At 55.0% G+C, this 137,285-nt stretch overlaps 5 protein-coding genes and 4 long non-coding RNA genes across 26 annotated transcripts in view; 6 read left to right on the plus strand and 3 right to left on the minus strand.

Moving 5' to 3' along the window:
- LOC134470988 (uncharacterized) overlaps positions 1–5,363 on the plus strand; it is a 16,254-nt gene extending 10,891 nt beyond the window's left edge. The window contains exon 3 of the long non-coding RNA XR_010040281.1: positions 4,975–5,363. This is a non-coding gene — a long non-coding RNA (uncharacterized LOC134470988). The remainder of the gene's footprint in view (positions 1–4,974) is intronic.
- Positions 5,364–14,830: 9,467 nt separating this feature from the next.
- Fth1 (ferritin heavy chain 1) lies at positions 14,831–16,558 on the plus strand. The gene is made up of 4 exons (NM_001172847.1): positions 14,831–15,070; positions 15,679–15,825; positions 16,078–16,203; positions 16,288–16,558. Exons 1-4 carry the CDS (start codon positions 14,957–14,959, stop codon positions 16,447–16,449), a joined length of 549 nt encoding a protein of 182 aa, NP_001166318.1. The 5' UTR covers positions 14,831–14,956; the 3' UTR covers positions 16,450–16,558.
- Positions 16,559–16,667: 109 nt separating this feature from the next.
- On the minus strand, positions 16,668–25,167 carry Best1 (bestrophin 1). Of its 6 annotated transcripts, XM_023563407.2 has the most exons (11): positions 24,068–24,518; positions 23,052–23,236; positions 22,468–22,562; positions 22,105–22,338; positions 21,435–21,589; positions 21,091–21,168; positions 20,730–20,882; positions 20,164–20,244; positions 19,784–19,935; positions 17,831–18,421; positions 16,668–17,024 (listed from the first exon to the last, which is right to left on the minus strand). In XM_023563407.2, exons 2-11 carry the CDS (start codon positions 23,201–23,203, stop codon positions 17,015–17,017), a joined length of 1,701 nt encoding a protein of 566 aa, XP_023419175.1. In that variant the 5' UTR covers positions 23,204–23,236; positions 24,068–24,518; the 3' UTR covers positions 16,668–17,014. The 6 variants fall into 6 exon arrangements, with proteins under 6 accessions (XP_023419175.1, XP_063084282.1, XP_023419174.2 ...); XM_063228212.1 differs by lacking the exon at positions 24,068–24,518 and adding an exon at positions 25,006–25,167 and having other exon boundaries at positions 22,105–22,562; XM_023563406.2 differs by having other exon boundaries at positions 22,105–22,562; positions 24,068–24,519.
- Positions 25,033–54,915, plus strand: Rab3il1 (RAB3A interacting protein like 1). 8 transcript variants are annotated; one of them, XM_063228216.1, is made up of 11 exons: positions 25,033–25,214; positions 50,420–50,672; positions 50,925–51,020; positions 51,101–51,178; positions 51,495–51,713; positions 52,143–52,283; positions 52,507–52,635; positions 52,717–52,829; positions 53,511–53,610; positions 54,120–54,186; positions 54,402–54,915. In XM_063228216.1, the coding sequence occupies exons 2-11, from the start codon at positions 50,613–50,615 to the stop codon at positions 54,482–54,484; spliced, it is 1,086 nt and encodes a 361-aa protein (XP_063084286.1). In that variant the 5' UTR covers positions 25,033–25,214; positions 50,420–50,612; the 3' UTR covers positions 54,485–54,915. The 8 variants fall into 8 exon arrangements, with proteins under 8 accessions (XP_063084286.1, XP_063084287.1, XP_013003880.1 ...); XM_063228217.1 differs by lacking the exon at positions 25,033–25,214 and adding an exon at positions 26,672–26,854; XM_013148426.3 differs by lacking the exon at positions 25,033–25,214 and adding an exon at positions 43,965–44,832.
- A 3,501-nt stretch (positions 54,916–58,416) lies between these two features.
- On the plus strand, positions 58,417–67,330 carry Fads3 (fatty acid desaturase 3). 2 transcript variants are annotated; one of them, XM_023563408.2, is made up of 13 exons: positions 58,609–58,742; positions 61,099–61,303; positions 64,169–64,279; positions 64,402–64,599; positions 65,059–65,160; positions 65,229–65,351; positions 65,428–65,488; positions 65,710–65,786; positions 65,956–66,053; positions 66,161–66,257; positions 66,336–66,415; positions 66,499–66,624; positions 67,114–67,330. In XM_023563408.2, the coding sequence occupies exons 1-13, from the start codon at positions 58,735–58,737 to the stop codon at positions 67,163–67,165; spliced, it is 1,338 nt and encodes a 445-aa protein (XP_023419176.1). In that variant the 5' UTR covers positions 58,609–58,734; the 3' UTR covers positions 67,166–67,330. The 2 variants fall into 2 exon arrangements, with proteins under 2 accessions (XP_003465917.2, XP_023419176.1); XM_003465869.5 differs by lacking the exon at positions 61,099–61,303 and having other exon boundaries at positions 58,417–58,742.
- A 2,156-nt stretch (positions 67,331–69,486) lies between these two features.
- Fads2 (fatty acid desaturase 2) lies at positions 69,487–89,238 on the minus strand. Of its 3 annotated transcripts, none has more exons than XM_063228218.1 (12): positions 88,985–89,238; positions 82,150–82,260; positions 81,538–81,735; positions 81,356–81,457; positions 76,881–77,006; positions 72,883–72,943; positions 72,677–72,753; positions 71,019–71,116; positions 70,831–70,927; positions 70,681–70,760; positions 70,415–70,585; positions 69,487–70,310 (listed from the first exon to the last, which is right to left on the minus strand). In XM_063228218.1, exons 1-12 carry the CDS (start codon positions 89,189–89,191, stop codon positions 70,259–70,261), a joined length of 1,380 nt encoding a protein of 459 aa, XP_063084288.1. In that variant the 5' UTR covers positions 89,192–89,238; the 3' UTR covers positions 69,487–70,258. The 3 variants fall into 3 exon arrangements, with proteins under 3 accessions (XP_063084288.1, XP_005002059.3, XP_063084289.1); XM_005002002.4 differs by having other exon boundaries at positions 70,415–70,540; positions 88,985–89,236; XM_063228219.1 differs by lacking the exon at positions 88,985–89,238 and adding an exon at positions 87,030–87,068.
- A 3,775-nt stretch (positions 89,239–93,013) lies between these two features.
- On the minus strand, positions 93,014–99,391 carry LOC134470989 (uncharacterized). Its single transcript, XR_010040285.1, has 3 exons — positions 99,060–99,391; positions 96,712–96,959; positions 93,014–93,397 (listed from the first exon to the last, which is right to left on the minus strand). It is a non-coding gene; the product is annotated as an uncharacterized LOC134470989 (long non-coding RNA).
- On the plus strand, positions 93,395–97,597 carry LOC111755646 (uncharacterized). Of its 3 annotated transcripts, XR_010040283.1 has the most exons (7): positions 93,395–93,808; positions 94,873–95,404; positions 95,497–95,729; positions 95,819–95,944; positions 96,523–96,585; positions 96,993–97,241; positions 97,371–97,597. It is a non-coding gene; the product is annotated as an uncharacterized LOC111755646 (long non-coding RNA). The 3 variants fall into 3 exon arrangements; XR_010040282.1 differs by having other exon boundaries at positions 95,819–96,585; XR_010040284.1 differs by lacking the exon at positions 96,523–96,585.
- Positions 99,392–100,334: 943 nt separating the features above from the next.
- LOC134470990 (uncharacterized) lies at positions 100,335–108,535 on the plus strand. The gene is made up of 4 exons (XR_010040286.1): positions 100,335–100,596; positions 102,088–102,289; positions 107,490–107,668; positions 107,854–108,535. It is a non-coding gene; the product is annotated as an uncharacterized LOC134470990 (long non-coding RNA).
- The last annotated feature ends 28,750 nt before the right edge of the window (positions 108,536–137,285 follow it).

Consider the following 137,285-nt stretch of genomic DNA (forward strand, 5'->3'; position numbering starts at 1 on the left):
CAAGAAGCTGGGGAGAGTTAAAATCCACCAATGGTAGAATAAACAACATTCCTATGATGGCTATTAACCTGATGGAAATTGTCAAACGGTGGTGGCACGAAACCTTGGATGATTCCTGTAAACCAGTCTGAGCAAATGAAGCAGCCCCAAAACACAAGATTCTTTTCCTAGCAAGGCCCAGCTATCTAACTTAGGGTGCCTATGTGGATGGCAAGACAGAAAGGAAAGCAAGCAATTATCAGAAAGAATGGGCCAGGTGTGGCAGTACACACCTGTAATCTCAGCACTCAGGAGGCTGAGGCAGGAGAATGGCTATGAGTTTCAGGCCAGCTTGGACTACATAGTGAGACTGTCTTGAAAAAAAGTTATCTGTAAACTCAACGGTTTTAGGCTGAGGCAGGAGGATGTAAAGCAGCTCAGTGACTTAGTGAGGCCCTGTCTCGAAATTTAAAAAGGGCTGGGGTGTAGCCACATGAGAGGTCCTGGATTCAGACCTCAGTCCTAGAGAAGAGGAAGAGGAGAGGAGGAAGAAGTTAAGGCTGTGAGGACCATATGCATGGGCCGTGTTGTCCACAACCTGGTGTGGACAACGGTCCCACTGGCCTCTCTCTGCTGGCCTGACCTGTGCAGTCCATGGCCTTGAAGCAGCAGTGCAGTGTGGCAGCAAATACTGTACCTGCTGGGTAACAAGTGGCCCTCACCCAGAGGTGTGGACCCCCCATACTGGCCTGCAGATAGCTGCAGGCAGAGATGTGGCCAGGCCCACAGTCCTGGTGAGGACAGTATTCGGCCCTGAGGGGCAGGGTGCTGATGGGTATTCAGTGTTCTTCCCTGTTTCTCGTGGGGCATTGAGGCTGCCTAGGCTTTGGTCAGGCAGTCAGACCCTTGGGATCTGGAGTGGAGCCTAGCCACCAGGGGCTGAGCTAGGGGGGTGACATGAGAGAGGCTGTGATGCCAGCAGCAGGGACAGGAGGCCAGGGACGGCCGGGGCACACACACGGTCAGCAGTGTTCCTGTGGGCCATGCCACTGGGCTCGGGCGATGGGCAGGGCCACCAGCTGCACCCCTCTGTCCCTTCCCCACACTGGCAGCTGCTGTCTCCTCCTCCTCTAACCCCCAAGACAAATCCCTGTCACAGGAAGAGACCCCGAATCAGGCCAGGAAAGGCTGTGGGGCCCAAGCCTGGGCTTGGGTTTCCACCCTGCACCAAGAAGGTTCACCTGTACCCAGGGGACTTCCTGTCCTGGGGTCGGCAGTGCAGGTGGCCGGGTGACAGGGAGTGCAGTCAGAAACTGGATAATGTTCACCAACCCCCAGACCAGAGCCCCAGCTGACGCAGATAAGGTCCTGGCACATGTAGTGACAGGAAGTCCCTGCCTGGGCTTGTGAGCGAGGCTGCGTCATAAAAACACTGCCTGACAGTGACTTCTCTGCCAGTCATGGTGCCTGTGCTTTCCGCTCTGCAACGTGGGGGACTGCACCGAGGCAGGGTGCGGTCACTGTGCTCTGTCCTGTGGTGGTGGTGCCCAGTGCAGCCCTGCTGAGGTCATAACAAAGCCCTGACTGTCTCATGTACACTTGTTTTGAAACCCCAGGGCACAAGATGCTGAATCACTCCCGGGCCCACAGAGCCCAGTAGCTGCCTCCACCCTCGCTCGTGCTTGGCAGTGCTCCAGCCAGGTGGGAACCCGGCCCTTGAGGGGAGCCCCTTCCCACATCTCTGTCCAGCATTTGGGCTGGGCCATGTCCGGGCCTCCTGGACTTCCAACCCACATTTGCGAGTGTGGATTCCTGGGGTGTACGCATGCCTTGGACTTTTCACCCAGTGCTGGGGACCCGTGGGCACTGATATGCAGACCCTAAACTGGGTGTTGCTGCGTACAGTGTTGCACCCCCCCGCCGCCACTGCATCCTTCTGCCCTTGTCAGATGCACCACACAGGCCAGGGCTGAGGCTGCCCCTTGCCCAGACCCTGCCGTCTGCCCCAAGCATCTCGGGGGACACTGTAGCCTTGCCAGCGCCCCCAGGTCAGCAGGCCAGAGCTCGATGCAAAGGGAACATTCTGTTTCTGGACAGTGGGTGCTTGTCCCTGCGCCTGGCAGGGCTTCAAGGTCCTTTGTGCCACTTGGAGGATGCTGTGGGCTTTGTTCTCTCCCAGGCCGTTGTTCCCAGCCCTTTTATTCTTGCACTATCCTTCTGCTCAGCCTGGGCTCGATCTCCTGTCCTGGTCTCCCACATCCCGTTCTTCCCCTCTCGGCCCAGTGACATCAGAGCTGCCCACCTTCCCTCGTCCTTCTCACTCTCACTGGGCTGTGCCCTAGAGCTGGTTCTGGGCCAGGCCCATGGGGCCCAGTGCCAAGACCCCCAGCCTGCTTTGCCTCATACCCCGAGGTCTCGAGAACCAGACAGGCAGCTGCCCTGGCACATGAGTTTCCAAGCATTCTGTGGCCACACTGGCAGCCAGCTTCCCACTGAGAGCCTGACTGAGGCCTTGGGTCCTGGAGTGGGGTTGAGGCAGCTCTTCTGTCTTGCTCTGTCCATGAATCTTGAGCTGCAATCCAGGCCAGCAGAGCATCTCTGATTACCTCCTCCTTGGCCCCGAGAGAACGTTTAATTACTGGGCAGTCCTGCCCCGAGAAACATTTCTGCCTGATTGCCTGGCTGTGGCCTCAAAGACCCTGTCTCGCCATCCACCCAATGAGCTCAGCCTGAAGGGGTGCGGTTTGCACACACGAGAGAGCCTCATCTTTCTGCATAGCCAGCCGCTGTCCGTTATTGAAAGTCATCTCCCCAGAGAGGCTGGTTGCTTTCTCCCCAGGCTGCTGTGCACGGAGCAAGAGATTCACATTTGGGGCCTACAAGTAGGCCTTTCCTTGGCTCACCCTGCAGGAGGTTGCTGGAAAGACAGGAGTTTCCAGCAGCTCGGCCTCTGGAGCCAGGGAGCCTTTGGATGCCTATGCTGAGGCCAGGATCCCAGCTCCTCGAGGCCCCCAAGCTCCAAGCTGGCCCCTTCCACACTGCTTGGGGGCCAGTAGCAAATCTGGGACCAGCGTCCCGGATTCATCTTTGCCCTCCACCCCGTGTGCCCCTGGACCTAGCCCTGCGGTCCCAGGGAGCAATTCCTGGGAGTGGCTCACCTCACCTGGCAGGGAAGAGGCCCAGAGGTGGGGACCAGGACAGTGGGGTCCCCAGGAGCACAGAGCTCTGTCCACGGTGGGGGCTCAGAACACTCGACCTTGGGGTAGAGAAGGATAGGGACACTCAGGTGAGCAGGAGCTCAGTGCCTGCCATGGTCTCTGGGCCTAGGCTGTCATATCTCCACCCTCTCGCTGTCAGAGGGACAGACACCAGACACTTCCTATGTCTGAGGCCAAGACTGGGACCAGGGACACCCCTGGCTCTGTTGTGGGGACAGCAGGTAGTGACTGACTGGGGTGGCCCTGCCAGGACGCCCACTCCTGCGCCTGACTCCACCCCAGGCCAAAGGATGCTCCTGCTACCGACACCTGAGTCTCCGAATCCAAGAGGCAAGAATGCATAGCATGGGGCTGGGGATTTAGCTCAGCGGCATAAGCGCCTGCCTTGCAAGCAGGCAGTCGTGAGTTCGATCCCTGGTACCGGTAAAAACGAAAAAGACAAAAAAAAAAAAAAAAAAAAAAAGAATGCATAGCATATGGAGGGTTGCGGGGGGACCTGTCCCCTGGGGTGGACAAACTACAGTCTCCAAAGGGGCATGACTGACCTCAAAGGGATGTGCTCAGCTGCAGGGACAGAAAACACAGGGAAGAAATACCCTGAATGTGACCAAAGACCCCCAAAACCCCGTGTCAGATGCTGGCCCTGTGGGCTGTCACTGAGTGACAAAGTCTGCAAATCAGCAAGATGACACCAGGTCATGCCCAGCTCACACGTCAGAAATCACTGGCTCACAGGGGAAGTCTCTGGAGGGGATCAGGGTGCTAACAGGTGGCAGGGGACTCTGAGGCCACCTGGAGGGTTCTTCACCACAAGGAGGGGCCAGAAGATGGACTCCGAAGGACCCCAGAATGTGCCCTGCTGACAGCACACTCTTGGGCAGGCTTGGGAGGGGGCCCTGAAACCCAGCTCTTGGCCCTAGCGGAAGAAGGTCTGGTGGGACCAGATGTGCGTTTCTGTTCCTTGACACACCCAGGCCACACCACAGTGACAGGCAGAGCATCCAGTCCAGAGGGCAAAGTCATGCCTAATGCCAAGCTACCCTGAGGGGACACCCAGGGGCTCCCTGGGTAAGAGATTCACATCTCTGAGTCATGACATCGTCAACAAAGGAGGCTTCGCCAAATCGCCCTCAAGACTGGGGAGGGGAGGAAAGTCACACCAGGAGCGCTGGAGGAGGCTGAGGGCCACTGCTAGGTGGTGGGGACTTGGCTGGTCTGTGGTGTGAGGCGGACATATGCCCTGCACCTGGCAGGCATGTCTGTGTTTCTAACTGTGGGTCATCTCTTCACTTCCGTGCTGGGGGCTCCTTGGGTTTTTTTTTTTTTTTTTTTTTTGTCTTTTTTGTGACAGGGTCTCATGCTATGCAGTTCAGGCTGGCCTTGAGCTCACTTTGTAGCCCAGGCTGGTCTCGAACTCGCAATGATCCTCCTGCCTCAGTCTCCTGAGTGCTGAGATTACAGGCATGAGCCACCATGCCCAGCTGCTCCTTGGTTTTTAAACTTTATAAAGAAAAGAGGTTCATTTGGGCTCATGGTTCTGGAGATGCAAGGTCCAGGGCCACATCCATGATGACCCTATTGCTAGCAGAGGTCTAAGGTGACACAGGGCACCATGTGACCAAAGACAGTGTGTGTGCATGAATGTGTGTGTGTGCACGTGTGCATGTGCATGTGTGCATGTGGCAACAGTGGTCTGTAATGCCCCAGAGTCTTACATTCTGGTGAAGCTAATTGCATCTCTTTCTCTTGTGCTGCCTGCTGTGCTCCTGGACCTAAGAATCTACGCTGAGATGACAAATGTTGACCTCTGATTTTCCCTAAGAGTCTACAGTGTGAGCTCTGACTTGCACAGCAGGTCCCAGGTCCTTGTTCCTGGCATGAGGCAAGGTTGTGTCTCTGTCCTGCATGGTGGCCGCCCTGCTTCCAACTGAGGAGTCCCCTCTCTCCTGACTGCAAGCTTCCACCCTCCTCAGGTCGGCTGCCTGCTGTGTGGCTCTCACTGTTGTCCTTGGTCCTGTCAGGAGCTTTCAAGGCCCAGGAAAAAGAACCCAAAGGACACGGCCCCAGCTCCTTGGAGACACAAATTTAATAAGGCACATGTGCTCCCCTCACTGTACGGGATTGACCTGAGCAGAACATTTGGAATTCAAAATGTTTTGACCTAAAGTGTCCTATCTGTGGCTTGGCTTCTGGGCGGCTGCCGTTCCTGCATTGTCCCCACCCCCCCCCCAACGAGCTGCTCACTCACATGAGGAAACGGTGTCTCCTGCTCCAGCCAGCTGTCTGAGGCTGATAAGCACCAACCGACTCCTCAAGCTCCTGGACCACCACCCCTGGGGCACTGGAAGGATCACCTCTTACCAATGTCCTTCTTGGCCTGAGAGCCCTCCTAAAATGGAAGGCCAAGTCTCACTGCCTATTTGGGGCAGGAAAAAAGCCCTTGGGGCCTTGGTGGTAGCAAATGGTAGCTGGTGTCTGGATCTCCGCCCGAGACCAGGTTTCTGATGCCCATACCCTCGTCTGCAGCCAGTTGGCCGGGCAGACTTGGGGCCATGTTCCCGTTCCCTCCTACACCTGTCATGGGACAGCTGTGGGGGAGTCAGAGCAGGAGGGGCCCCTGTGTCCCCAGTGGCAGCTTTCTGTGCACTGTTCCTTTCTCAGATGGCCCAAAGGAGGCCTTGGTGGCACACACAGGCCTGTCCCTCTCGGCACCGGGTGCAGTCCTGGGAATGTGCTTCCCATCTGCTGTCTCTCTTTGTCCATCCCTGCGGTGAGGGATCCTTTGAGAGCCTCTTTTGGGGGTTACTGTTTGGTATCTGTGTGCCTTGTCTCTGACTAAGCCTCAGGGACACAGTGACCTACTGTGGCCAGGTCGTGTGGTCCACTGGGTGGGCGGCAGCAGCTCAGGGGAAGCGAGTCTTTCCGGCCGTGGGCAGAGCCAGCTGTGGGGGCTCAGCAGCTGGCCCGAGCATGCACTTTCACTTCCCCAGGGAACCCCACGCCAGGCCCCCAAGGCTTCCGCTGCAATAGTGTTCTCAGCCCATCAGATCCAAAGCCCCACTTCCTCCAAAGAGCAGGGCACTGGGAGCCCCAGGGTGTGCGAGGGGATCAGCAGGACTTTGGTGTAGAAGGAAGGGGCTAGGGGCCAGGGGCCAGCAGAGAAGCAAAGCAGTCGCCCCGGGCAGCAGGAGGTGGAATGGAGAGGTGCCCAGTGCCCCTTAGTCATCCACCAGCACCCCTTCATCCGCAGCTGTGCAGGGCAGGTCTGGTGGCCAGTAGGGACCACCTGGTCACTACTCCCCAGGCATCACTGCTGGGGAGGGAGGTAAGGACACCTCCTTCTCCACAGAGATCGGGAGGAAGAGCACAGAGCCCCAGTCGCCCCTTCCTCTGAGGCTCCTTGCCTGCTCCCTAGAGGAGCCCTTGCAAAATAACCCACAGCCCAGGTCCAGGCTGGGGACCTCACGGGTATGTGGCACCCAGGGGATTGGGATGTTGGAGTCATATCTGGGGCTGGTGGCAGCCAGCAGGGGAGGCTACCCTGTGTCACTACCAGTGAGGGGCTGGAATCTTGCTCTTGGGGCAGTAGGCGCTGCTGCTTAGAGCCCCCACTGGAGGTACAGCCAGCCTGTGGGTGTTGTGCAGTGCCTAAGGTGCAGAGGCCATCGGCCCCCAGAGCTTGTGCCAAGTCACGGTCTTCTTCCCTTGCGTTCCTCCAACCCAGGAGCCAGGCCCTCAGCTCCTGGACCCAACCCAGACAGAGGCCTGTGAAAGTGGACCTTCCCTTCTGACACGTGCACCAGCTCACAGGCTTTACTCTCAGTTAGCTTTCTCCTGAAACCGGCCCCCGCAGTGCACAAAGCCACCTGTGGGTTTACTCAGTTCCATTTTCTCCAGGGGACCAAACTACTCAGGAAGACTTTTTTCCAAAAATAATTTTTTTTATATTATAATGAAAATCTTCAACCATGTCTATATTTGACATAATGATTAAACCAAACTATTCTGAGACGCAATTTCTAAGCCAGGTGTGAGGTCTAGGGTAGCACAGGCTTCACAAACTCTGGGCCTTTATTTGCTCCCTGTACCCAGAAAGTGAGCAGACAGAAAAATGGAGAAAAGGATAAGAAACTCCAACTGCTGAGTACCAAATGAAGCATATACCTCTCCTGGAGCGCTGAGTCCACAGATAGGCCCAGCCCTAGGTGACCCAACACCCTTGAGCAAGCAGTGCTCTGGTGGGAGTTTCCACGAGAATGTGGACAGAAGCAGTGTCGGGAACAGTTTTCTGCAGTGGTCAGCAGGCATGGCCTTGCGCAGTGGAGAAAACCCACCGAGTAAACCCACAGGTGGCTTTGTGCACTGGGGTGTCGGATTCAGGAGAAAGTTAACTGAGAGTAAAGCCTGTGAGCTGGTGCAGGTGTCAGGAGGGAAGGTCCACACCCGCAGGCCTCTGGGACAGTTAATCACGTTGGCCTGAGAGAAGGGCCCAGCTCCGTGGGTCTGCAGCACTCTGTCTGTGTGGCAGAGAGGACCCCTGCAGACACAGGACCCTGCCAGTGCAGGTTGCGGCCCTCACGGTAACTGGGGCAGGAAAGAGTGAGGCTGCAGCTGCCTCTGTGGATGGAGGTGCTCAGTCTGCACAAGTGTATTGGTTGGCGTCTCCTGGCCTGCAGCACAGACCTTTGGCCTCCAGATTGGGATCAGGACCCACATGGGATGTGTGAACTCTAGACCAGATGATATCAGATCCTCAGCGCACAGAAGGTCCCCCATGCTCTCCCACACCTGACCCTGAAGGCAGCACCACAAGCTGGGCTCAGATCTCTCCTTGTGTCTGTGCACCATGCAGTGAACTCGTGTCAACAGAGCGCACTCATGGATCCAGCCGCCAAGAAGCCTGGCTTACAGACAGCCTCAGGATAGCACCTATCTGGTGTCCTTTCTGCCACAAGGAACCAGGCTAACTGTAGGGTCCTGGGTCCAAAGCAGGAAGAGGCCCCACCAAAGACTTCAGGCTGAGTCTCCCCAAAGCTCCTCCACACACCTGGCAGTTGGATCGACCCCACATGCCAGGAGTGCATGCCTAATAGGCCCGACTAGCCAGTGAACCAGGTGGACAAGGACACAGAGTCACATTTTGACTGAAGTCGCCATAAACGGGTAATCAACGAAAGGACTCAAAATCCTGGTGACTGAGGTAAAAAGTACATCACAGTGAGGGACCCACCTCACTGTGCAGACCCCCTTGGAGGCCTCACCTTCCCTTGGGATACACTGATCCTATTGTCTGTGCCAACTCATCTTTTAGTAAAATAAACTTTTGAAACCACAATTGGGCTCTGTGACTTTTCCTTCACTCCTCACACACATCCCAGCATGTGTTGGGACCTGAGTCCTTCGTCACTTGCCCTGGTGCCAACATCACCATGTGTGCCACCCCCGCCCGGGGGGCAAGGTCATTCCCAGGTATGGCTGTCCAGATTACTAGAAGCAGTGGCACAGGGCCATTGCCGTCTCCAGAGGCCATGTCCTCCTGATCACAGGCCTCCTCAGATGCTGGAAAGGCAGGGCTCACCCCACACCACCTGCCTCACAGCCCTTCATTATAACCGGGTCCTGCGGCTGAGATAATGGTGGCTGCGGTGGCTGCTTGACGCTGGTGTTGCCGCAGACACGTACATAGGTGCCGCAGACACCATGGTGACCTCAACACCCCTGGTCCATTGGCACTGCTGTCATGGACATGGCTTCCCCACCAACTCGATGCCATACACACTCTCACCTCCCTCTTCTCCTCCTCCCTCCACCTGCTCAGGACTCTGAATGCCTGCAGTCAGCCCCATACCTGCTCCTGCTCACAGCACCTAGGACCAGCAGCAGAGGACCATGAGGAAAACAGGCCATCAGGGGTCTCGTGAAACCCCGGCCACTTCACTGCCCTCTCTGATCCTCAGCCTCAGCACAAAGCTGCCACTGGAGTGACTGAATGGAAGAATCAATGGGTCTCAAAGGCTCCTCCATGGCAAGCCATGGAGGAGTTGGTTGCCATGAGATGATTCACGTGATTTAAGCCAATTGAAGAACGTGTTGTGGGTGGTGGGAAAATCGTGTCCTCCCCAGGTCTGGGGACAGCGCAGTTCCACTTATTGCACATGGCAGGGGGAGCAGAAGGGAGAGCTGCCCAAAGGAGTGCAGACCCAGGATTCAGATGGGACAGAGGTTGGGAACTGTCTGGAAACAGGGGAAGCAGGATGCTGGGAAAATGGAAATCTCTGTGTTCCTTTGCCTCCACATTCGCATGCCGCTGAGGAGACAGTGCAGGAATGAGAGGTGCTCAGCCTTTGTGACAATGACAGAGGACAGACCCAAGAATGCAATTATCCACCACCAGGAAGCCACGTTTCTGCTTCTCTGATGCAGTTGCGCCAAGGCCCCAGCTTCCTCTGGCCTTGTGACCACCACGCACTCCCAATGAAGAAACCTGGCCATGGAAGCCATGGCCGTGATGTCACTGTCTTGAGTCAATGCCTCAAACCCAAGGGACTCGTTTCCTTCCTGCACTTTCTCTGTGGAGAAGGCTGAGCAGGGCTCCCAGAGGAGGGGTCACAGGAAACTAGCTATGGGCTGAGGGCCTGTGGCCTGAGCTGCAGTAACAGGAAAGGCGGGTGGTGCTAGGCCCTGGCTGAGTCCAAGGAAAACACCACCAGGTCTCGCTCTGCTGGGCCCAGGTGGGGACGTGGGACCATCCACAGCCAAGAGGGCAGGACTCCCCTTGTGGGCAGCGTAACAGCCACCACAGAGCGCAGACAGAGGACAGCAGGGTCAGGGCTGGCACTGCAGGCCAGAGTTTCCAGTCAGAATGCTGGTCTAGCCAGGACCCCTGTCTTCAGTGAGGGGAAGCCCTACAGGGCTGGGGAGAAGTGCCAGGCAGGAGTAGCTACCAGGAGTCGCAGTTGGGTCCCAAGGTGGGGGAGGGGCAAGTTTTCATCAGAGGAGGAGAGAGGGGACAGGGAAAGGCTGCCCCTAACAGGTCCTGGTGCAGAACAGGGAGACTAGGCCTCTGTGCTTCTGAGACATCTTACAGCTCCCTGTGCCAGATGGCCACCTGCACCCTGAAAGGTTCTTGCTCTAGTATAAATTACTGTACAATTATGGTGGTGGTCTAACGTGGCAGAAGGCCAAAATTGGAACACTTACCACTTCCTGCTTCTTCTTTAGCCCTAATTGCATCTCCTCTTCCTGTTTGCATGCACAGAGAATTCCAATCAGTTCCTCAAATGTCATCAATATCCACCCCATGCACCACTTCCAATCAGAGGTCATATAACCCTCTGCCTCTCTGTATCCGGTCGAAGGAGACAACCCAACTGCCATGGGTTGTGTGCTCCTTTCCATGTCAACTCAATAAACCTATTTATTTTGTACTTTTTGCTTCTTTATTGCACCAGAGTACTCTTAACACACCCCACCACTGGGAGGAAGCCACGCATGCCAGCCATGCACGCTGGCCACTTCTGGGCCACCTCTGCATCTGACCTCTCTCCCCGTCCCTGCCATAGGATCTGGGATCCCCAGCTCAGCACAGGAGCCCCTCTCCAGATCTCAGCTTCTGCCACATTTGAGGCCTGGCGTCAACCAAGCAGGAGCCTGCACTCTGAGAAGCCACAGCAGTGTGGCCCCTACTATAGTGTACAGGCAGCTCTCCTCCCCTCTACCTGCTGAAGCTGCTTCCCAGTCAACACCTTAGCTGAGCTGGGCCTCTCCCAGCTCAGCTGAGAGCACAACCGAGCCCAGATGCAGTGGCTCCTGGATAGGTGGCGGCACACAAGGAGACTGGACAGTGGCTGACAGTCCATGCAGGGGGCAATGAAGTGGGGCACTCGAGTACAGGGAGGCCCAGTTCCAAATGCTGTGGACACGGGCATTGGAGCTCTGAAGGCCCAGCCAGAGGCCAACCAGGGGTGTCAGGACATGGACAGACGGGAGGCTATGGGAATAAAGGCCACAGCAGGAACGCAGAGGGAGAGCCCTGGCCCCACACAGCCCCACAGGCCAAACTTGGAGGCCAAGTGCCCCAGGGAACAGGCTGATTCTAGGGAGACTGCAGTGCTACAGGAATTTCAAGGGCCTCTGGGCTATGCTGGCATCTGACGACACAGGTGACAAGGTTAAAGTCCAGCAGTGGGTGGTACAGAGGTATGGGGCTGGGCTGCAATCCTGGAGGAAAAGAGCAGGTCTCTGAGCTTTCATCCAGGCAGAGGCTGGCCCTGGATGCCCAGACGCAGAGCACATGAGGCTTGGTGGGCTTTTGGAGATGGGTTTCAGGACAGGCTGAGTCACCATTGCACCATGCAAGAAACATCCCCCAATTTGACTGAGTGGTGGTTTTTCCAATTTCTGAATTTAAACACTTGAGCTTCCTTGCATGTAGGGAACCCCAAATTTACGCAACCTGATCCTGGGAGAGGACTGTGCTAACTCAGCCCAAGGGTCCTGTCTTTCCAGAACCCACGTGGGAGTGCCAGGCATCTACCCACGCCCACTTCTGGCCTTCCCTCACATCTTTAAGGACAGAACCCCCTTCAGCTCCTGCTGAAGCTGGCTGGGTGGCCCTGCCTCCTGGCTTCATGGGGAGACTCCAGTGACCCGGATGCAAGCCTCGCAGTCCCTTGACCCCCGACCTGCTAAGTCACCATGAGGCAGGAAGGCCCAGCCAGAGGAAGGGCAGTGGGGCCCCGCCCCGGCCTTTGTCCCTTTGGAAGATAAGACTCTACCCACAATGCAGTCGCAGGCCCAAGCCGGGCCTTCTCCTCCCATCGTGACGAAGCACTTTCGAACCCCGATCCTAGCCCCTGCAGGCCGCAGAGTGCTGAGTCACCGGTGCCCAGCCCACCCTCCTGCGGCCTCAAAATCCCGGCCTAGCTCTTTGGGCTGTGGTTGCTCCCCGCTTTGTTGCCGCCGCCGCCTCAGGCCGCTGTTCCGAGACTGGCTGGCCCCGCCCCGCTGCGACTCGCTGTCACGGAGAGCCGGTGGGCGGGTGGGAGCAGCCAGCGGCTTACAGAGTGCAGATCTGTCACCCGGCCTCCCCGCGGGAGCGGGGTCCCAACCGAACCTACGTACTAATGGGCGCGGGAGTCCACGCACTTGCACACTCCCCTTCACCCCAGCGAGCAGGCCCTGGCTCTGTGGTGCCGTCCACTGCAGCTGTGCGCGCAACATGGAGCCCACCACCTGCAGCAGGTTCCACCTCGGCTCTGCCCAGTTGCTGTCCTGAGCCCTGTGACCATTCATCGGCCCCTCTGAGCCCCTGGTTCAGCAGCCCAGCCAGAAGCCCGAGGTTCCTGCCTGCTTCACGCTGGCTGCAGTGTTCTCTGCTAGGTGCCTCTTTCTGGCTGTGCCACCCCCCCTCATCGGCTCTCAGATCTGCTCTCTGTCACCTAATTGGAACCCAGCCCTCCTGCCTGACCTGAGTCCATCTCCACACTGGGTCAGGTCTCTGCTGTTCAGGCCCCAGTACTGAGCAACAAGCACCCTGAAAGATGGTGGGACAAGGACAGAAGCAAGGCCTTCCTGAGGGGGCTTGCGTCCCACTGAGGAAGGAAAGACAACCAAGCATGAGGACGGGCTGGGTGCTGGGTAGTTCTAGTGCTGGCCCTTGGGAAGCTGAAGCAGGAGAATCGCTTGAGATCACTTAGGTAATGTAGAGGTATAGCCAGCAGTAGTAGCACAGGCCTTGTCCGCAGAGGCCCTAGATCAGCACTCAGCACCACTCTGTATATTTGTGGCTGTAATTAAATATTCTACACACACATCCCAGCACCCATCTTCCTCACCTAGGTGCATGATGTGTTGCTTCCATCTTTAGTTTTGTTCCCATCTTCTGCCTCACAGCTTTTCATCTTAAGGATGAAAACTGCCAGTGTCCTTGCTGGCTTGTGACAGCCCCTTTAAGGAGTAAGGGATCACCTCCTACTCATCCTTCTCAAGTTTTCGGTTTTTTTTTTTTTTTTTATAAGGATTGGATTTTTAAATACAGAATGAGTCATTCTTTCTCAGATGATCAGTCCTTCAGACATCACTGGTGAAGCCCACACTTTCCCCCTAACTCCAAACACCGATTTTACCACAGTAGCTCTGCCAACTCCACAGAAACTGGGTCCCCACAGCACAGCTACAGGGTGAATCCACCTGGGTAACCTTTTCCCCTAAATGCACTCTTCTCCCCCAAATGCCCTTCTCCATATAGACTCTTCATCTGAGCTTGGAGACCCACCACGTTTATGGAAATCAAATTGGATTGGCAGGCTTTGGGGGGCGAGTGGCACCCTTGTAAGGTGAGTTTGGCCTTCACTTGCCTTCCCCTATGCCTGGAGGAAGCCTGTGCCTTCTTTCCACACACTTACACTGGCTTCTGCCCCTGACCCCGGTGGAAGTCTTTCCTTTCACTCCCCTTGCTGATTTTCTGCCTGATTGTGCTGCTGCGAAGCTTGCACATGGAGACTCAGGCTCTCTGATAGCAGGGTTTTTTCTGTTGATTCAGCAGGAGGTTTCTAAAACCACAACCAGAGTAGTGTGGACATTAAAGCACTTGTCACAAAGCCTGCCCATGTCCACCCAGTGGGCACCCAGCCTCGTGCAGTCTTCAGCGTTTGTATCATGAGTGCATGTTTGCGGGGTACAGTGCTTCCATGCATTGCAGGAGCAGGTCCGTGTACCTCACACACCTTACTCTGCTCCAGGGCTGCACCCCCTTACCCTTAGCGTGTGCTGTCTGTTCCCCTGCCTGGGAGCCCCTTACTCCCTTCACATCCGGGCCTGACCTGGTCTCTGCTCACTACCCAGAAGCCTCTTGTTCACGGTTGAGGTTGAGTGTTGCCATGGGAACGGGGAGGCAGGCAGAGCCAGCACCAAAGCTCCAGGTTTTCATCTTGGCAAGGCTTCTCTTTTAAAGAAAGCCTGGGGATCCTGGAGCCATCTGCGACTGTCCTGGGAAAAACCTGGGACAGGCGTTGGGCAGCCTCGGCCGCCTCCCAACGGTGTCCTCTGGCCTCTGCACCCCTGTCCCCTGTCACCAGAGAGCCCATGGGCAAAAGGCTGGGTCTGGTCTGCGTTTCCAGAGCCAGACTCTCCTCTGCTGTAACTCTGAGATCCTTCTTTTCAGTGCTCATTGACACCAAGATTTCATCTCTTGGCCCCGGGGTCTTGGGTCGCTAGCTGCTCATAGCCCCTGCAAACATCTTCCTGCTCTGGCCTGCGGGACCACAGTCCCCGTCCACCTGGCGCGGCCGTCGTTTCCAACGACGAGACCCTGGCCGCATGTGTTTCCGGGGCCAGCCCTGGCGCCAAAGTGGTCCTGCGCACATGTCCCCAGCGCCCAGCCACAGGCCAGGCCCGGCCCAACAGGGCGAGAGTGGGCGATCCCTCCCCCCTGCCTCCTACCCCCCCCACCCGCTCCCCACCCCGCCCTACCCCGCCCCGCCCCCCGCGCCACCGCCCCAGGGCCGCGGGGGCGCCACCGGAAGAGGCGGGGCATCCGGCAGCGGGCGCGCTGATTGGCCCTGTGCGCGTGACGCAACGCGCCTATAAAAGCCGCCGCGCCGGCGCGCCGCTGTCCTCCGCCGAGCGTCGCCGCGGTCTCCTGCTTCAACAGTGCTTGGACGGAGCCCGGTGCTCGCCTGCCCTTACCGCCGCCCTCACCGCCGCCGCAGTCTAACCTCGCCCGCCGCCACCACCACCACCGCACCGCCGCCGCCGCCATGACGACCGCCTCGCCCTCGCAGGTGCGCCAGAACTACCACCAGGACGCCGAGGCCGCCATCAACCGCCAGATCAACCTGGAGCTCTACGCCTCCTACGTCTACCTGTCCATGGTGAGCGCGTGGCGTGCAGCCCGCAGTGGGCGCTCGGGGTTGCCTGGCGACAGCGCAAGCTCCCCAGGGACGGGAGTGCGCGCCTGGATGTAGGAGAGGCGGCGGCGCCACTGACCCCCCTCGGCTGTCTCCCGCCGGGGCGTGCACTTTGAGGGTGCAGCTGGAGAGCTCGCGAACCTGTGTAGAAGATACCGTGCAGGGCGAACGCTCAACGCACTCCCTCTAGACAGGAGGATTTCCCTGTAAACACTGCTGGAGGTGATTTTCGGTGCTAGTTTGAAGCTTCTTGAAGCAGCTCTCAGCGACCAAGTCCCAGTTTTTTGACACAAGATCTCACTGTGTAACCCAGGCTGCCCTTGAATGCACAGTTATCCTCTTGCCTCAGCCTCCTCAGTGCTGGGATTACATGCGTGCTCTATCAGTTTTCTAGTTTAGAGTTAAGAGCCTAGTCCCTTTCAGGAACACATCAGGCCCATTCAGCCCTGGCCCCTCTGGTTGTGTGGTGAGAAGGGCAAGCTGGACAGGCAGAGGACACTCACCACCTCCCCTCGCGACAGCCATCTCCCTTCCCATGGGAACCTTCACTGGACGGTGATGTTTATTTTCAGTCTTACTACTTTGACCGCGATGATGTGGCTTTGAAGAACTTCGCCAAATACTTCCTTCACCAATCTCATGAGGAGAGGGAACATGCAGAGAAGCTGATGAAGCTGCAGAACCAGCGCGGTGGCCGGATCTTTCTTCAGGATATCAAGGTGAGTGGGGAAGGTCTGGATGTGAGAGACTCTAGGGGTCCTTCCCTCCCCTCCATGTGCAGCTATGGCTGGGGCTCTCTGCCTCTGTGCGTGTCAGGGCCACTTTATGCTAATGTAGGCACTGAATCTGCAAGGACAGTGAAGCAGCAGCTCTAGAGGGGAGATGTGGGCATTAGACCCCAGCACTCACAGACTGGGGCTGGCCCTGTTGGGGGGAGTCTGGGCACTGGTTGATCTGGTGCCTTTGCTCAGAAACCAGACCGTGATGACTGGGAGAATGGGCTGAATGCCATGGAGTGCGCCCTTCACTTGGAGAAGAGTGTGAATCAGTCACTCCTGGAGCTGCACAAGCTGGCCACTGACAAGAATGACCCTCATGTGAGTACAGGGATTGGGCTGGCAGCAGAGGGAGGTGGGGTTCACGAGGCACCGGGAGCCAACCATCTACCTCTTGTCTCCTAGCTGTGCGACTTCATCGAGACTCACTACCTGGATGAGCAGGTGAAGGCCATCAAAGAGCTGGGCGACCACGTGACCAACCTGCGCAAGATGGGTGCCCCTGAGTCTGGCATGGCCGAGTATCTCTTTGACAAGCACACCCTGGGGGACAGTGACGAGAGCTAACGGTGCTTGGGCAGTGTGTGCATGCTGCGGCTACCTTTACCTTTTCTATAAATTGTACCAGAACATCTAAAGTTCTTTAATTCCTTCAAATAAAGAGATTTGGTACCCAGCTGTTGTCTTCTGGTTAGAATGGGTCAGAAATCTGCCTTAGTCATCTTTTTTTAATATTCCTACACAGAACAGCTCAGTGGTTACATAATCAGAGTGGACACCTAAAAGAATACATACTCACGTTTATTAAATTCTCAGCTTGGGAAGCAGCGGTGTGGGAGTGTTGATCCAGCCAGGACTGAGGGGGACTCACTGTCCTGCAGTACGCGAACTGAGCTATGTGTTTCCTGTGTGGAGTTTGTTCTGGCTTACAGGATAGGACTCGGTAAAAAAGCAGCTAAGAGCTGAAGGAGTCCTGAGCTCCTTTATTCTTCCTTGCTATGCTCAGCATTCAGGATGTCACAGGAGCATACTCTGCAGTGTAGACAGCTGTGTGGCTATGAGTGGACCAGTGTCCTGGTGTACACGCAGGTGAGGACCAGGCTGGTGATTCGGCCCCTGAGGTGGGTCAGGATTAGGTGTCCCTGCATGGGGTGTAAGAACAGGCGCAGCTTGAGGCAGAGAAAGATTGGATTTCCTACAAGACCAGGTTTACTGGTAGATGCCCTTGAGGAGCAAGACTGAGATGGGGCCCCTTGATAGGATTTCACTGTGAAACTGCTTCTGAATACAGAAACAGGAAGTTATGCTTCCTCCCTGTGTTGTGATTGGGAGGGGAAGGTGGGTGTGAATCTGGGCAAAATTCCAGGAAATCTAGATTAAGGAGAAACATTGGTTTCTGAGGACTCGGCCTAAGCGGGACATGTTGCTGAGGCCAGAGCAGAAGACCCTGAGGCTCGCCCCTGTACTTGCAGATCCCTCTTGGAGGCAGCACGCGCTGGCCCTCTCGTGGGTGCTTGGGTGGCACATCAGGGCTCCCTGCTTACTGGGCAGAGGCATCTCTTGGCTACAGCCTCGGCCCCAGCCCCCACTGTAGTCTTGTGTCCCCAGTGCCCACCCTGTCGACAGCCCAGGAACCTCAGACACCAGCTAACCCTGAGGCTCCCACCACTGGTCCCAGCTGGGTGACCCTGAGACTCCCACCACTTGTCCCAACTGGGTGGGTCTCCCGACCGTGCCAGGCTCTTGGCAACACAAGCAGTGCCCTTCAGTGTTCCCAGGATCCTGTAAGGGCACTGCTGTGTGCCTTTCCCTGTGGGGCTAAGGCCCTCCATACTCAGGTAGTAGTGGACCCACAGGAAGTTGGGACAGGAGGGCAGGCTCCACCCCATGGAGCCTGGGTGGGGACATGGTTGGGCAAATCCCTGAGAGTCCCTGGTTGGGGACAGACCTGTTTTCCAAGGCCCAGTAGGGGTCTGCCAGGTCTCTGGGTGCAGGGATCAGGTTGCTAGGGGACTGCTCCAAGCATGGCCCTTGGAGGTGACCTTCCGGGGGTGCTGGCATATCCGTCAGGTCTGTATTCTTCCTGGAGGGACGGACCCCTATGGGTTCCTCTAAGGCCCTGTCAATGGCAGGGAGCAGCTCATAACAGTTGGCCGTGGACTCTGCCAGCTTCAGGCTCTGGTCTTTGGCGTGTGTGCCTGAGGTGTCCTGATGTGTGCTGAGTTCAAATAGCTCAGGGAAGCTCATGGGGGAGCGGCTGAGGGGTGTCGGTGGGGCGCTGTAGTAGCCAGGCGTTTGGTACAGGGTATCCGCCTTGAAGGTGTCCATGGGTCGGAGCTTGCCATCTTCCTGGGCCCACGGGTGCTGTGGGACACTCCGGAACCGGCTGTGGTGGTGGCGTAAAAGTTTCTTCTTCTGATTAAGCTGCTTCCGCCGAGGGTGGTCACCGAGCTGATGCCCGAGAAAGCGGCCAATGACTTCTTGATGGGCCTCAGCCTCCTCCTTGATTGGCTGGAACTCCATGTCTTCCAGCTGCAAGCTGCAAAGAAGGACATGTGGTTGGGCCCAGGACCACTGTGCCCCAGGCTTGCTTCCTTCCTCGTCACAGGCCACAGTCCCAGCCTACCATCCCTGCAGTTCCTGCTCCTCACACCTTCCTCTCATTACGACCACCGGCTCCAGATTCTGGGGCTGCTGGTCCTGAGGGGCGTATGGTCAGACAAGGCCCAGAGGGACTCTGGGCAAGGCTTGGGACTTAGGGGCCATCCCAAGGGAAGCCTCTTCTGTGAGAAGATTTGGCTGCCCCCGGCCAGACCCATATTTGTCCCCTGACTTGCAGCCCAGTGGTACCTCAGTGGCTACCTGCCAGCCCATAGCAGTGACCTCTGCTCCACTGCTGTCTCTTTCCAGCACCCAAGCCTTTGGACCTTGTGCCCAAGGCAGGCCCTTGGGTTCAAGCCCCTTACAACCTGTGTATTCCCCATGCAGGGGCTCAGACTGGATGATGCTCTGTGCATCTTCTGAAATGTCCCTGACCCAAACCAGCCACCAGCCTCCACCAGATTACCTTTCCAGTGTGTCCTCCTGCCAATTATGGCCTTGAGCTAATGCCAACTAAAGACCTAAGAGACTGCACTCTGGGAGGCTGAGGCTGGAGAATCACGAGCCTGAGTTCATCCTGGGAAACTTAGCAACAGTTAGAACCCTGACACTCACCAGCTGTGCCTGGGACTTAAGGGACCAATCAGAAGACAGCTCCAGGCAGAGCAGCAATTTGCTGTGTGGCCTGTGCCCTTTGCTCCAAGGATAAAGTCCTTTCCGGGACTGCCTGTCCCCTCCCACACCAGGCACTCTCCCTGCTCTCCATCCAGACCCCAAGATAGTCAGAAGAGATCTGGCTGGAGTTAGGAAGCAGGTTCTGACACTCCTGTGCTACTGCCACTGGCTACTCACAAGTGCTTCCCCTAGGGGCTGGGGATTTAGCTCAGTGGCATAAGTACCTGCCTTATAAGCAGGCAGTCGTGAGTTCGATCCCTGGTACCGGTAAAAACGAAAAAGACCAAAAAAAAAAAAAAAAGACAAAACAAGTGCTTCCCCTCTGGGCCTGGGTATCTGACTGGAAGGGAGAGCTCAGGCGGGAGGAGCCAGAGGGGCAGGGACACAGAGGTGGCAGTGGGCACTATCAGCCTCTACTGGCTCTGTGACTTTGGACTGGACAAACCGACTGCCTCTCTGAGCTGTGTGGAACTGTCTGAAAACTGGGGGAGATAACCCTGTATCACTGGGAGGGTCGGGGGATGTGTACAAAGAGCAAAGCTCAGGGCTTGGCTCAAGAGGGTGTGGGTGAGCATAGAAAGGGCTGTTTTAGAGGCGTCAGCCCCTCCCCAGCTGCACAGCCCACCTGATGTTGAAGGTGGAACCCAGGAAGGAGGTACGACGGGACTGCGAGGTGGCAACCGTGTAGGGGGGCTGAGGCTCCATCTTGTTCCAGTACATGTCCCGCTCCAGGGGGGGCAGATTCTGGTGCATCTCATCCACAGACAGTAGGGACACCTGGTCATCAAGGACAGAGGGCGCAGGACTGTGACTTGGCCTGGTGATTCAGCCACTTCACTCTCACTGGACCTGTTTCCCTGCCTGTGAAATGGAGATGGGCACCTGCCTGCAGCTCAGAGGCAGAGGTGAGAACCCTAGAAGGGAGTGGCTGGTTGCAAGGGTTGGAGGGACACAGATCTCTCTGTGGATCCCGTGGGAAGGGCCCACATGCAGCCTCCCCCATACCTGCAGGTTCCTATCCAGGATCCAGTTGATCTCAAAGTCATCATCATCCTCTCCAAAGGGGTTGATGAGCTGCTCTGCCACCTTGGGGACAGGAAGGGCTATGCAGGCCTTTAGGCAGAACTGGAAGCTCTTCCCTCCCTGCAATGGACCCCACTGTTCCCACACCCAAGATCCCTTGTTGTCTGACAGCGGTCTTCGAAGCTGCAGTGCAGGGTTGCAGCCACAGACTGGTGGCTTCTGAGCACTGAACCCCTTGGTGGTCCCTGAGTGCTCCTGCTGTCCCTGTGGGAGTTGCTGATGCTGCGCATTTTACCAGGAATCACATCATTTTATTCATTCACTATGTTGAATGAGAGGGTGGTCCTGGCGGGCAGTGCCTTGACAGTCCCAAAGGGGCGCTGAGCTGTCCTAGCGCCCAAGGCACAGCTAGCAAGCCTCAGAGGCACCCTGGAGAATTCCAAGGTCCCTCCATGTATACACATGAGACCACACAAGACAGGGCTGTGACAGGACCCAGCGTCCCACCTTCCCTCAGAAGACGTGAGGCGGGTCTTGGAGAAGCTCACCTTCATCCAGCCCATGTAGAAGAAGAACTGTAGGAACGTGAAAATGGGAACTACCAGGTCCATCTCGTGGCCTGGATAGGCCTTTTCCTCAATCAGAAACTGCCGGCCCAGGAGGCAGGCTAGACAAAAGCTATACACCGCCACGGTCACCACCTGGTTGGGGAGGGAACATCCCCGAGGCTGGGCACGCAGGCCTGCTGTGCCTGTCACCCCCTCGTGCTGCAGGACACTCACACCACCTCCATGGGCTGCACCAGGCAGAAGCCTTCAACGTGCAGACCCAGTTTGCAGGGTGAGTTGGCTTCCTGGGACCTCCTGGCCTCAGTTCCCCAAAGGGGAACCTTGGTAGGCAGGTCCTCACCTGTGTGTACACCAATGGGATACTGATCCAGTCATAGCCATACAGGAGTCCACACTGAGTGCGAAGGATGCTCATCTCCTGGGGAAGGCATAGAATCTGACTGCTGAGCCCCAGGGTGCCGGGCGCCAAGGGCTGGGTTTGGCCCACCCCTGCTGTATGATCACCACAGCTCGCTAAACCACTTTGTACCTCAGCCTCCTCAGTCAGAGAAAACGAGCTAGGATCGACGGGCTCCCTTAGAGAAGGGCCACCTAGCAGTGGGCAAAGCCTGTGACCCCCTCACAGATCCTCGAGGCGCAGCCTCCCCTGCTCTCTTCACCCCAGCCCGCAGCGGGAGGGCTTACATTCAGCAGGCTCTGCAGCAGAACCGGGTCGCGGATCCGGCCTCCGTGCCAGGCCTGCATGGCCAGGTTGGCAAACCACACCCAGGGGACCCAAAACATGTTGTGGGGCAGGCTCAGCTGCTCCAGCTTCTTATACTCCGCGGCGGTCATGAAGCCTAAAGAGTTCGGGAAGGCGCTGAAGGGAGGATTCAGGCACTGACGCCGCCTCACCCCTGCTCGGCCCGCACCCAACCTTCAAGCACACGGCCGTGGCCTCACCCACCAAGGTACCGCCCTCAGCACCGGGCCCCGCCCACTGACCAGCATTGGGCTGAAAGCCCCGCCCCACCGTGCCTTCCCCAATCTACAGCAGGCCCGCCTGTGGTACAGAATATTAGAATTCCTCCCACCTGCTCCTTTTGGCCCCGCTCACTTGCTGAGAGCCTGAATCAGAGACTCCACCCACCCCACCACGTCCCGCCCACAGCTTTTGGCCCCGCCCACCCACTAAGAACAGGTGCCGGAGGCCCCGCCTCCTCCCGCCCGTCCTGCATTGGCTCCGCCCACCTGCTAAGAGCAGGAGATGATTGCTCCACCCAGTCCAGCCTCGCCCCTGCTACCTATTGAGCAGCAGCAGCTACAGGCTCCGCCCACCCCTGCCGTTCCGCCCCTAGCTTTTGACTCCGCCCACCTGCGTGCACCAGATGCTGCAGGCTTGGGAAGCGCTTGTAGACGGCGGCGCTGACGCTGCGCAGGATGATGACGTGACCCAGTATGGCATAGCGCATGAGCGTGCGCCGCAGTATGCGGCCGTCCTCGTCGGAGCCTTCCACGAAGGCCGACACCTGGCTCATGAGGCGGTCGGGCCACGGCAGGTTCTCGTACTGGTTCCACCAGCGCGTCAGAACCAGCGTCACGTAGAAGCCTGGGGAGGCGGGGCGCGGGCGAGGGCGGCTGTGGCGAGCTCGGTGCCCGGGGCAGTGGGCCGAGGAGCGCCCGTCCCTGAAAACCCGACCCCCACCCGCTGGCCCCGGGCGGCCGGAGGGGCGCTCACCCAGCACGAAGGACACGGGGATGAGCTCGATGTAATTGTCGCAGTGCATGCTCAGCTTCTCAAATATCTCCTGCTGGTCCTCGTTGAGGGCCTGCCTGGGGACGGCACGGAGAGGCGGCCAGCTAGGCGGGACCCTGCAGTGTGGCCCCATGAGGTCCTGCGTGTGTGTCATCGCGGCACACAGCCGCCGGGACTGCGGTGACAAGGAGCCTCAGGGCGGTCGCCGTGTCGCGGTGACAGAGGTACCCAGTGGGAGGTCGAAGAGAAAACTGTCTTCTTCCTGCTTGATTTTACTGTGCACCTAAAGCTGCTTGTAAAACAACAGAACCCTCCGCGGAGTGCAAGAAGTATGAAAGAAAACCAGAGTGCTGTGTTGTGACATTCTATCAGTCCTGCATTTTATTGCCTAGGTAAACATTGACGTAACCCTCTGGATCTAAGAAACAGGTGGCTGGGCTAGACCAGCTCAGCCAGGGCTACTGGCTCTCCTGGGTCCGTTAGAGTGCGGCGACAGGGGGTGTGTGTGGTGGTATAGAGCCCCCCAGGGCATATGGGAGTCCCCATCCCTGAGTCTGACCCCCTACCTGTAGATGAACCGGATGATGTAGTAAAGCAGCACGAAGATGAGGAACTCGCCATAGAGAAGCTTGTAGATGCTGCCGCGCCAGCAGAGCAGCAGGCGACAGAAGGAGCCCAGGCGGGCATTGGCCACCTGGCTGGTGTAGGTGATGGTCATGGCTGCACTGAGGGGCAGCAGGTGGCTTGGGTTCTGGTGGATAGATACAAAGAGAAATGTTGGGAACCCTTGTCAGTTGCTGTTTGGGACTTACCTGTCACCATAGCCAAGACCCATCCCTGCTCAAGGCCCCAGCTCTGTCTCTTGGATGATGCTGGGAGGGGGCTGAGATGGCCTCCAAAGTCCACCCAACTTTGGCTGCTTGGAAGGTTGGGTACACAAGCAAGGGAGCCCCAAAGCCAGGCCAGCATGGGCAGTTGAGACACAGGTGTACACTCAGTGCCTCTGGCTCCCTGGCTCCCTGGGGCAGGGAGCAGGTCAGGGACCTGTTCAGCCCTGCCTCCTGTGGCTTTGCCTTCCCTGCACAGAGCCCGATGACTGCACAGTGGTCCAGGGACTCCCCACTTGGGTCCACAGTGTCTATGCCTGCTCTTCTGAGATAACTGCGTGGCTTCTTCTCTCTTTGGGTCACTTCCTCAGAGATGATGTCTCCAGCTGTCCTCTGGAAATAGTGTCACTGCCACTAGCAGGGTGCCCCACTTGGTGGGTCTCCCACGAAGCACTGTTCTACATGAGCTTATTTTGTACAGGAGATCCTCCTGCTGCTTGTCATGTTTTCATAGCAGTGCATAATAAAAATGCATTGAAGCAGTGATTGCCACCCCCCTACACTTGTGCTGAGGTAGCCACAAACTGGAGGTGTCACTGCACCTGGCAACACCAAGCTCCTTTCCACATTAGGGCCCCTGCACAAACACTCAGGGCCACATACCTGCCTCTCACTCAGGCACACACAGGTTGGCTGGTCACCCACCCCAAAGGCACTCAAAACCCATCCCTGCCTATGCTGGTACCCATACTCACAGAGGGCTTCGGTTAGCCAGGCAGTCCCACCAAGGTCTAGGCCTGGTCTGGGGGATGCTCAAGAGACCCCGTGGCCAGGGCACCTGTCCACCCTTGGAAATTGGCCCTGCCCATATCTGAGACTGCTGCGTGGTCACTTGACTGCTTAAGCCAGGGCCACCACAAAGGCACCCTTGTCTTACTGCTTGTAATCTGCTGAGACATAGCCAGCCCAGCACAGCCAGGGCCCTTCTAATCCCTTCCAGGACTGGAATCTGGGGCATTATTGCCCTCCATTGGGGTCCTAAAACCCACGGGTCCTGGGCTCTGATGTCTTGTGAGAAGAGTTAGGGACATCTGGGGCCTCTGCTAGCCTGGGGGCTGTGGCTGCTGTATGGGCAGGGCGGGGGAACAGCTCTGGGTCTCTGGCAGAAGTCCTGGTGCCTTGTCTTGGTCTCATGGTGACCTGGGTGGGAACTTTGCATCCCTGTCTGGAGGCTTCCGGTTGTGCTGGGAGGAACTCTGATTGGTTGCTGATGACATCATGACTCATGTTGTCTGTGATTGGTCCCCAGGACTTGGGAAAGGATGCTGGGGAGTGCTGGCAGGAGATGGGATAGAGAGCTTTTGGGCGGAGCCTAGTCCTGGCTTCCTGCAGCAGCCCAGCAGCCAGTGTGATGGGGCTGACCCAGACCCCAGGGCGGCGGAGAACCCATCAGCATGCCAGCACAATCGGCTTCCAGGGCTCAGGGATAGAGACCGAGCTCCAGGCTGCATAGTTCTTGCTGGGATGTTTCCTGACCGGCTGCTACCAGGGTCTTCTGGAGTCTGGTTCTGTGTCTCAGTGACATTGCACAGGATTGAGATGTGTGTGGCCTTGCGACCACAAGTCCACACACCCTGACCCAGAACATGACCCTGTGCCTGCATACCAGCAGGCCCACTCTCCCCCTGCCCACCTGTCCCCTTTCCTCCCTGCATACAGTGCTGAGCAAGAGAGGATCTCGGACAGATCTCTGCCAACGGGAAACAGCAGCACTGCTCCAGCCGTCGCAGGTGCCTCCCTCACAGCCGTCTCCACCAGACTGGGACAGGCTTTCCAGAAGAGGAGTGGTGAGCTTCTGCTTCCCTGTGAAATGGAGCAGTGACGTCTGCCTGGGCAGTAGGGGTGAGTACTACAGAGGGGGACACATCCATCCCCTCCCGCACCTGTGTCCTGGGTGTCCTGGGCAGCATCGGCAAGTCCAGCCCCTGTGCCCGCTGCACGGGCAGTGCTGGCTGGGCTCGGTGTCGTGTTTTCCAGGTGTGGGTGCCTCACTGTGGGGCTACTTCTCTCTTCATACTTGGGAGGGGTGTGCTGCTTCCCAAGCGGTAAGCAAAGGTACTTTATCAGAGATGGTGCCTGGCGCAGCCCCAGCACAGCGATGCCCAACTCTGCCTTGTGAGGCCCTGGTTCCCACCTCTTGGGGAAGCCACTGGGGGGCGCCTGTGACCCACAGCTCTTGCCAGGGAAGCCTGGACCAAGTGTGGGTGCTGCATGGGTGCAGGTGGCTCCTGCATGTCCCCTGTCCAGGCCAGCAGCCAGCGAACACCACTAAGAGCTGTGGGTACTGGCTTCTCCAGCCTCCCTGCCCCTCAGAAGTCCCGGGACATCCCCAGGGACAGCCGCGTGAACTTGTAGACACACATCCTGATCTCTCCGTGGCTCTCAGCCAGCTAGGCACAGCTCGGTTGCACAGAGAAGCCACCACAAATGCTGCCTACGAAAAGGGTCCAGGGTGCAGGCCAGAAGAGTAATCCCCACCCAGTTTCTGCAGCACAAAGAGATCATTTAACAAAAGCTCTCTGCTTCAGAACAAATGCCAGAATGGTGCCTAACTCCTCCCTGCAAGAAGTTAAGGTCACATGAAACCAGGGAGACATGTCAGCAGCAGTCCAAGAAGGCAGGCCAAGTACATAGAGGCCAGGGAGACTTTCATAGAGAAGGGGTCATTTGAGCTGGTCTTGGAGCATGAGTCCACTTAACTAAGAAGACTGAATGAAAGGGCACTGACTATTGAGGAACAGGTCTTGGCAAGTGACAGCGGCGTTGCTGAGGGCCACTTCAGGATACATGGGAGGGCACTCCAGGCCTGCCTTGGCCAAGACCATATCACTCCAGTGACTTGGGACTGAACCTCTTCTGGTATTGGCTTCTGTGCCCTTGCCCTCGCATCATGGCTTCTGCCAGAGAGGTGACTTTGGAGGACGGGGCCTTACCTGTCAGGGAAGGGTCTCTGCTGGGGTCCAGCGCAGCCCATCTCTCAAGGCCCAGAACACAGGGGAGCCACGTGGAGGCAGGTGGAGTGAGCCGGATCTACAAGTGGCCCCTCACCTAGGGTCGCCATGGCAACGGGAGCATCACAGAGGGCCTGCCTCCAGTACAGGGAAGGGACCGGCATGGCTGGGGTAAGGCCTATGCTGGGCCAGTGCCCGATGCCCACAGCCTCTCCTGGGCCCATCACATGACCAGTGGCCCAACACAGAAGGGGGGGCGGGCAGAGGAGGCCGAGTTACCCCAGCTCTGCCTGGCCTGGGGTGGTCCTGATCCTTGGGGAGCTGGACACTCAGCATCTGACCATCACAAAAGGACAGCAGGGAGCACAGCAGGAGGAGAGGTGGGGACGCACCTGGGTCCAGGGTGGCCAAGCCCTGTCCTGCCAGCAATGATGATGGTGTAGCCAGGAATTGGCCAGAGCTGTGCAGCGTGGCCTGGGGATTTCCCTGCAGCTCTGTCTCCAATGAACTCTGCCCCACCGAGGCTACCAGGTGAGGCACTGACACCCTTCCACCCCTACGCTCCATGCCAGCTGCGGGGCAGTGAGTGCGGGGGGCCTGGAGCCACTTGGCCTGGCCACTCACTGGCTGCTACCCCAGCCCAGGCTCCTGACTGCAGAGTTGGGCAGGGTGGGGAGGGGCCAGGGGCACAAAGGAGTGCTGTGAGCTTTGGGCTGCAACCCGTGTGGCCTAAAGGTGTGATCACTGTCTGTGGCATGTGGGTAGCCAGCGGTCTGTGGATTCATAGGAGAAACTGTCCTTTGATCATTGTCTGAGCTCGGCACCATTGTTGGAAACCAGCTAGGGATGGAAGCCAAGGTCTATTCCTGGATGCACTTCCATCCCCTGGCTCCATATCCCGCCTTGGCCAGTACTGCGCAGTTTTCGTGACTTAGCTCTCCAGGAACTTGGGAATTCAGATGAATTTTTCTGACTTTGTTCTCTTTTTTCAAGATTGTTTTGACTGCTCAGGACTCCTTGAAATTCCATATGAATTTTAGGATCACTTTGCCCATTTCTGAAAAAAATGAAGGTAGTTGGAATTTTGACAAAGATCACAGGAAATCTGTAGATTCCTTGACCATTTTATTTTTAAGTCTTCATAAGTGGTGTCTGTTAATTTATTTAGATATTCTTTAGTTCCCTTTGGCAACATTTTGTAGTTGTTAGTGTATAAGCCTCGAACCTCCTTGGTTTAAAATATTCCTAAGTATTTTCTTCTTTTTCTAGTATTGTAAACTATCTTAGTTATTTTGCTTATTGCTGAGACAAAATACCTAACACCCAAAGCTAAAAGAGAAAAGGTTTATTTAGCTCACAACTTGTAGAGATTTCAGTTTAGAACCAGCTGGCTCCAAGGCCAGGGTGGCATGGCAGAGGGGCATCACAGAGGAGAAACGGTCCTTGCAGGGCAGGCAGGAGACAGCGAAGCAGTCGCAGCATTTCCTCTTTTGTTTCTTTTTATCCATCCGTGCTGTCCAGTGTTGGCTGTGGCACCCATACCCAGGGTGGTCCTTTCTGTCATGCACACCCAAAACTACACCAAACCAACCAGGAAACTAGTGTAGTCCTCACCCCAGCATCACACACTTTATCCTGGAATCACACACCCTAGTTCTAGCCTCCCCCGAAACTCTCACTTCTGACTACGTGAGGGTTTGGGGGGACGTCTAGATACAAGCTGAACAGAAACATCATTGTTTTCTTAATTTCATGTTCAAGTTGTCTGGTCTATGGAAATGCAACTGATTGTTGTAAGCCTACCTTGTAGTCTGAAACTGCTGGATTTATTCGCCAGCTGTCAAGCTCTCACGTGCACAGGCAAGGTTTTCTGTATGCAGGACGGCGCCATCTGTGAGTGTGGTTTTACTTCTTCCTAGCCACTTGTGTCTCTTTTCTTCTGTAATTGTCTGATCTAAACCTTCTGGTGAAATGCAGAAGAGGCATTTCTGATCTGAGGAGAAGACAGTTTAGTCTTTAACCACTAGGTGGAACTAGCTGAGGGTATTCACAGATGCTCTTGGAGGGCCTGAGGTTTCTTTTCACTCTTAGGTTTATTTCTTTGTCTGTTTGAGGCAGGATCTGATCATGTAGTTCAAGCTGGCTTTGAACTCACTATGTAGCCCAGGATGGCCTCGATCTCTCAGAGATCCTCCTGTCTCAGCCTCCCAAGGACTAGAATGACAGGTGTATGCTGCCATGCCCAGTGGTTTTAAAAAAGAATAAAGGCTAATTGTTCTCAAGTTCTTCCAAAAAACGAAGGAGAGTATACTTCCTAATTCACTGTATGGTGCCAGTGTTATCCTGAAAGCAAAGACGTTGCAAAGAAAGAAATTGACAGACCAACACCCCTAATGAACATAGATGCAAATACTCTCAATGAAATAGTGACAAGTCCAACCGGCAACATAGTAAAAGGATTATTGATCATGGTATTTACCAGGTACTACAAGTTGTCCATTTCAATCTTTAAGAATTCATCAATGTCATTATACCATAGTTTTTTTTTTAATTTTTTTTTTTTTTATCGGTACTGGGGATCAAACTCATGACCGCCTGCTTCAAGGCAGGTGCTTATGCTGCTGAGCTAAATCCCCAGCCCTATTATACCATAGTTTTAAAGGGCATATCACCACATGATCACCTTAACTGATACAAAATACAATTTCACAAAATACATTCCCATAATAAACACATACACACACTCTTATAAAACTAAGAAAGGACTGTAATCCCAGCACTTGGGAGGCTGGGGCAGGAGGATTACCATGAGTTAAGGCCAGCATGGGCTATAAAGTAAGCTGAAGACCAGCCTGCCTCAAAAAGACGAAAAAAAGAAAAAAAAAAAAAAAAAACAGTTTGAGAGAATTTTCCAGAGGCGCAATCTGGTCCTGGTCTATTTTTTTTGGTCTATTCTTTATTGGAAGTTCCGACTATTGATTTAGTCTTGTGTGTGGATCTGTTGAGGTTTACTAGGTTTACTATTTCTTTTGAGTCATTTTTGGTAGAGTACATGTGTCTTAAGAATTTTCCCATTTCACCTAGTCATATAGATTATCATATAATTTGTTATCTTTTTGGGGGGATGGGTACCAGGGATCAAGCTCCTGTTTGATTCAAGCAACCTAATAAAGACACCATGGATCAAAGAAGCAATCACAAAAGAAGTTAAATGAGTTGAATTAAACAAAACATATAGTACAGCAACACTTAGTAGATACAGCCGTCTCGTACTTGCCGGGCAGGCCCTGTGCCGCTGAGCTCCCTCCCTGACCCCTTGTTCTCCTATTTTTTTGTTCCTAGCAATTGAACCAGAGGCATTTAACCAGTAAGCTATGCTTTTAACAATTTGTTTTCAGCAAGGAAGGGAGGAGGGAAGGAAAGAAGGGAAAAGTAAAAAAAGAGAAAAAAGGAGGAAGACATGGAGACAAAGCTTTTGTAAACAGAGGGGAGGACATGGGGTTTAAAGTGGGGCAGTGGGGGAAAGAAGCTGAATCAGGCACAGGGACACATGACCGGCCGTAGGCTGGGGTCAGGGCTCAACAGCACACGCGCCTGCCTGGCAAGTTCAAGGTCCTGCGTTCAACTCGGAGTCCCCCAAAACAATTATCTACGGTGAATGTGACCATTATGTATATCTAAAATGTATCGATAAAATCTGAATAAAATTTATTTTCAGAGTCTTGATTTCAGGTGTGTGCCACCATTCCTAGTAGTTTATGATCTTTTTTTTACTTGTGTAGGACTGGTAGTAAATTAATTCCTAACTTTACTCTTTTGAGTTCTCTCTCTCAGTCTTTTTTTTTTTTTTTTTGTCAGTTGGACTAGAAGTTCACCAATTTTCTTCATCTTTTTGAAGAACTGACTTGTTTTCATTGATTCTTTGTGGTTTTTTGCTATTTCATTCATTTATCAATTCCCTTATTCCTTTTGATTTTAGTTTGTTCTAATGTTTTAGTTCTTGGTGTTGGAAATTAGGTTTATTAATTTGAGATTTGTGGTCTTTTTAAATGCAGAGCTTTATAGCTATAAGTTTTCAAGTTCTGCTTTTGCTATATCTCATAAGTGTTGCTGTACTATATGTTTGTTTAATTCATCTCATTTAACTTCTTTTGTGATTGCTTCTTTGATCCATGGTGTCTTTATTAAGTTGCTTGAATCTGACACCCTCCTGCCTCAGCTTCACAGAGTGGTAGAGAGTCACCACCATGCTTGGCCGCAAATACGTGTTACTTAATTTCCACATATTTGTGAATTTCAGTTGTTCTGCTATTCCTTTCTAATTTTATTCTTCTGTGGTCACAAAGCTATGGCCTTTGCCTTCAGTGTCTTCCTCCAGACTGCCGACATTCTGGGTGCAACTTTGGGGGCACGCCTGTGCTCTGCACCCAGTGAGCAGGTGCGGCCTGCTATGTGGCCATAATCTGGCGTCTCCTCTCTTGTGCCCGGTGGCTGATGGCTTCCCGGCTGCAGTCTCTCACCCCGCCTCACAGGCATTATTTTGGAAGCTGTGTTGCTAGGGGACTCTGCAGTCATGACTGGTAGACCTTCCTAGGAGACTCAGTCACTCATCACCGTGGACCGGGGTCTACCTAAAGTCTGCTTCTCCAGCTATCAGTAGACCTAGCCCGTCTCTTTTTCTTGGTTATTGTGGAATATCTTCTCCATCCCTTCTCTCTTAACCCGTCTGAATCATTTTGTCTGGAGGACTCTTACAAGAGCATATGGTTGGGTTGGTTTTTTAAAAAATCAATTTAGGGGATTTAGCTCAGTGGTGTAAGTGCTGGCCTGGCAATGGTGAGGTTGTGAGTTTGATTCCAGATACCAAAAAAAAGAATCTCACTGTAAAAAATCAATTTAATAGCTGGGCCTGGTGGCGCACACCTATTATCCCAGCACTCAGGAGACTGAGGCAGGAGAATTGCTGTGAGTTCAAGGCCAGCCAGAGCTACAAAGTGAGTTCAAGGCCAACTGAACTGCACAGCGAGACCTTGTTGCAAAAAGACCAAAAAACAAAACAAAACAAAAAAATCCAGTGACTAGGGGACGGGGAGATAGAGGCTGCACTTGGGGGCAGGGGACCGCGGGTGAGAGGAGGGGAGGAGAGCGCAGGGGTGAAAAGCAGTAAGCCGGGATGGCAGCGTCCTGCTTCCCACGCACGGAATCACTGCGTCCAGCAACGCGCACTCCTGAAAAAAGTTCCCCTTTCTTTTTAGAAAAGAGAAAGGGAAAAATAAATATAAATCAGCTCTGACCTCAGCCTTTTAATTGGAGAATCAGATTCTTGCCGTTTTTTTTTGAGAAACGCACTTTCTGGCTCTCGTGTTTCGAGGGTCCCCATGCTGATGAGCGCGCAGCGGCCGCTGTGCGCGCGTTTGCTGTCCCTGGATGGGGACCCGGACCCTTCCTTCCGGGCGAGATGGCCTCTCTGCGCTGTTTTCATTTGCATTTATCGGGCAGGATACAGCTCAGCAGCACAAGCACCTGCCAAGCAAGCGCGGGGCTGTGAGTTCGATCCCTGGTACAATAATAACAATAATTAGCATTTATCGCGTGGTCAGTGAGGTTGACCAATTCTTCATGTATTTATTGGCTATTCGTGCTTCTGCTGAGAAGTGTCTGTTTATTTCACTTGCCCATTTCTTGATTGGGTCTTTTATTTATTTGTTTGCTTATTTTTTAAACTTACCTGTATTTGTTTTTTTGTTGTTGTTATGTTTTGTACCGGGGATTGAACTCACGACCTCGCATTTGTCAAGCAGGCACTTATTGCTGCTGAGCTAAACCCCCGACCCCATCTTATCTGTATTTGTTACATCTGAAAGCAAATGTGACCCAGGCTTTCCATTTCCATTCATGACCTCATTCAGAATCATTTTTCAGGCAGCAAAGCGTGTTCTTCCTAGTTTAGGGCGATGATGGCAAAAATGACTGGGTGCTCAAACCCACTTAGGTATTGCAAAGTGCCCACCCTGCAGTTAAACCTGAAGCCGAGGTTTAGTTTAGAGAAATTGCTGGTTACCAGGTGCTTGGTTCCTGGCTCACATATACCATACCTTTGCCATCACTGTTTCAGGGGCCTAATCCTTTTCAGTTCTTTATTCTCATTATGAGTCCTCTGTCCGAGGAACAACTGGCAAACGTATTCCCATTGTATAAGTTGTCTCTTCACTCTGTTGGTTGCTTGCTGTGTGGAGACTTTATAACTTGATACAATCACATATTAATTCTTGGTGCTGTTCCCCCGTACATCTGGTGCTGTTCAGAAAGTTTTTGCATACACTGACTGCATGACCGAAGAGTTTTACCCATTTTATCTTGCATCAGGTGATTTCTGTTTTAACATTTAGTATATATGTTGTTGAAGTGAGCACTGTTTTAACACTTTGTTCTTTGATCCTTTTTTTTTCGTTTAGTACAGGAGACAGATGAGTCTAGATTAACCTTCTGCAGTTTTCCCAACACCATTTATGAAAGAGGCTGTCTTTCCTCCAGTATATGTTTTTGACCCCTTTGTCAAAGATCAAACAGCCAAAAAGCACTTGGGATTGTTTCTGTGTCCCCTGTTCATTTCCACTGATACTCACATCTGTTTTTGTGCCAGTGCCATACTGTTTTTATTACTGTAGCTTTGTAACATAACTTTAAGTCCAGGATTATGATGTCTCTTGTTAACCAGAACTGCTTTTGCAATTCCAGATCTCTTCTGCTCCATATTAATTTCAGTATTGTTTTCTCCAGTTCTGTGAAGAGTGCTGTTGGTATTTTGATTGAGATTACATTAAATCTGTGTTATCAGTTTTGCAAGGATGGCCATTTTGACTATATTGGGTCTGCCTATCCAGGGACAAAGGGGATATATTTCTATTTTCTGATGCTTTTCTAATTTCCTTTTTCAGAGTACTATGCAGTTCTTCATAAAGATCCTCCCTTTCTTAGTTAGGTTATCTCATAAGTACAGTGGTCTTGGTTCACAAACTTAATTTGCTCTATGATTTTGGAAAAAATGCTTGTGTTTGTATTTGTGTGGGAAAGGTGATTGTCACTGAATGCTGAGTTTGTAAACAAAGACAAAATTTTGCCAAATGCATCTATTTGTGAACCAAATTATTTGTACCCAAAGACATTTGTGAACTGGGGCCCAACTGCATTATTTTTTTCTTGGTGCTATTTTTAAAATTTTGTTTTGTTTTCTTGGAGAAGTTTGAGTCAGAGTCTCACTATGTAGTGTAGGCTGGCCTTAAATTCAGTAGGTAGCCAGGTTGGTCTCAGACTTGCAGCAATCCTCCTGCCTCAACCTACCAAGTGCTGAGATTACAGGTCAACACTACCGTGCCTGGCTCTTGTGAATGGTATTATTTCCTCATTTTTTTCTCAGTGAATTCATTATTGATATTCAGAAATTCAATTAGTTTTTGTGTGTTGACTTTGTATCCTGCTGCATGACTGAATTTGATTGTTTTATGAATCTTTTGGTGGAGTTTTTGGGTCTTCTATGTAGAGTATCAATCATATCATCTGCAGATAATGATAATCTGGCTTCTTCCTTTCCTATGCATATCCCTTTTATTTCTTTTTCTTGCCTGAGCACTCTGGCTAATGTTTCAAGTACCACATGGAATAGGAGTGTTGATCATGGTCATCCTTTTCTTGTTCCTGATTTTAGATGGAAAGCTGGTGTTTCCCCCCCAGTTAATGTGATACCAGATGGCTGTCATAAAAGGCTTTTCTCATATTGGGATAAGGTCCTTCTGTACCTATTTTCTGCAGTGTTTTTATCATGAAAACTGTTGGGTTTTGTCAAAGGTTTTTCTGCATCTACTTGAGATGACCATGTGATTTTGGTTCTGGCTTCTGTTTATGTGATGTATTGCATTTATTGATTTGCATATCTCAAGCCATCCCAGCATCCTTGAGGTGAAGACTACTTGGTCACGATGTTTGATCTTTTTGATGATTTGTGGCATTCTTTCTGCTAGTATCTTAGTGAGGACTTTTGTATCTATGTTCTTTAGTGAGACTGGTCTGTAGTTCTCTTTTCTGTTTGGATGCCTGTCTGGTTTGGAATCAGGGTGATAGTAGTCCTCCTTCCCTTTCAGTTTCATTAAAGGGCTTGAGAAATACCGATGTTAGATCTTCCCTGAAGTCTTTGCAGAATTTCTCAGTGAATCTATCTAAACTTGGGTCTCTTACTAGGTAAAATTTTTTTTTTCAATAACTGTTTCAATTTCATTGCTTGTTATTGGATTATTCAGGGTGTTTAAGTCTGCTTGGTTCCATTTTGGTAATTCATAGGTATCTACAAATCTATCCATTTTTTTCTGGATTCTCTTAATTTCTTGAAATGTAGATTCTCAAAGTAATTAATAGTGATCTGGATTTGGGCAGTGTCCATTATTATTGTTTTTTGTTTTTTTTTTTTTTTTTTGTCTTTTTCGTTTTTATTGGTACCAGGGATCGAACTCACGACCGCACACTTCCAAGGAAGGCGCTTATGCCGCTGAGCTAAATCCCCAGCCCCTATTTTGTCTTTTTGAGACAGAGTTTCACTATGTAGTTCAGGCTGGCATTGAGCTCACAGTGATCCTCCTGCTTCAGCTTCCCAAGTGCTGGGATTACAGGCACATGCTACTATGACAACTATTTTGTCTTTTTGTTTTCTAACTGCATTGATCTGAGACTTTTACCTTTCTGTATCTCGATTTTTTCTTTTTCTCCTCCTCCTCATCTTCCTCCTTGTTCTTTTTTGGTTAGATTAACCAAGAGTTTGTTTATTTTGTTTATTCTTTTGAAGAACTAAGTCATTTTACTTATTTATTTATTTATTTGGTCTCAGTTTCATTAATTTCTGCTCTGATCATTCTAATTTCCTTCCTTCTACTGTCTTTGAGTTTGTGTTGCTCTTGTTTCCAAGGACCTTGCCTGTGTCTTTGGGTTACTTATTTAGGTTTACTCTGTTTCTTTTTTGTGTGTGTGGTTTATTTTGTTTCTGTTCTCAGCTGTATGCCTCCTTCACCATGTCCCATAAATTCTAGCATTTTGCATAGACATTATGGTTTAGCTCTAGATTATCTTATTTCTTCTTCCTCTTCTTTTCCTTTTCTCCTTCACTCCCTCTTCTTCTTTTCCTTCTCCTCCTTTTTGTCTTTTTTGTTTGTTTGTTTGGACACAGGGTCTCACTATGTACTCCTGGCTGCCCTTGAACTCACAGCAATCCTCCTGCCTCAGCCTCTCCAATGCTGGGATTCCAGAAATGTGCCACCACACCTGCTTCCTTGACGTCTTACATAAACTGGTGTGTATTTGAGAGTGTATCACTTCTTGTTTCCGTTTGTTTGCATGCTTTCTATTTCCTTTTGTCCTTGATTTGTAGTTTCTTTGCCCTCTGATTTGATAATGCATAAACTATAATTTCAGTACTTCTGTACTCACTCACTCTTGCTTTATCCGCTAGTATGTGGCGTGTTTTGGAGAACTTACCCTATTCTAGGAGAAAAATGTGTGCATTCTGTTGCTGGGTGGAACACTGTACATATCTATTTAGTTCATTTGCTTGAAGGTTCCGTTCACCTCTGATACTGCTTTGTTGATTTTTTTGTCTAGCTGATCTGTTTGTGATCCTGGGGTTTGGGGTCCCCACTGCAGTTGCATTCTTGTTTAGCTGGTCTTTTACACCCCGTGGTCCTTTTGCGGAGCTGGATATGCTGTAGTTGGGTGCATGTATGTTAACGATTGTTTTCTCTTCCTGCTGGGTCATTTCCTTAACCCATGGGTAGTGACTTTCTTTGCCAGTATTGATCCCTTTTGATTGAAGTCTTTTTCGTGTTATAAAATTGCTATACCTGCTCTTTTGGGGGTTTCCTGTTGGATATAATATTGTTTCCCATCCTTTGACTTTTTTTTTTTTTTTTTGTCTTTTTCGTTTTTAACGGTACCAGGGATCGAACTCACGACTGCCTGCTTGCAGGGTAGGTGCTTATGCCGCTGAGCTAAATCCCCAGCCCCCATCCTTTGACTTTTAGTCTCTGAGTTTCTTTTGGGGTTAAATGTGTTTCTTGTAAACCCTATACTGTTTAATTTGGTTTCTCAATCCATTCTGCCAATCTAAGTCTTTTGACTGGGGAAATCAGGCCCTTTCCATTGAGAATTATTACTGATGTTACTGACTTATTCCTTTCCTTGCCTTATTTCACTGTGCTGATTCCCCATCTTTCCCTTGTGTGTAACTGCTCCCCCTACCTGGTGTATTCATCCTATTGGACCCAGCTGGGTGTGGTGATGCATGCCTATAATCCCAGCACTCAGGAGTCTGAGGCAGGGGGATCCTTTCCTTGGGCTAGAAAGTAAGTTCAAGGCCAGCTTGAACATCATAGCAAGACCCTTCTCAGAAACAACCCCTCTACACCATCCTTTTGGATCTTTTGGCCTTGTTTGCATCATTGTCTCTCCCTAAAATATTCTTGAGAATTTTTTGGATTTCTGGTTTGGTGGTCATGAATTTCTTCAGGTGCTCTTTATCATGAAAATATCTTATTTTTCCACCAATTTTGAAAGACAACTTTGCAGGATGTGTCGGCCTGAGTTGGAAACAGTTTTCTTTTAGGGCTTGAAACACTTTACATCTAAACTCTACTAGCGGTTAAGGTTTGTGTTGAAACACAAGTAAATAATTCTTACTTTTGTAAAGGATTCTTTACATTTCTCTAACCACTTTTAGGATTCCACTCTTGGGTTGGACTACTGGGATTTTGACACTAAAGTGTTACTGAGAAGTTGCTTTTGTGATTCTGGCTGTTGGGATTCTATATGCCTCACTTTTAAGTATGTTAAATTCTTTATCCTTTTTGGAAAGTTTTCTGCTATTACTTCAGTTAACAGGCTTTTTTTGCAGTTTGTGATTTTTAAATTTTTGTTTGGTTCTGTTTTTGACACGATCTCACGATGCTGTTCAGGCTGACCTTGAATTCACTTTGTAGCCCGGGTTGTCCTCCAATTCAAAGTGTTCCTCCTGCGTCAGCCTCCAGAGTGCTGGAATTACAGGCATGCGCCACCACACCTAGCTAAATGTTTTGTGACTTTTCACTAATTCCAATTCATCTTAGATTAGTCTTCTTTGGATCATCTAGGAGCTACTGGATCCATTTTCCGTGATCTCTGGTTTCTGAGCTATCTCTTGGTAACCTGTCACCCACGTGGCCCTCCCTTCTATTCGGACACTCTGTCCTCGCTGCTCTTGTTCCTGAACTTTTGAGAGAATTTTCCATTGCAGCATTTCTGTGCTGAGCCTCCCCGGACTCTTCTGTTTGCCTTCCTTTACTTATCTCTGCCGGTCTTTACTCCTGTCTGCCACACCCTTGCTGATCATTTTGTTAATTTATGTCTGTTTACTGCTGTCTCCTGGGACCTCACCGAGTCTGGGGGATCAAACCCCGGGTGTCGCATGCTGGGCCAGTGCTGTACCCTGAGCTGCCTGCCCTGCCTGGTGTGGCCGCGCTCACGCCTTGTGGAGGTCCTAGGGGCCAGGGCATCCCGTGCAGGGGACATGGGAGGACCCAGAGAGTTAGAGGATGAAGACCGCACAGCCCAACCCTGAAGGCCGTAGTTTTCTCCTGTGGGAAAGCAGGGTCTTTGTAGATGTAAGGAAAGATTCTGAGATGAAGAGACTTAAGTTCTTATCATTAATTTGATGTTTGTTTTGAGACAGGGTCTCACCTATAGCTCAGGCTGGCTTTGAACTCAAGTGATCCTCCTGCCTCAGCCTCCCAAGGGCTGCATGGACAAGCGTGTACCACCACGCCCAGCTACTCTTTATTAAAACAAAGACATATTGTGAAATTTCTCCCCAGAGGCTCCAGAACAGGCCGCCCCTGAAGAGAAAGGCACACATCTGTTATATCCCATCTTTAAAAGATGTGGGGTTCTTTAAGACCATGCACAGCTGCGTGGGGACCTCAGAATCGGCAGTGGTGGCAGCCAGCTGGCGTCCAGCATCCTGCCCATGTGCATCTATGGCCCCCCCTGCCCACAGCAGCCCCACTGCCCATGGCAAGTCCTCTCCTAGAGTGGCTCTCATCTCCACTCCACATCTCCACACAGCAGCCCGGCCATGGGGAACTGACAGTGAGGAGAAGGCCCGGAGCCCCCAACCTACACAGGGGTCCCTGATCCCCTCGGGCTGGCTGGGTCTCCAGGCTGGACACCATGCCCCTCCTCGCCTACCTCTGCCCAGGCTCACGCTACCCCATGCCTGGGCTGTGGGTCCCCTGGTCCTGGCCCCAGGGCTGCTCGGTGTGTCATCCCCGCCCCCTGTCTTCTGACCTCTTTCAGGAACCCTTTCTGGGGAGGTTCAGAGCCCCAGCTGGTCCTCCGAGTTCCTAGTCTTTCTTTCATTGTGTTTTTCTTTTTGTATATTTTTGGCTCTTTCCTAAGCTGTGTCTTCCAGGCTTTGGAGCTTCTCGTGCCTGCTGTATTTTTATTTTTTTTATTATTTATTTGGAGAAAGGGTCTTGCTGGGAAGCTCAGATGGCCTTGGCCTCCAAAGCACTGGGATCCTACCTCTTTCCTGCCCTGAGCCAGGCCATGTAGCTTTGTGGAAAGGCAACAGGCTCACTCTAGTTTGGGCGGCCTAGACTCACTGTTAGGCCCAGGTTGTTTTCTTGAATTTGGAACAGTCCTGCCTCAGCCTCCAGTGTGCTGCCACCCCCCAGGTCTGTTTCCTGCCAGTCGCTTTCCTCTGAGTGGAGCCCCCCTGCCATCCACTGCTGACCCTTAGTGCCTGTGTGGCAGTGGCAGCTCCCGCATGCGTCTCTGGGCCTCAGACCCAAGGTTCTATGGCTGGCAGTGCTGCTGGCCGGGCTCCCAGGGGAGGTGGCAGGGAAACTCAGCTGTGCGTGAGGTGGGGGCCAGGTCTCTGTAGGGCCCACCCCTTCTCCCAGAGCCCTCATCGGCCCCTGCCTGCATGCAGCCTGGGGCCCAGAAGAGTTTCCCCGCTTACAGTGGACACAGGGCATCTTCCACACAGCTGGTGAGAGTAATGGGCACAGCTGTATGGAGATGCCTTAAAACACTAAAACTAGAAATGCCATTTGACCCAGCTATTTCCCTCCTGGGTATCTCCCTTTGAGAGTTAAAGACATCATGCTACAGTGATCCATGTTCAGCTGTGTCCACAGCAGCAGTAGCTATATCTGGAAGCAGCCTCTATGCTCATCAACAGATGAAAAAGGAAATGTATGCATATGCACAATGGAGTACTATGCTGTCATCAAACGGATAAATGAATCATTTGTAAGAAAATAGATAAATTTGGAGGTCATAATGTTAAGTGAAACAAATCAGACACAGAAGCTCAAATATTACACTGTCCTCTATTATATAAGAAGCCCAAATTATAAATTAAGAGAAAAATAAAAAATAGAAGCCATCTGTGGTGGCCGATGCCTGTAATCAAAGCATTCAAGAGGCTGAGGCAGAAGAATGGTTGCAAATTCATGGCCAGCTTGTGCTACAAAATGAGCTCAAGTCCAGCTTGAACTGCATAGTGAGACCCATCTCAAAAAATAAACAAGGAAATAAACAAAAAGCCATTCTCGAGTGGAAAGGAACTGAGAGATGGAGGGAGAAAGAGAGAACAGAGAGGGGATGAAAAAAGACCTGAGATGTGTTACATACATGAACCCAGCACTCCTGGAGACCGAGGCAGGAGGATCGCCATGAGTTTGAGGCCAGCCCAGGCTACACAGCAAGAGCCTGGCTCGGAAAACAAAAAGACAAAATAATTAAAACAGAAACCCTGTCCAACCCAGCTCCCCGGTCCAGTCACTGGTACAGCGGATCCCTTTCTCTCACCCCTTATTTTGCTGGTAACTTCAGTCCCCGTTCTACAGGCCCAGGTTTAGATGTGTCAGGTATCTCCTGTTTTGCTTTCTTGTGTTTGTTTTTTTGAAATGGTCTCACTCTGTGGTTCAGGCTGGCCTTGAACTCAAGGCAGTGCTCCTGCCTCAGCTTCCTGAGTGCTGGAAAGAGAGGCAGATGTCTTTTTTTAACCTCAATGTTAGAAGTCTGGTTGAGCAGCATTAAACATATTCACAGGGTCTGAGCAGCCCTCGTGCACTTTTCTCTTCCAAATTGAGACCTTATGCCCCCCAACAGTCCCTACCCGAAGTTGCTATGCTGTCTCAGGGACTGTGCCAGGAATGGCGGTGCATATCTTTAACCCTAGCACCCAGGGAAGCCAAGGCAGGAGGACTGCATGTCTAAGCCCAGCCTGGGCAATTTAGACCCTGTCTCAAAATTTACAATGGGCCGGGGGTGGTGGTCAGCGCAGCCTCTGACTGCAAAACCTCACCCCGCCCCCCGCCCTGCACCCACAGCTCATGGCTCTGTCTCTGTGCTGGCTCTGGTGGGCTCTGGGCGCTGCTCTCTGGTAAGGACCTTGTCCTGCCCCTCTGCACACGGCTACGGCTGGTCTCAGCCTTGATGCTCCTGCTGCCAGACCTCCACTCCCACCAGCTCTGGCCGGATCCTGGGGTGCTGCGGCCTCTACAGGGATTTGGGGCACCCACAGGTTCTGCTCCTGGCTGGGCCAGCATGCTTCTTACTTCTGCTGGGAGTGGGGAGCAGTGTTCAGAGACCTCAGGACAGAGAGGCCTCCAAGAACCACACCCGCCCGTCCCACACCACCCTTTCTAGGAGGTTTCTTTCCTTTCCTTTTCCTCCTTCCCCCTCTTCTGTCAGGGCTGCCCCAGGGGCATCGGCTCTGGTTAGGCTCAGAGTAGCAGTGGTTGGGGGCTGTGTCAGTGCATGCAGGGCTGAGGTGTCCTTGGCTGGGGTGGGAAGTCCTCTCCACCCCAGGCCTGTCCTACAGAGCGGAAACTCTCCAGTCCTCCCACAACCCTGCGAGCTATAGATGTCTCGTTGTGGCCCGTCCCAATGGGGTAGATCTGGCTGTCCCACTCCAGGACCCCTCTCTGGAAATGCCAGGTTGGGCTCCTGGGTTGAACCAGTCCTATAGGGCTGTCTTTATACCCCCTCAAACTCTGAACCCCTTGAAAGCAGAGACCTGCCTTCCTTGGAGGTGTGTGCTGTTTTGAAACAGTCTCACTGTTTGATTCACTGTGTAGCCCAGGCCTTGAACTTGTGATGATTTGCCTACCTCAGCCTCCCGAATACCTGGCCTCACCAAGTACTTGATGAATGAACCCCTCGCTTGGCTCCCATGTTGTTCTAGTGATTTCTGTGACTTCTTCATACGTGACAGTATCATTACTTTGCCCTTGGCGGAGAACACTTCCTCTAAGCTGTCTTTTTTCAGAGATGGGCAGGACCCTGGAGTTTCTGTGAACAGATCCATTGATTCTTCAGTGGGCCTCTTCTGTCTTGCTGCAGTCAGGGTTTGCCAGGGAATAGGTTTAATACAGAACACATAATTTCTAGGATTATTTTATAATATTTACCCAAAGAGTCAAATGCAGAAAAGTACAGGAGATCTCTTCATACACGACCCAAAGAATACAGCTGAGGGTCTGGATCCCATGGCAGTGTCCTGCACAAGTCCAGCCGAGGGATTTAGAGCCCACAGCAATATCTCATGCAAGTCCGTGCCAAGCATCTGCACTGGGAAGGCCCAAAGGTTGGGGGAGGCTAGAAAGTCTGAGTGAGTGGGATGAAGGATCTATGAGGGATCTGCACTGCAGCCAGGAAGCGATGCTCAAGGCAAGGACCAGAGCTCCCTGAAGAGACCACAGCCACCCTCAGCGACAGCCAGGACCTGAGCTCCTCCAATGATGAGAACAACTGAGCTCACAGCAGGAAGCCAGTGTGACAGCTCCTCCAGGGAACTGGCAGCACTGTCTTCCTCTCCAGCTCTGCTTTTTGTGCCATGGGCAGCAGAGTGCCCACACACCCAGCACACACTCACCCAGCTCCAGTGGTGTCACAAGGTGACCATTTGCTGACCCACCCCAGTCTTCCACACTTGAGCACCTTTCCTCCCCACACTGGCCACTCAGTGAGTAAATGTTGGCTGTGGTTTTCTGCTCTGTGCTGTCAGCAGCGAGCCGATCACCTGGCTCTCCAGCTAAAAATGTTTAACCGGCTCACAGGCCTGCAGAATAAAGTCCAAACTCTGCCTCACCCGCGTGGCCCCAGGGGTGAAGCTGCCTGTCCACTGGTCCTGAGCCTGCAGTCCCAGAGTCCACCCACTTCCAAACAGCTATAAAAATCTCCCTCATTCCTGAATATTGCTGCTCAAGAAGCGCCACCCCAGGGGTGACTAGTGGAGGGAGGAGACACAGAGTTTCAGAGTCCAGCTACTCCAGAGGCTAAAACAGGAGAGTGGCAAGTTAGCAAGACTGGATCGCAGAAAACAAGAAAGGGCCAAGGATGTAGTTTAGTGCAAAAAACCCTGGGTTCAATTTCCAGCACACAAAGCTAATCCTCAAATAGTCATCCCAGTTAAAACTGCGTAAACTGCGGCTCCAGTTAGTATCAGTGTAGTTGGGTCTACATACTCAGGGGCCCCGGCAGCCCTGGCAGCAGGCTGGGGCTGGAGAACCCTGAACCCCATGGAGATGGGGACAGCCCTGCGCTGGGCCCCATGCTGTCCAATCGGGGTGGGCTAGGCCGGCTCATCTGGAGACTCAGGAGTGAATCCCTAGGGCCAGAGTGGGGGTGGGCACCATGTATGGTGAGCAGCATCAACCTCAGTCCAGAGGTCTGGCCTGGCCGAGGAGGCACTGAGCCGGGGACCTGGCCCTCCTCTGGGGGTGGCAGAGGAAAGGCCTCCTGCTGTACCCCACCCAGCTGCCTGGACAGCAGCCCCTGGCCGGACCTCACCAGCTGGCCTGGGCTGGCCCCACCCTGGCTCTTGACCTCCCCCAATGCTGAACTGGTCCTGGTCCCATCGGTCCCATCGAAGTTGGGCAGCCTCAGCCTCCTCTCTTCTCCCTCAGACCTGGAACCAACTCGGTGTCCAGGCAGAGGCCAGGCTGCTTGTGGCCCTGCCTGCCTGGAAGGGGAAGCAGGTGGTCCCTCCCAGAGCCCTGGGGTGGCATTGCCATGGAAACCCAGGGTCCTTACCACCCAACCCTGGAGGTCTAGTCTGCCCAGCCAGGTGTGCAGGCCACTGTGGCCTGGGAGCCTCCCCTTGTGACCACAGGAATGGTGTCGGGGATGGAAGCCCTGGAGGACTCTGACCCCGTGTTACCCCCCACCCCCGCTCTGTGGCTCCAGAGCTGCCCAGTCTGATGTGCAGGACAGCACCAGCTCAGGATACCCAGCTCCTGTCCAAGCTGGGTTAGGGTCCAGATGGTGGCGTGGTCCCTGCAGGGTCCCAACTCAGTTTCCCCATTGAGGGCAGGTGAAGGCTTGGCAGGGAAGATGCCTGGGCTTCCTTGCTCCCCACCTTGCAGGGTGAGGGGCAATGTCCCCCACCCTCCCCACTGCGCTCCATGCTTGCATCCTGTCCCGGGTAATGGTTTCCAGGTGAGGGGAGGCCAGGCGGGGGTGGGGGGACATGGAGGAGCAAAACAGGAAGGGGTGGGGTGGCTGCCTGGCGGGGAGGCCACATCTGCTTTGCATTAGGCTTGGCAGCGCCTCTGGATGGGAAAGGAGCTGCAGGGAGTGGGAGGGCTCGCAGTCCACACCCACATTGGTGACGGGCACAGGCAGGGGTGGGGATCTCACAGCTGGCTCTGCACGGAGCCCCAGTTAGCCATGCAACCCCCGAAGTCACTCAACCAGGCAGGGAGATCAGGCCCATCCCTGCATTCCCCAAAGCCGGGACAAAGACCAGGCACCCACAGCTCAGACCTGCGTGGGAAGCCAGGAGAGATGCTGGGGAGAGGCGGGAGCCAGAGCATCAGAGGCTGCAGGCAGGGGGCCTGTGGGTGGCACAGGGAGTGTCTAGGGCACTCTGCCTAGGGCACTTGCCTGGCATGCCCTAAACACAGGTAAACTGAGGCACAGAGGAGCCGAGGTACTGAGAGGCTCCAGCCCTGGACGTGGGGCGGGCACCACCCCATGCCAGCTTGTCCCTGAGAAGCAGGGGCTGAGTTTCCAGGGAGGCTGAGGCCTGGTTGGTGACAGAGGCCACATCCCAGGCATCCTGAGCTGGTCAGCTCGTGGGTGGTGCTGCCCGGCAGGCAGCTCACCTGAGCCTGCAGGGGCTGCTCCCTGCCCCAACCCTCCAGCCTGGGAGTTAATAATTAGGGCCCAGCAGGCTGGAGGAGATAGGGGCCCCCAGGCACCGCCCTGGGCCACTCCTGTGAGGACAGATAGCAAAGGTTGCCAAGGCGCCAGGCGCCCCTACTGCCCAACATGGCCACCTCCGAGGAGCCCCCTGGGTGCCCTGCACGCGGCTCCTGCCCTGTGTTCCTGGCCCTGAGCTCGGGCAGTGTCCGCTATGCCCCCGCCCGCCTGTGCCCCGTGCTGGAAGGGAACTCGAGAGAGGAGTCCTGGGGCGCTGAGAGGTGAGCATCGGAGGGTGGGGAGCAGTGGGGATCTGACTGTTAGGATGGCTTGGGGAGGGCACAGACATCCCTGTGGGCCCAGCCAAGGACAGATGCAGTCCAGAGGGGTCCAAGGTAAGGGCCGCCCAGCGGGGACTGTGGTGTTCAAGGTGTCCCCTGGCTCTAGGCTTTTGGGACCATGCTGAGCCTGACTGTGAGGTCAGTGGAGTGTTTCTCATTTCTGGGCTGGCCCCGGGAGTGAGCCGGAGGGCCATAGCTCTGCAGCAGGGGTGGTGCTGCCTGGATGCACAGAGAGCAATATGGTTTCCATTCATTGCTGGTGCCCATGTCCCCAGAGGTGATGCACTTAGACTCTGGGGTCTCTCCAGGCTGCCCATGAAAGTGTTAGTGGACAAACATGGGGATGTCCGTTTGTTTTGGGCCTGGCCTCGGCTGAGTAGAGCTGGGCTTGGCAGAGGGACACAGCCCTGAGGAGGGGCCACAGTCCTGGAAATGATTGCCTGTCAGGTACAAGGACCAGGAGGCCTGGCCCTGATGGCTGCACAGAGAGCAGGGACACCCTGGGACTGTGAGCTACAGAAGCCATGAGCTGGAGGGCAGGGAGCAGATGGCATCAGCCTGGGAACTGTGAGTGCTGCTCCCCAGGCAGGTCCCTGTCCTTCGTGATCAGTTATACTAGTGTCTGTCTGGCTGTGAGAGCCTAGGAGACCACAACCCTCGCAGGAGTCCAGGAAGGAGAGCCCACCTGCCCAAGATGCACACGTGTGCATGTGTGTATACGTGTGTGTGTGTGTGTGTGTGTGTGTGTGTGTGTGTGTATGTCTCTCTGTGTGTGGACCACTTCCCTGGGGCCTGGCTAGGGCTGGGGGCGCGGCAGATAGAGGCTCTGGAAGAATGGGCAGTGGTGGACCTGTCACTTGCTGGTGGGGTTGCAGTCTGGAGGACTCACCCCTCCTGCTGCTGGCCCCCTGGGGGAGGCTGAGGGCCAGGACAGGTGGGTCAGAGGGACAAGGGTTCCTGTCAGGATGCAGCTGAGTGCCCAGGTCTCCCTCTGGGACACTCCCTTTCCTCATTCAGGGCCTCCTGTCTGGCCATTGAGGGCTCGTCAGGGCCAGGGAGGGAGGGGTTTGGGGGCTCCCAGTGAGAGTGTAGGCAGAGGCGGGGGCAGGGCAGGGCAGACAGGGCAGGACCACCCCCCTGGGTGCAGCTGGAGGGACACCTTCCCTGGCGACCCTGGTGCAAAGAGTTGAGGAAGCCTGATCTGGGGGTCTCTAGGTTGAGTTCCTCAGGGCAGGCCATGTTGAGGTGGGGGCAGCTGGGAGGCTGAGGGCTACAAGGCAAAAGGCAGCTGTGCCCCTCTGGGCTGCCCGGGGCTCTGCCGGCTGTGCAGCGGGGTGGCTCCGCAGAAGTCCATGCCGTTTCCATTGCTCACTCGCGTCCCGTGTACCGCGTGTGGGGTGGGTGGGCTGAGGCACGTGACTGCGGGGCCGGGCCGGCACGTGTCCCCAGGCTGCCCTCAGCCACGTGATGCGGGGCGGGGCTGCTGGGACCGCGGGACAGCAGTGGCGCGGGACACAGCAGCGGACGCCGGGCCAGGGCCAAGATGTGGAGCGGGTAGGAGCGCGGAGGTGGGGACAGCGCCACACCGGCCGCCGGCGCAGGCCGATTGGGATCCGCCAGCCCCTACCCTGTGTGGCGGGCAGCAGGCCATCCTGCTGGGGCAGATGGGTCTCGTCTGCCTGGGATGGTGGGTTTAGTCTTGCCCGGGTTAAAGGGGCTTGGGCTGGCCTGGGACCAGGCACTTGACCCCCGCTGAGGTAAACAAGTTTGGGAGCAGCCTGTGAGCAGGAAGCTGGGACCTGTGTGTTGGGAGGCCAAGGCAATGTGCCCCATGCCCTGCTCTGGGTCCGCGGATGAATAAGCTGTGGGGTAGATGTGACCCCTGCCTGGAGAGTGTCAGTGCTTCGGGGCAGCAGCCTGGGCCCAGGGGCCCCATGTAGGGTAAGGCCCATCTGTGTTGTCCTGTGCCCTCTTGGGTGAGCAGGGGGCAGAGTGACCCCACCCTACAGCCAGGGCTCCACAAATGCAGAGTGTGGGGGGCAGCAGAGGCGCTGAGCATCCAAGGGGGTGTAGAATTTGGGGTCAGCTGGGGTGCTTTAGGGGCCCCCATGTAGACTTGGAGGCAAGGACTTGGGCCCGTATCATCTGCACCCACAGGGGTCAGCTGCATCCCAGCAGCAGCCAAGTGGGACCCTGCTTGCCAGGGTCACCCCATAGCTCATGACAGCCCAGTAAGACGTCCTGAGGCCAGTAGCCCTAGAGCAGAAGGAGAGTAAGGCTGGCTGAGCTGGGGTCTTTTGGGCTGGCCAAGGGCCAGTCCTGGTCCTGGCCCCCCAGGTCTGCAGCAGTGGCTGAGGGACTGTCCTCCTCAGACTTTGAACCCTGGCCCAGAAGCAGGTGCACTCTGACTGCAGGGCTCTATACCCCACATGCTGGGCCGCTGCTGCCCCAGACCCCATGGCTTCCAGGCTGTCTTCCTCCTGCTAGGCTGAGGCCAGAGTCTTGGTTCCAGGCTCTGGCCCATGACCACAGAGCTTAGGGCCATCCAAGGCCACAGTGTCCACGCTGCCACCTGGGAGGGTCCTGAGGGTTCCTGGCTGTGAGGCTGTGTGGAGGGACACCAGGCAGGAGCCCCCTCAGGAAAGAGTTTGATCGCCTCCCAGGTGCCCTGCCCCAGCAGGTGCAGAATCCTGCTGCACCCTGGTGAGGGCATCCATTGTTGCCACTGTGCTCAGGGCACTTGGGGACTTAGAGACACCCGAGTTTGAGGGCGCCTCTTGGGCCTGCTTGGGCCATGTGTCCTGGCCTGGCTGCTGGGAGCCTGGGACAGAAGTACCTGATTTTACACTGGGGCCAGGCTACCTGCTTCTTCTTGGGCACCTCACCAGGACGTACTGGCCTTTCTGGGGTGCCCCAGCCTCTGTCTCTCACCTGCCCCTCTGCCCTGCTCCTTGCACCCCAGGTCCCCTGGCCCCCTGGCCCACGCCATGGCTGCAGCTGTTCTCTGAGCCAATGCACCCAGCTGCACTCAGCTTCTCCCTTGCCCACTCCCCAGCCACAGGCCGGAGCTCTCACTTCCTCAGTGGCCGGCACAGGCACATCCTGCCGCTTCCCGCACTGCCATCCGCACCCTGCCAGGCAGTAGTCACGTGTCTCCTGGGCCTGCACCCCAGGTCCGATTCCCAATTGGCTGTTGCTGTGTGTTCTGGCCCCACTGCTACCCTCTCTGAACCCCAGCACTGCCTCATTAATTCACGGCTGGGCTTGCATCTCCTTTGTTGGTGACACTATGATGTCTGGACCCAGAGCCAGGACCCTGGCCCGGCTCTCTTGGGCTGGCACATCATCGGCCTGAGACCAGGACACATGGCTGCCCGTCTATTCCTATTCTGGCCTTCCTGGCCCCTCTATGGGTCAGACCTGGGGCCTGGACGCCTGGGTGGGGACACATGGGCTGGTGTGACCCCAGTCCCAGCCCTGAACCTCCAGGGACTCTGGAGCATTTCTGGAGTGAGCCAGTGTGTCCTCAAGGTGGGGAGTGCTGGCCGCTCCCCATCCCAGCCTTGATCCTTATCCCTCAGCCCTGAGAAGAAGCACCCCAGATGTTCGGCTGTTCTATGGGGTGTGAGGTGGAGGAGGGATGGGGACAAAACTCTAGCAATAGTCCTGGGGCATGGACCTACTGGACCTGGCCATGACATCTTCCCCTCCGGGTTCTGAGTCCCAAGCAGGACCTTCAGGGGCTGCAGTCCCACTCCATACCCCCTCCACTGCCCCATCGCCTGGGAGTCAGTAACCGTGGAGTGGTCCCGCTGCCCCTGCCTGTGGTCCTGAGGGGCTTTTCCATCCAGGAGAGAGGCAGTGACACCGCAACCCTGGAGTTCTGTGACTCTGGTTGCTGAGTAGGGTCCCTGCCTCTCTCTAGCAGGGGCATAATGAGGGCTGCTGGGAAATGGTGGGGACTGTCCTGCTACCTCTGACCTGAACCCTTAGATGCCTTCATTGTGTCTGGAGGTGTTGCACGCAGCCTGGTTGTGTGGGAAGACAGGTGGCTGTGGCCTTCAGGTGGGTGGTAGCCTCACTGGGATCTGCCCATGGCCCATGGCCGTCCAGGCCCTTTCCATCTGCCAAAGGCCAAAGGACCTGTGCTGGGCTTGGCCACAGGGAGGAGGTTGGGGAATGACACCTAGGGCGCCCCCTGCAGGTTGTCAACCTTATCCTGAGTGGAGCGGGTCCAGAGGACTTGGGGACCCCAGGGACAGGTGCCCGCTCCCCTAGAAGTCACACGGAGGCTTCGTGCCAGTGTGGGCTGTGTTGTCTGATCTGCTGTGGGCCTGCCCAGGAGAGAAGGCTGCCCCCTCAGCAGGCTCTGATCATCCAGGTGACCAGAGCAAGTGCCGTTGCTCGATGAGCAAATGAACACTCCCTACGCCCTGGGAGGCTGAGGCAGGAGGATCAAAAGTTTTGAGTCTAGCCTGGGCAACTTAGCTGCTTGGAGAGACCCTGACCCAAGACAAAAAGGGCTGCGTGTTGCTCCAGGGAAGCCCAGGTTCCATGCCTAGTATCTGGAATGATGACAGAGTTTGGTCATCTGAGGGTGAGGGTGCCGAGTACAGATTTCTGCCCACCAGGCCACTGTGGTGCATGTGGCAGGGAAGGTCTGCCTGATGCACACTGTGGAGGTGCGACCTTCGAGGTGTCCTGAGGACGAGGGGATGGACACTGTCCTGCCCCTCCCCCAGCGCTCACTTCCTGTCTGCCGCAGCCCCGATGCTCCCAGTGGCTGCTGAGCCAGCGGATCTGGAGGTGCTGTCTTGGCATGGGGCCGCGGGTGGCTAGGCCTGCTAGAGTCCTCAGTGCAGGGGGCGTTCTAGGGTGTGGGGGGAGGGAGGGGGCCAGTGCTGCTCTGCACCAGGCCCCTGGAAGTGGTCTCCTCCTCTGGGCTGTTTGCAGGCTCTGCCTGCCTGGCGGCTTCCTCCCTGGCCCGTCCTGAAGGACAGGGCTTCCATGAGCCGGGCTGCACAGCTCCACGGAAGGCAGCTCCCACTCGGTTCTCCCAAGCACCCCCAGCCCAGCGGGCAGCAGGGCCTTCTATGATGGAAAAAACAGGTTCCTCCTCTTCCTCCTCCTTTTTCTCCTCCTTTTTCTTTTTTGGCTTTCTGACAGTCTTACTGTGCAGCTGGCTTTGAACTCACTGTGTAGCCTAGGCTGGGCTCTCAAACTCGCAGTGATCCTCCTGCCTCAGCCTCCCCAGAGCTGGAGTGACAGCCCTGTGGCAATTCCAGAGTGCCTCTGTCAGCACAGTATGTGCTGACCCTGCTGACCTCCAAACCTTGCCCAAGGCCCAGGGCTACTAGGAAGAGAGTTCATGCTCTGTCCCCAGGAGCATGTGGTCACTGCTGGCAGTGGCCCATGTTACAGAGGCAGAGGCAAGGGCTGGTGGCAGCTGTGTGCCTCAGAGCCATCCCTAGCCCCTGCCACCTTGGGACCCCACCTGGGTCCGCCAATATGCCTGTTTGCCTTACAGTCTGCCGCAGACGGACAAGGGCTTCCCGCCACCCCTTGTGGCTGTCCCAGGGTCCTGGAAGGACGTGGGCCCCTGCCAAGGCCACAGGGAGGCCTCAGGACCCCTGGCTCAGGCTGCTGTGGAAGGGGAGACTCTGGGCGAAGAGGCCCCAGCTACCACCGAGCTGGATGTTTCGCGCCTGCGCAGCTCCTCCATGGAGATCCGCGAGAAGGGCTCGGAGTTCCTGCGGGAGGAACTACGGAGAGCCCAGAAGGTGAGGCCCAAGTAGCAGAAGGCTGGGGCGGCCACCTGGGATTCCGAATGCCCAAGGACAGTGGTGCTGGGGCTACAGCAGGGACCTGCTGCTGGCTGTACCCCAGCCTGGGGGACCTAGCCAAACCCTGCCCACTTCAGGTGGCCCACCCATGCCACAGGGCAGTGCACAGTGCCTCTCTGGGGCCTCGAGAAGGGCAGAGGCCCCTGGGGAGCTGGGTGCGGACCCAGGCTGACCCCCACCCACTTGTAGGAGCTTCAGCTGAAGGACGCAGAGTGTGCACGGCTGTGTCGCATCCGGGAGCAGCTGGAGCGCGAGCTGGAGGAGCTGACGGCCAGCCTATTCGAGGTGCGTGAGGGTCACGGCCAGGTGCTGGGGGCGGGGATCCCCAGGCCCTGGGCAGCTCTGAAGACCCTGCCCTCTCCTAGGAGGCCCACAAGATGGTGCGGGAGGCCAATACCAAGCAGGCAGCATCAGAGAAGCAGCTAAAGGAGGCTCGGGGCAAGGTGAGGCTCCGGGGTCTGGACGGGGTGGTGGGGATGGGGTGGGGTAGCCCGGCAGGCAGGTGGGTGACGTGGAGCTGTGAGGTCCTTGCCCACTACCACCGACCCTGCAACTGTCCATCGACTCCTGTCAGGACACCAGGCCATGGCTTCTCCTCCCAGCCTGTTCCCTGGGACCTGAACGCTCAGCGGGTCCCATGCAGTGTGGCACCTACAGCCTGCCTGCCCCATGGGCTCAGGCTTCCCAGCTTTGAGTGAGCATCATGGTCCCTGCCTTGGGTGCCATCCTGAGCTGTCCCAGCCCCCCCACCTCCCACAGATTGACATGCTGCAGGCAGAGGTCACCGCCCTGAAGACCCTGGTCATCACATCCACCCCAGCCTCCCCCAACCGCGAGCTCCACCCACAGCTGCTGAGCCCCACCAAAGCTGGGCCCCGCAAGATGCATGCGCGGCACAAGAGCACCAGCAGCGCCCCGTGCCCTGCCCTATGCCCTGCTGCTGGGCAGGGCCTGGCACAGGACAAGGAGGGCAGGGAGGTGAGGTGCAGGTGTTGGGGATGTGGGGTGCAGGGTCAATGAGCCTGGAGTCGTCCACCTGCTTTGTGGAGACACATAGTATGCCTTCACTCAGGGGACTCAGACAGTGGCTGTGTTGGGTCCCCTGCCGTGGCCACAGGCAGCTATGCGGTCCCAGGGTGAGGGTCCTTCGGGAATGCTCCCTTGGGCTGGGCTGGCGGCAGGACCTGCCCACGTTCCCATGATAAATGGTGTCTGGGCCCCCAGAAGGAACAGGGTGGGAGGACAACAGAGGAGTCAGAGCTGTAGCCCATTTGTCCCATCTCTGCCTCTGTTCTTGGCGACCCCACCTAGACACTGATGTCTCCTCCTGCCTTCTATCTGTCTCTGTGCATTCTCTGTCTGTTTGTCCATCTCTCTGTCCATCTGTCCGTCTGCCCTCTGGCCCAGCCCGGCCTCGCCCCCCTCCTCTCCCTGCTCCTCTGCGTGCTCCCCAGCAAGGCCGCCCACCTCACCTACGAGCCGGCCTGGCCTCCCCAGCCGGGGGTGCCTGCGCCTGCTGCCGCCTCCTGTCTCTCCTTTGCACGGCAGGTAACAAACGGCTCAGAGGGGCCGCTCCGCATGCCCTGCATGTGGGGGACAAGCCTGAGTCCCTGTGTGTCCCCAACCCAAGGTCGGGGTCCCTTTAGCACCCAAGAACTGACAGCAGGCAACAGGTGCTCTTGGCTTCGCCCTGGATGCCGCAGCCTGCCTACTGCCAGGCACACCCGTGCCCCTTATGTCCCTGACTTTACTCCTGCCCCACTGCCCCCAGGTGGACATGACACTGTTTGCAGAGTTCCAGGCCTGGAGGGCAGCGCCCACACTGGACAAGGCCTGCCCCTTCCTGGACAGAGTCTACCGTGAGGACGTGGGCCCCTGCCTGGACTTTACCATGCACGAGGTAAGGAAGTGGCAGGTGGGCAGCCAAGGTCCAGCACAGCTGCCCCCTGCTACCCCCTCACTGGCCCTTCTGTCCCCAAAGCTCTCTGCACTGGTGCGGGGCGCCGTGGAGGACAACACACTCACCATTGAGCCCGTGGCATCGCACATGCAGCCCAACACCAGGGCTGCAGCTGTGGAAGGCAGTCACACCAGGTAAGCACAATGCCCAGCCCTTCCAGTCTGGGGCTGGTCGAGGACAGGGACAGTTGCTGACCCCACAGGATGAGGCGGGGCAGCCTCGGCTCTGGAACCTGTGTAGAAGGGGCTGTAGGCGGAGCCTCACCTTGTGGGCTAGGGTTCCTGTTGTCACAGCCAAGTAGGGACAGCAGATGCCCTGTGAGTCCTGCAGCCAAGGAGCCTGTCTTTCGCTGGGTTGGCAATATGGCTGTTTCCTAGGCAATAGGGAGGCCCCTGGCAAAGGATGGCTGCAGCTTGGAGAGGAAGGGGAGGGCGGGGCCTGCAAAATATGGGGCACCCAGGCTCTAGCTCCCTGGGGGCCTGGGAGCCTGGAGACTGAGTGGTGCTAGGCTGGGAGGGCCGGGGGCTATGGGCCTGAGCAGGGACAGACAGTAGCCATTCAGGGCCCACTGGTTCAGGGTCACTCAGGCCTGGGCTCAGGAAGGGCTCACAGGTAGCAACAAAGCAGCACTGTGTGGGGGCCACAGTGATGGCTACAATGCCCACTGGCAGCCGAGGCATCTCCAGAGGCACCGCCTTGGTTTCCAGGCAGCATGAGGTGGATGAGGCGCTCCTGCAAGGGAGGGGCAGTCTGTGCACCCCAGGTCCCCACAGCTGGGGGCGGGCTTTGGGTCTGAACGCGCCCTCTTCCCTCAGCACCTGTGCCCTGAGTGGGCTGACCAGCCCTTGCCGCCACCGCATCCGGCTTGGGGACTCTGAGAGCCACTACTATATCTCGGCGTCCTCACGGGCCAGGGTGAGTTACCTGGTGCCTCAGGACCACCTGGGAGACCCAGGGACACAGTCTGGGCCACAGATCTGCAGGTGCCCGGGCTCAGGGGCTGAGGTGGGCACAGGTATCAGCTGCAGCTGTGGGACAGGTCTGCTCTCAGGTGGCCTTGGCCCCGCACACTTCAGGTGTTACCTTCACTGCCCTTCTGGGTCAGCGCTGCTCCTTCTGAGCTCGTCCTGCTGCTGGTGGGGTCCAGCTCAAGTTAGAAGCGGAAGTCCTGTGTCTGGGATGCCCCGGCCTCCACATGCTGCCCTGCCCCTAGTGATTTTGCATAGCGCTGATGGGATCATAGCCCTTGGGGGACCCCGTGCGCTCCTTCCTGCTAGGGGCTCCTCTGTGCCTATGACCCTGTCCCATCCCTCTGTATGTGGTCCAGGGGAGTGGCTGTAACTCCCAAGTCCAGTCTTCTGATGCCCAGGAGTGGGATCTGGCGGTCACATACCCACCCCTCCACTACCCCCTACACCCCACAGATCACCGCGGTATGCAACTTCTTCACCTACATTCGCTACATCCAGCAAGGCCTGGTGCGGCAGGATGGTGAGCGCCCCCTGGTGGCCAGTATGGGTGGCACTGGAGTGCTGAGGTAGAGGCCTGGCATGATGGGGCAGGGTGGGATCTTTAGCCATCGTTTCGGGGGTGTGGCTTGAGGTCACTCCTCTGCCAGCTGGGAGCATGCCTGACGCCCTTCCCAGAGCTAGCAGAGGACCAGGCCATCCGGGGCGACCCTGAGCTGTCCCTGTCCCCGCCTGCAGTGGAGCCGATGTTCTGGGAGGTCATGAGGCTGAGGAAGGAGATGTCGCTGGCCAAGCTGGGCTTCTTCCTCCAGGAGGCCTAGGCACAGCCTTAGGATGCAGACAGCCAGCCTCGAGCCAGAGCCGCAAGGACACATGGGCAGGAAGGAGATGGGCCTTCCACACCCTGCTGGGCCGGCCCCAAGGGAGAATTCAAGGCAGCACCCAAGACCCAGGCCCTTGGAGCCCTGGAGGAGCCTGGGTGCCTCATGCCCTCAGGGAAGGATAGTTCAGAGGCAGGACCTCCAGGGCTCTCAGCTCCGCCCAGAACCCTGCCCACCTCAGCACCTCCCCACTGCAGCCCCGGGTACTGGGGCAGCCTCTTCCCGAAGGGACGCCAAGGGGATTTGGGTGCCACCTGCACCTCCTCAAAGTCGGCAGCAACTGGTCCCACGCTGGCCACCCTGCCACACCGTGCTCCTCCTGGGCTGGAATGCGCCCAGCCCTGTCTAATAAAGGCGGCTTTGTTGGTGGGGTCTGGCCGCCTGTCACTGCTGCGCCCTGGGCTCCCGCCAGGCCTCGGGCATCTGCGGGAAGGAAACCAAATCCTCCCTGTCTACCTCGTGTTTAGGATTAGCCCAAATCCTGAAACCACCGCCACACGTAGGCGCTACGTGGGTCTTCGGGTGCCCCTCAAGGCTGGTGCACAGGGGCAGCTGTGGTTGTGAAGGGGGCATTGTGGCCCCTTGCTGGGACGCGCAGTCGGCTGCATTTGTGAGGCTGCTGGGTCAGGCAGGACAAGGTGGTGGCTCACACATTGTCAGCCTGCAGGTGTGGCTGTGGAAGCCAGGCTTGTTGGGGACTCAGCATGGGCAGGGGTAGGTGGGGGCGGGTGGCTAGGTCTGAAAGGTGGTAGGTTCTTGTACAGGGTGGAGTCTGCTTGGGTTGACCTCGGGCCTCCTCCCCAACTCCCCATCTTTCTACCCTGAGGTCACTGCTGGCCAGGCCTTCTGTCACCATGTCCCCTGGGGCTACCTCCATCCAGAGCTGGCCCTAAGTGCACCAGGACCTTATCCGGGTCCCACAAAGAACCAGGCAATGAGGCACAGAGGCAGGAGAGCTGGCCCTGACCCCCCCCCCCTGAGGAAGAGGCCACATGCCCTCCTGACTCCTCATCCCTCACGACCTGCCCAGACAGTCTCTCCACTTTCGTCTAACTTGCTTTCTTTTTGTTAGTTCTTTTGTTTTCGTTTTAAGACAGAGTCTTGCTGTTTACCCCAGGCCAGCCTCAATTTTGTAGTAATCCTCCTGCCTCTGCCTCTCCAAGTTCTGGGATGACAGGTGGGAGCCACCATGCCTGGCCTAATTTTCTCATCCAGGAGTTCAAAGATTGAGTTACACAGTCTTTGAAATTTTATTTTATTTTTTATGATCTAATAAACTTTTATTTTTTAAAAGATGACATTTTCCCCATTGGAATTTAAAAAAACTAAACTTCCAATTTTAATTGTTAAAAATTGCCACCTTAATTATTTTCTTGAGATGAGGTCGTGACCCCCTGCCCATGTAAGCAGGCCCTTAAGGGTGCGCACCTCAGCCAGCCTTGGCCACCTTCGTGTGCCGCTGTGCTCCCTGGGAACCCTTCACCTCAACACTGAGCTTGGCTCCTGTGAATCAGGCCCCCTCCCTTGGTCCCCAGTGACCCTGCCCTGCCCTCTGCTTCTGTGGGTCAGGACTTGCTTCATAGTACTCTGCACTCATGTTGTGGGTGGTATGGATGGGCCCCACCTCCTGGCTCTCAGTTGCCCTGTGTGTGGTGGTGTCCCTTTGAGACCCTGCTGTGATTTTTGGGTCAGTACTCGGAAATGAGATGGCTGGATACATGGTTTTGTTTTATTTTGGGGGGCAAGGTCTTGCTGTAGTCCAGGCTGGCCTTCATCTCACAGTCCTACTGCCTCATCCTCTCTAGTTGGGATCACAAGATACCATCAGGCCTGAGTGATTCTCGAGGCCGTCTGTGAGTCTCTGGAGGCCATGCTGGCTTCCTCCTGATGTCTATGCCCCTGCCAGCACCCACTGCTTGGTGCTATTTCTAGCAGTGCAATCCTGACCAGGGCTTGCTCTGTGGCCTGGGCGGTTACTGGTGACGTCTTACTCGGTGTCTGAGGAAACTGCTTTCCCACAGCACCCTGCCCCCCCAGGAGAGCCCAGGACACTAGCCAGGCCTGCGATTGAGGGCTGAACCCCACTCAGCTGCCGCCTACCCAGAATGTCTGCTTGTGGATAGAGGCCTGGGCTGGCCCCTTCCCACCTCTCCCCTCTCCATCAGGTTCCCTTGGAGCTCACTATGGAGCTACGCCCAGCTGCTTTTCTTCTTTTGACAGAAGCTCTCCCTAAGTTGCCCAGGCTGGCCTCAAACTTGCCTTCCTCCTGCCTCAGTCTCCCAAGTACTGGGATTGCAGATGTGCACCACTGTACTGGCAGGGTCTGAGCCCTGTGGCTGCTGTCTCCAGTGGGCTCAGGATTCTGTCCTTCCTAACTTGTCCCCGGGGCTGCTGGTGGGTTGTCCAGTATGGCCACTCACTGCTGACAACATGCCAACACCTCTCAGCCCCCAGGGCATCTGCAGGGACAGTGAAGCTCTGTGTCCCACAGGAGGAGAATGGTGGGGACAGGGCAGGGGCTCCCAGCCCTCAGTGCCCCCCATGCCCCACAGCTGGCCCCTGTCCCTTGTGCTTGACAGCTTGGTGATAACTCAGAATGTCAAGGGTGTCCTTCTGGAGCCTGGTCCCCCTGACACCTCCTGGGAACCATGGGGTGTCCAAGTCCTCAGCTGCCAACCCCTGAAGACCTAAGGCTCCCTGTGGCAGCTGCTGTGTGTGGGAAGCTGTGGGAGTGTCCCACTGCCATCATCCTCCTGGGCGTGGGAGAGGGTGGCCTGGTGCGGCCTTGGCCTCGGCTTATCTCCAGTGGAATCTGTCCAGGCCTCCGTCTGTGTGTCCAGGATTCATCAGCTGCCACTGAGATGTGTTGGGAAGACATTCCAGAAAATTCCAAACAGCAACAGGCATCTCCTCCTGCTTGGTACCGGCCTGGACTCAGGAGGATGTGGTGACCCGGGCTGCCTGGCTGCTGCCATCTGTGAGCCACCACACGAGCCTGCAGCTCCTGCCCGGCTCGTCCTCCCCCTGCTCCTCTGAGGCGTGGTCTGCCAGCCCCGCTGCATCCAGCCAAAACACATGAACTTCAGGGACACTACCCTCTGAGCTACTGCACAGCACCAGTGGCCTTAGCCTTTGGGTTACCTGTGGGAACACTCAGCAGATTCCACTCAGGCACCTTTACCACGGAGGGCTTGGTGTCCCCAGGCCTGGGTCAGCGGGTGGGTGACAGTGCTGTCCGGCATAGTACTACACCAAAACCAAGTGCTGGCAAAGAAGTACTGTGCTTGGGTGCTAGACACGCACCCTCAGGCCGCCTGCGGGGTTACTCAAATGACTGCCCCATACCGCCAGCCTGACCCTTGGTCCTCTGGGGCTGGACTCACGGGTGCTGAGGTGACCACACTGGCCAATCCACCCTGCCCTCGGTGCAGTGGAGCCCTAACTTGTAGAAGTGGTGTCCAGGGGGTCCAGGCAGTGGCTTCACACAGGCTTGCAAGAGAGGGGCCCTGAGGGCTCCCCAGACTCCGCCCTCTATCAAACAGAGCAGTTCTGCGCTCCTGGGCTCCAAGTACTCCCTACCCCTTCCCAAAGCCCCCCATCTCCATCCCCAGAGGACCGGGCCTTGGGGGCTACTGAGGGCCACACAGTCACCCCAGACGGTTTTGTGTCGTGTGTGTCCACCCCGCGCTCCCACCCCTCACCCCCAGGCACCCAGCAAGAAACCCGAGGCTCTGGCCTGCACCAGGGACCTCACCCGACCTGATTTGTGGCCCTGGGGGCGGCGCAGTGTTGTCGCCACCCCTCCCCTGCGGCCGCGAGCTGGGGGCTGGGGCTGGGGGCTGCGGGAGGGGCACGCAGCGGCCAATGGGGCGCGGCGGGCGCGGCAGAAGGCGGGAGCCGGCTGGGAGGCGCGTTCACGCGGGCAGCAGCTCAAGAGCACCGGCAGCCCCGGCGACCTGAGCGGGGACCTGGCTGCCTGGCTGGAGCCGAGCGCGCGGCCATGGGTGGCGTCGGGGGGCCCACCCGGGCCCGGGGGGCACTGCTGCCCACCTTCCGCTGGGAGCAGATCCGCGCGCACAGCCTGCCCGGCGACAAGTGGCTGGTCATCGAGCGCCGCGTCTACGACATCAGCCAGTGGGCAGAGCGGCACCCAGGCGGCAGCCGCCTCATCGGCCACCACGGGGCGGAGGATGCCACGGTGAGGACTCTGCACCCCGCCTGGGCGCTGGTGGTGGTGTGGGCGGGGTGAGCCCGGGGTCCCTGGCGCAGCCACACAGGGCAGGTGAGCTCTCTCCCCCTACAGCCTGGCCCCTGCCTGCATCCCGGGTCCCAACCAGGCAGGGCTACCGGGTTTGTTGGGGCCCAGGGCAGAAACGGATGGGCTGCTCAGCCTGAGGGACGCCGCACCCTCCAGCGGGGGCTGGGCAGCTAGGGATGTCTGTGACTCACCTCTGCTGCCCAAAGGCCTGTGCCAGTAGTGAGTGGGCCCTTGGAGGCACTGTCACCCAGGGGCAAGCTGGCCGGTAGAGGCGGGGGAGGGGGTCCAGTAGCTCTGGCAGACCTGGCGGGTGGGCCGGAGCCCAATCTGCAGCCCACAGGGGAGGAACGTGGCCCATCGGCCCAGCTGCCTACTGGACAGCAGGGGCAGGGCCCACGAAGCTCTGTTCCCAGGCATCCTGAGCTCCAGCCCTCTCGGGCTGGCTGCAGCTGGGCCTCCAGACCCGAAGTGGGCAGGACCTGCCCCGCCCCGAACAGACGGTTGCCCGCCTCACTCCCCTTGTCCAGCCGGAAGCCAGGACTGCAGCAACAGGGTCTTAAAACGAGGCGCCCCCTGGGTGCGGACAGCACTCACTCATGGTGTCCCCTGGTGGGCTGGGTTGGCGTGGGTGCAGGAAGGGCTGATGAATGGGTGTATGAGTCTTGGCTTCCTGTCCAGGCCCCAGCGTCCCCACCTCCCACAGTTGAGGCGCATGACCTCCCTGTGTCAGTCCTGGTCCTGCTGGTGAAAGCTGCTCCTTGGGATTGGGCCCCTGCTCTGACCTTGGAGACTCTGAGTGACCTTGACCCGGGCTGGGCAGGCCTGTGCGCCTCAGTTTCCTCATCTGTAAAGGGAGAGAGCAACGTTGCTGGCTCCCAGAGTGAGCCCAGTGCCCTGCAGACGTCTGCGGGGCGGCCCATCCATAGCAGGAGGGTTTGCTGTCCACTGGGCTATGGGAAGTCACCAGCCCTCGACTGAGGGCCTGGGTGGACCCAGGCTTTGCCCACTGAGGGCCACTGCCCACACTAGGGTCAGGCCAGCCCAGGGCAAGTCATGCTGCCTAGTCTCCATTGTGTGTCACAGTCCCCAAGTCCAGGCCACATAGCCACCCCCTCCTGGAAACTCCCAAGTCCCTGTGCCTCTCAGACATCTGGGGCCAAGGGGTGGGAGTTCCGGGGAGCTGGGCCAGGTTTGCCCGGGTCACCAGCGTGGCCATGGTGGGGTCAGGCTTCTAGGCTCCGAGCTGCACCAGGCTGTAAGATGAGACCTGATCATTGCTAGGGAGGGATGAAGGCACAGATAGTTGTAGGCAACGGGTCAGAGCAGACCGAGCGGGACCTGGCAGAGAGACTGGCCTAGCACTGGCCTGCCACACAGGCTGTGAGGTCCTCACGGGGTCACAGAGTGGGAGGGGAGGAGAAGGTCAGCCCAAGGGGACCCTGGGAATCCAGTGGGAAGGAGCTGTGGTCACCTTCTGGGACAGGGCGGGGAAATGTGGGGCGTGGCAGGGACAGCAGGGCGGAAAAGCGATGGAGCAGTGGGCAGAGCCGCAGTCGTTGGGCCTCACTTGCCTCCACCATACGTCCTTTGTGGCAGTGGATGCAACCTCTGTCAGCCTGGGGTGGTGCTGGCCAAACTCCTCACTCATCGCCCTTCCTCAAGGTCCCCTCCCCTGAATTACTCCTACTTTATAGATGAGGAAGCCGAGGCTGGAGGTGGCATGGCCTGAGCTAATGTCAGTCTGATGCCACACAGCTGCCTGACTCTGTTCCCTCTCCCTGCTTTGATGGACCCTGAAGTCCACAGCCAGCTGACCCCGAAAACCCTCTTCAGGAGAGCAACTGAGCCGTGTTGTCCAAAGACAAGAGCGCTGAGGGCAGAGCAGGGGACCCAGAGACCCCAGTGCAGCTTTGGGGACCCTGTGGAGAGGTCAGAGGTAGAGCAGCAGGGATCCCTGTGCAGCTGGCCACCAGCGTGGTAAGGGAGGCCAGGGTGCGAAGGATGCAGCCAGGAGGGGCTCCAGCCCCTACTTCCAGGCCTCGTTTTCCCCACTGGTGAACGACTCAGAATAATTTCCTCTAGGATCCCTGGCAGGGGTGGTACCAGCACCCAGGGGCCTAGTTACTATGAGCTGCAAAACTGTGTGCCAGGCCTGGTGTGCTGTGGTGCCTTCGGGAGGGAGCCATAAAAATCCAGACCCCGGAGCCCCACCTGAGCTGAGCTGGAGTTGGCGGGGTACGGTCCCCGCACCCACACCCATGGGCTTAGTTGGGGCTCTCATTCCCATCTCCCTCAGGCACTACCTGGGAAACCTTTCCAGCCAGGAGAGAGTGAGACTCTGGCCTGGCCACATGTCGGGCTGCAGAGCCCCCAGCAGCACCAGTGCAGCCTTGACTAGGGAGCATGTGGTGTCCCCACAGTCCTGGTTGCTGGTATCAGCATCAGACTCACCCCTGCCCCAGAGGACCCAGCTCAGGCACAGCACAGTGGCTCAGGCGAAGGTGGGTTCTGGCCCAGGGTCCCTCATGTGTCTGTTCCACATCCAATGGGTGGCTGTTCCTCTCTGAGTCTTCTCTCCTGACCCCTGGGTCCTCAAACGGATATGTCACCAGGTTGTAGACCCCACTGGCAGGGGTGCAGTGCCGGGCACTGGGCTCTGCACAGTTCTCTCCCCAGCTACTCTGTCCCAGAGTTGTTTGTGCCCAGGGTGACACAGGCTCAGCCTCCAGGGAGGAGAGCTTGGACACCGCCCAGCAGCCTGCAGGATAGACACTGCCCCACTCCACTCACACGAAGCCCTAGAGCCCTGGATTCTCGGGCATGGAGTGGGCTGTGGCAGCAGGGCAGCGGGGCCACAGGGTCAGGGATGAATGGGTGCTGTGTCTCCAGGGGAAAGGTCTGGGCAGAAGCATTGTCTGCACAAGGGCGGGACTGTTCTGAATGCCACTGACCGAATGCTTGAGACGGTTGATTGATACGTCTTTTCAAGATCAGGCCCAGCTGACTACTTTGGGAAGCGATAGACCAACTTCAGGCTGCACAGGGAGTGGGGGTGCTGCGCCCCAGGAGCCCCCAGCTCCCCTCTCTCAGCAAGCTCCCCAGAAGGTGGTATCTAGTGGCCCCACTTCTGTCCGGTGCATCTCCAGGGCCCTGCCTGTCAGGGAGCCGGAGAGCTTCAGTTCTGCTGACCTGGGTCAGGGAGAGAGGGCGCCATGCGAGGGGCCCCGAGGCCTGGCAGCTACCTGAGACTGTGCCACGTGTCCCAGTCAGTGTCCTGTCACTTCCTCACTCGCACCTTCCAGATGCTGTGTGTGGCCTGTGCACAACAGGGTCAGGCATCCAGTCAGCAGGTCTCCCTGCGCTGGGGCTGGCTGGCTTGTTAGTGGGGGAACCACAAGTGTCCTCATCCTCTGGCAGTCTCCCTAGAAGGCCCTGTGGCACCCATCCTAGGCCCTCAGGGATAGCATGACATAGGCCCTGGGCCCATGCAGGGAGCACCCAAAGCCAGCTGAAGAGCCACACGTAGGAATGGACCAAATAAGTGTTCGGCTGCCAGAAATGCCTCAGCTTCTAACAATGCACAATGGCTAAAGGCACACAACCGGAACCCAGAACCTCTGCTCGCTTCAGACAGAGGCAATCATCCCGTCCTTCCTGCCGCTCTCTGTGCAGCGCTGGAGTCTGTCTGTCTGTCTGTCTGTCTTTCTTTCTATCTTTCTTTCTTTCTTTCTTTCTTTCTTTCTTTCTTTCTTTCTGAGACAAGGTCTTCCTATGTAGTTCAGGCTGGCCTTCAACTCACTGTGTAGCCCAGGCTGGCCTCACACTCCAGCCGATCCTCCTGCCTCATCTCCTGAGCACTAGGATGACAGATGTGCACTGCTAAGCTTGGCCGTAGTCCTCTTTTGTGTCTGTAGTTTCATACTCTTGGCTGCCTGGATTTCCTGAATCAATGCGAAATGCTCCCTCCTTGTGGTCACTTTGACTTTGGGAAAGAGCCAGAAGTCATACAGTGCCAGGTCTGGTATGGGGGTCTGTGCCTGGATCCCCAATCTCCCAAATGAGTTCACGGTGAAGGCCCAAAGGAATGAGACAAGTGGTATGATTTTTAGGGCTCCAGGAGGACCAAAAATTCTCTGCAGAGTTCATACTCCTGATAGCTTAGACAGGTAATGTCTCTGGGTGGCCCATATTTATTCAAACAGGGAAGGGGTTGAGTGGAAAATGCAGGAAACCTGAGCAGGATCTTGGGAAGGGGTCAAGGACCCCTCCAAGCAACAGACAATGCTAATCAAGGAGAACTATTCTAGGAGAAAGTCTCTAGGTGACCTCAGCTGTGGCCTATCTTGCTCCCTGAGGTGTCTCCTCGTTCTCAGTTTAGCCTGAGCCACGCCACAACCCTGCACATGTATTCAGCTTCAACAGCTCCAACAGGCCAGGGACTCAGGCACACACGACGTAGAGTCACATTTATGAGCTGCCTTTCTGCTGGGTGCCACTCGGCGGCGGCAGTCACCACGCTTTGCACCATGCACATGTGAGGGTAGGAAAGAGGGCTCCAGAGCGGCTGCAGAAAGGGTGCTGTCCAAGTGGGTTCACAGCAGGCAGTCGAGGCAGTGCCTCTACCTGTGATAAACCCATTTGGATTAAATGTGCTCACAGTGCCTGACGGGGCCATGACTGTCTCCAAAAAATATGTGTTTTATGCTCCTTTTTTTTTTGAGACAGGGTCTTGCTAAGTTGCTCAGGCCCATCTCATGCCTGTCATCCTCCTGCCTCAGCCTCCCGAATGCTGGGATTATGGCTCTATGCCATCGCACCCAAATATCTGTTTGTATTCTTTTTAATTTTTAGTAGCACATGTGTGCTGTGCACAGATACCACAGTCATAGGGGTGCTTGGCTGCGTTACTTTGACTCCCCCTTCCATGCCCTGCCTTGCACAGCTCTGCTCTTGGGGGTCCCTGACAGGTCCCCAAGAGCTTGAATGGGGCCTTGGGAGCCGGTCCTGGGTGGGGCTCCAGGAAATGTTGGGGCAGCACCGAGTAAGCCCTGCGAAGGGATAGCCTTTTGGGGGTGTCTTCCTGGGATCCCAGATTTTATATGCTGGGCCCCGTCAGGAGCAGACCCGTGCTGGGAGAGATCCGGGTCTGGAGAGAGCTTGCTAGGGCTGGCCTCAGTCACACTCAGCTGGCCTGCTGCTGTCCAATGGGTGCCATGGCCCCCTTGTCTGCCTATCTGCCTACCTGTCTATCTGCCTATCTGTCTGTCTGCCTGTCTGTCTGTCTGCCTGCTGGCCTGCCTGCCTGCTTGTCTTTCTGTCTGTCTGCCTGCCTGTCTGTCTCCTGATCATTTGCTCCCATCCCCCAGGAAGCCTTCCACGCCTTCCACCAGGACCTCAGCTTCGTGCGCAAGTTCCTGCGGCCCCTGCTGATCGGGGAGCTGGCCCCGGAGGAGCCCGGCCAGGATGGGCCTCAGAATGTGAGGGGTGCTGGTGGCCCAGGACGGGGGACCTAGGGGCTGACCGCTGTGGGGGAGGTGGCCAAGGCCCTGGGAGACAGTGAGCAGCCCTGCAGACCCGATCACGGCCCCCTGCTACACAGGCCCAGCTTGTCGAGGACTTCCGAGCCCTACGCCAGACGGCCAAGGACATGAGGCTGTTCGAGGCTGACCCCGTCTTCTTCGCACTCATGCTGGGCCACATCCTGGCTATGGAGGTGCTGGCCTGGCTGCTCGTCTACCTGCTGGGCCCTGGCTGGGTGCCCAGCACCCTGGCTGCCCTCATCCTGGGGGTCTCCCAGGTACTCAGCACTGCCCTGGTGCTGGTGTGTTTGCTGAATGAGTTGGTGAGGTGCTAATGAGTGAAAGTGGCTGTGCTCTGCTGAGTGGGGAAGCTCACTGCCCTAACCCTGAGAACACCAGTGGGAGCAGGGATGGCAGGGATGGCCAGGGCTGGACAGGAAGTGCGGCAGCCGAAGGGGGCTCATCCTCCAGGATTCCTCCCACTGGGGCTGGGGGGCCCCTCGGAGCAGACCCCAGTGTCTTGCCCCCCGATCAGTTGAGAGAAGTAGACTAGTTCTGGATGGGGGACAGGAGTCTACCTGGAACCTGTCTCCGCTCTGCGTACCCGGAGAAGGAAGCAGGAGAGGGGGTGATGCCGAGCCCTGACATTCACAGGCCCCCTAAGTGGGGAAGGGGCAGCCGGAGCCTCTGAGGGGACACTGAGGTCCCCCCAGCCTGCCCATTCTCTGCCCCTGCAGGCCCAGAGCTGGTGTCTGCAGCACGACCTCGGCCATGCCTCTGTGTTCCCCACGTCACGCTGGAACCGGGTGGCCCAGCAGTTTGTCATGGGGCAGCTGAAGGTGAGGTGGGCGGCCACTGGGGTACGTGGGTGCTGCCCAGTCCCTCGCCCTGACTGCCGCCCCTACAGGGCTTCTCGGCCCGCTGGTGGAACTTCCGCCACTTCCAGCACCATGCCAAGCCCAACGTCTTCCACAAGGACCCGGATGTGACCCTGGCACCTGTCTTCCTGCTTGGGGAATCGTCCGTGGAGGTGGGTGGGGGCCTGTTCTGGAGCCTGCCCTTAAACCCAAGCCCAGCAGTACCCACAGCCCCACCTGTCTCCGCAGTACGGCAGGAAGAAGCGCAGATACCTGCCCTACCACCGCCAGCACCTCTACTTCTTCCTCAGTGAGTGCCCGGCTGGATCCTACCGCTCACAGGGTGCAGTAACCCTGGCCCCACAGCAAGCAGGGAGCCCTGGGCCCCTCTCATGGCAAGCGGGCCCTGAAGCACCACCTGCCCCCTGCCCCTTGACCTGCAGCAGAAGGGTCGGAGAGGTGCCTGGTGGGTGAGGGTCGCCCCCCTCTGGTCCCAACCAGCGCTCATGCTGTGCCCTCTGCACCCCACAGTTGGCCCCCCACTACTCACACTGGTGAACTTCGAGGTGGAGAACCTGGTGTACATGGTGCTGTGCCTGCAGTGGGCGGTGAGTGGCCACCGTGTCCATGTCCTGGCAGAGCTGCCCATACTCTTGTGGCACCATTGTCCCTGTGGTCGGCCCCAGGCTGTGATCGGGGACCTGTTCTCTCCAGGGAGGGTTGCACGGGGTCTAGCACCCTGACCCTGCTCAGTGCAACCTGCACCACTGTCCACAGGACTTGCTCTGGGCTGCCAGCTTCTATGCCCGCTTCCTCCTGGCCTATGTCCCCTTCTACGGTGTCCGAGGGGCACTGCTGCTCTATGTGGCTGTCAGGTAGGGACAGGATGGCTGCAAGGTGGGCGGCGCTGCCATCTAGGGGTGACTCCTGAGCCACTGGGGTGGGGAGCCAGGCGGGACGTGGGCGCCGTTGGCTTCCACAGGGTCCTGGAGAGCCACTGGTTCGTGTGGATCACGCAGATGAACCACATCCCCCGGGATGTTGGCCAGGAGAAGCACCGAGACTGGGTCAGCGCACAGGTGGGGGCTGGGCTGGGCCGGGTGGGCCCAGGTGGGGGCGATGTGGGGCAGCTCTCACCCACACCTGCACTCTGACAGCTGGCAGCCACCTGCAACGTGGAGCCATCGTCCTTCGTGGACTGGTTCAGCGGCCACCTCAACTTCCAGATTGAGCACCAGTGAGTGGGGCAGGTGGGTGGCAGAGGCCCTAGCAGCCCTGCCCAGTGACCGAAGCCCATGCAAGCCACCCTGTCCCCCGCAGCCTCTTCCCTACGATGCCCCGGCACAACTATCGCAGGGTGGCACCACTTGTGCGGGCGCTGTGTGCCCGGCATGGCCTGCTCTACGAGGTCAAGCCCTTCCTCACCGCCATGGTGGATATTGTCAGGTAAGGCTGAGCTGGGTCCCCAACTGGCACAGCAGAGTTTGGGACGCCCCACAGACCACTCAGTTTGGGAGCTACTGGGGAGACAGAGGCAACCCAGAGACCTGCAACTGACAGCAGACTCGGGACAGGCTTTGGCACAATAGCAACATGGCAAGCTCTGGGCAGGGGTGTGGGGCTGGGGCCAGCTGCATGTGGGAGAACACAATTGGACACACCAGTGCTTGCAGGACACTTACTTGGAAAACAGAGCCCAGGCTCCAAGGCCCTGCAGGTTGGGCACCCCTACACTGCCAGGAGCCTGACTGGCTGAGTGGGCAGGCTTGGGTCTCTGTGTTCTGTCTTTGGGCCTAGGAGGGAGGTGACATGGAGAGCTCGGTAAAAGGACAGGGCCTGGATTCGGCCCCACAGCCCAGCTGAGTCCCTGCCCACTCTGAGGCTGGGCACTCACCTGATCGACCTCACTGGAGCCCTGCCCCTGTCCCTCCCCAGGTCCCTGAAGAAGTCTGGTGACATCTGGCTAGACGCCTACCTCCACCAGTGAATCTGGAACATACCCGGCCCCCGTGACCAAAGCCGCACCCTGCTGGGTGCTGCTGCCCTCTCTCCCCAGGCATGTGGGGAGGTGTGGGGACCCTAGGGCAGCACGTTTTCCTACAGCAGAATTGGAGAGAACTGTTATTTTTCTATAAAAGCTGATTCAGACTTAGTGTGGTGCAGAGCAGTGTGTCTATGTGGATTTGGGGCTGGGATCTGCCCAGCTTTCGCAGGGTAGGCTTTGGAGACTAAAGGTGCAGGGGGTGGGGGGCAGAGGATCATGTGTGTCTAGAATGACTCCAGGAATAAGGCTGCCCACCAGCTATAGGATCTGCTTTGCCCTGGGTGTGCTCAGTCTCACTGGTTCTCTTCAGGAGTGGAAAGGGTACAGGGCTCAGTTATTCTTTCCAGGCCTCCGTGGCAGGGAGCTGGGAGATGCTGGGCTGCTCCCAAGGCCCTGACACAGGGCAGCCCCCGCAGCTCCGCCTGGGAACCTCATTCCCAGGCCCTTGGCACGTGATCTGGGCGTCCAGAGGGGAGCATGCTCTGGTTCTGAGCGGCAGGAGGGAGGGTGTAAGTGCCCACTGCAGCCCCAGGACCCCACCAGCCACCCTGGCCCACGCACACGGCTTTCACTCGCCTTCTGGGGCCCTTCTCGGGACCAGTTGGGCCTAGCCATGCAGGGGGCATGGGTGTGGAGTGCCAAGTTTGCCCTGACCAGGATTCAAGGATGTGTGACCAGGGCTCAGCCTCTCTGAGCCCAGTGCTTCCTCCTAGGTGACAGAATAAAAAGGGTCACATTTTGTGTACTCGGCCCCAGGCTCAGTTTACTCCTTGCCCTGTGACCCAAGTTTCATTTTGTTCCTGGGAACTGTGGAGCATTGGTCACCCTTGAAAGAAACTCCAGTCTGAGCACAGCACCCAAAGGCCTGGTCATCTCCGCCCATCACGCCCTGCCCGTTCCTGCCTGATGGTGGTCGGGTTGGCCAGGCAGTCATGGGAGACGCTGGCACTGGGACTCTTAGCCCACTGGCCACACCCAAAGGACCTCCAAAGCTGCAGTGCCACCTAGGCCAGCACCGTGTGGAGCTGCTGTGTGTGCTGCTGCCCTTGGTGGCCCAGGGCTATGCAGGACTGGCTGTAACCCAGTTGTAAAGGACCTGGACCCTCCTTACAGGCCCTGTCTTCACTGGTGCCCAGGGGGTGGACCAGTGCCCCCCCACGCCGCACCTCCTCTCTTCCCGCTTCTGAACTTGAGCTCCTCCCTCCCTATAGGTAGCTTATTCAGTCAAGAACAAAGCAGGGGACACAGCCAGGTTGGCAGAAGCGCAGCAAAGCTCTGCAGGGCCTGGGAAACCCTGTGTCCCCTCCCAGCCCTTTCAGTGGTCCCCAGGGACCGCACTGAGGTATAGGTGTGCTTCCCACTAGCTGTGTCCCATGGGCTGGCTCCCGGGACCAAGCCTGCTGGTGGTAGGGGTCAGGGAGCAACAGACAGGTGCAGCCAGTTGCACACATCTGTGGCCCTCATGCCTCACCAGGCTGGCCCCAGCCACTCCAAGCTTGGGTGCCTGAGCAGCCCCTTCAAGGTGCTGGTGAGCAGGCCTGTCTGACCAAGGCTGCCTCTCCCAGCGGCTGGAGGACTTGGGCATCCAAGGGGGCTGAGTAGCTCCCAGGCCCCGGGCACCCCAGGCTCAGACAGCCCACACTGCCGATAAGGCTGTCAGAGCAGGGCCTGTGGCGAGAGCTTAGCTGCTTATCTCCTTCTCAGGGCCAACCATCCGCACAGCACCGCCTCCACCCAGCCAGGCAGGGACAAGCTGTGTGGCCTTGGGCATCCCTTCTGGAGTCTCTGCTCCCTACCTGGGAATGCAGAGTCATGGAATGTGGGAGGGGGGTGGGAGCCTGGCTGAGAGCCAGCAGGAGGGGCGGCTGTGGTAGCACTTGGGGATCACAGAAGGTCCAAGCATCTGTCACCAGGCTGAGCCCCAGCCGGACCTACGTTGGGAGCCAGGCACACGGTACCCAGCCCAAGATGGGCAGCACACACTGTGCCTACCAGCTCCAAGACATCAGTGGGCAGCAAGGGACACAAGCAAGTGCTCTTGGCTGATAAGTCAGGGTCGAACCAGGGCTGCTTTGTGGCTGGGCCTCCATAGGCACCCACCCCGTTCCCAACTGCCTGAAGCCACCAGGGAGTCACAGCCCCCCGGACCCTGGCATGGGAGCAGAGTGCAGCATGGGGTCATTTCTCCAGCTTTCTAGCCCAAGCCAGCACCCTGACCCCAGCACACAGGAAGCAATCCAGGCACACACAGCTCATGCTGAGCCTTGTGGAAGTGAGAATAGACTCCTTTATTCTTCAAAAACAGGTGGGGGCAACATGATAAAAAATTAAGTTCAGTTCACGATGGATTCATTTTGCCCTCGTGGGAGCAGACAAGACCCCCTCCTGGACGCTGGTTAGTGGGTTAGATCCCCCCCGCCCCCTGCCAGCTGCGCCCAGTGTAGGCCTGGTGAAAGGCAGATTGTCCTAGGCCCCGCCCGGCCCCCTCCTGTTGGAATGCACCTGTAGAAAACGTGAAAACAGCAAAGATTAAAAACAGTCAACAGGAGAGTGTCAGAGAGGCCATGTGGGCATGGTGTGGTGGCCTGGTCTACGCTTCGGGCTCCAGCCAGAGCATTTTGGGAAGGGGTCCTGGAGCCTGCGGTGGGGAACCTAGAACTGCAGTCAGCTCTTGGTCAGCAGAGGGCCCAGCACTGACCCCAGGCAACAGCCCCACTCCCTCCAGGGGAGTGGGCCAGCTGGGAATGCTGCCCGCAGAGCCCCAAGAGGGTCCGAGGTGCGAGAGGGGATAGTCCCGGGCCTGGCAGCTGAGCCCTGGGATCCTCATGAGGTGGCAGGAACTGCAGGCAAGGATGTGCTGTCCACCAGGGCCACCTCTCTCCCACTCCCAGGTCAGGGGCACTGGACAAGACGGGGCCAGAGGTCAGTGAGAAGGGAAGGGAACAAGAAGAGATGACCAGCCTGGGGGAACCTTCAGAACAAAGGCTCCTCTCTTGGCCGTCACCCCATGCCACTCCATCCCCCTTGGGCAGCCGGTCACTTGTGGAGGTAGGCGTCCAGCCACAGCTGCCCCGACTTCTTCAGGGACCTGGGAAGGGATGGGGGAGCAGGCTCAGGAGCTGGCCAGCTGTAGGGAGGCTGGGCCAGGGGCCAGGGACCGGGGGCCAGGCAGACGACCCACAGAGCCCTCACCTGATGATGTCCAGCAGGGCCTGGAGCAGTGGCTTCTCCTGGTATGGGATGCCATGCTTGGCACACAGGGACTTTACCAGTGGGGCGATCTTGTGCAGGTTGTGGCGAGGCATGGTGGGGAAGAGGCTGTAGACAGAGGATAAGCCCTGAACTGGCCAGGGCCCTGGAACACTGGGGAACACCAAGGTGGGCGCCCAGAAGTGGCAAGGCGGGCAGCTGGGCCATGCTCCAGGCCACTGCCATCCCGCCTCCCCCACCTCACTCACTGGTGCTCAATCTGGAAGTTGAGGTGGCCGCTGAACCAATCGTTGAAGAAGGACTGCTCCACGTTGCAGGTGGCCGCCAGCTGTGGAGGCAGGGGGTGAGTGTGGCGCAGGGGCTGCCCGCCCTCCCACTGCACGGCCCTGGAGCCTTACCTGGCTACTGAACCAGTCTCGGTAGTGGTCCAGGTTGATCTCCATGACAATGTGGTTCATCTGCGTCACCCACACGAACCAGTGGCTCTCTAGGAACCTGGCGGGGCAGGTGCAGCTCAGGCTCAGGATGGGTCCTTGGCAAAGCACCACCAGTCCTGCCCTGCCCCACCCTGCCCTGTCCCCAGCACCTGATGAAGTTGAGGAAGAGGAGGGTGCCCAGGACGCCGTAGAAGGGCACATAGGTGGAGAAAAAGCGCACGTAGTAGCTGATGGCCCAGGCCAGGTCCTACAGGGCAGGCAAGTCAGAACCCTGCTCAGCTGCCAGCTCCACGCCCTGTGTGGGCGTCCAAAGAAACCAGCGCCTCGAGGAGGCTGGTACCAGGCCTGTGGGCACGTGATACCCTTCTGCCTCCCGAAGTGTGGATACCCCAGAGAGAAGCCAGGGCTCGTGCCAGCAGCCCTGGAGAGGGTGCAGCGGTTCTGGAGGCTGTGGGTCCAGACCACAATCTCGGGGCTGGAGGTAGGCGAGGTCCTGAGCTTGGCTGCTCTTCTCTCCCATCCGGGACAGGTGTGGCCTGCACAGCTCAGCCCACCCCGCTCTCCTGTTTGTCCTTTGGCACCCTAGCAACTGGCAGCTCCTGTTCCAAGTGGAGGTGTCCCGGGGGATGCAGAGCTCTGTGGAGCCCCCTCCTCCACACCCGGCCAGCTCTTGAGGGGCACGGTGCCCTTTGACAGGCTGTTCCTCTCTCAGGAACTCATGCATTTCCACTGGTGAGGGGGAGGGCGCCATCCAGCTCTGGCCACTGTTCTCTGTCCTGGGCATCCATGATGCAAACAAAAAGGAGGGGCCTGGAAAGCACCTCAGGTCAAACCGCAGCCAGCATCCCTGGGCCAAAGGACGCCTGGCACCCACCCTGCCAGACACTGCCAGGTGCCCTCGGAACTGGCCTTTAGGGCCACTGTGCCCTAACATCCCAGGGCATCCCTGATGTACCCACTCCACCAGCTCTGCCTCTGCAGATGTAGTCTGGCTTCCTGGCCTGCTCTCTCTGGGCAGTGCTTTGCTCCTACTGAACAGCACAGTAAAAACACCGAGAAAGGGACGCCATGCACTCACATCCAGAATCCTCCACTGTGAAACCTAAAAACACATACACTAGTTCTCCCGGTGCTCTAAGAGGCTGAAGCAGGAGGAGACAAGTTGAGGCCAAACCTGGGCCATTTAGCAACTGAGACCTTGAATCAAGGTAAAAATTGGGGTGGGGATACAAAACCTAACACAATACAACAAAACACAAAGCTGCAGCCCCTCCCATCCTCTCCAACTGCCCCCACCCCAGGACATTTGGGTTCAGAGGTCAGCTCAAGCTGCTCCAGGAAGGCCAGGCCCCATTGTGGGCAGGGCAAGCTATCACAGCACTCCAGCCCCAACTGGGCAAGAGAGAAAGGGTGTCCTCAGGCACCCCTCACTCTGGAGGCAAAATTGGGAGCCAGTTGTTGGTGTTGTATTCTTAAACTCCTATTTGAATGTTGCATCCCCAGGACCCCTGCAGGTGACCGCCTGTGGGGACAGCTGGGATGGGACATCAAGGTGGCCCTGACCCAGCAGGACAGGATCTCTGGGAAGGTGACATTTGGATACACAGACAGGATAGATGGGAAGTGGCTGCCTATCCGCCAAGGACAGGGATTCCCTCACTTCACTGGGAGACCAACTGGGCCCTTCCCAGCCAGGTAGTGTGGCGGCCTGGCTCCCACCCCCATGAACACGGTGGTTTGGCAGCATGGTTCTCCAGGCAAGGGGACTTCTGGCTGTCTGCCCCCCGCCCCCTCGCCCCACACTCACCACCCAGTCCTTGCGCCTGACCATGGTCATGATGATCTGGTACTGGAAGTACATGGGGATGAGCAGTGGTGGCCCGACTGTGGGAGAGTGGGCCCAGTTAGCGCCCACCGCACGGCCGCCCTTCCACCCTAACTTGGCTGCAGCAGGGGAGGATTTCAGGGCCAGCGGGTGCAGCCAGGTCTGGAGAGGGGCAGCCCTGCACTCACTCAGGAAGAAGTACTCATGCTGGTGGTTGTAGGGCAGGTACTTCAGCTTCTTCTTGCCGTACTGTGGGGAGAAGATGGGGCAAAGCCCTGAGCACTGTACCCAGCTGCCACAGCCAGCCCTCCTGGTTCTCCACACCCCGAACAGACCAGCTGTGGGAGGAGGGGGCTGGGAAGACCCAAGTGAATGCCTATCATTTCTTTGCTTCTCCTTCCTTCTGTTCTTTCTTCCCCCTTCCCTCCCCCCTCCACCACTTGCGATGGAATGTGGGCTCTGTGCACTCAGCGACATCCTGGGCCCTGTTTTGACTTATTTTGAGACATGGCCTCACTAAGTTTTTCAGTCACTCAGGCATGGCCAGAACTTGTAATCCTCCTATCTCAGCCTCCCCTAGAGCTGGGATCACAGGAATGCTCACCATGCCCACAGGCCTCTTTAATCTTTTCCTTTCCTTTTTTCAAGAGTAAGAAAATTTATTGGGGACAGGGAACAGCTCCTGAGCTACAGGGGGGTCCCAAGAGGACCCTTAACTTCCAAAAGCCACCACACTCCCAGCTCACAGAACTCTTGAACACGGGGTGCCCTGTGTGGCACTGGCACCAAGAGCCACCTTGGTCACTGATGCCCTAAACAACACGGCCCCAGGGACCATCCACCCAAAGGGGCTGCGCATAGCTGGTGCTGGTGGCCACTAGATCTGCTGTGCTCTGCTCCTGATACAGCCTCTCAGCCTCCTGACCCTGGCTTGGTAGGGCCTGTAGGGTCCCTGAGAGAGGCAGGCTCACCAAGCTGCAGGCTGGGTGCATGGAATGGGTGCTGTTTGTGCCAGCATAGGTGGGCACTGCTTCACGCCTGTCCCTGGCTGGACCTTGTGCAGGCAAAGGCTTTGGGCAAGGCTGACCTTGTGCCCTCACCCAAAAGCCGGAGCACAGGGCTGGGAAACTCAGGCTCTGCCATGTGCAGCTCGGGCGTGGCTTCCTTGTCCAACAAACAGCTCAGTCTTGGGAGCCAGACCGGCCTGGAGAGTAGTCTCAGGCTGCACCATGCTGTGGGGGACCAGCACCTGGCGCCCCTGTAGGACCAGGCTTTGAGTCCAGGGCATCCACACCGAGCCACAGCCCTAGAGCTTTTAAAAAAATTGAAGTTCTTCTTTTTAATTTTGAGACTTTGCTGAGTTGCCCAGACTGGATTCAAACTTAAAATTCTCCTGCCTCAGCCTATAGGATGATGGGATGACAGGCATGAATCCCCACACCTGGCTAAGCTTCTCCATTTATCAGCAAGCTGGAGTCACCCAAAACACAACACTTCACAAATGACTGCAGTGTGTGGTCGTGGCGTCCCCTTTCGGGGTCCCTTCATCTCTCCCAGTCTGGGTTTCCTTGTCAGAGTGAGGACAAGAGACCCTACTCCTTGGGCCAAGCATGCAGGTACGGTCAACCAGCACCACCTCCTCCCCTACAGAAGTTCCTGTCCCCTGCATTGGAAGCAGGGTTCACCTGCAGGGCCAGGGAGGAGGGAAGACAGTGCCTTTGCCCACAGGGCTGTGGGCTAAGGTGCAGAGGGCTCCCTGGAGCCCGACCCCGAGAAGAGAGTGTCCACACAGGGCTGGCCTTGTGTGGGGAGAGCCAGGGAGGGGTGCTGCCCAGCACGGTGCTGACTCTCTCACCTCAGCCTTCTAGGCTTAGTACAAATGTCTGAGGAAGAAGGACCAGGTACTAAAACCCCAAGAAGAAACAAGGGTGGAGCCATCTGAAAGGAAGAGACCCTGTCTTCCCAAATGTAAAACCTAGCGGGAAAATAATTAGGCTTGAACACTAGAGATCAAAACCGCCAGCCCCAGATTTAGCTCAGTGGCATAAGCGCCTGCCTTGCAAGTGTGTGATCGTGAGTCCGAACCCCGGTACCGATAAAAAAGAAAAAGACAAAAAACACAAAACAAAACAAACAAACAAACAAAACCTGCCAGCCCCACTGGGTGTGGTGATGAACACCTGTAATCTCAGCACTTGGGAGGCTGAGGCAGGAGGATCGCCCTGAAGTTGAGGCCAGCCTGGGCTACACAATGCACTACACACTGAAGCCCTGTCTCAACAACAACGGTGACAACAAAGCCAGCTCCAATCAGCCTGTACTGGCTGTACCTGCCTCAAGCTCTTCCTCCCTGGCTACTCTAAGGGAGTTAAGCAAGGATGGGCCGGCCAGGGCTGGCACTTTTGACCTCTGGTTTTCAAGGCTGATTCTTTTCTTTTTTTTTGGCACCAGGGATCAAACTCAAGACCTCGAGCTTGTCAGGCAGGTACTTATGCCACTGAGCTAAATCCCTGGCCCTAAGGCTGATTATTTTCCTTGTAGTCTTATTGTTGGGAAAACAAGAGATTAGATTTTCCCTAATTTCAAGATATGATTATCTACCCAGAAATCCCCAAAGGATCTGCTGGAAATCATGAATCCTGCAGAGAGGTCCATGGACACAGCCGTGAACCCACTGGGTGACATGAGAAACCCAGCACCCAGGAACAGAGAGTGGCCAGGGGATGGCAGGACACAGGCCTCATCCCGGAAGACAGTGCAGGGGATAGGTGCACCCTCAGAAGTGGGGGGTTGCCCAACGGCAACCCAGAGAGGAAGGGGGCCTAACGAGGATGAGAACGGAGATGAGTGAGGGCCCCGGGCCCCAGGCCAGACCCTGGCTGGCTCCTGCTAGGACCCAACACCTCAGGTGGCAAGCAGGACAACGCAGTGCCAGGTGTGGACAATGCCTTGGCACCTGGGTCCCCGCACCTCCCTCCAAAACGTGGCACCGGGGAAGTGAGACTCGAAGGGGCTCTGGCCACCACAAGGAGGAGGTCCCAGGCCAGCCCAGGTCATTGCCAGGAACACAGTGTGTGTCACCCAGAGTGGTCAGGCTGGGGGAGGCCTGGGGAGAACCCAGTGTCTTCTGCCGGGCCAGTGCTCCATGAATGGCCCCCTGTTGACTCTAGGTGTGTGCTGGCCACCGCACCCTACCTCCCCTCAAGCCTGAGAGGTGTACCAGGCACACTGTCGAATGGCTGTGTCCCAAAATCCTCTGGACCACTGGGGGCCTCTGTGTGAAGCCTCCAAGGGGAAGGGAAGATGAAGGGGCCCAAGGAAAAAGCAGTGATGGGACCGGAACTGGAATCAACCCAGGTGGCCCAGTCACTGCACCTGGATTTTCAGAAACTCTCCCACAGGCTGGCACACACGGTCTCTCTCTCTCTCTCTCTCTCTCTCTCTCTCTCTCTCTCTCTCTCACACACACACACACACACACACACACACACACACACACACCCGAGCAGAGTTTAGCCAGGTCTACATGCACTAAGAGCAGGTCACAGAGTGGACGATGGACATCCGTGCCTTCAGGTGCTCCCATATCTCAAGCAGGAACCGTGAGATGCTGGCTGATGTGGATCAGTCACCCCAGAGCACGAGGGGCAGGAGCATGTGGGGAGGAGGGACACTCGCTTTTTCTTGGGTTTTTTGGGACAGTCTCACTATGCAGTGTTAGCTAGCCCTGAACTTACTATATAGCACAGCCTGGCCTCAAACTCGTGGCAGTCCACCTGCCTCAGCTTCCTGAGAGCTGGGATAACAGGCTTGGCCACCATGCTCAGTGAGACTCACGTTTAAATCCCATGTATTTCTCTATGGTTTCAGTGTTCACACCCATACTAAAAAGCCATCCAGATGAGCACACAAGCAGGGCACAGCCCTAGGGCGGCAGATCTGGCCAGGCAGCGTCACCAGGATGCACCCCATCCCCACCATCCTTTCTTGCCATGTCATCCTGGAGGTGGCAAGCACCAGGCGAGCTAGGGGGGGCTCCTCCCAGCGGGGCACTGGCTTCCTGCAAAGTACACCAGACCCCACAAGAGGACAGAGGGAGCCGTGTGCCGAGCTCACCCCAACCCAACGGAGGGGCCAGCTGCTTAGCAGAGTCCCCACCACCACCATCGTAGTCCCTGGGTCGCACCTCCAGGGGCTGCCACTCGCCCAGGACGAACACGTGCAGCATCTTGATATCCGGGTCCTTGTGGAAGATGTTGGGCTTGGCGTGGTGCTGGAAGTGGCGGTGGTTCCACCAGTTGGCGGAGGCACCCTGTGGGAGAGGCACGAGGTGAGCCCTGGGCCCTGACCCCCAAGCCTGGCCCCAGCCAACTCCCCCATCACATGCCAAGGCCCCTGAGCAGCTCCGGCCTCAGTTTCCCCCACTCTGAGATGGGGTAGTGAGTAGAAAAAGCGGATGCCAGTCCACAGGGTAAGCCCTGGGAGCTCAGGGGCACAAAGCCTTCCATGCCTGCCCAAAACCACACACCCCAGGGCTGCACCTTGGAATGGGCCCCCAAGGCAGCAGGATACATCCCTGTCCCTGGGCTCTGACCGGCAAACCCTGTGCTGGGAATCCAGCACATCCAGTGTGGAAATGCCCACCGGCATGGGGGCAGACGTGGCCCAGCAATGGCCCAGGACAGTGGTCAGGCACCTCCCAGGTTCCCCAGGCTCGTGAGCATGTTGGGGGCGCCAAGCTGACTTGGGCCTAGGAGGAGGAGGGGTGGCCTGGAAGTGCCCCCTCCTTCCTGCTCCCCCATCTTTGCTCCAGGTCCACAGGGATGGGACGGCTGACACCGCTCAGGCGAGGGGCAGCCAGGTGAAGGAGACGAGGTTACATAGACGCTGCCTGTGACCACAGTGGCCCCAGCCGAGGATTCATTTGTTCAGAAACCTCGGGCCTTGGTGGCCCGGTGTATCTCAGAGGGGCTGGGCCGCACTTTGGCCATGGGTCTGGCCAGATGCACCAGCACTTTTTCAGGGAAAACAAACTTTTCCCCTGGGAAGCAATTCTGGCATCGACTCGGCTTCTGGACACTAGCAGTCACAGGCGGGGACATCGAAGGACAGCTGTAGCCTCTGCTGCAAACTCAAGCCCCTCAGGGCAGGGTGGGGCTCAAAAGCAGCACAGCACAAGCGAAACATCAGAGGGCAGAGCTGAGATGTGGGAATCAGACGTCATGTTCCTGTCTAAGGCTGGAAGGATGCACTGCCCTGGAGGGGGCCAACAGGAAAGGCCCCGGCAGGGACCTTGAGCGGCGAGGACAGGACAGCTGGACATCTGGAACAGGGTGGACTGTGGGGCCAGGGCTCCACCCTCCAGCAGCCCCAGAACAAAACCCGGAGACTGTGTTGCGTGGGTGTGGGAGCCAGGATGAGGGACGGTGCTGCCGGCCCTGGAGGAATTGCGCCCTCCAGACCCCTCCTCCTGCTGGGACTGTGACCAGCCAGGCTGCCTGCGTCTCTCCCACCCTGAGCCGGTGGTGAGGCAGGGACAGCGCCCTGGCTCCCAGGCGTCGAGGGGTGTGGACATGTCTGGGGCAGTGGAGGGACCAGAAGTCAGTGGCCAGGGGACAGAGTCGGCTGTCAAGGGAAGCCTTGGGTGCCTGGTCTCAGGGGAGGGACAACCCAGTTTCACAATTTCTGCCAAACAAGGGAGGAGTGTATGGAGTTTGTAATTACTTCTTGGTGAGGCAAAAGAGGAATGAATTGTGTTTTGGGATAAACAAGACATTTAAAAGCTGAGTGTGGTGGCATAGCCCTGTATCTAGCCCTCAGGAGAATGGTAAAATTGCCATGATTTTGAGACCAGCCTGAACTGCATAGCAAAAAGTAAATTAAAAATAACAAATATTTAAATCTAAAATTATCTTGGAATTTTTAATACACCAACTTCCCAAATTTTAAACTTTTTACAACAGCTCCTTCTATTCAAGAGAAAAAATTAAAATACCCAATCCAAAAATGGGCATCTGAGATAATACACGTTTCAGATGAAGGAATACAGACGGTAAATAAATATAGGAAAAAATGTTCAACATCACTGGTCACTCAAGAGACACAAATTAAAACAACACTGAGATTCCATCTCATCCCAGAAAGAATGGCTATCATCAAGAAATCAACCAATGACAAATGTTGGCGGGGCTGCAAGGGAAAAGGAACTCTTCCCCACTGTTGGTGGGAGTGGAGACTGGTGCAACCACTGCAGAGGTCAGTGTGGGGATTCCTCAAAAAACTAGGATTGGACGTCCCATTTGACCCAGCTATTCCCCTTCTGGGTATCTTTCCAAAAGAATTAAAAATATCATACCACAGAGTTATATGTGCACCCATGTTTATAGCAGCACAATTTGTAATAGCCAGATCTTGGAAACAGTCCAAGTGCCCATCAAACAAGGAACCGATAAAAAAATGTGTTGTTTTTATACAATGAAGTACTACTCAGCTATATAGAAGGACTTAAAGCCATATTCAGTAAGTGAAATAAATCAAACTCATGTAAATATTGTCTTGACTCCTTAGTGTGAGCAGCTGAAAGAATAAATAAGATGCAAAATGTACAACAGATATTGTAAAATGGGAAGAAACTTCAAAAGGAAAGAGAAACTGGGATAGGGGAATGAAGAAAAGAAGGAAGGGAAAAGTAATTAAAATATATATATATAAGCAACAAAACCCAAAATGTGTAATCGTCATTGTACAAAAGAGAGGAAAAGAGAGTGCTCTAAATGATATAACTGCATGTATATTTAAGTGTGTAAGATAGATAATGATATTACTGAGTTTTGTTGGATCATTGAACAGAACTGTTTGCAGTCTCACTGTTAGAATGTCCACTTTATAAGCTTTAATTTTGTAACTTGAACAACTATTTCTAAGATGACAATATGTAACCCACTAACTAGTGATTTCCTACTGTTTATTTTTTTCTGTAAATCTGTATAACTTGTACCCTTAAAAAAATATATATATATATATATTTACAACAGTTAAGGTAGTTACTAATTTTCTTAACTTATTAATATTGTTTGTATAAAGGGCTGGGGATTTAGCTCAGCAGCATAAGCACCTGCCTTGTAAGTGTGTGGTCATAAGTTCGATCCCTGGTACTGATAAAAAAGAAAAAGACAAAATATTGTTTGTATAGTTAAATGCCTATATTTTGTATCCTGAAAAACTAGCTTAAAGACAACAATATGCATTCTATTAAAAAAAAAAAAAGCTCCAGGGGAAGAGAATCAACCATCCATATCCGGGGGTGTGGTTTCCATGGGATTCAGCTCACCCGGAGACTTTTACTTAAAATCTGGGAGGCTGAGGCAAGAAGATGGCTAGAACCCAACCTGGGCAATTTAGCAACCTAAGGAGACCCTGTTACAAAATCAAAAAGACACAAATGGCCCAGGATGGAGTTAGGCCAAAGACCCGGATTCAATCTCCTTTCTGCAAGAAAAGACCCTTCTTGGAGGCCAGTTCTGTCCCTGTGGGAGGGCTGCCCACGGAAGGGGCCCGTGCCCCACGACAATGTGACCGGCTGTGCCTTCCCAGTCTGGCCCTGCTCCCTAGCGTCCTGGGACCCTAGGCAGCACCTGTTTCTTGGATGGAGCCCGGCGAGCTGCCTGGGCATGCTCAGCCCTGCCCAGGGCACTGTCTCAGGAACACAGCCAGAAAGGGCTGGCACCAATCCCCATCACCCGAGGGCCACTGTTGTAAGCAGACGGCGCAGGGAGGCCTGGCCTCTGTCACTCAGGAGCTGGGCTCCAGGGACCGGCCAGAACTCAAGGCCAAGGCAGGGAAGTCCCAGCGCTTCCCGCATCTGGGCCAGGACACAGCGGATCTTTGTGCAGACTGGGACACCCTCGGAGGGAAATGTTACTTTCCCGGACTGAGGAGGTTCTATCCTCGGGACACAAGGAAACAAAGCCCAACTGTGTGAATGCCCTCCACCACTCCAGTCTCTGGAAAGAGCCCAGTTCCCAGGCTCTGCTGGCCAGGCCTACTTGTCAGGTCCTGGTGGCCAGACAGTGCTGCCTGCAACACACCCGCTGACCTACACCTGCAAGTCCTGGTCGGTCGGTCGGTCAGGCAGGCTTTAGGTCACAGCTTACCTGGGCACAGAGGTCTTCCCAAGTCAGGACAGGGAGGAGGACCTCCGGGACTCAAGCTGTTCTTTTGTTGGATTTTTGAAGGGAGGGTCTCACAACAGTTCAGGCTGGCCTCAACTCACTATACAGCCTCAAACTCACAGTGATTTTCCTGCCTTGGCTTCCTGAGAGCTGGGATGACCAGCATGTGACACCACACCTGGCTTAGCTTTTCTTAGAAAATAGCTGGACGCTGTTGGGGTCAGGTTTTCTGAGAGAGCTGGCCAGGCCTCAAGTCCAAAGCCCAGGAAATTAACAACAGTTAGACAGTGTCTTGCAGCCCTGCTCAACCCTCTTCGAGCCCCATCCCCTCCAATGCAGCGAAAGCAGGGCAGCCTCACCTCTGTGTGCTCCACAGCTTCTGGCTAAGCTGATCAATGGTTCATGCCCCTCTCCCCATATCATCACATGGCCCCTATGCAAGGGGGCCCCATGCTGAGCCCAAAACACAAACTGAGCTGGTGACACTTGCCTTTAGGTGGCCGATAATGAACTTGTGGACGAGATGGTTCCACTTGGACTTCTTGTACACAGAGAGGTGGCCATAGTCGTGCTGCAGCCACCCGGCCTGGGCCTGGGGAGGGGTGGAGGCCGTCAGCAGCGGCGGAGGACGCCGGCCAGGTGGGGTGGGAAGGGCCGGCCAGCACCGCTCACCTGGGAGGTGGCGAGGACACAGGCTGTGAGCAGTGTTGGGACCCAGCCATTGCCAAAGTAGAAGACAATGAACCAGGCGATGCTCTCCATGGCCACGATGTGTGCCAGAAGCAGCAGGAAGAACAAGTGGTTGGTCTGGAACAGGTTCATGTCCTCTGCTGCCTTCTTCAGGGCCCGGAAGTCCTCAGTGATGTCAGACTGTGGTTCAAGGATGGGAGTAGGGGCTCAGCCACCGCCCCCTCAGGAGCCCAGGCTTCTACCTCAACACAGGGCAGCCACCCCAAGATGTGACAAGGACTCGGGCCACTGCCCTGGCACTGCAGGAGCCTGGCCACCACACATGGGGCCAGGCTGTTAACCACATATCGCTGTGGTTGGCTAAGCGAATCCCACGTGCCCATGCTCTACCCCAGGCTGGCACACAGGCAGCACTCGGCTCCTTCTGGGAGGAGGAAGCAGCACCCACAGCAGTAGGGCGACACCAGCTACGGTCAAGTGCTGGTTTTGGGGACTCGGTGCTCCTTCTGCCCCCAGGGTATGGTGACAGCTCCTCCTGGACCAGTCCTGAGCTGAGGGGACCCTATGCCCGCCCAGGTCCCCCACTGCACTCACGCTCTTGCCATGGTCCAGACTGGGCTCCTCTGGGGCCAGCTCACCGATCAGCAGGGGCTTCAGAAACTTGCGCACAAACTCGAGGTCCGGGTGGAAGGCTCGGAAGGCATCCTGCAGGGAGGACACCTGTGAGGCAGGGCCCTGTCTGCCCTCAGGTGACCGTTCTAGCCATGCGAGCCACCTGGAGCCTGCTGGGTTCTGGGACACAGGCCAGCCCTAGCCTGCTCCAAGCCGGGCACCCCGCTCCAGGGGCCCGAACCTTCAACCCAGGATTTTCGGCACAGGGAGCAAGAGTACAGACACCACACACAGTGACACACTCTGGGCACCACAGTGCACAGGCAGCAGGCACAGTCATGAGAGAGCCCGGGGAAGGGGCTGGTGGACCTGACTCCTGCTGCAGGCTGTGGGCCGTCCACACTTTTTTTCTATTGCTGTCAGGCTGGACATTTCAATCTTTCCAAACTAGCAACCAGGCAAAAACATACTCGATTTTGGCCAACTCAGAACACGGAGGGAAGTGAATACCACCCAAGGAGTGGGCGGCACCACTTCTGCACAAGCGTGCTGTGCTCCATCCCTCTGCACCCCCACACCTGACCGTACTAATACACTGGTCACTGCAAGGGTGGACCCCATGGTGCACAGGTGGGTGGCAGATGTCCCCACAGTACCGGGAGGAAAGTCAGCAAGGTTGGGGGGCTGCAAGGGTTCGGGTTTGGATGCTGGACACAAGAGGGTCAACATCGATGCGAGAGCCAGGAAAGCTTGCATGGTGGAGACACAGATGTCACCTGAAACACTCTGGGGACAGGATCATCGCTTCCCTCAAGGAAGGGAAAGGCTTCCTGAAAGGGACAAAGGTATCACCACAGCCCATGGCCCCCGGCCCTGTTCCCTAAGGATAAAGCTGAAGAACACAGGGCCAAGGCCACACAGGGATGTAACTTATTTCCAAAAGCAAATGAAACAGCCAGTGTGTACAACTGGGGCACGCAAGGCCACAAATCTGAGGCGAGTCCTCCTGATGTGCTGAGAGCTCAGAAAACTTCAAGACAGAACGAGACATGGGAAAGCACTGGCCCTAAAACCTGCCCCTTCCTCAGGCCTCCTAGGGACATAGCCTCCTCCCATGTCCTGGTTGGGTCCAGAACACAGAGCAACACTTCTGGGAGACACCCGGGTTAGGCACTGTCCAAACTCAAAGACCCAATGGAAACACAGGCATCTGAAATGAATATACACTTTTCAGGAGAGGAGGTATACATGGCCAGGGTGTCAGTGGCCATCGAGAATGCAAGTGAAGACAACACTGAGATTCCGCTCAGCCCAGAGAGACTGAAGTCAATCACTGAGCCACAGCAAATGGCGGTGGGGCTGTGGAGAAAGAGGAAGCCTTCTCCACTGTCAGCGGGAGTGCGGACTTGTGCGACCATTGGAAAATCAGTGTGGAAACGTCTCAAAACACTAGGACCAAGGCCAGGCACAGTGGCACATGCCTGTAATCCCAGCACTTAGGAGGCTGAGGCAGGAGGATCACTGTGAGTTTGAGGTCAGCCTGGGCTACAAAGTCATACTGAACTGCGTAGTGAGACCTTGTCTCAAAAAGACAAAAAAAAAAAAAACAAACTAGCACTAGGGGTTCCATTTGACCTAGCTATTCCCTTTCTGGTTATCTTCCCAGAATTAAAAGCATCATACCACATTGATATATGCAGTTTGTGACAGCTAAATCTTGGAAACACTCAAAATGCCCATCAGCTGAAGAATGGATAAAGATGGGGTTTTTACATATAGTTGATACTGTGCCATAAAGAAGGACAAAGCTGGGACACTCTCCCTCAAGGCCATGCTCTTAAGTGAAATAAATTGGACATATACACATGTAAATATCACATTTCTCAGGTGAGAAACCTCAAGTACCACTAAGGCGCCAGATAGAGGATGGAGATCAGGAGTATTGAAACTTATTATTCAAACAGGAAGGGGAACAAAGAAAGGGAAGGGGGAGGAGAGGACAGGAAAAGGGATTTTTCTTTAAAAAGGAAAGGAGAAATGGAAATAGGGCTTTTGTAAATGGAAGGGGGACAAACAATTGAGCTGGGATATACATGGACCCACTCCCATAATGAACATGACCATTATGGGCGTCAGTAACAGAAATAAATTACATGAAAAAATAAACAAGACAGCTTCGAGTCACTGTAGCCAGGTGGAGGCACAGGACAGGTTGTGTGTTTCTGGGGGGAGGGGTGCTGTCCCAGCACTGCATCTCTGCAGAGGAGGCCCAGACAGGCAGGGACCTCTGAGAAACCAACAGGAAGAGCAGGCATATCCCATGCAGGCACCTGCTGGGGCAGAGGCATGGCCGCCCTAACAGATAGGGGCTCCCCAGCTGTGGTTTCCAGGGAGCTCTGGGGCAGCCTCACCCCTGGGGGTTAAGCAGGAGCCACCGCCCCGTTCATGCAGACTCCTGACCTGAGCTGGTGGCAGAGCCAGGCTACCTGCCTCAGGTGCCCAGCTGTGGCCTGCTGTGCTGTCAGTGTGACAGCTCTGGCAGGCATCGCTGTTGGCACGCAGGTCCTGGCTGGCTCCTCAGGGACTCATACCACCCCAGAGGCATTTCCCCAGTGCCACTGGGGACACTGCCCCATCTTAGTCAGGCACAGGATCACGGCCCCCAGGATGCAGCTCAGAGAGGCATACAGGTTCCTGGGCTGCCATGGAGCCAGCCAAGGGGCTCTTGGGTTTGCTGGGCCCCAGGACCCCAAATTTCAGGGCACCTTTCATCCGAAAGGAAGTCGTACTGTCATTGTCCATGTGACACAGCAAGGCTCCTGCTTTGGGGCCACACAGGACTTCACAGTCCATGTCTCAGGGTCCACCTGGCTGCCATGGAAGGCTGTTGTGCCATGTGGGCAGAGACAAGCCAGGACCCAAGGCTGTGGAGGTTGTGGGTCCAGGTGTGCAGCAGGGCTGCACGGCACAGCCTCCATCAAGTGGTCCCTCTTCCCAGGGAGACTCTTATGCTCTCCCTTGCTGTGGTCCTGAGAGCTCTGTGATCCTCAGGGGCCTGGCTGCTATGTGGGAGGCCATGGAGAATGTGGGCGGGGCTGACCCAAATGTAGATTCCAGAACAAGTACCGAAGCCCGCTCCATCCTCCCCAGCAAGGAGAGAAGCCAAAGTCTTTCCAGGAGACAGGCACAGCCACCACTGGTGGGCCCACCGGTCCTGCTGGGCAGTGATGAGGTTGCGTCGCAGGGGGAGGTCACAGCCCACCCCCCATGTCCTCTTGCTGGTCATCCACGTTGGCTCCTGCCCTGCTGTCTCCCTGTTACCGTGGGACCCTTCCCACTCAGCACCGAAGCACCTGTGCATGTACAGGCCTCCTGCAGGGTGAGACTGATGCTTACCCAACTCTATCCTGGGGGCCCTTAATGCAGCGCTTGGGGACACAGGGTGAGCAAGCTCAGGCCCTTAGCTCTCCTGGGACCACAGGGCCAGGAAGCAGAAGCAGGAAAGGAAGATAGGGAGGCTGAATTCCTCTGTGTGCTAGGAACCTGCCAAGGACCTCAAAGGTACTGAGGTAGAGTTGTGTGTCCCCTGGCCCCAAGTTTGGACATGGAGCCCCACCCCTGCTGAGGCTCCCGTCTCAAGGACAGCTGAGGCTCTTCCCAAGACACTGTGACCAGGGACTCAAACCCAGCGTTTTCTTTCTCCCCTGCCACCCTATCCACAGGAAGGCCAGGCTCCCTGGAACCGCTCGGGCAGGGTAAAGACAGCCCAACTCCATACAGGGCTGCCCTGTTGGACCCCGAGACAGGGGGGCAGACAGGCAGAAGCTGGGGAGATGAGGCCAGTTGGGAAGGGCAATGGTGTCCAGAGGCAGGGAGTCCAGGTTTGGCCGCAGCTGGGAGAGGGAGAGACGTGAGGGACATTAACCCGGAGGACCAGGGCGCTGTGAATTATTCATCTCTGTGCTCGAGGAGGCTCCCATGAATCTTTGATGAACTGTCAAGAGCATGAAGAGTCCAGGCAGTGGGCTGGGCTGCCGGGAAAGGCTTGAGAGAGGGCGGGCGGTAAGGGACTAACAAGCCAGGACGGGAAGGATGAGGCCTACAGAATACAGAGCAGGAGGGTTGCAAGCCCAGACAGGGAACAGATGTCCAAGATTCAGTGAGATAACGCCTATCAGCATGTTGTGTGGACACCGAAATCAAGTAGCTTTCCAAAAGACAAGATAGTGACTGTGTCTTGCTAACTTACACAGCAGGCCCTAAAGTCTTGGGCTCAAGTGATCCTCCTGCCTCAGCTTCCCTTAGAGGTGAGACTACAGGCTGGGGACACTTTGGACAGGGAAGTGAGCTAAGTGACTTTCATTATTTATTACAGTTTGAGAGGTTCCAACTGCTACAGATAACAATGGCTGCACCCCGGGGAGAGGGGGTCCTCACTGCTGAGATTCCTCATGCTTAGAAACTGAAAATCCCCTCCCCACACTGCAGTGTCCCCGAGTGACCTCTCAGCACAGCAGCCCTGTCCCTCGCGCCCACCCCACCCATCTTGGGCAGAAGTCTCCCCAAAGGTCAAAGCCTCCTGCTCCACAGCCCACAGAGACCTGGATCACAGCTGGGAAGGTCCCCTCTGCTTCCCAAGCCCTCCCGTGCCTGTTCCTGTCTTAACTCACACACTGGGACTCCTGGAAAGGGGAAGCCAGGACTCAGGGTTCCACACGAGGCAGGGTGCATCAAGGAAGGGGCACAGTGCAGCCATGGAAGCTGACACCCCATATAGGCCAGAGGGATGGGGTGTCGTCACCACCAAGATGGGTCCTGAGACCCGAGCTCTGTGTGAGCACCTGCCGGGAGCATAGTCTCACCGGAAGTACCCCGTGCTCCCGCATCGTGACAAACAGCTCTTCTTTCTCCTCTTTCTTGGACACAGCAACTGGAGGTGAAGAAAGATCTGCATTTGGCTCACGTTTGTTTAAACACAGTCATGTCGGATTACGGTACTCACAGGTTTTAATAAACAGATCAGAGGTCTCAAGGTCCCAAGGCCGAGGTCAGACCAGACCTTGCTCCCATGGAGGCCATGCGGCAGCCAAGGCCTCCCCTTGGAAGGCAGGGATCTTGGAGGCAGGACAGTGCTCGTGTCCTGCTACATGTCAACTGGCCTGAAATGAACTGAAAGTTTTTTCTTCCACATTTCTTTTCGTGTCTTTTACACTGCAGTTGTTTCCTAATCCTCACTCTCTGGAGGTTTGACAGTGTTTCACGGCAACGATCTAGTGTCTGGACTTGTGGTCTCTTGGGTCACCAGCATCCGTAGACACTGGTTCGCATCAGGAAGGGGCTGAGACCTCAACGCTGCACACCCATGCCCAAAGATCGAGCCCCTTCTGCTGCCCCCAGGCTGTGTGTGGTCCTCAGAGATTCTGTCCCAGCTTCCCTGCACCAGCACAAGCAACTCTTAAGTGGCAGGAGGTCCCGCCACCAAGCTGCCAGGCACGGTCAGAAATGACTGTAATGTTCCGAGCTCAAATCAGAGAGGGGCGCATCAAAATCTCCCTCAGTGCACAGGCTTTCGGGGTGTTCACACAAAGGTCACATCAATGGGGAGAACCTCTGCGACCACGAGGACGTGAGTTAAGGACTGGGTGTCCAGTGCAGTGGACAGCCCGGACGTCCAGGTGAGGAGACACCTGTGACCATGCAGAGCAGGCAGCCAAGCCTGCCACACAGGTTTCTTGGGAGGGAGCTTGCTGGAGAGAGCCTGTAGGGTAGGAACCTCCTAAACATAAGACTCCAGCCCGGCAGGAGCCAGGATGGCCTGCAAAGCCCTAGCTGCACGCCAGCAGTGCCAGCATGCTCAGCAGCATCCAACAGGTAAAACCGGACGGGCGGAAAGCAGGTGGGCAATGTGGACACTGCTGACCTTTGGTGGGGCCACGTGGACACAGCTGGCCCTCCCCTCCATCTGGGCCAGTCAGAACCTGTTCTCCACAGATACCTGTCCCCTAAGCAGCCTCGGTCTCCATGACAAGACCAAGAGGTCAAGGACTGGACTTGTAGGTAGACAGCCAGCTCTGCAGACAGGCCAGGGTCTAGGCCTCCAGGAGGAACCTGGCCAGTCCGATCCTCCTTTCCGCCTCCCAGCGCACCTTCCCCGAGCATTCTGCTGGACCTGAACCCTCTCTGCACCACTGCCAAGAGCAAACCTTTTTTCTCTCTTCACAGTCGTCCAACTGGGCCTGGGGTTCCAGCCGCCCCTTCCTTCGGGAAGGGATTTCAGACTGCGGAAGGGGGTGCAGTGCAGTTGCTAAGGGGGGCCAGAGGGCGTCCCCGGGTCCACCTAGGGGCGTGCACAGGATCACAAACAGTGGGCCATTGAGCAGACCGCCCCGGAGTAACCTCGGATTCGGCCGACCTGCCGCCAAGGCACCGCAAAATCCGCTAGGCTGCCGCACAGGACCCTCGGGACCCGGGCTCTGCGGGAGGCTGACCCAACGCGGTTTGAGGAGTACGGAGCGCCTGGGAACCCGAGTCGCCCGGGCAGTGCCAAGGCAGCCAGCTGGACATCGCGGAATGCTGTCCGAGCAGGAGCGAGCCCGTCGGGGCCGGTTCCGTCTCTGTGTGCTACGCTAGTGCGGAGCGTGCGGCCCCACGCCGCGTCCCCGGTGGGCTCGCAACCTTTGCGCCCGAGCCCCTACGCGCAGAGCCGGCGGCGGGGGCGCGCGTGCAGCGTAGGGTCGCCCTGCTCGCCCCGGCGGCCCGCGGCCCCACGCTCCTCCGCCTCTTCCACCTCCTCCCGCGCCCGCCGCGCCGCCCCTACCGTGGCATCCTCGCCCGCGTAGTGCGCGATGACCCGGTGGCCCCCCGGGTGGCGCTTGGACCACGCGGTGACGTTGTAGACCTTGCGGTCCACGACCAGCCACTTGTCGGTGCGCAGGTTGTGCCGCTGGATCTCTTCCCAGCGAAAAGTGGGCATGGGCGCCTCGCGCTCCGCCGCGCCCTCGCCCTGGTTGCCCCCCTTGCCCATGCCGCCGCCGCCGCCCGCAGCCCGGCTCCCGCCGCGTGTGCCCGCGCCTCGCGCCGCTTTTGTCTCCGCCACCACCTCCTCCTCCTCCCGCCCCCTCCTCCCCGCCCCTCGGCGCGCGGAACGGAGCCGGCTTGCGCCCCGCGTCCCCGCGTCCCCGCGCCCGCGCCCGCGCCGCGCCCCGCCCTCGGCCCGCCCGCCGCCGCCGTTGCAGCTGCTGCCCGGGAGCGCGGAGCCCAGGCCCTGTCGTCCCCACCCCTGCCCCGGGCCGCGCATCCCCTCCGCGGCGGGGATCAGCAGAGCGGCTGCACCAATCAGCGCGCGCCGCCCCACCGGCCATTGGCCCAGCCTGATCTTTCGAAGGCGCGCGCGCCCGGGACCCCTCCGCCCACCCCCTTGGCCGGCGGCGGCGACGTGTCCGGCCGCCCAGGCCTATCCCTGCGCTTTGGCAGCCAGGAGCCCGGGGGCATGACCGGGCCCGCACTTGACGCCCTGGCCACAAAGAGCGTGCTACGTCTGCATGGGGCGCATTGTCTGGTGCGGCCCAGGACCCTCCGGGTCTGATCCAAACAGTTTGTGACCACGCTGGGATCTGCGAGGGGGCGGGGCTCCAGGATCGGTCCTTGTCCCTCAGGAAGCCCACAGCTTGGGAAATGGGGAAGTGATACTGGACCACACGCTATTGATCAAGCGTGGTGATGGGCACAGCCCAGGAAATGCAAGCGTGTACCCAGCTGCAGGTGGTGGCCCAGCCCTGCTCTCTTAGGGTTGTGGGAGGCCAGAGTTAGAAGGATTCCAAGTTCAAGCCCAGCCTGGGCAATTTAGTGACTTAGCAAAACCTGTCCCCAAATAAAACCATTTGTACAAAAGTTGAGGATGTTGCCCAGTGCAGAGGCCCTGGCTGGTTTCAGTGCCCCTGGTATGGGCAAGGGGTGTGCTAGGACAGGGGCTGATTTTGTGGGCCCCAACCCAGCCCCAGCTGGATGGGCTATTTCCGATCAGGGTCTGGAAAGTGGCCTGGCTGGGTCAGGAAGGACACAGGACTCCTGAGAGGTGGGGATAAAGGTGGAGTGGGCTGCGGACAGGTTGCCTCCCTCTGCAGGTTAGGCAGACATGGTGATGCCAGGAGGGACCCAGGCTGGGCAGGGTCTTCCATGCTAGCCCTGGCCCATCCCATGGGATGGCACCCCCCCATCCCATGCTGCCTGCCCACCAGCTGCGTGGTGTGGGTGTTCCCCACAGATAAGGTGTGGTGGGTCACCCTGGGGCCCAGCTCCAGGGTGATGGAAATGGGAGCAGAAGCTGGGCTTTTAAAGGAGGGCTGGTGGGCGATCTTAGTTTTCTGTTCCTCAGTTTTTGATTAGTGACACATTCATACAGAGGAACTCAGTCAGGATCCTTTTTACCTCCCTTCCCTCCCCTCCTGTCTTCCCTGTCCCCACATCCCTTCCCCCCTCCTTCCCATGAGGCTCTGTCCCTTTTATACAGGGCAGCAGAGGAAGTCACTGAGGGAGGGGAGTGCTGAAGGCCAGGAGAGAGCCAGGGAAGGGCACTGATGGTGCCAATCTCACAGGCGGAGCCCCCTACAGAGGACAGGGATGAAGGCCTCCTGGAGGAGGCTTGGGGCTCTGACCAGGTCCCTGGAGGAAGCGAACTCCAGGAGAAGCCAGGCTGGGGCCCTCAAGGCTCTAACAGAGAGGAGGGAAGCCTGGCTCACACCAGCCAACGCAGGCTTCCTCTGTCCCTTCCTGTCCTGCTACTGACTGTGCTCTGCTTGGGCAGCTGATGGGACTGTCCGCTCCTGGGAAGAGGCCCTGAAGACACTATGGCTTCTTCCAACCCTGAGGAATCCACCATCTGCTAGGCCAGCAGTGCCAAGGACGGCAACTTCCTGGGACCGGGCCAGGACTCGTTATCACTGATGTTTATCAAGGACAGAAGATGCCAGCTTGGTGGCAGTGAGCCCAGCCTGTCGAATAGAGCCCAGTGGGGTGAAAGGCTGGTGGGAGAGAGGCATAGTAGGATCTGGTGGTGGAATCAGGTGCCAGAGCAGCTGGAGGGACCAGGCCTCCTTGTTCTGCCTCCCTGGGGGCCTGCCTCCTCTTTGCCTTGCAGTTCCGAGGACTGAACTGAAGGCCTTCACACCCAGCTGTGTCCCTGACATTTATTTATTTACATTCGTTGAGACAGAGGCTCACCAAGTCTCTAAAAGGCCTGTGTTGCAACCAGTGTGCAGTCCTCCTGCCTCAGCCTCCAGAGTGCTGAGGTGGCCACTGCAAACCTGACGCATTGGAGGGGCAGTGGAAGTGGGTCACACCCAAGGGCAGGGAGAGGGCCCAGGGTTGGAGACTGGGCCTCCCTTCCCCCGGAGTTGAAGAGGTGCAGCGTCTTCTTAGTGGTCACCTTGGCTGCATCTTCTAAGTCATTTCTCCTGCCTCTCCTGTGGCCCCGTTGTGGAATTTCATGAATGGTCAGCCCTTGCCAACTCTAACTCAGCTTTCCATGACTGCAAAAGCTAGCAGAGAAAATCGGCTTATAAGGAGAAAGGACTGATTCGGACAGGGTTTCAGAGGTCCCAGGCCGCGATTAGGGGCTGCACAGAAGCTAGGGAGGACTAGAAGGGCGTGGCCCCGCCCCCTCTGAGGCCTGACTCCTGATGACCTGCAGCCTTTCCACAGGCCCCGCCCCTTAAAGTGCTAGATTCCTCCAACCGTCCCCACCGGACCAAGCCTAGGACGGTACAGGGACCCTCCACTGACTCACTGTTTAGGTTCGCCAAGGACTGTGGAATCCAGTACAGTGTCCAGGGCAGGATCACCTCCTGTGCACGGTGACCCTTGTCATCCTGTGGGTGACCTCAGCTGTCACCACAAGGCAGGAGACAGGATCGCCCCTCACCTTTGCCTGGGAAGCCCCGGGGGCATGGGGAGCATAGCCCTCCAGCCATGCATGACCAGAAGGTGCCCTCTCACCCTCCTCCTCAGGCCTCCTGGACCCTCTGCAGAGGCCAGCAGCCATGACCTCCCCCATGGCCTAGCTCCTCAAAGCGTGGCCCAGTACTGTGCTCTTTTCCACCATCTCTGTTTCTCACACAGGCCCCTGGTTGGGAAAGGGTAGAGGGGCTGGGAGAGCAACCCCTTCATCAGGACATCAGGAAATGCGATATGAAGTAAGGAGGGATGCTGTCTATACCCAGAGACCGTGCAGGACAAGCAGCAAACCGTAGGGGCCCTCCAAAGGAGGAGTTCAAATGTTTGTTGTTTTCATGCTATTTAGGTTTCCATTCATTAAAAAGGCAGGGTGGCACAGGCCTGTAATCCTAGCACTTGGGAGGCTGAGGCAGGAGGATCGATGGGGGTTCAAGGCCAGTATGGGCCACATAGTGAGTTCCAAGCTAGCCTGAACTACATAGCAAGACCGTGTCTCAAAAACACAAAACAAAAGTAATAATGAGCCTTTACTTTTACAATATTCCTGAAGCTGCTGCCATTTGAAACACACAGATTCATCTGTGCCTGTTTATATATCCGCATGTAGACTGAGCAGGTTCTGTTCCTGCTCCAGATTACGGTTGTGTCTTTCTGTCACTTTTTCTCCCTGTTGAGCTACAGTCTGATCCTCTTATGTAAAATTGACAGGGTCTTCATACCAAGCTGGCCTCAAAGTCACTATATGACCCAGGTTAGCCTTGAACCCAAGATCCTCCCGCCTCAGCTTCCCAAGTATGTAACGGGATCACACACAGGTGTACAATGCTAGGCCTGGCTTGCAAACCAGCCTTTGGTTTTCACATCAACCATGCTCATATAATACTAGCCTGGAGACTGGAATGTTTACCATTTAATTAGTTTTGTTCATTTTCCTGTCTTGCTAACCGTGATGTTTAATTCCACATGTTGGTTGCACTGTTTCTTACTGGATTTAGAAAACTCAGTAATTGTGCTGTGATTACCCAGGTGTTACAGGACAAGGTTGGGTGAGAGAGGAAGGCATGCAGGCGGTGAGGGTTTCCTGGGGCTGAGGCACAGCTAGCTTGCCTGAGCCCTGGCTTCCAGGCCCTGCACTAGGGAGTGGAAAAGGACAGAGTGCTGTGGAAGACATGATCTTGTATTCTTATTTTTGTGCAGAACCGTGGTAGGAATCCTCCGCACAGTCTGATCAGGAAGCCAGATGTCTTAGTCACCGTCCTCCTTGCTGGGATGCCTGTGGCTTGAAGGAGGAGAGGTTTATTTTGGCTTGTGTTTTGGTCTCTGGTTTCTCGGTTCCAAAGAGGAAGCCACGTGGCAAAGGGACTGGCGGAGGAGAGGGGCTCACTTCCTGGTGGCCAGGAAGCTGAGTAGGAAGGATAAACCCTCCTGGGTCAACACCTCACTGTGGACCAGGCCCTGCCCCCAGCCGGGGGTCAGTCACAAACTGTCATAACCCAGCACCTTGCCAAAGCCCACCTATGGGCACCTGAGGGACATCTGATGACTGAAGACAGCTGTCATCTTGCAGAAGGACATGCTCTGGGTCCCTGATCTGAGGCACAGGAGTGACAAAGGCTGGGCTGCAGGAAGTCACATGTGCTTGCTAAGTCCCAGAGCTCGGAGGAACAAAGCCTCACGGGGACTGGAGAAGGTAAGGAATACAGCCTCACCCATTTCATCCGAGAGACAAAGGCACAAAGGTGAGAAGGCATGAGAGGGGCTGTTCCCGGGCCAGGGCCAGGCTAGTGGCCAGACCATCTTTGGTCCACAGGGCTGGTGCAACCCTGTGTGTTTCTAGTTGTCCCCTCACTCCTGTTGTCTCTCTTGACCCAGTCACCTCACCTCCAGCCTATATAATGGAGTTAGCACCCACCTTGCAGAAGAGGAGGCTGATGGTTACAAAGAAAGCTAAATGCCCTGAATATCTGCCTGGGAACCCACCTGCCTGGTGAGGGGCCCACAGATGCTGTTCCCTCGCTCGTTTGTTTCTGAGTTAGGGTTTTGCTGTGCAGCTTGGATTGGGCCTGAATTTGCTGCGTCACTTTTGGGTGCTGGGATCCTGGGCCACTGCCATCACTGTCACAATCTCCTCAGTGACTCTCAGGGACATCGTGCACCAGGCTCTGAGTCCCACTCTCGGAGTCCCGATGGCCGTGCATTTTCCAGTGGTGGGGGAGGAGCTGGGCAGCTTTCCTGTGTGTGCTCTGCCACCCACAGCCTTTCCACCAACTTGCACTGCCCAGATGGGACAGTGTCCACACAGCAGGCGGATGGTGACAGCCAAAGGCACACAGCAGGTCCTCTCTGAGCTCTGAAAGTCTGGACTATGGAGTAAATGAGGCAGGCATGCCCCTAGATCAAGCATCCCCCACTCCCCACCAGCAGGACCTGGCCACTTACTAGCTCAAGGGTCCATTTTCCTATGCAAAACCCTGGGATGGTGATCCTGCCCGCAGATCTCTGGGGCTGCCCTGGCCACCATCAAAGCACTTTTGTCTTTTTTGAGACAAGGTCTCACCTATGTAGCCCCAGGTTGGCCTCACACTTGTGCCAATCTTCCTGCCTCCTGGCCGGGGAAGCACTTTTAGTGTTGTTAGCAGAGCCAGTTAAACCACACGACCAAGTTTTGCTGCAGGTGGGACCTGCGCACAGAGCCTGCAGCTGGGGCTGGTGGTGGCTTAACATTCCCTTTGCTTCTCTGATTCACCCTACCAGATGCCGAGGTCCTGAAGTTGTGGCCGCCTGGCCTGGATGGGCTATCTGTGTCTCTGGCTTCAGTTCCAGGCTCTTTGCCCAAGGTCCTGCAGGACTCGCCAAGCAAGATAAAGATGACACTACCACGCCTCCGGGGCTGCTCTGCGTGCCACAGGGGCGCAGGTGTCCCCTCCGAGCCCAGTGGGTGCATGACCCATGCCAGGAGGCTTGGGCCAGCACTGGGAGTGCCTAGGAGCCCCAGGTATTCCAGGCTAGAGAGGAGCAGGGGCAGGTGGGGCCACCAGAAGCTGAGGTAAGGCCAGGGGCAGGGGTGACAGTGCATGCAGGGTAGCCTGGGGAAGACAGGGAAACTGAGGCCCAGAGATGGGCTAGGCCCTAGTTTCATGGGCACTGGCACATGTGGGGCCTGTTCAGAGCAAAGTGGCCCCGAGTCAGTCACTCTCCTCTTGGAGACGCTTGTGAGTCCTAGGAAAACGCACTGTATCACTGAGACACAGGCTGCGAGGGCACGGCCTGCATGACACCTAAGCAGGTGAGAAGCGCTCAGTGCCTGTGATGCTTCTGGCTCTCTCCTCCTTGGTTCAGGCTTCTGGTCACCCTGACTCTCCTCATCTGTGACTCCAGGTGTTGAGCATTCAGCCACTGGCTCTGTGGTCCTCTGGGATTCATGCTCAGCAGACTATGGCTCTTCCACCAGGAAGAGCGACCTCCAAGGCGGAGAGGAGCACTGTGGGCATTTGGGCCCCTGCCGCTCCAGTGAGATCACCAAGTAGCTTCCATAGTCCCCTGGGCAATGCACTTTCTCCCCGTGGGCATTGCTCCCGTCTACCATCTGCACCTTCCACTCGGAGCTCCAGGTAGCCTCACTTTCCGGCTGTCCTCTCCACCAGCAGGTGGAAGGAGCCTGTCCCAGGCCTGAGAGCCCTTTCTGCCTCCCCTCTCGCAGCTTCTCTGTACTGCTCCTCTGGGTCCCAAGCATCTGAAAGACTCCAGTTCTCCTCAAGGCCCACCAAGCACCAGCACTTTGTGGAAAAGGCCCGAGGCTCACCACATGCTGGACCCTCACCTGGGAGTAAGGGAGAGCTCGGGAAGGGAGGCTGCAGGGCTGGGGACTTCCCAAAGCACAGTGGCTGCCACAGAGGTCACAGTGTCCAGCCAGAAGTTCACCACGTCCCAGCCTGCACGCCGTAAGCAGCCCGCCCTCTGCCTTCCACCTGGCCCCAGGGTGCTGTGGTGGCCTGCTCAGTGTCTGGTGTCCACTGAGCCACATGGACTGCCCCAAACTGCATTTCCCAGAACTCTACCTGGAGCTCTGGGGTAGGCAGCCGCAGGGGCCCCTATGAGAGGTTTGTTGGGCAGAAGTGAGGCTTGGCCATCCTGCTCTAGGGACTCATGCAAGCTAGAAGTGACCTAGCTTGTAGATTGGTATGGCTGAGGGCCTGCAGTTCCCAGCTATCTTTGCTCAGCACGTGCGGCTGGGGGGGGGGCGCCAGATTGCCCCACTGGTCCCCTGTGTCCTGGAGATGGAGGCCTGGGAGCCAGACGCATTGCCAACATGTACTACGCCCCCAGACCTTCAGCGACCTCAGCCCCACAGGGACATAGAGACAAACTCCTCTCAAACTAAGGGATGCACCCCCATTATCTTAGGCAAACCCTTCTCCTCCTGTCCTCCGCGAACAGAGGTCCTCGGGTCTTCCACTGTGACCCCAGGTGGGTGACAGGGGGTGGCTGTGTGGATTCCCTAGTTGGTCAGATGCATGAGTGACAAAGTAGGGGCTGGGACCCTGCGGCAGAATGGGCTTGGTGACCACAAGGCCGCTGAAGCCGCTCCATTACCTTGTCTGATGTCTGTCCGCTGAGAGACCTTTGGGTTATGATCACCAGCAGGCTCAGCCAAACAAGTGCGTGTGGTTTCTCTTCCTGTTAGTCCCAAGGGCAAAGGCCCTGGGGTTCGGGCGGCAGGGAAGGGGGACAAGGCCTTTACGCCTCACTCTTCTAGCTGTCCGACAGGCCGAGCTCTTTGGGGTCTCGTTTCCAATTTGCCACAGGTGGACTTGTTCATAAAAGGTAATAGAGAGAGAACTCTGTGGGAAAATGACATGTAATCTTATGTGCAGGGAGAAAAGAACGTCACCAGACTCCAGGAGGCGATAAACAGGGTTAGAAAAGAGGTGACATAACGCAGTGAAGTGGATTCGCTCCGCTGCTCTCTGTGCCCTGGAGAAACGGTATCCCTTGACAGTTTATGGAATATTTCAAAATAACCAGGAGAGTGCAGGGGGTCTGGCACGCAGAATGACGCACATTCAGCAATGTGGAAATGCAATTACTTGGATTTCACCACAACACTGCAGACTGGTATTATGGTATGTACCCCATAGAGATTTATAAATACCATGTGTCAAATTTTAAATGTTTTTCTTTATTGTGGTGGGGGGCTCACTCAGGCTAGGCAAGTGCTCTATCCCAGCAGAACTTTCTGTTATTTTGCTCAGTTGCCCAGCACAGCCCGGAACCTGCAATCCTCTTGTCTCAACCTCCACCTCCAGAGTAGCTGGGATCACAAGCGTGGGATACCAGGCCCAGTTTAAAGAAAAATGAAAGTACAGTAAGGAATGAAGACATCTTCTGTCCATGTAGCAGCTCCTTTTAGTGAATGTGGTCAGTATGCACTGTCATCACAGACTAATAAAAATAAAATGCAAAAATAAATTTTAAAGAATTACAGCCCTTGTAAATTTTTTTGTATTAGTGGTTTTTATCCCCTGCAGGCTAAGAAAAAGAGAATGTAAATTACTAATGTGAAAAATTACTTTTGAGACAAGTCTCACTGTGCAGTCACGCTGACCTTGAACTTGTGGCAATCCCTTGTCTCAGCCTCCCAAGTGCTGGGAGTACAGCCGCGTGCCACCACGTGTGCTCAAAATTGAAAAGGCAGTCACAACCATAGATCTCATGGACACTAAAATAATAAAGAAAAATTAAGAACAAAAAACACCCTAGCCAATTTTTAAATTTTTTTTTGTCTTTTTCCTTTTTATCAGTACTGGTTATCGAACTCACGACTGCCTGCTTACAAGGCAGGCGCTTATGCTGCTGAGCTAAATCCCCAGCCCCTATCCTAGCCAATTTTTAAGAACACACACAGACATACCGCATCCTTTGCTGGAACCTTCCTGAGCACATAGTCTCTGTGCCAGCACATTCGCACCCCCGGCAGGGTGCCAGGAGTCTGGGTGAGTGTCATGTAGCCCCCACTTTGAGCAAGCAGGTCCCCGAGGTGCAGCCCCAGGGGTCAGGGTTGGCTTCAGCTGCCCGAGCTGGGCAGGCCAGAGGACTTGCCCAGGGCGCATTGGGAGTCCAGGGTGTGGAGACAGAGTGGTGGGATCTCAGGAGCCACTGGTCACCAGAGAGGGCTCGTAGCTGCCTTTGGGCCCAACACAGATGGGGATGCAGAGGGCAGGCTACAACAGTCTACATGCTGCCTCTAGGAACTGGGCTTGGGCAGGGTGGGGTCCCTAGGAACCCTGTGTCCCACCATGGTTTTCCTGTGTCCTCAGTGCGGCTGGGACATCCTGGGGCCCCAATACCCTGGGGTGACGTTGATCGGATACCATGCATCCTCACAGAACCTGTCATACTGCCCGGGGGACAGACAACTGCAGTTTCTAGATCTGGGCTCATGTAGTAGCGTGGATTTGCTCTCCGAGGTTTCAGTTTCCTATAATCAGCCTGGGTCCAAAAATATATGGGAAATTCCAGAAGGAAACAATTCCTATGTTTTAAATAGCTTTCACTGCCGTGCAGTGTTACGGTGCTATGTGACTGCAGTTAGGATTGCTAACCTCTTGCTGGGCCTGCTTTGCCTGCCAAACTTTCCCATGGATGTGTGCCTGCAGGACATGTCACAGCCTAGGGGCTTGGTGCTGCCTGGAGCTGCAGCCTCAAAGTGCTTGGAATGCAGGGGAGACCCCATGCACGAGGTTTCCACGTTTGTGGGGTCTCCCCACTCCTTGGTGCAGACACACAGAGGCACTGCCATCCTGCTTCTGCATAGCGGGCACCTCCAGCTGGTGCTATCTGTCGCCAGGTGCTGTGAGAGCCCCCTGTGCCCCAGGCTGGTGAGACCCATATTGTCCAAGTTGGAGGAGCTTCAGACCCTCTCATGGCTACAGCTCTCATACCTGGGGTAGCTTTTGGGCTCCACCATCCTCACTCGAGCCGCTGGTGCCTAGGGTCCTGCAGGAGGGTGCCTGGAGGTCAGCGCAGGCTGTGGTGGGCGCAGCCTTGTACTCCAGGCCTGTGCTCACTGGCTTCCAGGATTGCAGCTCCAACTTGTGTTGGCTGAACCCAACCGGCCTCCCCTCTTGCCTTGGAACCAACCTCACAGACAGCCTGGCAGCAGCTGCACCCCCAAACTGCCTCCCCACTCTCTCACAGGCCAGGTCCTCCAGCTCTGGCTGGGACTTTCTTGATGGAGCACAGCATGGTTTGTGGGATCATATCAAGTGTGCCCATAGGCTTGGGGCGGTCAAGCTCCTGTCTGCTCCTGGCAGTGGCCCAAGTCACCACCTCTGCCTCTAGTGTTCCTCCTTGCCCCTGCCCACGCCTGGCACAGAACTCAGACGCCAGCATTTCCCGTGCCGCCCTCGATCTCCACAGGCCTCCACCACCCTCTGTGTTCCCTTCTAGCACATAGTTGTGGTGCTTCGTAATAGCCGGTTTGCAGCTTTATTATTGCCTGTCTTTCCACTAGACTGTTAATTTCTCAAAGGCGGGACCACATCCATCTCGTCTGCTGCTATACACTCAGCCCTGGCACAGTGCCGCAGACACACACAGTGCTGGTGATGGGCAGGGAGTAAACGTGGCACGTGGGACCCCACACTGTGCCATGGGAAAGGACTGTGGGTCTCACACACCTCTCTGTCCCCTGCCCAGCACTGCCACCAAGGACTCCCACGGTCAGGTGGCGAGAAGGGGCTGCCCTGGGGAAGGCTCAGCCCTGGGGACCCTGAGCTTCAGGCAGCTTAACCACTTAGGCAATGCTCTAGGGCAGAAAGTGGAGAGAAAGAAGAGCACTGACTGGTGCATACCAGGGCCTGGGAGGTGCATGGTCCGGAAGCAGTATGTAATTGAAAGTCATTCACTGAAAACTCATCTCTTCTGCCACAGAGAAGCTCCCCCGCTTCTGCTGCATTAGGGATCCGTGACAAATACTGCTTGCTGGGTTAAGGTGAGTGCCCATGGTAACATGAGTAACCCGCCAGGTATACCTCCTGGTATTCATTCCCTTGACAAAAGCCCAAGGTAACATCACTGAATCACACAGAAAGCAAGGCCAGGAGGTCTTGGCCGGGGAGGAAGGAGGGTAGAGCTTGGATTCCCTGCTTCCTTTCTTGGGCTCACAGGCCTTGCTGTGACCTGTGAGGTTTGACAAACTTGTTTGTTCCAGATCTTCAGAGCTATCTCCTGGGTCCAGATCCCTGAGTGCGAAAGGTCCTTGTAACTAGGTGAGTCCAGATAAAGGTCACTCCACTGTGAACATGGCCTGAAAAGCAGACTTTCCGAGGGTGCACCCATGTCCACTGCAAGAGAGGCACCAGGAGGCTCCTGGCTGGAGCAGGGACACTGGGATTTCACTCCTGCGTTGATCTCTCAGGACTTGGATGTTTTCAGCAGTGAGAAGCTGCTCTGAGGCATGCAGAGGGGTGATTTGGGGTGAGCTCATTTTCCCACACAGGTTTGGGGGAGGACAGGGTAGGAATGGGGCTGACTCTGCCAGCCCTCCAGACTGAAGGTTCACCTGGTTATGCCAGTTGGCTGTTGGGGTCACACAAACCCCAGTGTGGGACTTGTGAGCGGGTCCTGATGGAGGCAGCCTTTCTTTCTTTTTGAGTATGAGCCTGGGGTGACTCAGTTGGGAATGTTTGAAATAACTGGCCTTGAATTTGAAGTTGCCACAACAGAGACAACTTCAGTCTTCATGCACTGTGGTCACAGAAGGATCAGTTCAGCATCCTTGCCCCGAGCCTTCCCCCCACCCAACTTGGCCGCACATCTTCCATGGCCCCAGGTCCCATTCTCCCCTCCAGGAGTTGCGAACTTCTGTTTTAAAGTCACCACAGGTGAAGCAGGGGCCTTTGTCCCCCGTAGCTGCCTTCTCTGCAGCAGTCCCCATAGTCTCCAGAGGCGGGGGTACTGCCCACGCTGGGTACAAGGTGGTCACGGCAGTGCCTCCAGAGCTCGTGCCAGGCTTCCTGTGTTTTGCATGTCACTGCCTGGCCTTCTGAGTTCTCCCTAAGGGCTGGGCAGCAGAGCCTGTTCTTTAAAGCCCATTGTTATACGACCTCACACTTGCCAGGCAGGTGCTTATGACACTGAGCTAAATCCCCAGCACCCAAGCTGTAACTTCTAAACTGGCTTAAATCATGGCCTGAGACGGTTCCTTCTGGTAGGATTTTTAGCTGTTGTCTTATTTTTTGTGGAGGGAGGGCAGTGTCTCTCTATGCGGTTCAGGCTGGTCTTGAACTCACTATGTAGCCAGGCTGGCTTTGAACTTGCAATGATCCTCCTGCCTCAGCCTCCTGAGTGTGGGGTGACAGGCATGTGCCACCATGCCTGGCTTTAGCTGTTGTCCGGAGTGCTACCAAAACCATATCTGTTCAAAGATGAAGATGAGGTTTGGCCCCACGGCCAGGGCCAGGAGTGGTGAGTGTCCTTCCTTTCCTTTCTGCTGTTCAGAGTCCAGCCATCTTCTCTCCAAATGTTGGGGTGACCTGAGGCTCGTATGCCCACTGCCAGGCATCCACAGCTTCCACAGGTTTCTGCCTGCTCACACGAGGTTCTCATGGCCGGTCTTTGTGGGGTTTCTCAAAGCAGCAGGGTATACCTTTCTTAATCCATGAACTATGGTGGAAGGGGACACCCTAGTATCCCCCAAAATTCTTAAACACATGACCTGCAAAATGTTGGCCATTTAGGGCTGGGAATTTAGCTCAGTGGTATAAGTGCCTGCCTGGCAAGTACAGGGTCCTGAGTTCAATTCCTAGTACAAAAAAAAAAAAAAAGTTGGTTGTCAGAGCACTTTGGATTTGGGGTTTTGGGTTTTCAGATGAGGGATGCCCCTCTGGTAAATTCTATGTGGATTTTCCAAAATCCAGAAAGCCTCTCAAATTTTTTTAAAAATCAGATTTTATTGATGCATTTTAGATACACATAATGAATGCACTCACCACGGGGAATTTCTACCTGTACGTGATCTATCTCAGCTCAAATCTCACATTGCTTAAGAAGACGGTCTTGCATGATGGCGTGGTCACGCCCAGGACGGGCACTGACCTTTCTAGACAGGCTCACGCCTACTCGAACCACTTCCTGGCCAGCGATGCTGCCCTCACTGGCTCCGAGTCAGGTAGGTGGTGAAGTCCCTACTCCTCAGTCTCCCTGCCCCACCCCCTGCCACTGCTTTCTTCCCATTGTCAGGGCTCCCTTCACACCCCCCATCAACCTCACTGTGAGATCCTGAAACTGTCCTCTCTGTTGTCCTTGGAGCTTCACTGTATCCCTGGCCCTGCCCTCCCCTCCCAGCTCTGGTCCCCACTCAGCCCCCTTCATAGCTATTTCTCCGCACCGCAGTCCCTGTGGCTTCTGTTATTAACCCTCAGACATGGAGGAGGGGAGAGGCAAGCACGGGATTCTGCTCCAGCTCCCCATGGCTGTCGACACCCAGCTCAACCAGCCAGGCCACAGCGATCCCTACCCCACCTATCTTCACCAGGGTCTCGGGGATCCGGGCTCCACTGCTGCCCTGGTTCCTTTGCCCCCGCCCCCCATCCTCTCTCCCTGACTTACTCTTCCTGTCTCCTCCCATGGCTGCTGCTCCAGCCCAAGAAGCACTTACCAGTGGCAGGGACTCAGGCCTTGTGCGACACTCCTCAGAGGACTGGCAGAGGTGCCCTGGGTTCTGTGCCCCTGGACAACTTCTGCTGACTTCTCTATGCTGGCGCAGGCCACCTGCAGCCCTCGTGTTTTCACAGCCGAGGCCCAGAGGTTGACTTGCTCTCCCTGCAGAGTGAGGGCCCCAGGGTCTGGACTCCGGGCTCCTGTGCATTTGCCTTATACCCATGCTCAGATGCTGGCTGAGACCCTGGGGTTCTCAGATGCTGGCCGAGACCCCAGAAAGTGTCCTCTTCTTGAAGCCTGCTCCCCCTGCACTGGGGGCCAGCCAGCAAGGGGTCTAAGGAGCAAGACTGGCCTCCGCCTGAGCAGTACAAGATGTCCCAGCCCTGTGGCCCTGGGTCTCTAGCAAGGGGCACCCCATGTAGCTGAGCCCACTTCTGTCCCCCAGCCATTCTGCTTCCATTGCCAGGGCCACCCAGAGTCTTGGCGTAGCAGGGCTCGTGGGGAGAGACTGGGGCAATGGCAGAAGCTGGGCAGTGCCCCAGATGCTGAGGCCCAGGGTCACTGCAGTTCAGGAGTCTGCTGCCAAGGGCAGGGAGATGACACCAGTGAACCACCCGCTGCCCTTCACTTGGAACCAGGGCCTCCGATCTCGGCCCCACCTGGCACAGAAAGTGCCAACCTGGAAGAAGACACTGCCCCCACTGTTTGCCAGACTCCGTGTCTCCGGGTGGACCAGGGCCGAAGATGGAGAGGTCAGAGAGAGAGAGAAGTCGTGGGGGAAGCAGAAGGTCCAGGCGAATGGCAGAATCACCCTACAGCAGGGTGGTACCCCATTACTGCGTGGAGCTCTCTCGTCATTGACCTGTCCCCTACCGTACGTGGCCTGAGGCCTCTGTGCCCCCAGAGATCTTGGCCTGGCTTCAGGGCATCTCAAGCCATCCGCTTTCACCCCTGCAGCAATGCTGTAACTATTGCTGGCCATGCCTGTGCCACCTTCCTTCTGAGAAGCCTTGTGACAAGGGCCTGCTGTGCCCCACAGTCCTGAGCACCAGTCAGGTGGGCTTCATCTGGGTCCTACTCACGAAGCACAGGAGATGGTGACCCCATGGCTGCCCCATGTGGGCACACAGGTGAGGCACAGAGCTAGGGGGCTGGGCTGCACCACCATCCTCAAGGCCTAAGGCATCTTCTGGACAGCCCACCTGGTCCACACACAAGGCCATTGCCGGCTGCCCGGGACTGTGCCAGGCTGGCCACATGTGTTACCTTGGTTTTTAAAGGTGCAGACTCATATGGGCTCCTGAGCCAGCCAGACACACCCTGCTCTTGCAGCCTGGGGACCTGGCCCCTGCACTGTCCAAGTGTCTTGTGTGTCAGTGCCAGCTCAGTCCCAGCCTCCAACCTGCAGTCTCTGTGGTTCTCAGCTGGGTCCTCCCTCCAGAGACCAATTTATGCCTGGTCCTCTGTGGCCTTGCTTTGACCTGGGACGCAACATCATCATGGGACCCAGGTACACCGTCACTGTAAGCTTCGTTCCATGTCCTCGTCAGTGTTGGGCTTCCACCCATGTCCCCCAACCTCACCCCACCGTCCTGTTCACCCACAGCCCTGCTCGCTGGAGGACGAGGAAGGAGACATGCTTTGACCCTGTGCCTGCACCCAGGCTGACTCTCCAGGGCTAAGGGTCCTGGTACAGCTGCCATCCCCCATGCCCTCCAGAGCCCCTTCTCAGCTGGCCCATGGCTCGTGCAAGGGTCTCTCTGCCACCCACCCCAAGGCCAGCACCCTTCTGTCCTAGAGTCATTCAGACCTTGGCCCCAGCCTCCTAAGCCTGGTTAGGCCAGTGTGGCCTGGACTCTGGCCACAACTGGGGCCTCAGCTGCCCCTGCCTGGGCCAGCGGATGGAGAGGGATCTGGAAGAGATAGGGAGGAAGGGTGCTGAGGAGATTGTATCCTTCACTGCTTCAGGCTGCTGCACACTGAGAGGCGCTGGATGACTGGTGGGAGGTGGAGACCCCCCAGTGTGCACGGGGACCATCTTACACCAGCACCACTGACTCCTCCCATCTTCACTGATGCAGGGAAAAGATGACTGTGCTCTTAGGGTCATTGTCCAGTGACAGGCGAAACCATCCCCTGCCCTAGGAGGAGCTGCTGGCCTGAGTGTGACACCCTGGGGTGCCACACAGGGTGACTCAGGGAGGACAAGCAGTGGGTCAGGCAGAGGACAGTGCCTGGACAGAGGCCAGCATGAGCAGGGCGGGATAAAGGAGCAAAAGGCCTGGAAACGGTCACCCGTCCTGCGTCATGGCCCAAGCACGCAGCACTGGACATGGAGGTCCAGCAGGGAAGGAGCCAGGGCCTAGGGCTTTTTCTGTGACAGCAATTTCCAGGTGGCTGGCCCAGATCCCACTTTCCAAGCACAGAGAAACAGGAGGCACAGGAGCTGGCTAGGGCTGGACTCAGCTGGCAGTGACCAGTCACTCAAGTCTCCAGGACCTGGTACCCCTTTCCACACCAGCAGGATAGGCACATGGTCCTGTGTCCTTGCGACTGGGTGGAGAGGGGATGTCTTTCTGGGTGCCAGGAAGGGGATGTGTTTAGCAGCTCGGGACATGCAGGCTGGCAGCTCTGAGATGGGACATGGGGCAGGCTGGCCAGAGTGACAGGACTGTCCTCGCAGTGACTTCTTAGCTGTCTGGACTTGGTTTCTGCACAGCTGGGAAACACAGAGGCTTCCTTGGATTTGCAGGGTGCTCGCTGTGTGTAGAAAGTGGGCAGGTGCCAGAGATGAGGTCAGGAGGAGGGCGAGGCCTAGTCACAGCAGGGACAGAGCAACTGCTGAGTGGTGCTACAGGACCCTGGAATGGGAGCCTGGGCTGGTCCTTGGCCAGCTTGGTGCACGGTGGTGGGGGTGGTCCCCACGCCAGGGTCCTGGGGGCACCTGCTTCCCCTGGTGACTCCCCTGACCAGTGCCTTTCCCAGGCTGCCTGTCTGGGCAGAAAGGCAGGGAGGCCCCGGCTGTACATCATCAGCTGGGGCAGCCTCCTGTCTTCGGCCACCTCATTGCAATGCTCTCGAAATGACAGGAGCTGGGACTCATGCAGGTTTCACACGTTCAGAGGCCAATCACACTTTCTAGTGTGCAGTCCTGGGGAGGTGGGCAGCCTGCCCTGGGTGATGAGCACTGAGTCCCAGGCTTTCGGCTGCTGCTCCTGCTCCTGAACACACACAAGGGCTGGGCCTCCAAAGCAGTCACAATGCACCATTGAGACCTGGCTGTCCTCGTGGGATTTCAGTGGCTGTACCGCCCCCAGGCCATGAGCGCTGTGAGAAGGGTTATCTGAATCCAATTCCTGGTGCTCTCAGGCCCCACTGCCACCGCCAGTAATTCTCTGATCCTGGTGGTGCCACAGCCAAGGTGGAGGCAGTGGGGACTTCGTTATCCACCTTGGTTCCCTGCTAATCAGGAAAACCCTAAGTCCTCCTGCAAGTCGGCATGCACGTCCCTGACTCACTGCAGGGTCATGTGACCCAGACAACAGCAGGGCAGCCATGGGTTGAGCCCCGATTTGTGATCTCTACTGGGCAGCTGCTTGACTACATCTGCTGTGGGACCAGGAAAGGCACCCAGGCTGCTGCCTCACCAAGGGAGGGCACTGCCTGGCAGGGTGAGCTGCCACCGCTCCCCTGGGGATCACAGCACTCAGGCAGGCAAAGCCCCACAAAGGCTTCCAGATGTTTCCTTGAGAAGTGAATCAGCAGCCCACAAATACCACCCCTAGACATGTCTGTGGGGAATGAGATGGATGTCCACCAGAAAACATGGCCCAGAAGGACCCTGGCAGCACAAATCAGTATAGAGTCACATGGTAGAATATTACTCAGCCACAAAAGGAACAGGCTGGTGACCTGGAGGGGTCTCACAAGAAGGCAGCTAGCCTCCTGTGATGATTCAAGGCCAGCCCAAACTGCACACAGTGAGACCCTGGCTCAAAAAACAAGGACGAAGGGCTGGGGATTTAGCTCAGCGGCATAAGCGCCTGCCTTGCAAGCAGGCGGTCGTAAGTTCGATCCTCGGTCCCGATAAAAAGGAAAAAGACAAAAAAAAAAACAAGGACGAATGCACAAACAAAAAGTTAATACTGGACAAAGCATAAGTCCCTTCTTGTGGTCCAAGACCCTGAAGGCCCTGCCAGCCCCACCGAGGCCAGTCTCGGGGGAGGGGCGACTCAGGGGAGCTGCCCACTGGCACGGGCTGATGGCAAGGGTCCCCATAACCTTGGCCCTTGGCTTCTCTCTCTGAAGGATAAGCCCTGCTTTCCCCCATCAGATGCACAGCAAAAGAAAACGTCTGCATTTGAGACAGGTATTCCTTTCCTGTCTGTCTTCCATCTGCACACAGACTTCTAGTCTTTTTCACGTTTGATGAAGGCCCCGGGGTGCCAGCACCAGGTCCTCATGAAGAGCTCTGAGAAGTCCTTTCCAACAGAACCTGAGGCCTGGGGCCCGCTGCAGGAACCCCAGGGAGACTGTGGGGTGTGCAGGCCCTTAAAGCAGCCAAGGGGCAGCTATGGAAGCCAGCGATGCAGAGGGCTTGGATGGCTGTGTGCACTCCTGTGCTCTACATTTGAGGTTTGCAGGGTGATCAGTGAAAGGGAACCTTTCTTCCCTCCTCCCACATGCTAATCTCCTGGGTTCCCAAGCAGTGATCACACTTTCCGACCACATCTAATCTCATCTGTAAGCCGAGCACTGGCGCCAGGGTCACAAGAGGACAAGGTCACCTCCGGACAAGGACACCGAATCTTGAGGGGCACACAGCATTCAGACCATTTGATGTTTTCACTGCCTGGGGCTCTGGTGGAGAGTTGGGAAGGGCAGCAGGGTGAGTTCCCCCTGGGATCCCTGATCTCAGAGGGGCCTGGGCAGGGAGAACCCAGGGGACAGGGGGATCTCGCACCCGCTGCTTGTGGGGTGTCAGATGTCTCTGACAGTGAGGCGCATTCACGGGCCCTTAAGCACCCTGTATTTTTTTTTTTTTTTTGTCTTTTTCCTTTTCATCGGTACCAGGGATCGAACTCACGACTGCCTACTTGCAAGGCAAGTGCTTATGCCGCTGAGCTAAATCCCCAGCCCCAGCATCCTGTATTGTAACAGCCGCTCCATCCCATGCTGGGCTATTCACCTCCACTAGAAATTCCATTTGACCCAGCTGTTCCCCCCAGGTACCTTTCAGAAAGAGCTAACGCTGTCATACTAGGTGACCCATGCATGCCCGTGTCCATAGCACTTTAATTCGCAACAGCTAAATCTTGGAAGTAGCCTGAATGCCCATCAGCAGATCAATGAACAAAGAAAAGGTGGTATACAGAAAACTACCCTGTCATAAAGAAGGGTGCGCTGGAGTCATTTTCGGGAAGACAGATGCCCCTGGAGACTGTAACATCCAGTGAATAAATGAGACACACAACTTAAACGACACATGGTTCCGCTTATATGAGAACCCAGAGTATAAATAAAGAGCAGAATAAAAGATGACAGTAGGAGGTAGGAAGATGGTTCTCAAGTGTTAGGGGGAGGGAGAGACAGGTGGGGATGGAGATGTGCTGTGCACGCGAACTGCTCCACACAGGAATGGAAGCCGCACACCTGCAGACGTAGATGGCAAAATGGACTGTTGCAGGAAGCAGGGTGGGCAGAGGGTGGTTGCCTGTGTGGGGTTGGAGCGGTGGGAAGAAGTGGATCGATCATACTGACCAAGCCCATACATGGAGAACTTCCAGAGTTCGTGAGGATGTCGTCATCAATGTGTAGCTGCTGAATTCACATACCTGCAGTCCCAGCTTGGAGGAGGCTGAGGCAGGAGGGTAGCTGTGAGATCAAAGGCAGGCAGGGCTACACAGTGAGACCCTGACTCACAAAAAAAAAAAAAAAAAAAAAGAAAGAAAAGTTTGTAGAGGGCAAATCCATAGTATCTCACTAAATTTGGGATAGTCTGCATCTTTGGACCTAGTCTCCCACTTCCGGGAATTGACTCTGAGGAAACCACTGGCCACAGGCCGGGTTGTGTTGGGGCTGCTATGCTAGAGAGGCTCAGTTAGCTCTCCCGACATCCTGGCATTGGCAGCCCTGCTCCCCATGCAGCCTCCCTGCAGAGCTGGGGCGCACCCCAGGCCTTCGAATCTGTGACCCCAACTCCAGGCCCTAGAGCTTACATCACAGCGCTGCCCCCGGGAGGCCAACTCTGTCCTCTCTGTCTCCTTTGCCTCCTCACTGTCTAGCTCAGCCCTGTGGGTCCACACACGCACGCAGGGGGCCCTCACCACACAGCGCTCTCTGTCCTTGGCCACTGGGAAGCACCCAAATTCTCCTTCTCCTCCTCTCTTCCCCAAGCGGAGCAGACCCTAGGGAGAGCCACCGAAAGCAGGGAGGTTTCTGCGGTCCAGGCTGCAGCCCCTCAGCCTGACTAAGCCCGATGTGATCACAAGGCCCTGTCCCCAAGCCTGCGAGCAAGGCTCCCTGAGTGAGCCGGTCTGCTCAGGGCTAGCACAGGCCCCATGCGGAATGTCAGCACTTGCATCCGGGATGCTCAGGGCTCAGCCCGGCACCTAGCCCTGGTGAGCAGGGCCCCAGCCGCCTCCTCCCAGTGGTCACCTCTGTCTAGCACATGGCTTGGCCAATCCGATTCTCAGTGGCCTCAGGAAGCAGCTGCCGGGCATATCTTCCCCACTGGCCTGTGGCCCTGCATTCCCCTAGCTCAGGTCCCCCTGCCTTCTCCACCTTGTGAGGTGAGAAGTACGTGTACCCCTCGATGTCCCCATTGTGCCACCCACAGCAGGGCTTCTTCCTAACAGGTCCGTTGTACCACATTTTTCATCCTGAACATAAAGTCCACAGCACCATCCTGTCTCAGCCTTCCCAGTCAATCCCTAGCCCCTGGGGAACAACTCAACCTGTCCTGGGCCGCAGTCCCCTCCTGCCTTTCCTGTCATTGCCCACTGTGTAGAACTGGTCTCATCCACCACACAGGGAGACTCGGGCCAGATGGTGCAGGTGGGAACTGAGGACCACTACCCCTCTCCTGGATATGATCTCCAGAGAGCAGCCAGGCCTGGGGCTCAGGGATACCACCTACTGTCTGCCTACCACAGGGCCCAGCCCAGCCCCCCAGAGCCTGAGGCCAGAGGATGGCAAGCTGAGGTACCAGTCCAGGCAACACAGAGGGATTCTGTCCCGGTGCCACTGCCTCTGTTGTGTGTGACCCCCAGGGACGAGTCTCTGGCTGCAGAGGAGCTGGGCAGTCACAGCTGGAGCTTGCTCGGATTGCAGGGAGCCTGGTGGAGGGACCTGGATACACAGTGAGTCTGAGCCTGGCCGAATTCCTGCCCTCACAGAGCCTGGAGTCAAACCAACCCTGGCACTGGACGCAGCCACTGCTCCTTGATCCCCAGACGAGATCCCCAGACTTGGCCAGCTGGTGGGAATCAGCTCTGGCTGGACCCGGCCCTTCTGAGACACTGCAACAGGTCAGGTTCCAGTCACTGACCCTGGGGCAGGAAGCAATTCTGACCCCTCTTGGGAGTCAAGAGGCTGAGTATTCTTCCTTTGGCTCGGCGGGATCCCAGGAGGCCTTGGAAAGCAGCCAGTCCTGAGTTCACCCCGGATACTCCACTCTGGGGCGAGCAGGACTTAGCTGAGAGGACTTCTGAGGTGACTCCCCTGCCAGCATCCCATGATGACCAGGTGGTTGCTCCTTTAGCCAGGAGCCCGGGACTGGATTGTCTCAGCTTCAGAACCCATTCAAGGAGTTCATGGGGCTGCCCAACCGCTGGAATCCACTTAGCCTGGGGCTGATGACTGGCCCGGCCTTGAAGGGCTAAGGGACTGTCCCATTGCCATGCCCCTTGGACCCTGAAACTAGCCATGCAGGAAGGCCATGAGATGAGTATGGCTCACACTCAGGAGTCCTGCCCAGCCCCCCTCGATCTCATTGTGTCCCTACACACAGAGCGCCTCAGGATGTTGCTACTTTTTCGTCCCAAAGCCCACTCCTTCCTCTTTAGGGGCCAGTGGTATCCACAGCATGGTCGTCGTAGCCCTGTGTTACACGGTTCCCAGTAAACTTCCAGAATGGCCAGCATGAGTCACAATGGCTCCTTTTTCGTTGTTTTATTTTGCTTTTTTTTAAATCGGTACCAGGGATCGAACTCACGACTGCCTGCTTGCAAGGCAGGAGCTTATGCCGCTAAGCTAAATTCCCCAGCCCCTTATTTTGCTTTTTTGAGACAGGTAGTTCAGGCTGCACTTGAACTCACTATGTAGCCCAGGCTGACCTCGAATTCACAGCAATCCTCCTGCCTCAGCCTCCCAAATGACGGCTTCTTTCATTCATTCATTCTCAAGGATCTGAGACCCAAGCATGGTGTTTGGTGTTGGAAGAACAGATTGGTGTCCTAAACATGCTTGAATCTACATCCCTAAGGTTGTCTTTGTTGCCAAAGTTTAGCAGAAGAGCTTCAGGATGAAGTCCAAGTCTCCTGAGCCCCCAGAGCCCAGGGAGCGGGAAGAGCTGCCCTCAAATGGCCGATGACTATAGCCAGCCCTCCTGGGCTCCAGCTCTTGAGGCAGACCCTGTCCAGCTGGTCAAGACCCTGCCATGGGCCGGAAGAGATGAACCAGCTACAGCGGGGCCACACTGGCCCTGCCTCTCCGAGCCCTGGGGCAGACAGGCTCCTCTCAGCTGTCAAGCTGCTTCGGAACTAGACAGAGGAGACGGCTGTACTAGAATGGGAATGTGCTAAATACCATGGATGAGCGCTTTAAAATTCATTCTACAATACATGAATTTTTATCTGAGTTTAAAGAAGAAATAAGTAAAATAACCGGCTTCCTCTCCAAGGGGCCGGGTGCTCTGGCTCCTCCCATTCCTCTCTGCCAAGTGTTGAGGCTGCTGCCAACACAGCCTGGGGTGAGCTTTCTAGGAGTTCACCATCCTCTTGGTTATGCCCAGGAATCTATCGCTAGAGGCTTCTCACATTCATCAGAGATCTCAAGCCTTGTTCCTGGGTTCCTGAGTCCCCAGTGGGTCCAGTTATATCACTAGCCTCACTTCACCTTGTGAAACAGGAAGAAAAACCAAGACTCCCCCGGAGAAGCTGATTTTGAAATATGACGTCTGTGTTTGCCCATGTGACTAAATTCCATGGATTCTATTCCGGGCAAGTCAGAAAGCAGATTCCATTGTTTGAACAGAGGAAAAGAACTGGGGCCCACATGCCTGGGGGACTGGGGCTGCAGGCTCAGGAGGGGCCCTGGGCTGGCCTTGCGTGTAGGAGCTGCTCCTACACTTGCTGCAGCAGCCAGCATCGTCCCCAGGATTCCTTCGGAGTCTTTGGAGAATAAATGAGGCCAGTGCAGGGCTGAGGGCAGAGGTAGCAGGTGTGGGTCACCAGCAGGTGATGGATGCAGGTGTTCATGGGATCCACTTTCACCGAGCCCTGGACGTAGCCTGTGCATCCCTCCCAGCCTGGTCTGGGCTTCCTACTCCCTGGAATTCTGCCAGGCAGGAGGCTGGATCTTTCCCAACTGTAGTTTCCTCCCAATAGGACGTTTCTGTCCACTTATCTTTTCTTTTTGCAGTACCAGGGATGGAACTTATGACCTTGTGTTTACCAGGCAGGCACTTATGCCACTGAGCTAAATCCTGGGCCCTCTGTCCACTTTTCATCTCCAAGAAATTCACATAAAGTTTTGGGCCCTGGTGCTCACCTGTTTCCTCAGTGTTATCAGTGTAGGTCTCTGCTTCTTCCTCCAACTTTCATGGAGAGCTCTAACCTCACAGAGGGAAATATCCTCTCCCCATTGTCTTTTTCAGACAGGGTCTTGCTATATAGTTCATGTTGGCCCTGGGCTCACTTTGTAGCCCAGGTTGGTTTTGAACTTGCTATGATCCTTCTACTTCGGCCTCCCAACTGTTGGGATGACAAGCATATGCCATCACACTTGGCTCCTCTCTTCTCTTGAAGGCTGGGCCCCACACTCACGCTCACCTGTTCAAGAGAAGTGCTGCTTGTTGCTGTGAACAGTTTCCATATCACCTCAACGTAGACTGAGGGCAGGAGGTTATCTGTGTCATCCCCCTTTATATTGTGGGACAAATACCCAGCAGGCTTCTGCCCACAGTGGGTGCAGTCCATGGCTGTGGACATGAGGCAGGGTGTCACGGAGAAAAGGAGAGCAGGGAAGCAGAGAGGGCAAGAGAGCCAGAGGAAGGGGCAGATAGGGACCCAGGCTCACATCTCAGGCCCCCTCTGCTATTTTGTTACCTTAGAATAATCCACAGATGAAATCATGGCCCAGAGATCCACCGTGCCTCAGAGCCACGGGCTCCACAGAGCGCCAAGCTGGTTTTCGAGGCATTCTCTATCGATCAAGTTGTTGGTTACAATGAAGATCACTGCCTCTGACATGTGTCTTGACGTCACTTTGGGTCAGATGTAGTGCATGCCCAGCTCAGTTGCTCCTCTCAGGTTTAGTTGAGGAGAAACTGAAGTCCCTGTCAGAATGTGGAGGTCGGGAGACAGGTTATTCACTTTGTCAAGAACATTTCGGGGCTGGGGATTTAGCTCAGCGGCATAAGCGCCTGCCTTGCAAGCAGGCAGTCGTGAGTTTGATCCCTGGTACCGATAAAAACGAAAAAGCCAAAAAAAAAAGAACATTTCATCACGCTCGATTGAGGGCCTCCTGTGCGCCAGTCACGGTCCTCGGACCTGGTAACCCAGTGGTGCCTGAGAGTTCTCGGCCCCCAAGAGCTTAGATTCCAGGCCAAGAAAGGCAGGAAGGAAACAAGGAAGGACCTGCATGCTGTTCCCAGTTGTGATTGCACCGGCAGGAAATGGAGAGGATGGGACGGAGGCTGGCATCCTCCCCGTCCTTGACCTGGTGACCCTGAGCCCCAAAGGCAGATGCTAGGAGCCCCTCTTTGATAAAGGGTTAGAAATAAGGCTCCTTCTGAGAAGGAAGTGGAAACCTCGAAGCAGTTCCTCAGAGCAGCACCACTCTGCTGGTGTGACACCTCCAACCTTGGAGAACCCATGGACACTCGGGAAGGTGCACCCCAGAACCAAGGCTGCTTCTGCTTTATTCTCTCACCCCGTTCTGACAAGTGCAGGTTACTTTCCTGACACCTGACACACAGAGATAAGAACTCTTGTGAAATTGTTTGCCGACAACATGTCTCTACCATCTGGAAGATAAACACTCGTGTTTCAATAGGTATTATGGTGTGTAAACACCAATCCAAGGCCAGCAGGAGGTTACCCAGACAGGGACTGGTGCCTCCACCTGTGACCCCAGCTGCCTGAGAGCCACAGGCAGAGAAGCGCAAGTCTGAGGGCAGCCTGGGAACCTAGCAAGACGCTATCTCAAAATGAGAAAATAAAAAGGGCACGGATGTGGCTCCAGATTCACGTTCCAGTACAGAGAGCAAAAGAGCAAAACACAAAACAAGAAACCCCTGGGGCTGGAGGTGCTTGGCAAGCATGCACAAGAGCCTGAGTTCAACTCCCAGTACCACCAAAAGCAAAACAAAACAGAACAAAAGATAAACTTGTAGCATATGTACTGTCATACTGGCAAATAGGTGCTGTGGTAGCCTGCAAAAAGAAAAAAATGAAAGAAGGAAAGACCAAAAAAATGGCACAAATCTGGTCACCCCAGTGGATTTCTTCTTCAGCAGAGTAAGTTTACAGATATGCTTTGCATTTAGATGTGGAAGTTACTTTTCCACCTCTGTGACCTAGACCTGGCTACACATTCTACTCCAGCCTGAGGTTTGTTAGCAAACTCACTGGCAGCAGAGGCAGGGGTGGCAGGTGTGCTGGGTATGACCCCTCTTGCTGCTGGGAGCTCTTTTGTCATCGCACAAGACCGAGCTGTCTGCAGTTGGCGGGATGCAGGTGGCAGTCATCCCAGGTGACACTAAAATGACACCAGCCAAGCATGGACCTCAGTCCAACCGGTAGGCAGCCTGTGACTCTGGCCACCCAGGGGACCAGACCCAGTGAAGCAAGCCCAGACAGGAAGCACCACTGCACCACGTCTCCAGCAATCGGAAATGAGAGCCTCCACCAGCCGTGCATCTGGAGAAAGGCAACCTGGACACCAGAGGAACCTGGAGGGAGCCAGGGTAGAGCCCTGGGTTGGGGTGGGAGCACAAAGGGGCCTTCCTACTCCTTCAGATACCTGCTAGATTTTTAACCACATGGGAGTCTCTGGCCTGAGAGAAACGCAGTTGCAATCTGTCACAGTTGGAAAGCATCACAGGCAGGAAGGTGATTGCTGAATTCGAGTTTTGTTACTACTTTGTAAAGAACTGAGCAGCAAAATGAATATCCAGGGTCTTTAGTATCCTTTTCTCAGATGGATTGTTGACCTTTGCCCTCTCACACTGTCCCCTCAGCATACTCTCTGGGGTGCAAGACAGCTGCCCAAGGGACTCAGACCTCTGCACGCCCTGACAGTTCACAAACCTGGGGACACAGCACTGTTGTCTTGGTAGAGAACTTCCTCTGTGACCCACTTTCTTTCTGCTTCAGTGGACCCTGTGTCCTTCCTGGGAGAGGAGTGAATTCTCCTTGTCCCCATTGGTGGCCAGAGGGGGAGGGGACGTGCTTGCAACTGGACCCTAGAGCCTGACACTGCTTGGTGTCCCTGTTCCCTGATTCTCCTGAAGGTCACTTCGTCCTCTGTCTCTGGACTACTGGTCTTAGGGTGGCCGCCTGGCGGTGAGGAGGGGATGCTCAAGCTCCCAAGGCAGCTCCTGTGCCCACTGTAGCCTGAGCAGGGCTCCCTGGAGCAGGACACATGGTGCAGTGGGCAGGTGGGATGGACAGGAGGGTGTTGCTTCCAGAGAAAAGGAGAGTGCAGAGCAGGAAGCTGACTCTAAGGACAGCGAAGTGTGGGCTTCAGAGGCGAGACAGGTGACTCTGTGACCCGGCACAGCGAAACTTCTGGCAGGCAGCTTGGTTCTTGTGGCCTCCGTGTCCCCATTGCTGACCCTGTGTTGTAGTCAGCGGTTGTTACAGAACAATTAGAATTAGGACATGGAGTTTATAATATTATTTATGATGGTCACCCAGAGTTAACACAAGAAACTTCAGGAAATCTATCCGCAACACCAAAAACATAGAATATTTAGTCAAGAGCCTAAATCCCACAGCAATGTCCTACATGAGTCCAGATGAAAGTAAAGAGCTCATGACAATGCCTCCCACAAGTCCAATTGGAGAGCCAGAGCCCACAGGAAGGTCTCACACCAGTCTCTTTTACGGATCGGTGCTGAGAAGGCCCAAAGGTCAGCAGTGGAAGCTAGAAAGTCCATGCCAGCGGGGTGAAGGAGCTGTGCTGGTGGGATGAGGGTTCTACACTGGAGCTGAGAAGTCACACTCACAACAAAGACCAGGGCCGTCCTGAAAAGCACCACAGCCATCCTCAGGGACATGGAGGTCCCGAGCTCCTCCAATGACAAGCACAGTTGGGTACATGTCAAGAAGCCAGCGTGATGAATTCATCCTGGAGACCAAGTAGCACACGTCTTCCCCTCTGGAGCCAGGAAGTAATGCTTGATATGAGGACCAGAGCTTCTCCAGGAGAATCAACACCTCAAACAGCACATGTAGAGCCCACAACACCTCAATACCTCAATGCAATAGCTTCTCCTTCTCCACATCTCCATTTATGCCAGTAACTTTCCTCAGGTGAAACATCAGTGCTCAGCAACATGGTGATTTAATTCCGCTAGTGTTAAGTTGACCACCAGTTTTTAATCCATAACACCTTGCCTTGCTGGGCCATTGACAGTCACCTGCCCATGGCTCTTCTGGCCCTTGTGAAACATGAGAGCTCCTGGCCCATGGGACAGAGATGCAGGGCAGAGGCAGAGCCCCTGTGTTGCGTGTATTGGGCCCTGATCCAGCCCCAGCACCACAGAACAAAGCAAGCAAACCGAGCTCACTCAATCAGTCTGTCGTGGCTGAGATGAACATTCCCCAGGAGTCCTCAGCCCAGGGCACGGCCCAGAGACAGCGGGGTCTTAGCAGTCGGGGCCTCCAGGGAGGAAGCCAGATCACCGAGCCCCCAGCCCTGCTCTCCCTTCCTCTTTGCTCCTGGCTGTCTAAGGATGGAGCCTTCCCATGTGCATAGCTTCTGTGGCATGAGGGTTCCTCCCATGTGGAGATAAGTAGGGCCAAGCAACCATGGTCAAAAAGGCCTGAACTTTGGGCCTTTCCTCCCTCCTGGACAACCAGCTGCAGTGTTTTGTCACAGTGCTGGGAGGCTGACCAACTCGGCCTTGGGACACTGAATGTGCTCTCAGCAGTTCATGAAAAAAAAAACTTTGAAGCAAATAAAAAAGGAAATGCAGAGGGCTTTTAATATAACATTAAAGATATCCAATTTAAATATTTGCTTTTTATTAAAAATTATGTCCTAAATTTGTGTATCAAAAATCTTTTTCTTGATATGGTAGCAGTAAATGGTGGCATTTTAAGTGTTTATTTGGCAAAATTAAATGTTGACAAATGTACCCTGATTTCCATTTTTCTCCTTGAGAAGCACAAAAGTACCAGAGCTACTGATCTAGCCCAGCTCTTCATTTTCCAATGGAAATCAAAATATCCAGTGCTTGAATGATTGTATAGTAGGACCGTTAAGCTTGATGGTGTTGACACGATTGGCTTGGGCACCATCCCCAGGGGTTGGTAGAGCTCATTTCTGGGTGTTTCTGGCTGGGTCATGGAGGTGTGACCTTGGAAACTACATCTGGAGCTGCCCTCTGAACTGCTTCTCGTCCGCCATGAACTAAGTAGCTCTGTTCCACCACACCCTTCTACCATGGTGTTTCTACCTTACCGTCAGCTGACCATGGACTAAGTCCTCTTAGAACATGAGTCAAATTGAACCCCTCCTCCTCCTTGAAAAGCTATGTGTTGGGCACTGTATCCAGAAGCAAGGAAGCTAACACAGAATATCTGTGTTAAGCAGTGGGATTGTTGCCATAACTGTCCCCGTCTGCATGGCTCTGCAGCCTTTGGTTTCAGCAGGAATCTGGTGATGGAGGCTAAGGAAGCCCTGGAGTACTGAAAACTGAACTTGATGGGTGATTTTTCATGGAGCTCAGAAAAACAAAATGCTGATAGGAATATGCACAGGAGAGAACAGCATCAGGGGAGTTTTGTTGAGAATACGAACTCCATTGGCAGTTGGACTAGAGGTCATGTATGCTGTATTTTGGCAGAAAACTCATCCATATTTTGCCCAGGTCCTGAGACTTTTCAGCAGACACAAACTAAGGGCAGCAGACCAGTTAACCTGACAGAGGAAATTTCCACACAGTCAAACATTCAGGCTGTTGCTTGGATACTATGGACTGCTTTTAGCCAGCTTTATAGTGAGAATCAAGGGCAAAAGGTAAAGCAAAAACTTCTAAGAACCTTACATTTTGACCCAGAAGGAATGACATGTAAAATTAAGACCAAAAGAAGTGTGGTTACTGAAGAGATTGGTGCTATTTAAAGAAAGCTAAGTACTTTGCACAGGGACAAGAAAAAAGATGCTTGGAGAGCATCTCCAGAACCATCAAGCCCCCACCCTTCAGAGGCTCAAAAGTGTTAAAGTACAAACCTTCACTTGAGTAATAGTCTCTGAGCCCATGCTCAAGAAAGGGCTCCTAGGGAATTGGGTCTCTGGGATTCATTTCACTATGCTCAGCCATCCAGGCACCCAGAAGCTACTGCAGCCACAGTCTAAGGGGGCCCAGCCACTGCTCCCATTGAAAGCTAACTGTGGCATCATCCACATGTCTCTGGCTTTATTGGCAAGCAGAACAAAAGAGCTGTGGGGTCAGGAAAGCTTTTGCTTAGATTTTAATAGAAAGCCTGGAAGGCCAGCAAGCAGTCTCTGAGAGGGCAGTGCGTGAACCTGTGTGAATGAAGCCAAAGGTGCAGTGAGAGCCTCAGGAAGCTGGAAGTGCCAGGAATGTGCAAAGTCTGTGGAGGAAAACTTCAGGCTATGAGCAGAGCCAGCCCGAGAGAGAGGCCATGTGGGCTGAGACAGGTGAGCCCGAGGGTGGGGCTGGCTGAGCCCAGGGCAGCTCACACCGCACCACCATGAGCCCTAGTCCTGCACGTGAAACTACAGGATTTAATGTTTGCCTTGCTGGGTCCCTGTTTTGCTTTGGTTCTGTTTTTTTCTATTCCCCTAACCCTCCCTTTTGCAATAGAGTTGTTTGCTCAGGATCATTGGACCTCAGGAGCATGAAATGTGTTTACTTTTACAAAGGTTTACGATGAAGGGTTTGCCTCAGGACTCAGAAGATTTAGATTTGAATTTTTGAAAAATGCTGGTGCTGTTGAGAATCTGACGAGGGATCACTGCTTTTTAAATTGCAGACAAAACAGTTGTATCATAGCTGGGTGTCATGGTACATGCCTGTAATCCCAGCATTTGGGAGGGTGAGGCGGGAGGATCACTGTGAGTTTGAGGCCAGCCTGGGCTCCAAAGTGAGTTGAAGGCCAGCCTGAACTGCATAGCGAGACTCTGTCTCAGACAGATAGAAAAAAATAAATAAAAGATAATTGTGTCATGTTAGATGAAATGATGCTTTTGTGTTTATTTAGGGATTAAGGACAGCTTAAGCAGACGTGTCTGAGTGTCAAGTCGGCTAAGGGTGGAAGGTGAGGGGTAACCATAATCTGGTCACACTGGTTGGTTTGAGAACCAACTGCCCGGAGGGTTAGTGGGCACAGGCATGACCTTGGGTACTGCCCCCAGCCCTTGGCCCTCCCTCTCCACATGGTCCCTGGGCATTGTCATCGATGAAGCTTTGCTTCAGTATGTACTCCCACTAGGACAGTCCTGCCTTGATGCCCACTTACCATGGACTCTCAGGTTCCTCCTTGAAATGGGGATGGGTACTGAAAGGATTTTGGCCCAGATGGGACACTGTAACCGGTAAAGCCTTGGAGGTGGAACCAAGAGGCTCTATCTTGAGGTCATCTTCCCCGCCCCTAGGAATTTACCTGTGGTGCGAAATGGGCTACCTGTGCATCACTAATACCCCTTAGGCACCACCCCAAACCTAAGCTACATGTATGCCCCCACTCCACATGTCCGCCGGAGAGAATGCCAGTCCCCGGAGACAATGCCAGACCCTGGAGGGTCAGGGGGTCTTTCCCCACATTCTTTTTTTTTTTTTTTTTTTGTCTTTTTCCTTTTTATCGGTACCAGGGATCGAACCCACGACTGCCTGCTTGCAAGGCAGGCGCTTATGCCGCTGAGCTAAATCCCCAGCCCCTTTTCCCCACATTCTTAAAGGTCAGTGGCATAAGCACCTGCCTTGCAAGCAGGCGGTTGTGAGTTCGATCCCTGATACTGATAAAAATGAAAAAGACAAAATAAAAATAAAAATAAAGGTCATTTATATTTTCATACTTTTTTTTTTTTTTGTCTTTTTCCTTTTTATCGTTACCAGGGATCGAACTCACGACTGCCTGCTTGCAAGGCAGGCACTTATGCCGCTGGGCTAAATCCCCAGCCCCTATATTTCATACTTCTTATCTTTTCAGCTGTGCCAGAATTCTATCAGGTACTATGTCTGGCAACTAGAAAGCTGACATGTCCGTGTGGCTTTCTGGAAGTCCTAGCACTAAAGTATGTACAGAGGTCATCAGATATCTTGACTCAAACTGGAATTAGCCAGGCTCAGGATATACACACCTGTAATCCCAGCAGTTTGGGAGGCTGAGGCAGGAGGATTCCCAAATTCAAATCCAACCAGGGCATCTAATATGGCTCAAATTGAAGAACTCAAAAAAGGCCTGGGAATATAGTGCAAAGGCCCTGGGCTTAAATCTCAGTTCTGCAAAAAAAGCAGGGTGATCTCAGCTGATAGAACAAGCAGCTTCCTGTTTTTAAGATCTTTTATTTTTTTAAAAAAAACTAGTTAAGTAATTTATTTTTTGAGATAAGGTCTTGCTATGTAGCTCAGGCTGGACTTGAATTCAATGTGAGCCTCCTGTCTCAGCCTCCCAAATGCTGGGATACAGGCATGTACTATGATGCCTGGCTTTTATTTAACAATTTTCAATGGACTATTTTTTTAGAGAACCTTAGATTCATGGCAAATGTGAGTAGATAGCTCGGGTGGCTCCCACCTGCTCTGTGTAGAATGTGTGCTCTAACTAACATACAGCGAGACCTCGTGGGCTCCAACATCCTGCTGGATTTCCACAAGCATACAAAGGTGCATGTCCACTGTCAGTGCATCACACAAGATGGCATCACTGCCCTCAAAATCACCCTCTTCCCCACCACAGGAAACGCTGACCTCCCGGGATTCACAGGCTGTCTTTTGCAATGTCACAGCTAAGATCCACTGGTGTCTTCCCCCAGTGTTACATGTTTAGGTTTCCACCGCGTCCTTCTGTGGCTGGACCGCCCGCCTCACTTTAGCACTGACTTACAAACAGCCAATTGTACGATCTCCCATGTGTCCTCCAGACAGCCCTGCTCCAGGACGTCTTAGTGGGCCTCAGCATTTGGAGATGACAGAATACTGCTGCCAGGCCTGGTGTGCACAACTGCAACCCCAGCACCTGGGAGGCTGAGGAAGAGGATTACTATGAGTGTGAGGCCAGCCTGGACTATATAAATGAGCTCAAGGCCAGCCTGAACTACATAGTCTTTGAAGAACGAACGAAAGAAAGAAAGAAAGAAAGAAAGAAAGAAAGAGAAAGAGAGAGAGAGAGAGAAAGAAAGAAAGAAAGAAAGAAAGAAAGAAAGAAAGGAAGGAAGGAAGAAAGAAAGAAAGAAAGAAAGAAAGAAAGAAAGAAAGAAAGAAAGCCAAGCAGCTATGAGCATATGGGTGCATTTCCCACTCAGCAGAGCGAACACATAGATCCCAGCCAGGAGTCATACAGTCAGACCATATGCAGCTCCTGGATGGTCTTGGACGAGCAACACTGCTGCCTGGATTCAGGGCCACACCAGGGACAACCAGGGTCTCCTGGGAGCACATGGTGGCACTGTGCTGTGACTCGAAATTTTCTAAGGATGTGTGTCATTGAGCGGCTCTCTGCATGCTTTCTCTGCTAACAGCTCCCCCTGCTTGGTGAAGAATCTGCTCAGGTCTTCTGCTTAGTTTGTAAACTGGGCTGTCCAGTGTCTTATTAGTCAGCTTCTTTTTTTTGAGATGAGGTCTTGTTTTATATTTTGAGGTACACTTAAACTCACATTGTATGGGGGCTGGGGATTTAGCTCAGCGGCATAAGCGCCTGCCTTTCAAGCAGGTAGTCATGAGTTCGATCCCTGGTACCGATAAAAAGGAAAAAGACAAAAACAAAAACTCACTTTGTAGCCCAGACTGGCCTTGAACTCACAGAGATCCTCCTGCCTCAGCCTCCCTAGTCTACCTCCACGCCAATCCTTGCTGTTCAGTTTTTGGAGTTCTTTGTGTGTTTTTAGATCAAGTCTTTTACCTGCTGTATCTCCTGCGAGTCTGCGGCCTCTCCTCTTCTCCTCTTGGGGGTGTTATCTGCAGAGCACAGGTTGTTCATTTTGGCTATCGTGACTCAAACACAGTCCGTGCTGTTTTCCAGATGCATCATGTGCTTTATTTTTACCTTTACTCTCCTTTTCTCCAAGTAGTACAAACAGCTAAGTTATTTATGAATGTCGTAGCCGTTAGACAGGGCTGGGACCTTGAAGGTTCAGGGCAGAAGACAGCTTGACTGGAGGTGCCTTCACTGAAGGTCGGGCTTTCAGAAAAGCAGAAAAACTCACCCAGTGCTTCCCCTAGGGATGAGTGGCATGGATGGATATTCTAAACAGAGGACTATCACTTTGGGTGGGGACTGAAGATCCTTAACCCCAGGGGCTACACCTGGTGCTGTGTTTAGGAGGTCACCTTGCTGTCACCAAGCCCGAGGCCACCTCCACCTTTTCCTGGTTACTGCCAGGCTTCTCAGTTTTGTGTTTTGGGGCTGGTAGTGTGGCTGGCTCTCTGCCTGGGTTCCTGAGTCAGAGCGTGGTAGACTGGCGTCAGGATCTGCACTGGGGCCTGGGCTCCTGCCCCCCCCGGCCAGTCTTCTTCATTGGTCTGGAATCCAGGTTCTTATCTGCTATTCATGGAAAAACATGTTCATTTTGAAAGTCAGAGAATTCAGATAAGCCTCAAATAGGCAAGAACATCTTGAATAGTGCTTATCCTACCTGCCCAGCCTCAGCCCCTCCCTACCGGCTGCTGTGTCCTTTAGGACCTGAATGTGTTTGCGTGCTCCTGTGCAGGGTGTAACATGGTGTGACTAAGTGCGAGAGCTGAGTCCCCTGGGGTCCCTGCAAGAGAAGGGGGGAGGGAGTGGGGAGGGAAGAGGAGACCCCGCCCCGTCCCCTCCCTGTCTGTAGAAGTCAGTGAGCAAGGCACATACAGCCACACATGGAGGGATCCCCCAACCCCCAGCAGGCGAGATGCCTCAAAGAGTGCAGCTGGAGTGAGTAGAGGTCACCAAGACCCTGGCTCAGAGGACCTGTGCAGGCGGCGCCCGACCAAGGCTGCAGTTGGGAAGGGTCTATCTCGTCAAGGATGCCTCGGGTCTGGCCTGCTGATCAGGGGCACTCTGGAGCCCAGGGTACAACACAGATGGGACCAGTCCTCTACCTAGTCCTCAGAGGCCACAGACGCAGCTGTCTAGGACAAAGCACAGCTCTCGTCCTGGAGCTCATGTTTAAGTTGTCACTTTTCCCTTTGGCCTGTGTCTGGGACGCACCCAGAGCCTGGCACAAGCAACTCGTCTGTCCTGAGCTGCAGCACCCTGGCCCAACTGGTCCTCCCGAGGGAGGTGGAAAAACCAAGAACCCCCAGGAGTGGCAAGGACTGAGGGGGTCAAGGACTGGACACCCGAAAGCAAAGATGAGATGGGGCGCAGCTCCCCATGAAGGCGCTGTGCTGGCTGAGCCCCAGAGCCTGGCAGGCCTGGTTAGCAGCAGTGCCCCGGGGCCTGCCTGCTGCGAGCTCCAGCCCTGAAGAGGAGGCCTAGTTCCCTGGCTTCCCGACATTCGGCAGGGCCTCTCCTCAGTGTCAAGGCTTCTGCCATTCGGGGGCTCTGGCTGCAACAGTGTGTCCCCATCTTTGGTCTTCACTGTCTGCACAAAGGGCATGAAGAACGGAGGGCAAAGACCTGACCAATCATGAACAGAGACAAGAAGCTGGGTTTCTGGGAAACGCAGCCTGAAAAGACAGACAGCCAGGGGGAAGTGAATTTGGGGGCACAGAGCCCAGAAAAGCAGCATAGCCAAGTGCTAGTGAACAAGGGGACTGGCAGAAATGAGGTTTGATAGGGAATCATTACAGATCTTTCAAGATGGTGAAGCTCGGGGTGAGGCTTTTTAAAATCCATTGTTAAGTGGGGTTTTAAGCACACCCAGTAGAGGGATCTGAGCAAGGGAATCAAATGAACAGAGTTTTTGTGGTTTGAGACAGGGTCTCACTATATAGTTGAGGCCAGCTTTGAACTCAGTATGTAGCCCAAACCAGTTTCAAACTGGCAACAATCTTCCTGCCTCCTCAACCTCGGAAGGGTTAGGATTATAGGTATGCACCACCATGCCTGGCAACCAGAAGTTTTTTTTAAAAGATTACTTAATTTATTTGTAAAGATTGGATTATAAACCCCTGCACTGTGGGTAGCCCCCACACTTGTGGAGATGCAGCTCCCACAGAAGGCGCTGCTGCTGCTGCTGCTCCTGCTCCTGCTCCTGTGCCCGTGGGCTGTGTCTGCAGAGGGGCACCCCACAGGTGTAGCTGCTGCACCTGGCCACACCAAGCCCTGCTTCCGCAGGCGTGCACAAGACAGCAAAAAAGCCTGGAGATTTTTTTTTTTTTTTTACAACTCTGACCCATTTGCTAAGTTTGGTTTTGCATGAAGTTATGTGACTGATGATAAAGTTGTTGACTTGAAAAAAACTTCAGTGTTGGGGATCAGACCCAGGGCCTCGGGCATGCTAGGCCAGCACTTGGTCTGGGGCTATGTGCCCGGGCCCACTTCCATCTTTAAGGTTAGGCTCAAAATGTTTATTCGCATTACGGAAAGGGCAGACAGTTTTCTGTGCGGAGACTTTTTGTATCCTTCATTAAAGTAGCACCCCGAATGTCTCACACGGTCAGTGCCACCTCTCTCTTTGCTCATTGCTAGTATGAAGAAACATAACTGATTTTAAAAATTTTGGCCCTGTTGTCCTACGAATTAACCTACTCTAGTCATGCTTTTTCGTTGCTTTGTAGATCCCGCACGCACTTCTGCTGACACCAAGCCATCTGTGACCAGTGGCTTTTTCCTGTTTTATGGAATTGGCTAAAGCACCCAGCAGATGCGGAAAGGGACAAGAGAGGTGTTCTCCTCCACGTTAGAGAGACACATTGAGTGTCTCAGTACCGCGCAGGGTTTGCACAGAAGCCCTTGCAGAGTAAGGAGATCTTCCTCTGCACTGCTGGCTTTGTCACAAGATGCTTCTCCTGCTTCAGTTCTGAACCGACCGTGTGGTTTACCCCTCTCTATCCTGTTAATGTGATGAGCTGCCATGGATTCGGGTCCAGATTCCTGAGATGAACCTCGCTTGCACAGTGGATGTGGCCCTGTCATTTTACTTCCTTATTACACTTCTGTCAGGTTTCCATCAGGATTACACTAAATCCATAAAGTGATCTAGAAAGTCTCCTCTCCTTTACTTCTGACAGATTTTGTGACAATATTTAAACATGTAACAGAATCTCCCTCCTGAAGATATCTGGCCTTAGACTTTGTGGGAAAAGTGTGTGGTGTCTTTAATAGATATGTGAATGTTTAGTTTTTTAATTTCCTCTTCTGCCTGTTTCATGAAGTTGTGTTTGTGTTAGGTGTTCATTGCTCTTACAAAATACCTGAGAAGACCAGCTAAAAGGAAGACAGGCTTGCTTCGGCTCACAGTTTCACCGTCAGTCCGTGATGTCCTGGTTCTGAGGCTTCCGCTGTGGTGAGCTGGAGCTTCATGAAGGAGAGAGGGTTGTAGAGCAGACTTGTTTGCTCCAGGGGCTGGAAGCAGAGACAGGAGGGGCAGGCTCCCAGTGTGCACTCCATAGCCCTCCCCAGGTGAGTCCCTTCCTGCCTGCCACCAGGCCCCACCCCCTGGGGTCTCCATCACCCCCAAAGACACCATCTCTGGGGAACAAGCTCCAGCATGGGAGCCTGTGGGGCCCTCCCAACCCTGACTATGAGTGCTCTGAAGGAATCTCCCCAACCCTCCGAGCTGCTAAATTTGCTGGAAAAGTTATTCAGAGCCCTTGCAAATCTGTAAGGGCTGTGGGGATGTCACCTTTTAAAATTTCTAATTTTGGTAACACGTAGGTTTTCTTCTCCTTGATCAGTCTTGCAAAATATTTACCAATTTTGTTTCTTTTCTTCTTCTTCTTCTTCTTTTTTTTTTTTTTTTTTTTTTTTTTTTTTTTTTTGAGTAAGCATCTCATTAGGTAGTTCAGGCTGGACTTGGACTCACTGTTTAGCCCTAGCTGGTCCTCAAACTAACAGTGATCCTCCTGCCTCAGCCTCTTCAGCATGAGATACAGGTCTTTCTCTCTCTGTCTCTCTCTTTCATTTTTGGGGTGGAGCCCCACCATGTGATTCAGTCAGCCTTGAATTTGGGAACCTCCTGCCTCAGCCTCACAAGCACAGGCATAGCTGGATACAGGCATACACCACCCCTCTGACCGGCAACCTTGATGACAGGTGAACACACCCTTCTGAGAATGTGTACTCATTTGCTATTGGGTGTAGTGTCTGACAAATGTCAGATCAAGCTGGCTGGTGGTTCAAATATTCTGTATCTTTGTTGATTTTTTTTGCCTGCTCAATAAATTATTAAGCAGATCTTAAAATTTCCAACTATCATTACAGATTTGTCTGTTTCTCCTTTTAGTTCAGCCAGTTTTTAGCTTTGTGAAAGTTCTGCTATGAGGCACATTCAGATTTTGGATTTGCATATCAGTGATTAACTTTGCAAGTCGGCTGAAGTGTGTGTTATCTGGTGTTTGTCCAGCTGCACGGGTTTCCACTGCTCCCGTGGCCACCCCTCGCTGGCTTGTGTTGCTGTGTTCACACACTCGCCTTGGGCCGCATCACGGTGCCATATTTACATACTCACCCAGGTTGCTTCTGCTCATAGCTGGATGCTGTTCTTCTACCCCTGCTGGCAGCATCTCTTCACACCTATGATTACTGACTATCGCTGCAGTTGATTGACATCTACCATTTTGCTATTTCTTTTTGCTTCATCTGTGTTCTGTTCCTTTATTCTTCTTTTCTTACCTTTTCTTTTTTTAAGGTAAATCCAGTCTTTTTGGGTTTTTGTTCTACCTCTTCCACTCGATTTTTAGCTAAGCCTTCTAAGGGTCACTCTGGGTACTAGTTGACTTAATATTACATCCCTTCTTGTACTGAGAGCCTTCTATCCTGCTGGGTATAGTGGCACACACCTGTTATCCCAGCACTTGGGAGGTTGAGGCAGGAGGATCACAGTGAGTTTGAGGCCAGCCTGCGCTATAGAATGAGTTCAAGGCCAGTCTGCACTACACACTGAGACTCTGTCTCAAAAAAATAATTATCAAAAACAATCAAACAAAGGGCTGGGGATTTAGCTCAGCGGAATAAGCACCTGCCTTGCAAGCAGGCAGTCGTGAGTTCAATCCCTGGTACCGATAAAAACGGAAAAAAAAAAAAACCCCAATCAAACAAAAAAGGAAAAAAGGCCTTCCATCCTACATTATAAATCATATGAGGTACTCTTACTATTTCTTCTTAAGCTGTTAGTTATCTTCATAGTATACTAAGTAAGAAAAAGATACATTTTATTTCATTGCATACGTGTGGATTCTGGCGTTTTTCATCCTGTGTAAATTTCACTCAACTTTCCTTTGACCTGCAAAATGTTTTCTAACACTCACGTCCTGTGGTGCAGGCCTGCTGCCGATGAGCCTGGCCAGCTTCTTTGTCTCCAAATAGCCTTGTTTTGATTTCCTTTTAAAGACAGACTTTATTTTACGGCAGTTTTAGATTCACAGCAATACTGAGAGGTCAGCACGGCAGCTCCAACAGTCCCAGACACCTGCAGGTACACAGCCCTCAGCGTTCCCAGTGCTCATGCGCGGAAGAGGGTCTCCGCAGTTGGTCTGACATCGTCGCTCTCATTTGTCTTTTGGCTTCTATGATTTCTGAGATCAGTGCTTTTTATTATTATTCTCTCTCTGTTCTGCAACCTCTTTTTTTGTTTTTCAGCAAGTTGACTATTGTGCACCTTCCAGTGGGTTTTTTTTTTTTTTTTTTTTTTTTTTTGTATTTTTCCTGCTTCTGGGTTCCTTGAGAATTAATATTTTCTCTAGAATTAATATGTTAATTAATACTAAGTATTAATATTTTCCATCTGATTTGGAAAGCAATTGGCTGCCCCCTCCATCAGCTGTTCACACTTCAGCCCCCTCCCACCGCACTGACGTTGTGCCCCGCATGCGCCCAGCTACCCGCCCACAGGCATCACCCATGTCGACAGCTTCCTGAGGTCGGTCAGATTTTCTTTCCGCCATCTCCAGGGAACTATTGTCAGGTGCCCTCCCCAAGGACATTCTCCAGGTCTGGGTGTCGCCCAGGTTCAGTCTGAAAGGCCCGGGACCCCGTGCACAGACGGGGCGCAGCGCGGGGAGCAGAGTCTGGCCTGGGCTGCACATTCCCGTCCCACGCTGTCTCACCTCTGCCTTGGAGCTGGCAAACACAAACCTAATGCACCAACCTAAAGCACCAAAACCTCAAGTCGAGCAGGCTGCTCTTCCTGGACAGGGACGACGCCGAAGGGAAAGTGTTGGGGAAGCTGAGCTGGAGAGGTCTGTTCCTGCGCGAGGTGCTGGCTTTCCTCCAGGTGGTGATGCAGCAGATGCAGAGAGGAACAGTGCGTGGGCGCACCGCACACCACCTCCTCTAAGGGCCGGAGTCCTCATCGGCAGCCTGTGCTGGCTTTAGCCCTCCCATGCCTTGCCCACGCAGGGTGGCAGTGTGTGCCTTGCACTCCTGAAAACGTCCACTGCAAACCTAGGCATGTGACCCAGCTGGGGCTGGTGTCCACCCCACCCCTGAGGGTACCGAGGACCCCCCCCACCCCCAACGCCCACGCAGAGTCAGCGCCCTTGATGACGTTTGCTCGGCAGGAAAATTGCCTCAGGACACCAGTTTGGAGATGTTCTTGTCATTAGGGATGAGTTATTATACACACACACACACACACACACACACACACACACACAGAGCTGTGTACACAGTGATTTGTTACAGTGAAGTAAATCTCATTGTAAAGTGTCCAGCTTTTGTGTTTTAAGTAATGACCTTTTTGTTAAGTAGCATTAAGAGAACAATTGAGAAGCCAACCACCTTGGGTGATCATGCACACCCGGCACATACCAGCTACTCAGGGCTGAGGCAGGAGAATTGCAAATTTGATCAAGTCTAGGTAACTTAGTGAGAGCCTGTCACAAGACAAAAACATTTAAAAGGGCTGGGATGTAGCTCAGCGTTCCTGGATTCATTTTCCAGTATGGAGTGGGGGTAATTCAAAGCTTATCCGTTGCCAGGGGCACCAAGGCTGTCCCTTGGACAGCCTGAAGGTCTCAGCTGCATCTGCTTTCTGCCACTGGACAGAGCAGGCACACAGCCCAGGAAAAGGAAGGCCCCGAGGAAACCAGGCCAGCAAACAGACCCTGCTTCCCCCTCTTTGAACTATGTGGGTTTTTTGTTTTGTTTTGTTTTGTTTTTAGCTTTTTAAGATAAGATCTTGCCCTGTAGCTCAGCCTGGCCTGGACTTGCAGGAGTCCTCTTGTCTCAGCCTTCCGATTGCAGCCACCGCCACCCCTGGCTGTACTCAGTGACCTAGCACCCCAAAAGGATTAAGCCCCTGATTTAGCACTCCCAAAGGCAGGAACTCTGGGTGGAGCAGCCTGCAGCAGATTCCAGCCCCCAATCTGAGGTGCTGCTTGTGTGGCCTCCTGCTCTGTGGATACATCTGTCTGCACAAGACTACAGCCCAGTAGCCCTGAGGGGACCCATGTGCTCCTCTATGAGATGCCCCAGCCACTTGCGCATTAGAATGGGGAGGAGTCTTGGTCCTAATTGTCTCTGCTCCAACAGAAGTGGGTCCCAGGTCCAGTCTTCCCCTAGTCTAGCACTGTGTGTCACAGGTTGTCCCTAACAAGCTCTCCCTCGGTGCTAAACAGGGGAATGATGACCGAAGACTTCTCTCAGTGGCCAACTCATGGAACAGAGCTGGTGCTACTGTGTCAGGACGTGGTGCTCGGAGAGCCCCACAAGCGAAGGAACTGGAAGAGGCCAGTTCCTTCCAAAGTGACGTGGGCTCTAGGACTGGAGCTTTGAGGAGCGGAAGCGACAGAGAGGAAGGGCTGAGTACAACCGGTCCCCATCCTGCTGCGCCTGTGGCCTTTGTCCAGACTTCTGGCCCTTGTCCAACCAGCCTGTTTGGTTCTTTTTTTTTTTTTTGTCTTTTTCGTTTTTATCGGTACTGGGGATCAAACTCAGGACTGCCTGCTTGCAAGACAGGCGCTTATGCCACTGAGCTAAATCCCCAGCCCCCACCTGTTTGGTTCTTTGTCAAAGCAGACACAAGCTTGCATCCAGCCCTCAGGTGACCCTGAAGGCCTTTAGCAGTTACAATGGCCTGATTAGAATCAGCAGTGGTGGGCCCTTAATCTGATTTTGCTCTGTTTCCTAACTACTATGAACAATTAGAGTCACAAATGCTGCGGAAGAATGAAGCAGAAGAATGAAACATGTGATTTGGATCTTGAGTAAGGCAAGCTAGTGCAGGGTCAGGGCTCGAGAAGAAAAAAAGGGTTGGTCCTGTTGCCCCGCGAGCGTGCCTGGAAATCTGTGGGACCCCCTCAGGGGGCTGCGAGCTTGATGCCTGCGAGAGCATTTCATGGTTTGAAGGAATCTGCCAGCAAGCTGACGTGAGATTCCACGCAGGACTCCAAATCGGGTGCGATGAACATAGTTGTGTGCGGCCTACTGACCCGGAAGACATCTGCCCTCCCCAGGCCACCCTGGACCCCTGCCCCACCCTTGACTTATGGCCCAGGACAAGAGGTCCTGCTGTGAGCCGGAGCCCAGGCATCGGAGGACCGTACCACCGCAGACTGAAGTGTGGTCAGCTTTCTGGCAACAAAAGTCCTCAATCCCCTCGCTCCAGACCCCTCATTTGATACATAAGAAAACTGGGGTTCAGGATGAAGAAGGGACTCCCCAAGTTCTTGTGGGGGAGCACAGGAGTCCCAGGTTCACCAGGGTTTTCCTGGGGTTTGGGGGCTCTGGACTCTTCAAAGGTATTCTTTTCAGCTTCTCGGCATCCTGAGCAAAGAACTGGACAAGACACGCAAAAAAGGCACCGAGGTCTCACATCTGTTAGAGGTAAAAGGGGGTACCAGCATAGCCTTCGTATACTTCTTTCTTCAAGCCAGGGCAGATCTGGGCTTTTCCTCTAAATTACCTAACTGGCCTCGTACTGGAAGTAGTGAGACGGCGCTTGCTGATTGGTCCAGGGAGCCAGGCTTGCTCCGCGATTGACAGGTCATGCCCACCATTGGCCACGCCCTCACATCAAGCCTTGGCTCAGAGTATGGCAGGGACAGTACTGTTGGAGAGGCCCGGCCTACGCCTGGAGAAGCGGACCAGACCCTCTGGAAGGCAGGAAGCAGGGGGCTCTGGGCAGTGCGAAAATGGAGAATTTAATAGCGGAAGTTGGAAGAAACCCCAAATTCTTTGCTTGGCAAATCCCCAAGCGCACTGGAAGTCTGCACTGAGAAGGGCACTGCAGGCCAGAACCAGGATGGAAAGCACTTTTGCTGCGGGGGGGCGACACACAAAGACGACAGGCAGAGCCCAGAGAGTGGACCTCTGATTGCAGCTGGGGGAAAAAGCCGACGGGGTGAGCGGCGGGGCTGGAATGGAGACCCCCACATGCTTGTTTCTCACGCACTCATGCTCATCAATGTGGCATTATTCAGGTATTTAAAATAATGCAAAGAAATGGCTTTGGAGGTAACGACTCAATGGAAAAAAAAACTAAAAGAGAATGATAATAGCGATTGTTTCTTTTTTTGGTTGCTTTTCGTCTTTTGAGACAAGGTCTCATTACATAGTTCAGGTTGGTCTTGAACTCACCATGTACCCCAGGCTGCCTCAAACTCATGGCAATCCTTCTGCCTCAGTCTCCTAAGTGCTGAGGCATGCACCACCATGCCCAGAAGTAGTGATTGTTTCTGTATAGAGGGAGCAGGACAATTTATATTTTCTTTAATACTTTCTGGCAGGGTGTGGTGGCACACACCTGTAATTCCAGCACTTGGGAGGCTGAAGCAGGAGGATCATAGCAACTTCAAGGCCAGACTGGGCTACATAGTGATTTCAAGGCCAGCCTGAAATACATCTGGCAATCCTGTCTCTAAATAAATAAATACAAAATACATACATATATGCATACATGTTTTAAAATAAAATAAAAGAAAAACTTCTTGTGGAGTGGCCACACTGACTCGATTTCTTCCCAGACACATCTAGTTGACAGTGTCTTGGTAGATGGTGCAGGCCTTGAAACATCCCCCCCCACACACACAAGGTAAAAACATGAGGTTCCATTAGGACAAGTAGCAAACAAATTATATAATCTAAGCATGCACAATATGAATTTCTTTGTTCTTTATCTCAATAAGCTGCTTGCTTACACTGGCTGGGTGGCAGCCATTTTGATGACCCTTGGTATGTGCACCCCTGATTTTCCTTTGCTTGCAGAATCCCTACACTTGCTGTGTTTTTTTTTATAGTGGATATGTACTGGGTGGAATCATGGGGATATTAAAAACTTACATCCCCTGTTCAATGTTCCTGGGTGGACCTCAGGAACCTGATACCACTCCTGCCACACGTGGTCAGTATTGTGGTATTTCTCCCTATGTGGGTCACCTGGACAGAGTTGGAGCCATGCTTAGCCCTCTGCATGACGGGAACACACACTGACATCTGTTCTCCTCTGTCCTTCACCTCTGAAATGCATTAGAAGAGAAAAAAACAGCATCCACTGAAGCAATGGGATGCATCAGTGATGCACAGAAGCAAGGCATGGTGGCACATACCTGTGATCCCAACACTCAGGAGGCTGAGGCAGGAGGATCACTAGAAAGAAATTCAAGGCCAGCCTGGAATACATATTGAGACCCTGTCTTAGGAAAAAAATTGTTACAAAGACATGCCTGAAAGGGCAAATACCTTGTAGACTGTTCCCCACTTTCTGTCCTTTTGAGACCGAATCTCGGGCTGGGGATGTAGCTCAGCGGCATAGGCACCTGCCTTGCAAGCAGGCAGTTGTGAGTTCCATCCCCAGTACCAATAAAAAAAAAAAAAAATGAGACAGAATCTCACTATGCAGTTCAGACTGGCCTTGAACTCACTTTTGTAGCCCAAGTTGGCCCCAAACTCCTCCTGCCTCAGCCTCCTGAGGGTTGAGGCTACAGCCTTGCACCACCATGCCCAGCAGACTGCCCCTTTGACAGGGTTGTCAAATGTCACAGAGCAGAGTGAGGAGACAGTGTGAAACTCTGCTCTCAGTCCCTGAAGGGCATTGAACTCCTCAGAGGTGAACGGTGAGGGCCAGCCAGACCTTCTCTGTGCAAGGAGCCAGCACACCCAAGGGGCCTCCTCCAGCTGTCTTCCTGTTCTGTTCCAAGTCCTGCCCCAGAATCAAGGGGGACATCCTGGCCTTCCCACTGGTGACATCACAGAGAAAACAGAGAAACTGGGAGAACTGTGGAAAAACACTGACGAGAGGACACAGGCCTCGAGAGAAGACGCTGCCAGGCTGGAGGAAAAGTACAAGGCCATCTCTGCCCACCAAGCTAGGGGGAACCTGGCCAGCGCAGAGGGAGTTGTCACGGCCTAAGAAATCAAGAAAAAGAAGAAAGAAGAGAACGATGATGAGGAGGAGGAAGATGAAGAGGATGATGATGAACAAGTTGGTTCTGGCACAGTGTTTTTGTCTATAAAGTATTTAACCCTCCTTGCACAATTCACTCCTTTTGAAGAAAAAACTGCAATATAAGGCTGATTCATTTTTAAACTGTGAAGTATCTTCTGCGTAGTCAACACACCACCGAACGTGTCTTTAGCTGCTGGCATTTTCAGCAGCTGCTGACCTCACCAGGACAGAACAGAGGGCTGTAAGTCGGCTCAAAACTTAAGGCAGGTTCTCACTGGTACACAGCACAAATTAGTCATTGACAGGATGGTAGCTTTTCATCTTCTACTGTCTCTGATGCAGGGTGCACAAAATAATCGTCATTCTGTTAACTGAATACCACTCTGTAAATGTAAAAAAAAGAAAAGTTGCAGCTATTTTGTTGACATTCTGAATGTTTCTAAGTAGCTACAATTAAAAAATAAAATAAAATTAAAAAGGTTTCTTGAAGAAAACAAATGACACAATCTTAAGTCTTTACAAATATGAGTCAAATGCTTTAGCCATCTGGGCAAGAAACCTTGATCCATTAGTCAGAAAAACACTCAGGATCCAGGGAGCAGCACTGTAGTACAGAGCCCAGGGGCACGGGTGGGAAGCAGCTGCAGAACCTGTTTCTGTGTCTACATGGATCACGTATATGCTTCACACTGTTATATTTTCTTTTTCTTTCTTTTCTGTACAAGGAATCGAACTCAGTACCTCGAGCTTGCCAGGCAGATGCTTGTGCCACTGAGCTACTTCACCGGCCTGTTCTATTTCCTTATCACATTGCCAAAGTATACTATAAAACAGCTTGTTGATGAATTTAAGGAAAACAAGGGCTGATGCAAGCAAAGTGGCCTACTGTGGAGGATTTCCTTACCCTGTTCTTCTTCCACACTGGTCCATCATCTCAGTGGTCCCCAGAGGTCCCCACAGGCTTCAGATCTACAGTGGCTCCTGAGCCTGCATGCCGTGAGCATGGCCTGAGTGGGGAGTCCCTGGGAGGGACCTGGGAGGCTGTGTCCTTGTCCCCACTCCCCCTTCTCACACTGCTTCTGACTCCATGATTCAAGGGCTGCCCTAGCCCAGCATGCCCTCCCCGGGCCACCTCTGCAGGAGCCAGCTGACCCAGGAGCCAGAATGGGTGCTGAGTATCTGGGCCCAGTGGTGAAGAAGTGGCATTTCCATAATATCTGCTGCAGTCAGGAGCCAAAGCAGTCTACAAACAAAATTACCAGCGACCTGGAAATAGAAGAAGGTAAGTAAGTTTCCACTGGCAACCCTCCAGACAGCTCCTGGCTGTGCAGGGGGCTGGTTGCGCAAGGTATCTTGCTATATTCTTCTTCTTCCTTCCTCCGACTGCACCAACCCTAACCTGAAGGTGGCCAATGCCACCGTTTCCATAGACGTTTCCATAGATGCTACACCAAACGTACCTGCATACAGCTGGCTCACATATCTTCCAACCTGTGTGTCTCTAGGTTTCTGTGACTTGTGCCACCAGTGTGACCACAAAGATGGATTCCTCTGGAAATCAGGTCACTTGGAAGCACATTAAGTCCCTGACTTAGTACCACTGGTGTTTCAAGCTTCCATAGATAGGAATGGACCTTGAGTTTCCGGGAAGCAAACTGCAGAAGTGGCTTCTGGGGCAGCAGGCGCAGGCCTGCTGAGCCATTGTGCAGGATGGCAGTGTGCAGGGCTCGCTCAGAGCCAGAGCCGGGTGCCAGGAGCAGCAGGAAAGCAGAGCTGGGATGAAGGGGGTGCTAGAAAGCACAGGCTACGCGCACTGCACACTGGGCCAAGCTATCTGAGGATGGCTTCACGGGGCTCAGGAGTGAATATGACTGACGACAGTCTCCGGAACAGGGGCGGCACTTGTGTGGAGGCAGGGGACTTCTTGAGTAGTGGTCCTTAGTCACTGTCAGGCCTGAGTAAGGATTGTGACCACAGATGCCATCAGGCTGTCTTTGTGGCTGGGACTCGGACTTGTCTGAGGTTGGTCAGCTTGGTCCCTAGAGATTCCCATTGAGGGGTGTGGTATACCTTACCCTCTCAGCTTGTCTTCCCAGTAGGATCTGAAGGCCTCTCAGCCATGTGGTGTCCTCCACACAGCAATCCTGTGTGCACCATACGAGGAAAGCAGAAAGAGCAGCCTGAGCAGCTTGACACCATGAATTATGAATTCGGAACCAGCACAAAATGAGCCCATTAGCATTTGAAAAGGGTGTCAGTGCCCAAGGTTCTGACAGAAAGGGAGGAATTGAAAGACCTGAACAGCCCAAACAACTCGGAGTGAAAAAGCAACGTTAGAGGCATCCACTACCTGATCCCAAAATACACTGCAAAGCTGGAGAAAACCGAGCAGCAAGATCCTGGCACGAAACAGACCCCGGGCCCAGGAACACAGCCTGGAGACTGCAGTTGGCAGGCTTTCCACACAGGGACTAAAATGCACGCAGGGAAAGCAGGGTCTCAGAGCACAGACAGTTGGGGAAACCGATTCCACACCCAGAAGAGCACAGTTGGACTCTCATCTCCTACCGCATACAAAAATCCACCCAAAGCGCACTGAAGATTCAACATCAAGATGCCAAACTAAGAAGCTAAGAGGAGAAAATCTAGGAGAGAAGCTGTGGGACTTTGATCCAGACAAAGAATGTTGACCAAAGCAAACACAGAGGGGCGATCTCATCAGAGATGCTCACAGTGGGCAGGGACAGTGCTCTGAGTGGGAGGAAGTGTCTGCACACTGCACCTTGGATAAAGAGTCAATGTCCAAAACATGCAAGAAACTCAAGTGGAAAGCAAGCAAGCTGATTTTAGAATGAGCAAAAGCCCTGTGTAGGTATTTCTCCAAAGGGCATAAACATGATCAGCAGGTTTATTTTTAAAATACTCAATATCACCAGTGCTCAGAGAAATGCAAAGCAGAGCTTTATGAGGTGCCATCTTGCCCCAGTTAGAATGGTGATCAAGACAAAGACAAGGGCTGGGGCTGGGGATTTAGCTCAGCGGCAAAGTACCTGCCTTGCAAGCAGGCAGTCGTGAGTTCGATCCCTGGTACTGATAAAAAGGAAAAAGACAAAAAAAAAAAAAAAAAAAAAAAAAAGAATTCAAGACAAAGACAAGGGCTAGCAGGTGCTGGCCCAGAGGGTGGAGATGTAAATGACTATAGCGGTTATGGAAAACAGCAGTGGGGGGGCATTTCCTCGAGATATTAAACATAGAACCACCACGTGAGCCAGCAATCCCTCCACTGGGGACACCCCAGAGGAAACGAAATCAGTGTGTCATATTCATCCAAGCATACATGGGTAGAGAAACCATGGTAGAGACACGCAGCAGAATACTACTCAGCCATAAAAAGGGAC

This window comes from Cavia porcellus, unplaced genomic scaffold, assembly GCF_034190915.1.
Source record: "Cavia porcellus strain 051 isolate PalLab524CR breed Dunkin Hartley unplaced genomic scaffold, mCavPor4.1 scaffold_17, whole genome shotgun sequence".
NCBI lineage: Eukaryota > Metazoa > Chordata > Mammalia > Rodentia > Caviidae > Cavia > Cavia porcellus.

Bases quoted from the DNA above. Each gene is read 5' to 3' on its own strand.
- Fads3 (XM_023563408.2), top strand. The intron at 65,787-65,955 runs GTGAGTGGCCAC...CACTGTCCACAG, and splicing joins TGCTGTGCCTGCAGTGGGCG to GACTTGCTCTGGGCTGCCAG. The intron at 66,416-66,498 runs GTGAGTGGGGCA...TGTCCCCCGCAG, and splicing joins AACTTCCAGATTGAGCACCA to CCTCTTCCCTACGATGCCCC.
- Fads2 (XM_063228218.1), bottom strand. From the start codon at position 89,191: ATGGGCAAGGGGGGCAACCAGGGCGAGGGCGCGGCGGAGCGCGAGGCG. The intron at 72,944-76,880 runs GTGCGACCCAGG...TTCTCCCCACAG, and splicing joins GCGAGTGGCAGCCCCTGGAG to TACGGCAAGAAGAAGCTGAA. The intron at 70,311-70,414 runs GTGAGGGCTCTG...ATCCCTTCCCAG, and splicing joins GCCCTGCTGGACATCATCAG to GTCCCTGAAGAAGTCGGGGC.
- Rab3il1 (XM_013148426.3), top strand. From the start codon at position 44,681: ATGGCCACCTCCGAGGAGCCCCCTGGGTGCCCTGCACGCGGCTCCTGC. The intron at 44,833-50,419 runs GTGAGCATCGGA...TTTGCCTTACAG, and splicing joins GAGTCCTGGGGCGCTGAGAG to TCTGCCGCAGACGGACAAGG. The intron at 51,179-51,494 runs GTGAGGCTCCGG...CACCTCCCACAG, and splicing joins TAAAGGAGGCTCGGGGCAAG to ATTGACATGCTGCAGGCAGA.
- Fth1 (NM_001172847.1), top strand. From the start codon at position 14,957: ATGACGACCGCCTCGCCCTCGCAGGTGCGCCAGAACTACCACCAGGAC. The intron at 15,071-15,678 runs GTGAGCGCGTGG...GTTTATTTTCAG, and splicing joins CCTACGTCTACCTGTCCATG to TCTTACTACTTTGACCGCGA. The intron at 16,204-16,287 runs GTGAGTACAGGG...CTTGTCTCCTAG, and splicing joins CTGACAAGAATGACCCTCAT to CTGTGCGACTTCATCGAGAC.
- Best1 (XM_063228212.1), bottom strand. From the start codon at position 23,203: ATGACCATCACCTACACCAGCCAGGTGGCCAATGCCCGCCTGGGCTCC. The intron at 21,590-22,104 runs GTGGGCGGAGTC...CGAACTCTTTAG, and splicing joins GCAGCATCTGGTGCACGCAG to GCTTCATGACCGCCGCGGAG. The intron at 19,936-20,163 runs GTATGGGGGAGG...CTTGATGACCAG, and splicing joins TCCTGGATAGGAACCTGCAG to GTGTCCCTACTGTCTGTGGA.